This window comes from Cylas formicarius, unplaced genomic scaffold (assembly GCF_029955315.1).
Source record: "Cylas formicarius isolate icCylForm1 unplaced genomic scaffold, icCylForm1.1 PGA_scaffold_10__41_contigs__length_53128322, whole genome shotgun sequence".
In the NCBI taxonomy this organism is placed as follows: Eukaryota; Metazoa; Arthropoda; class Insecta; order Coleoptera; family Brentidae; genus Cylas; species Cylas formicarius.
This window is the reverse complement of record NW_026844214.1, coordinates 25,072,474-25,185,216: the sequence shown is the minus strand read 5'-3', so window position 1 is coordinate 25,185,216 and position 112,743 is coordinate 25,072,474. Positions and strand designations below refer to the sequence as shown.

Here is a 112,743-nt window from a genome sequence, read left to right as displayed (position 1 = left end):
ATTTCATAATTGCTTCACAAGTTCGTGTAAGATCGGCATAGGTCATATAGCTATAATATAGTGGCCCTACTACGCTAAAAATTGATGCGCCGCAGGTGGCTATGATATTTTCGTAGAGAAGGTCGCATGCGCATGCGTCACCCCCAACTGTCTGAGTTGCTACAACGCCGAGATAAGTAATTACTATTGTCACGGAACAGTCAGTGCCCTGTGCCATTGTTGTTTTCAGTTTTGGTGTCAATATCTCCTTAGCGTACTCACAAACTTGTATAATTTGTACTTTCAATACTTTGTTCTTTTACGAAATTACAGCAAATGTGGCAAATATAGTGATGCCTATATATCAGACATTTAACAAACTGGAAAATAGACTTACACAAATATTTACATGCGAATTTACTAAAGAGAATTCCCTACATTTTTAGGAACACTTAAATAGCTAGGAAGAATGTTTGGGAAATATGTTTTAGTGTACAAGAATTACAGGAAATATAAGAAAACAATTAAGCTACAACAAGCATAGGAAATGCCCATTGTCAACTATTGTCTATAGGAGGTGCTTGTTGAACGTTTTTCCTACTTAGATGTTTCTTGTGCGATATCTAGTACTTCAAAGTTATTTCAATAGTGGTGAAACCTGAGTTTATGGAAACTAACGCTTTGCGCCGATTTACAAGCAAAAAAAAAATCGGCACGGTGTTGCCGAAACAGCTGTTATTTAAATATATTTATGTGAAAATCTGAACGTTTGTTTTTATTTAACTATTTTAAATGGATTTTCATCAAGTAAAAGCGAATATTTTATGCAAATTGTTTTTGTTAGTTTAAAATTGACCTATATATTTTGATAATTAATTTTTGTTGTTAATTGATGTTTTGTTTTTTTTTTATTTCTATGCTTTCAATTTTTATAAATGTCGCTTATACAAAATTAGATTTTTTTGAAAAAGATCGAAATTTCGATCGGAAGGCTAATAGATGATAATAAATACATATATTGCTTTGCCAAATATAAATGTTACTATGCTATAAAATATTAGGTGGTACCACTTTTTAAGGCACAAAAGCTATAATAAAACCCAGACATCCAGCAAAGACATTATTCAGGCCTCAATTTAATGTAAACCAAATTACCCTTAGAACAAGAAAAAAAAGAATCAAATAGCTCTTTATTCATTTCCGGTTGTGGTTTTTATGAGTGCATTACCATTAACGCCTTTAAGAACCTCAGCCATGTGTGCTGCTGTGCCATGTTGCCTATCTATTAGGTTACCATCTTTAGACTTTCTTATTCTGCTAACTAGGTTGCTTAGTTGTCGTTTATTCACCTCCGTCTTCACAGCTGTAAGCAGTTCCGCATAGGATCTGTCCCCTTTTTCTACCACAACAGCCTCGGATGAAATTTTTGATTTTGGTCTCGAATTTTTTCCTGCATATTGCCTTTGTCTGTTTGCATCAGCTGGGAAGATTAGTTCTACGGTCACCGCGCAATTTTTTAATGCACATTCCACAATCTTTCGCCATCTCTCATGCTCCCACCTTTTCTGAATGGTACAAGCCAGTTTGGTTCTTCCTTTCTTAATAGTTATGTCTTTAACCATTTTAATTGCCCTATATAGCTCCTGTGATGCTTCCTCTTCTTCTTTCTGTAAATCAGTGCCCACCAAAAATGTGAACCTATTCAGATCTTGTCCGTCTTCAGTTTCACCTTCGCCATCGAGTAATTTGCTGCTGGTTTCCACGTAAATAACGTTCTCTGGCTCTGGTTTACTTCTTTCGACAAGGTCCTTGATTTCACCCATGTAATCTTCGAATTAGAGCGGAGTTGTCTGCCTCCTTTGGGTCCATAAAAACTATGAGATCCGTTTCAATGATTACATTATGCAGGGTGTGGTTTTTTACAACTGTGTGTGTAAACGCTCGTGTAAACGAATTAAAATGTAAATGTTGCTCCCATTCTCTGCCTATTAAATTACTTAGCGCATTGTTATCCAAGTCACTTTTAATGATACTCTGGACATCCACATTTGTTAATTTAGCTTTGGCCTGATCTTCAGTTTGTATACAATTTGTATTACAATTTCTTCGGTTTGAGTGCCTATTTCTGTGCTATTTGTTCTTGGAGACGCATCTATTGTCCCGTCTATACTCTTATATGTTGTCCATACGGTTACCAATATAATATTTTAAATTTATAAGTAACTGCGCATGTTTAAGTGTTTTTGATATTATTTTACAAGTTGTGAGATAACGTTTCATCTCATAATAAACGGCCCACCCTGTGCAATCTATGAATTTGTGACAGATTTTCCGAATCATCGTAATTCAACCCCACTTTATCAGGAAAGAAGTCATTAATACTTTCAGCTTTCCGGCAGCTTTCGACTCTTACCCCAATGCCAATATACGACAAACAGCGAGAGCGGAAATGTTTACAAAACTTGGGAATATTCGGGCGTAATCTTAGTAATAAGTTGGGTTTTATTTGCCCAACATATTAATAAGAAATTGATTTCGGCTGCCGTGGACCAAAACTAATACGTTATAAGTAAGTGTTGATCTTGTCTGGGCAAGCGAATGAGAAACTAATATCGGGGAAGGTATGAATAACCTAACAAGCAAGCAGCCGGGAGGCCGAAGGGGGACCTTTGAGACTCATATGGTAATCGCCTTGGGGATCCAAGCACAATAGTATTAATGCCGGCTTATTACGTTTGCATTCATCTCGAAATTTATATTTTTCACTTTATTGACTATCGCCCTCGGACTGCGTGTGTGTTTTAACCGAAACTGCTCTTACTTTTATCGTTCAAACTTTGTTCGGCGTGCGTTGGAGGCATGCCAAACAGAAAAGCAAAATACTATACAGGGTGATTCACGGTGGACATTGTTGTTAAGTATGTAAATACATGTTTTTAAAGATAAGCCCTATTAACTACACCGAACGACAATACAAGAACTAAAAAATAAAGAGGGACATATCGTACAGATATTCGAAGCGTTCTACGGAGATCTATATTCCTCAACAAGCCAAAAAGCAATAGATTTACATCCCACTGAGGTGATAAACGTAGGCTCAGAAGATATACCTGATATTTCAAAAAAACAAAATCAAATTTGCTCCAACTCAAATTAAAAACGGCCGAGCCCCCGGCGAAGATGGCATCACCGAAGAAATGTTACTGTTGGGGGTACACGGCCTCTGGAGTCTATAAGTGTTCTCCAGACACAACAACTTAACTGGGAATACAAGGGTAGAAATATTGATGGCCTCTATTTAAGCTGGTTTTTCTTTGCGGATTACATCGTGCTAATCAGCTGCGATTTGGAAGAGTTGTGCGGAATACTCTCCAAACTGAAAATAGCCTCTGAAAGGGTAGACTTGACAATGAACCTTACAAAAACCTAAATACTCACATCAGAAATAACACAGATTCAGATAGACAACCTGATAATTGAAAGGGTGGAAGACTACATTTGTTTGGGTCACCAAATAAAACCAGGAGCAGAAAACCAAAAGGTTGAAATTAACAGAAGAATCCGAATGACTTGGGCCGCTGCTTGGAAGCTTAACATCGTTCTTAAGAATCCTGAAATAACCGTAAATCTAAAATCTAAAGCTTTTAACACCTGTCTTTACACCCATGGACTGGACTGGATACAACAATCCTGACTTCAGACCGGGAACCAGAATTCGTAATGAGGAGATCAGAGGACGAACGAAGGTGGAGGACGTAATTGAGCGAGTTACATCGGTAGACGTCCAACAAGATAGATGAACGGCATTAGACAGGCTGCAGGACAAGGATGGTATGAGAAGGCCACAGATAGAGAACTGTTGAAGAGAAGAAGGGAGGTCTATATCCAACAGAGGATGTTGAAATGCTGAAGCAGAGAGAAGATGTATTTGAAATACATATACTGTATATAAATTCAAATTTCAATATTTTTTTTGTTGTATGTTAAATGCAATTTAAATATAAATGTCCCTAAAACTTGAAATACTTGAAATACTTGTAATTAAAATTAAAACTTGTATCCAAATTTTTATTCCGTAGAATTAGTACATCTAGTCCTCTTCTGCACTTCAGCTTTTACGGACTCTGCCTGTTAGGCTATTCATCTTTTGGTCGGCCTTCCGATATTTCTTCTTTCATGGCATTGATAGAATCTGACTTTGGCCGGTATCCTCTTCTTGTGCATACGTTCTACGTCTTCTTTCCACTAACTTTTATTTTCCTTTAGTTTGTCGTTTATATTAAAGATGTTAAATTCCGTTCTTATATCGCTGTTTCTTTGTTTAGTTTTCTGCAACCCTGCAACTCTTCTGGTTAATTTCATTTCGTATGCTTGAATTCTACTTCCTTCTTTTTTCGTTCTAGAACGGTGCTCGTGGCGGGTTGGACCAAAACAAGTCATACCGAATTGTTTATTATGTATTGATGCTGATAAAACTTACAACGGATCACAGAAATCGACATCGAACATTTTGAGTGACGTTTTTTTTTTAGTTTTTTTCGTAGATAAATCTTATAAATTTAAGTCCTTAAGAATACTTTCCTACCGTAAAATTCTGAACTTATAACCAAATGATGTATTTGAACTACGGTGCTAAGCCATTGTAGTTGCAATTAAATACAGTTCAAAAATGCATTTGAAATATACTTCGTTACTGTGCCGCAAAAGTGTTTGTATTTCAATATAATTAGAGACGCACGTTTAACAAGTCTGTCGGTGGAAGGCAGGTGAACGAGACGTGGTAGACGTAGTACCGTTCTCAAAGGTTGGTCGTTTTGATAAGCGAGAACGATCTATTAATCTAATAAATTTATACATTATTGGATTTTCGAATTCGGTAGCAATTCCTGGCTACTTTTTTATAATACCTCCCTATACCTATCATTACTACTTATTTCTGAATTCTTTCTGGAAGTGTGTTTGTTGAGGAATCGAACTTGCTGACGATTTCCCAATCATCCCGTTGGCTTATTCACAGCTGATACTGGTTTGCATTCTACTCTGTACCTGCTTACATTGCTTTAAGGGAGGCGGAGCTAAATTGGGAAACATGAATATTTGCTCGGATGACAAATTCTCCATATTATGCCCCTTACCTTAAGATTGGTTGTTCACAGATTTCTATGAATTTTGGAATTTTTCTTTTTTGGAAGAATCCATTACCAACATGCAAGAATTTTAGTATAGTCGAATAAGATTTGATGTCCGGCTTCATGATTAAGTTCGGCAACTGCTGTTGAGTGTATTTGTCGTGGTGTTAAAGCCTTTTCATGTTCTTTTAGCCTACTTGATATTTCCTGTGTCCCCAATGCCGCATATTAGAGTGATATTAAGATTGTAGAAACCTGAAATTTTGTTTCGCTCTGTAGTTCACAAATTAATCAAAAATTTCATTAATTCCCCGTATATTTCAGCTATCAGCTATTCTGGAAACGATGCAACACTTCTTCAAATGACTCCCCTAGAAAGCGACGTCTTCCTTTCTACCTGCGTGTTTGTTTTTATAGCTCATTTAAAATAGTTAAAATAGCATATAGATAGATTTATGAAAAGAAAAATAAAGAAAAATATCCTAGACTTCCGACAGTTGCGTTTCCACAACCACTACTACACCGCTAGGTCACAAAACCAGGGCCTAGCCATTTTACCAAAAAAATTAGAAACAATTGGACAAAGATATTTTCTAAACTATGCCCCGGGGTTTTGCAACATCCTACCAAACAGCTTAAAAAACTAATTTTAAATCAGAAATGAAAAGATGGATTCACCACATAGGTGGAGGTCTTATGCATAGCCTATTTAAAACTATCTAAACATCCACTTATTTTTCTGTTGACATCCTCACTATGGATAAAACCCCGAAATTTACATGGAATAACTGAACTAGTGGCTCCAATATTAAGGGATAGGACTTTTATCGCGAAATTAATATATTTAGAATATCTGCTTTTACGATTATTTTTTGTTTATTGACAATAATTTTGAAATTGTTTTCTTCAAATTCTATTTGAATTATTACCTCGAATTTCGTCTAATTACCATGTTACTTAAGAAAAATACAGTTTTTTTCAAAAAACATATGCCATCGCTGAAGGGGAGATTCCTCCCGTAAAAATAAACCTAACACGAATAGCAAAATGCGCCTGTGCTAACCAAATTTTCTTTCTTATTAATACAGGTAATAGCTCGGGCCCATCATTCCGCCGAAAATTTAAATATGAACCATGGTTCATGAGGTAAGATAATTGGACCAATAACTTGATTTGCAATAATACCAGCATAAATATTTTCAGAAAACTGATACTGCCTGTTTGTTATTTTTCTGACCTGCTATTTAAGTTATAAAAATTTATAAATCCCTTTCTTGTAAATGATACTTCGTCTGTAAAAAAAAACACGACGAGAGAAGTGTGGCTTGTTTTCCAACTTACTTAAAAACCACTGACAAAATTCCTGCTAAGGTTCCTAAAAAAGTAAAGTAAAAGTTCTTGAACACGTGTATAGTGATATGGTTTTAATTGTTGCTCTTGCCAGGTTCTGTGTTCTCTAAAGATGATGAAGTATTTCTAATTTCGTTAGAAACGATTGTAGTACTTATTAGGATCACGTTCCACTGTATTCAAAACTGCCTCCTCAACTCGAATACTTCGTCGGTATCTTCAGCGAACGGAATTAAATTAGATTAAAAAAAAAGTCAGTGGCGCGCAGGTTTTTTTTTAGAATAGTATTGCCCCGATATTCCATACGCATTGCATTTGTGAAGTTGTCTAAACTCTTTTTGTTGTAAATAACTTCTACTTTACAAATTTTATTAGTTTGGAGTCGTTTTGGATAAATTTGGAATAAAATGAAAAAGATATAAATTCTTTAAAACCTTTTAGCTACGAATCGATGCTGAATCAACCCCTTGTTGATATAAAAAAGGCGTTTTTTGGCCCCCCCGTATCTCAAGAACCAAACCGTTGCGGACCCATATTCATATTAACTTACGAACTTAATTAACAACCTGTATATGTAGAAATTGCATCATGTCTACCGGGCTTAAAGCACCTCATCACCTTCTAATTTTCGTATATGGTCGTCTCAACAAGACGGGAAATTTAAGTGTAGAAGACTGGTTTTACGAATTCTAGCATTTAATTGTTTCTGTAAATAGAATTTTTTATAAACACGAAGCGAGTTCGGAACAGGTATTTATTACATCAGTCGTTTTCGATTCGCAAAGGAAAGCCGATAGATTTTTCGCGTCGACAAAAGCGTGTGGAAACGTACTTGATGAAGGAAACTTCTATAGCATAAAATGGCAATGAAGCTTGAAATCAATGCTGAAAGGGTAATTACGGAGAAAGAGGGAAAGAAAAGGAGACAGCTCTCTATCATTTTATATTATCATCTGACGATGGCCCACTTTAAATGAGACATTAAAGCGAAGAGAGTTTATTGCAGCCGGATTCGTTTCCGATTGCCTCTATTGTGCGAAGCGTAATGCCTCAAATCATTACTCCGCTTACACCAGGCGTATTATTTATTTCAATGATTGCTAATTTAAACTCATAGTTAAGCATCGAGAAAGTATAAACTGGAATTTTCGTGGTGTTTAAATATTAAATTGACATTATAATGTTAGTTATAACATACAGAAATGAAAACGAAATCTGATTAGGTACTTTCTATCTCAAAACCGGAGCTCTTGCGGTCCAATGTTTAAGTGATATTTGTTTATTAAAAATACTCTAACCACTGCCCTCTAAATATCGGAGATTTGTTAAAAGATATCCTCTATAATAATCCCACATATCGTACACACATGCACACTAGCTTGAACAAAATTATTTAAGCTTTTAAGTTTCCTTAACTGCTCTGTTTTGCTGGTTGCTCATTTAGTGTAGTCTATTTCGTTTCTTAATGCGAAAAAGGAATAAAATGTAAATTTGCAATGACAGGGATTATTAAACAGGGTGGACAACTTAAAGGTTATATCGTATTTTATTTTTTAAGACCGACAAACCTCGAATCGTTTTTAAATTAATGTAATGTGACATTGTTACTACAGCTAGTTTATTAGAATAATATATGATTATAACTATAGAGATGGGCAGCTTGAGTTATTAACTATTCTAATTATTCAAGTAAATAAAAACCTATAGAGAAGTAAGACTAATATGAAAATAGACAAATTGTAATAAATATCATTTTAAAAAATCCGCTGTTTATAATACAACTTCATTTGTAAATGTTAGTCATTATGTTCCGAGTATTCAGATGAACTATAGACGTTGGATTAAAGAGAAATAATATTGGCTCTACAGTGTTTTCTAAAATGTTGTCAGCCTCCCATATTCTTCTATTTCAAACATATGTTAGTTGCACTTACTCTATTTTTTACAATATTTATGTCCTCTTGCAAGAAGGTTTCAACGGTCCTCATTTTAAAAGTGGCGTCTCTACTCTTTCTCTATTAAAAGCAGTTTTTTCGTAACGAAAATTCATAAACTCTTTTTTCAGTTCAGGCATTATTTTGTTGTTGATATATCTTATTATTTACAATTCTTCTGAATTCCTCCTACGTCGGTTGTTGATGAATTTAACTTGCTGAACGGGATGGTTGGCGCAAGTTGGATTCATCAATAACGGATGTAGGAAGAATCAAAAAAATTTGCAAATATTATTACCGTAGCTTGTGGAATTTTTTTGAAAAAGTAGGTATTTATTTTTTTAAAAGTAAATCGTGTGTATTATTCTTTTGATGGCAGCTTATCTACGTTATTTATTACAGTTTGGTTTCTTCGTGCACGAGGGCTGCCATTTATATTTCGGGATTTTCTTAAACTAGTCCTGCCATCTGACGACTACCATTTTTATAGGGAAGTTTGATATTTTGAGGTTAGATTTACTCAGTTAGGTTTTGGCGAAAGAGTGTTGTTTGTATTTTTTGTGATAAATTAAAAAAAATGTAATTTAAAAATTCAGCATTTTCGTGCAATAATTATTCACAACTTTAGACGTGGACTAACTCAACAACAATGCATCGATGAAGTTAATTCGACTTTTAGAGTTAAAGCACCATCTAGGACTACTGTTTATCGCTGGTTTTCGGACTTCGTGGTCGTGGTTCTAATTCTCTTAAGGATGAATTTCGTCAAGGTCGTCCAAAATTGGTTGTTGTCCAAGAAAACATTGATGCAGTGCGGAAACCGATTTTGCCGGTTCGTCATGTCACTTACCATGAGATTAAGGTATCTTTGGGCATTAGTGGGACCATCATACATACAATTTTACATGAACATTTGGCCCGTAAAAAAATTTGTTAGCGTTGGTTCCACACAATTTGACATCAGCTCAAAAAAATGGCTCGTGTTGATTGGTCCAAGGAAATACTAAAAAATACGATCGCGGTGCTTCCAAAGATGTCTATGATATCGTGACAGGTGATAAATGAATATGAACCTAAAAGTAAGCAGCAGTCGACTTTGTGGGTATTTCAGAATGAGACAAAGCCCAAAAAAGTTGTTTGTACGCGAAGCACCTCCAAACAAATGGTGGCCTGTTTTTTTAGGAAAACTGGCCACGTTGAAACTGTTTCTTTGGTGAAAAGTAAAACAGTCAATTCTGAATGGTACACAACCATTTGTTTGCCGAAAGTCTTCGAAGAAATTAGAAAAACCAACAGCCGAAGACGAATCACTCTCCACTCTCACCGATCAATGCAAACAAAGCACTTTTTGAGCATTAAAAACGTCGATTTGATGAGCCGTCCACCATAAAGTCCAGATTTGACCTAATGACTTCTTTTTATTCCCATACATTCAGAATAAATTAGGTAGGTAACGATTTTTGACACCAGAAAAAGCGATTGATGCGTTTAAAAAGCATGTTTGGGAGGTTCCCGACTCGATGTGGGAAAAGTGCTTTGATGATTGGTTTTATTGAATGCAAAAGTGTATTGATCATCCCGGCGAATATTTTGAGAAACAATAAAGTCATATTGGTTGGTAGCTTATAGTTTTTTATTACAAATCCCGAAATATAAAAGGCCGCCCTCGTACTTCTCTTTGGCGTTCTGATAGGGCCGCGTTTATCCTCCGTATCTTGTTGATTGTCCAACTCCAGTCATATTCGAATACGTTTCCACTAGAGCTTTGAACACAGTTCTTTTATCTTAATTTTTTCCGTAAAAATGTTTTCTATACAAGAAAAGTACGATATGTTATATACCTAACGATAATGTTAGGTATATAATGTTGAAGATGCTGGCAAGCTATATCTTAAAAGGTTTCCGAACCGCCGACAACCATTTAGGAATCTGTCTGAATTTAAAATAATTGTGTTACCTATGGAGGTTTTAGAAACCTTGGAAGACATAGAGAACTGGAGGAAATTACTGTTCGTGGAGAAGTGCATAACAATTATCAAGTTTTTGTGTGCAAACTGGGGGCGGCAACTGGTTTGCCGAGAAGTTCAGACTACTGGATTTTAGGTTAAAATCATTTAGAACTAGAAAGTGCTCGATTTAAAATTAAACATTATGGCCCTGACATGGGGTCGACTTTTCTTTATTTCTAAGGGTTGTTGCGTTGATTAAGGATGAAAACGATGTTACGTTGAAAAAATGTCAATTTTATTGTTGATATATAGTTTTCTAGCAGGACTTAAAGGTAATCAGAGTTCGCTTCCTTCAATCGAGCATTCTACATAATATTATTTACACATACAGGCGAACGTAAAAGTTATAAACCGTCGATTTGGCGTAGTCTTGAGTAAACAAACAAAATGGATTTTATACACGAACTTTCACCACACCGACTGATAACAACACTGTGTAAAATAAATTAATAATCATGTACACTAAAGTATTTACAACACTTTGAAAATAGGTAGATATAGTGGACATACGTCAAGTTTAAAGTGATTGTCCCGTAGACGATGCTGATCATGTTGCCGTACGCAAAATTATTCTTAAAATAGTTCTTGCTTCGTTAAATCATAAATTCGCAATTTAATGGAAAAACTGCTCCCCTGTCGCACGAATCTAATAGACTAATCGTACATTTTTGATGGACAAAACATATGACTAATTTTGGTCAGTTGTGATTTCATTCCATAAAATTCGAGTTGGGTTATCAAAAAGTTTATGGAAAAGTTGGTTAGAATTTGTTAAGTGGATATTATAGAAAATTGAAAGCACTTTTCCAACAAAAATGACCAATATGACAGGCAGATTTGAGTGACATTATCGAATCATTCTGGGCGATGGAAATGGTAATTCAAAAATTGAGCAGGATAAAAGCGGATAAAAGGCAAAAAAACAATTAAATACTGAGAGTGCGTTTCTCCCAACTTTCTTAAGTTTGTAGAATTGAACTCGTTAACAACAACCTCAAAATGCTTTTTCTGGCCTATTCCGTTTTTGTTCTATTTTACCTTAACTGGAAGAATTTGCAATACTCAAGTAAATTGAAAATTGCATTAAATAGAAATATTCAACACACTTATGGTTTTACACTTCAGCACAGCAAATAATAATTGTGAACTGCCAAAATCTTTACTTAAAATTAACCAAATAATTATAGCAGAGATATTATCAAAAGACAAAAATATTGTTATAAAACTCTTCAATGATTGTTTAATTCTTTTCAAAACATATTTCAGTCAAAACTTATGTAAGTAAATATTTAGAGATGTCCTCAATAAATTCAAAACTAAGCAAAAAACATCCTATGTTGATGTTTTTTCCAATTTTGAACCAGCGTGTGTCGTCTCAACTGGTCCAACTGGCACGACCTTCGCATTGCTATCGCTGACATCACTTTAAACTTATGGTAAAAGCACTATAAAACGCAGGTAGGGGGTGAGTATGTACAGGATTGTCGCGTAAGCCGAAAACGAACTCTAAACCATTTGGAGGCCTTTGGATATGTTCTCGACGTGTTCCTTGGCTTTGAGCCGTAGCGCGGCTATCGAGGTCGTTCTGAGGTGGTCCGGCGGGGACGCTGAGCTTGGAGGAGAATGAGAATGCGCCAGAGGGGGTGCTCTGAGCGTTGGTTGTTCATTCGGCACCGGCGACGTTAAGTAGCTGGGGTATCCCGTCTGCGGGTGACTAAGGAAACCGGGCAAAGCCGAGAGCAGTGGCGGTGATAGCCACGGGTCCATGGGAATCGCTAGACTGGTGCCCGCCGCCCGAGAAAGTGTGGCTGCTGCCGCATGGTAATCGCTCAGACCTAAGCGAGCAGCCTCCATTTTCTCCTGCCGACGCCATTTTGCTCGTCGATTTTGGAACCACACCTGTAAAAAAATAATGCCATCATCTTCAAAATAAAGATTGATAGATAAATCAATGCTCGCAAATAGCCCAACGTAAGTAGTAATCGATTAAGGGATAAACCCGTCTGTTTGTTTTGTAAATGGAAATAAAATTGATCATCCATTTGCCGGGTAATGTTACTTCCCTCGCTGTACATAATATTATAATCTAATTTATAATGGTACTTTGACATGCCAACTGAGTTAAAGAATCGCCGTAAGTAATTTGGCCACGACATCTTAAAATTAGGTAAAATTAAATTTGAGGATAGTTTATACCTAATGCGAGAAAGTAATTAGGGCAGACTAATTTCCAAAGAGTAGAAAGAGGACTTTGGTGAATAAAAGTAATGTGATAATGGTGGGGTAATTTATTAGAATAATATATCAGTTTAGAGCGACACTCAACCTTCACTCTTCGCTATTTAAATTTGGCGCGTCAGGTCGTCAGTTCTCTTTCTTTCAATTCCTTTTGTATTCCCACATTCCAACTTTTCCTAGTCTCCCTCTTTAATTTTTGCCTTCCGGTGTCCACATTAGTATTTATTGTGGCATTCGATTTTCGAGCATTTGCTGTACGTGTTCAAACCATATAAGTTGTTTCCCAGAGGAATGATGTCAAAGGCTTTATGAATATCTATGTATCGGGGATGTACCTCCTGATCTTTGGGTGTTTTGTCTACCGTAGATATTCCAGCTCTAATCCCCGCTTGCTCTTCTACTTTATTTTTACTCAGATTCTATTTGCTTTTTTAAAAGGCAGCCTCGGAATATACTATATACTCTACTTAATGGACTCGTTACCGTTAATCAATCTTCTGTAATTCGAACAACTCTCTCCACTTCCTTTGTTAAAATAATGAATATAATAATTGGGATATTAATTATTCTAAGATCAAAGGATTAAAAACTTATACAGAGGTAAGAAGAATATGAAAATAGAAAATTATTTTTATCCTAAAATATTTTACCAACGGTATATTACCCTATACTGGCCTTTTGTTTGCCGTCTCCAGATCTGTTTGTCGAAACACCCTCCTTTTTCAAATTACTAGTTGTCATTGCTTCCTTCATGGTACCATTCTAAGATCTTTTTGATCTACCACTTTTTCTTCGGGTGAGAGGAGTCCACTCTAACACTCTTCTTGGCCATCGCTCGACTGTCATTTCCTAACCATTTCAAACCACGCTTCTCAATTCTGTCTATCACCGTCTGCCCTCCTTTTGATTTTTAGATACCTTGTTTGTTAACCATATTAGCTGTTTGCATCTTTTGCTATTCTCTTTCTCTGCTAGTGCCTTATCAGCTGCTCCTTTTAAAGTGTTTTTATGTTATGATATTCTTGCTCCATATTATTGGTTTCTACTGAATTATGCCTTACCGCCTGCTTCTCCCGTGCCTTGCGTTAGTTTGCCATAAAAGGAACCACCAATCTGTGATCTGATCAACAGCTTGCAATCGTTTACTTTGAGCTTTGAGCACTGTCGTTTTATCATCACATAGTTATAGATTTTTGTTGTAGGGATGGCATCACCCATGTGTACGTTTATGAGGAAAATAAATTGAGGATTTGCTGATGATATAAGTAATACAATTCCCAAAAACGCTCGTTCGAATCATTGATCGTGGCTTCACCATACCGGCCCACAATTCCTTACTGGTTTTGATTGTCGCTAAGAAATGAGATAGCTGAGAATAAAACGCATCTTTTAGAGCCACCGTGGAGATGTTTGGGGCATACACGCCCACAACACACAATTTTGTCCTGTTAATTGAGATGTGATTTCTATTTTATTATTAAAACTTCATTCATTCTAACATTCCATGTGTCAACTCGTATCGAGCTTTTCATAGCCAAATGTCGTCTTAAAGCGAAATGATCTATATTGCGAGGCTGCCTTCTGGTTCTTGGAGTAATATCGGTTTTTTCCAAGTAACAACTCCCAACCTGTAGGCTTGCCATTCATTTTACTAATCCGATTCTCAGGAACGAATTCACACTAGCCATTTGCAAAAACGAACACCTGCGAGAAAGTAACGATAATTTCAATTTTAAACGTGACAGGTTGGTTAACTACCCGTCTCTCTACGGTTGGCGGTTGATAATGATTATAGGTACAATACTCGCATTAAGAAACAAAACATTCTTGGGACGTTCTACTTGATTTGCTGTGTTTTTCTCAGATTTACAATAAGGATCCAAAATAATTTTAGCGTACACTGGACAGAATTTCACATTTTATTACTATACTATACACTATACGCGTCTATTTTAACAGTTTATTCCAAAAAACTCATACACTGCGAAAACCGGATATTTATATTTTTAACGATGAGGGAGATATTCGAGAAAAGTGTTCAAATTGGGATACCTACACTTTAGCTTTAACTTTAATTTGTAACATATTTGAAAAGAAGCAAAAAATACTGCCAAAATTATTTATTTCCTCAATATTTTACGAATTCGCTTGACTGCCGCTCGTCCCTCCTGTAATACAGAGATGATATATCTAAAACGGTATAGCCGTTTAATGTTGACGAATAAAACACTCTCCTGCTCCTTCATCTCCTTCTCTAAAACTCTCGATTGTCTTTGTTCTCCCCGTTTCTCCCCCTTGTCGAGCGAAGCGAGGAGCAACGAACGGCCATATTGACGCTCGGGGCTAATTCAAAATTGGTTTTGAACTGATGCCTTAATTGACAATTTGATTTTATTCTTGGCGAAACTAATGGCCATCAAAAGCTCGTCTTAAATGCAATAAAAACTTTCATAAAAGTTCCTCCGACTGAGGACTTACGCGACGGGCCGTGATTCGGCTTTTTCAACGTTTAAATCGAATTGGCAGGAGCGCGCTCTCCAACTAAATTATGTCATTTATGAATCGATTTATTTTTAAACAGAACCTTCGCCATACGCGTGAGATTATTATTTTGCTATTAGTTATTTTCGCGCAGCCGATACCCGAATTCCGTGATTCATTTTATTGCATTAAAATAACAATTTAGGATCGATTTGAGGCGTGCCAGCCCGATTTATCTAAACGTTCCGATACAACCTTTACGTTGTCCACCTTTTAATGATCTCTTGTCATTGCAAATTTACATGTTATTACTCTCTCGCATTAAAAAACAAACCATAGCCCGCAAGAATTATTTCGCAGCAACTAAGGTTTAACAAAAAGCTGTGAGTTGGGGACCAACTTAGAAAGAAATTTTAATTTTTTGTACATCGTTTTAAATTTGAAATTATAAGATCTTGAAATTATAAATATCTCAAAAAAAATGTGTTTTTATTTACTCCTCACCCTATTAAAAAGTAAGAGTAAAGAAAGAATGTAAATGTTCAATGTTTTGCAAAATTTCACAAAATTAAGATTTAGTTTTTACTTAATTTGGAAAGTATTAACGGATAGTTTTTTGTTTTATTTAATAAGAATTATTGTTTACGTACAGCTTTTACAAGTTGTCAAACCTTTATATTACATTTTTACTCTATATTCTATACCTCGACCTGTTTTACAAGAATCTCAAAAAAAAACACTGGACTGGAAAAATCATAATTTTAAAAATGTAAAAACAAAAATGTTAGAAATCCAAACAAACGATGTTTGGAATCCTCTACGACGTACGATTAGACTGAAGCAAGACTCACACTTATTAAATTATTCATTACGATAAGTAAAAGATTATATAACATTTGTGAACAATATATGTCGCAAACACAGTTTGAATTTCCTGACTTCCTGGACACCAGACAGGCTCTATTCAGTATCTTATTCGTTTGCTTTATCCATTTCTCTAAGGAATTTGATAGGGTTCAACATTATAAACTAATGAAGATTTAGAAATAGTTTCACAATCATATTGGGGACAAAAATCATATCTAAACATCGACAGAAATAGATATGAATAACGCATGGAGTAAGAAGTAAGGCCCTTGGAAATCAAAATGCAAGAATACTTGTAAATGGAAAACTTGTGAGTAATATTAGGACTTTGATCGTTACTGCCAGTGCTGTTGAAACATATGATGATTAGCAGGTACCCCGTACCAGCTGGTCATCTCATAAGAGATCAACGACGAATAGAACCAGTTAATAAGTATGCTTACACAGGAAATTCGATACCTTATTGAACGAGTCAGAGCGGAATTTATTAAGAGGGTTCCACTCTTCAAGGGAACACTAGTTATATACAAAAATAAGACTCCTTCGCTGATATGTCTTTTAGGTTCCACCTTACGCTATGGAATCTTAGACCTTGACAGAAACAACCACCAAGGGATTAAACTATTTTGAGATGTGGTGTTACCGCAGAATACTGAAAATCTCTTGAGTGTGACAAATGAAGAACTGATTCGTAGAATGCAAAAAGAGAAGGAAATAATTAATACAGTAAAGATAAGGGAGCTCGAATATCTAGGTCACATAAAGCGGAACAAAAAAGGATACAGATTACTGCAGGAAACATTCCAGGAAAACCGGAACCTGACAGAAGAAGAATATCTTGGTTAAAGAATCTTGGAAACTTTATTCTCGCCAACAACAACAGCATTTCTTAGAGCTGCGACAAACAAAATTGTTATACCCAGAATTATTGCCAACATCCGAACCGGATAGGCACTGAAAGAAGAAAAAGAAAACTTAGAGAGCCGGTTTGTAATTATTGGTTAAGTATATCTTTGTATATTGATGAGAATTTGAAAACCAACATTTTAATTAAAAGTAGATATTAGGAAAATTCATTAATAAGTGATAAATACGATTAGTGCTTCGAAAACATTTTTTTTTTGACGGGTCATATTCCTTTGTGTCGAAAATAGATCTTATCGACTCTTCAAAAGGTCTAATTATACGTTGTTAGAAATTTCGCATCATCGCTCTTATAAACCAACTACCGTTTCGACTACAAAGAGGTCTATAGTAAACCCCGTGCTGTCACCTATTAATAATATCGCTCGTCAGAGACGACGAATTGGCTGTACGCCGTTCGTTCAGCTCAAGACTATATTAGGGATACTGAAGGATCTGCGTCTGACGTCTTACTAAGCTCCCAGCTTGACGCACAAGACCCCCTCCTTGTTACACTGCAAATTGAAGGATCTTTGCCCTTGACACGTTTGATGTTTAGCATTGTTCTAAACCGACTAGTTATATAGCTAATATTATTATATCGTTATATAATTCCTTTAAGAATAGCCGACTCCTTAGGTTAAGACCAAATTTTGTTTCTTAATTCTATGGAGTAGGTAATAAAATGTAAATTTGCAATGACATTAAGCATTAAACAAACAGGGCGGACAACTTAAAGGTTGTATCCTAAAGTTCAAATAAATTGTGATATTGTAATAATAAGTTTACATGATTATAATTAAGATTTTAATTGTTCTAAGATCAAGTAAATAAAAACATATAAAAATAAAAGGGCCCTGTCACGCGCCAACATGTTTGCGCAAACTAGTTTGAACAAACCGATTTGCTCAATAATGTTTACGTTGAAAATCAAATATTTTGTACCTAGTTTTCCTTTATATTTTGACACTTATCCACAAAAGTTTATTAAACGGGATAGACAAACACTTTGTATATAAAAGTTGTATGATTTTATTCTCTATTATCTTCTGAACGTACCAATAAAAACAAATGATTTCCGCAAATGTATAAATAATTAACAAATTAACTTTTTAAAATGTGTATATATCTACTGAAAGTTTTTTTAACCCGATTTCAAAAATATATAGTTTGTCAGTATTTGGTTTAATTTTAGTTTGATATATTCAACAGTAGAATTTAATGATCATTATTGCCTTAGACAACGGAACATGACTAATTATAATTATTTGGAAGATCAAAAACAAGAAATAATTTGCCTTTTTTATCCACACAATCAAAATGTATCGCGAGTTCGACATCAATATCACAAACATTTTTCTGTATATCCTCAAGTATACCTTCAACGAACACGATAAAGAATGTTCGTCGATTTGATAAAAAAAAGTATTAAAAGAAGAACAAGAACTGTTGGAAATCAAAAGGAAAAATTAAACACGCTACAGGGAGGAACAGGAGAAAAAAAATTGCGTTAATTTCCTAGAAAATCTCGAGAAATTAATTCAAGACACTGAAAATTATATAAACAGATCATGTGGAAAAATTCATAACACCTTAAAAAAACGCCATATCCACCTCTACAAATTTTTGCCAGTACTAACACCTTATAAGATGCAGCGACTTGAATTTGTCAAGAAATAATTGGAAATCTTTAAAATGAGAGAGCATTTCGCGTGTTGCTTGAAGTGTTTCAGGTATTTTAGAAATATCTCCGAATCCATCCATCCGTTTTTCTGCGCGCTTCTTGATGACCCTATAGGTGCTCCATGAAGAAGTTCGTTTTTCATGCGGACTCTGCCGAAAACAAAAAAAGGTGGAACATCAGCAACCAGCAGCATTGGCAGCGCAGACCACCGTTGTATTCTTGCCCCTTTCCGCTGAAACTACTTTTGCCACTCTTCTATTTCCACGTGGACTGAAGACTTTGGAAATTTTAGTGTTTCAGTTTCAGTTTCATCTGCATTATAAATGCTTTCGGGTTTGAAGTGGTATTTTGTATAAAGTTCGCTAACGATATCGAAGAAGATGCCGACTGATGCTTTATTAAATCCCATTAATCTTGCCAACGACGTAGGTTCTGGTTTTCGCAAGCTTAATTTCCATTTTTTGGCAAATCCAGCAGTCCAATCTTTTCCGGCCATCCCTTTTTCAGTCTTAAAACGATGGGGAATTTCGTTTCTTTCCGCATATTCATATGCTATTTCTCTCAGTTGAAGAAATGTAAGTCCAAAGGCACGTTCATTTAAAATTTTTATCAAAATTCGTTTATAAAAATACGTTGTAGGTAAGATGACGAATTCGTCACCTTAGCCGCGCCATCTTACCCGCCACCATCACGTAGAATTAAAAAGGTCAAAACTAATTCAAAATATATTATTTTTGGCAAACAACAAGACAATATTTTGCGTTAAACTTTATTTTCGCTATACAGATTAATTAATATTCAAATAGTTACGTTGTGATACCATAAAAATTATAACCTGAGCTGTTCAAACGGTAAATGTCAAATAGCTGTCGATCTGCTGACTGCAGCGTCAAGGCAAGTATAAAATTTAGTTCTGAAACTTATCCCGAGATGTCCGTATAAGTTTCATGAAGAATTATTACATTTTAAAATTTATAACGAAAGTTAGCCATCTTAGTCGCTTCGTCATCTTACCCGGTTTTCCCCTACCTATTCAGCAATACAGTAACCTTGTATGGCACCAGGACGGTGCTCCGCCTCATAATGAAAAATATGAGTTTTGAATAGAAAGTTGCTATGAAAGAAAGTAAGTGTCAGAAATTTCCAGATACCGAGTGGAAATTCGGTAGCAATTTAGATAAATGAAATTTTTATTTTCCGGACCGAAAAAAATGAGTTTCTTGAAAACGGTATGCCCGGTCTAAAAAATTCTTGAACCAAAAGATGCGCGAGATGCTGGAAATAACCCAAAAATATAGTTTAATCAAAAAAGTATACGGTGACCCAGTTATGGGCAAAAACTAAAAATTGCCATGTGGCCGTAAATGATAAACTGGCTACATTTTTTGCATTTACCATTTTCGTCTATCATACATGGTGGCCGATATAGGATAGAGTTCAGGTTTAAATTGTTGATTCTTATCATCAGAAAGCCAACTTTAGCTCTGTTTTGATGCTCAGTTTTAGAGGTAAAAATTATTTCATTCACAGTACAATCAGTCGGTAATTTTCCTAGTTTATTTGCAAATAGTTGCTACATTCCTTAGCTCTTGTATTAAATTAGTACTGGCCAATAGAGATCTTTTTTTGCAACCATGATTTCGTTGCTATTCTTTTCTTTCTATTCTAGCAGTAGTTTCACTTCTTTGTTTATATCTACAAAACTAAGAAATATAAATTTAGAAAGCCCGAGTTACAGAATACTTTTCCTTTCTTTCTTCCTACGAATAAGCTTCCACTTTGTCTTGATAAACTCTCATGGAATGTAACTTTTTATTGTTAATGATATAGAGTAAAATAAAAAAAAACAAAATGTAGGGTTTAGAGCCTTTTTTTTCTAAAGGAACATGTAAAACACAACACTAACAATTTCCTGAGATATCAGCTTATTTCATATTTTTATCTTTAGTCCGCCACATTGACTACCGGCAATGATTTAATGACGAAATTTCATTTGGGGTCATTCTAATAATTTTTTTAAATATGTTATAGCAAACTTTGGGGTTCTTCTTTTTCTCCACCCAATGGTGTAATTACCTGCTCCGTGCTGATGTAAATGTCTGTAATAAGCATTTCATAGTATGCCTGGACAAGATTATTTCTGTAGTGAAGCGTGCCTGATACATACATTACAATACAATACATAACAATTTTGTAAAGCCAGGGGTCGATTAATGAAGCACTACGTATTAATATAATATATATGTTTCTATTCTATTTCCTTTGCTGACTATGGAGTGAAACCTTTCGTGTAAAACAAAGGTACAATCATACATACAGCATATATTAAATGGTCATGACTTGGCAGGCCTATCATAAACGAAAGAAACCAGTAGAATGATGCTTTTAGAAGGGTTAATGAGGGAGGTATTTTACTAGTGTTGACACCTTAGAAATTTTAAAATAATTTGCACTATGCCATTAGTGGTATTACAGTCATTATTTATGTTTATACCGCGCGTTGAATGGAAGTGAGTAACGAACAAAAAAAGTGTAATTTGAACATGTCCTGCAAGTGAATCGTTTTACAAACATATTAAGATTAAATTTATATAATACTTATAATTTTATCTTTGTTATCTGACAATTGCACGTTTTGTTTCTACACATTTAAATTTTAAAAAACAGTTTGAAAAGACTTTTAATATAATATACCTGAAAGAAAGAAGAAGAATAATTTATATTTTTTAATGCAAAATTTGCATTGCATTGCAGTTAACTGGCATCGATTCCTTGATATTGATTCTCTAGAAAAGAAGGAAAGATATGGCAAAGGCATTGTGAAAGTGTTTAGGAATGGTGATGTAGAGTGAATTCGCAGGGAAGTGTATGCGATGTATGAGAGCACTCAGATTTCGCCATTTGAATCATTGCAACAGAAATTAAAAGAAAATTCTCGATTTACCGGTAACCGTAAAACATTCGAATCGAATCGAATTTAGACCCGACGATTGGTGGAATGCAGGCAATCTAATCATTTTAGCATAGAAAAACGGAATATACATTACTTAGAGGAGACTTGTCTCGACACCTAGAGAAAGGGTGGCAAAATTCTTCATCGAACTGCATTTGGAGGTACCTGCCTCTAAAGGAAAAAAAATATCCATTGGACACTATGCCTCGAGGCTAGCTAGTTTGGGTGCCAAACGCTTTGCTACTTTTAGCAAAAAACATTAAAAGTTTCTCCCTACACTACCAACTTTTTGAAAATTGGGTAAAAAAATTATCACCTTCCAAATATCCCACCAGGCAGCGTAATAGTTTATGAAAATGCTAGTTATCACAGCACTTTAGCTAAAAAAAGTTTCAGCGATCAGAGGTATTGCAAGAGTTACTTACTCAGCACGACCTTTATTTTGAAGATACTTAAACAAAAAAACAACTTTATTTATTTATAGGCCGAGCAGATAAAAACGGTAATACTCATGACTCTTTATCGTGTGTCAGACTAGACCTTTGGAGTGGTAAATATCACTATATTGGTTAAATTTGTTTATATAAGTTTGATATATAGCAGTGTTGTATAGCAAGCGTGGACCAAAGAAAAAAAAGTCCTGCCGCACAACCCCGAACATAAAAACGATTTCAGACGCATCACCCATAATTACGTTTGGATTACCTAACGCGTAATTATTAGCATGCGAATATAAAAAGGGACACAAGTCGGACGTTTCCTAATAAGCGTCGGCAAGCAATCACTTTCGGGTCTAATCACACGACAAACAGAAACCAATATTGTTGCTGGTTTTAAACAATCGCGACGGCGTCGAAAGCCACGCGACCCACACGTGCCCGACGAAATTACACATCATAAGGCTGATTAGTTGATTCTAACAAAGAGCCGAACGGGCGACGTTGATGTGTGTAGCTGCCAATTATACGGCAACATGCGGGCGGGGTTTGGTTTTTACTTACTTGACCATTATCGTTGCACACATACACACAACCCGGGAAGTGATTTTTCCGCGCTGCCTGAATATGCGTTTGACAAACGCTTTGGTTAATTTAATGCCAGATTTAAAGAGGTCTTCTAATGATACTTCAAGCGCTTCTTAAAATTTAATTTTCTATTACTTAATTCTCATAAAATAATTTTGATATCAAAAATAGGTACAAAAATTATTCTTCATATAATTTATTTAAAAAATTTATGCCCCACCACTGTATGAATTTCTACAAGATTTTTATGTATTCTGCATATTTGTGCAATATTTTAAACATTAAAATAGTAGAAAGCAATTAAAACCCATATTTTTATTTTCCTTCACGTATATTTGATATTATGAAACCCATGCGACCAGATATATCCCGTCCTTAATGTGATGACTCATACTTTAGCTTTACACGGCCTTGTAATGTAGGAAGAGTTGGGTAGAAGGATGTGCGAAGTATCATTCCCAACTGTGCAAAAACGTCATAGCCACTTGCGGCGCGTAGTAGAATATGATATAAAAGCTACAGTCCTCTAACCTAATAAATGTCCTTTTAAAACGGATTTGTTTCTTTTGGCGCGAGTATAGACATCGCCAGAATTCATTGGACTTTTGTCTTTTGCTATATTTGCTCTTGTGTTTTTTTTTAAATTGTTATTTGAATACGAATTTCAGCAGCGACTTATTAAGTTGTTAAAAATTTCATTATTTAGTTCAGGCCCTGAAGCTTCTAATATGGAAGTGGAAAAGTATATATTCCTTTATTTGATATTTTTAGGTTCATGTTTTCCTTTTTTGGAAATAAACTGACTTGCCAATTTTGCAACCTGCAATTTTCAAGTATCTTAACTAAAAACCGCCATATAAAACAAATAGTTTTTACATCTGAAGCATCCTAAAGGATTCCGCATATCATCTGCCTAATATCCACAAACAAGACTTTTTTCCATTTCATCGGATTTGATTAAACATTTAAATACTTAACTTTAAAAGGATCTACTTTGTATATACATTTTTTTAGGATCTGTTACTATATAGTTTGTTGAAACTCATGTAGTTCAACCAAAGACCAAGAGATTATCAAAAACCGAACAAGAGACAATGGTTCTAAAACCATAGATATATAATCAAGGGATTATTGTTTTCATTTTAATTAAATTTAAATGTCTTGCTGAGATAATTTTGCCAGTGCTGAACACTGCCGGGGTTTTCTACCGATACGCTATACATTGAATAATATTTTTATGTATTCAAAAGTGCAGGTAAAATGACTTGTGCGATCCCTTTTTTGACAAAACAAATATCTCGGCTTCCACTGCTCCAAAAGGTAAATTTTTTGTTTCAAAATTTAATGAAAATTATTGGTTACAAAACGAGTTTCATTAGTTTTGTACTAAAACAACCTTCTTTCCTTCAATGAGAGGTGCGAATTGGGGCAACCTGTATAATCCAAAAGTAAATAATCTAAAAATTCCGTTATACTTTGGTATTTAAACGTTCTTGATAACATTGATTGCTATAATAGTATTCGAGAAAAGAATATGCGAGACACCCTCGATATGCAACATCTACTTATTTTGTTTATTGTTTACATAAAACAACCAAATTTATAGTTTTTTTTTGCAATAATTCATTGAAACTTTATTTTGTACTCGAATAAAAACGATTTTACCGTTTTGATATTATACTCCTGAAACCCATCTTCATTTTTTTTGGTTATAACTTAGTTTACAGGATATAAGGTAAATTTGTGCAAATCTACGGAATTCTTTACATCCATGAAAAAGAGCCTCTTTTTCGAATCGCTCAGTCTGCAAATGTTAATAACAGTCTCTCTCGTATTTTTTCCGTGAAAAATTTTCAAATTGCTAGCCTGTACACCATAGCCGAGCCCGGCTATATATTGACAAAATTTCCTTCGACCATAAATTTAGCTTAGCTAAGCGGACGTGGTTATCTCCCCTTCTAATTGTGTTTATGCCTGCTAAAGTGCTTTCCGTCCTCAAATGCAAATTTTAACCTTATTAAGCCACAGCCTAGCGAGTTTAAATTATCAATGGTTAATTAATCTTCAATTTATTCGCTTTGAATAATGAATTTAACACTCAATTTAGCGAGTATTAATCAAAGTTTTAATGAACGTGTTTATAAGGCATAATTAAGAAATACATAGCCGCTCGGTGTGTCGCGAACATAAGAGCATAATTTTCTAAATTCGCAATACTCCCTTCGTTGCATTGCAGTTCCCTTACGCGTACAGGGTGTTTCATTAAGGGTGACCAAGATATTCATAAATCTTGGAGATCATTTTAACCTCTGCATTTCATCACATGGGTGCGCCATTTACTTTTAAATATTGTACACATTTTAAATACCGCAAAACACCTTGTTTTGTTCGCAAGATACAGGTTGGAAAGAGGTAAAAATTGTTGTAGATATCATTGTGGCATCATATTGTCACGTCGAATCCAGCGGTGTATTCATTTTATACATTTATATATATTTTTTTACATATAGCCCAATATATTTTTTCGCCTCACATTCCTTGATCTTTTATATTCTTTAAAATGACGTCAACTTATTTACTTCACGTACAAAATTTGTTTTTGTGTCTACCGGATATTTTTATTGCATAACTTAAGTACGGCTTAAATTTTGACAAAATTGAAATTATTTAAAAAAATGTTAAAGTTTACTCATACTTACTTTGACCGTAGAATAAAAAAAAGCTAAAATATTCATTTTATTTTTTGTTTCATTCAACTTTGATACATTTACCACTTTTGGGACAATTTATATATGTAAGTGATTTTAAGAAGAAACCATAATAGACCGCCAGATATCCAAATACTAAAATTTTCTTTGGTTTAAGTAAAACATTTTCATTTTTGCTTTTCAAGTTGCAGTCACTTAAACTTTTTATTGCAAGATGGGAAGTTTTATTAATTGGGGTGTGATACTTATATGTTTTGTTGTTACCCAGATTGTGACACTTTACTGCATATTTTGCTTAAGTACATCACGTCTTGCTTACTGATGAAATTGAAATTATTTCAAACAACTTTACTCACACTTACTGTGTATAGAATTAAAAAAAAAAAAAAACGTTAATACATTTTGGCACTTTTGGGACAATCCATATAACAAGCAAATTTAATAATTAACCACAATAGTAAAACTTTTTGAAAACTTTGTATTTTTACAGTGGCGGTTCGTGGGAAAATTTTTAAGGTGTTCTGTAATTTTTGCAAAAAAAACATACCTTAACCAAAAACGGAGAATTATTAATGTCCTCAATTTTCTGTTTACGACAAACTTCAAGTATGCACTGTAACAGATCGTTTGAATTTCTTCGTAAGCGCTCTTAAATATCGAAGAATTTTTTAGGTGCTCTAAATAATCTAATCTAATATATCTAAATAATAAAAATAAAATTCTTTCAAAAATTGAACTGAGGTGGCTTTTACTTGATGAAAATCCATTTATCAGAATAAATAAGAACTAAAAGTTCAGATTTTCACGAAATTATATATTTTGACATGACAATTGTTTCAACAAATCATTTGATAAAGACACGGTGTTGTCGAAACAATTGTCATGTCAAAATATATAATTTCGTGAAAATCTGAACTTTAAGTTCTTATTAATTTTAAAAATTCTTTCACACATTTTCATTATGTTTCTGTATATTTACCCAATAAGCAAAATCTAATTGAGCTCTAATATTGATTTACCATAATAAACCAATTTCAATACAATTAGAATTTTTATGTCTTTTTACCTTCAAACTTAAATGCTTTAGATCGCTCTAAACTTTATCGCCAGCAAAAAGTAAGGAGGGAAAACAATATATAGCAGTTTTGTTTGTTACATCCATAAATCCATTCATTTTATGAGTTAATGTCTTTACGAAATTTCCGTGTATAACCTTATTCTTTAATTACTCCAGCTTTTTCAATGATAATATCCTACCTTTTGCTTTTAATTCTAATTTTTATTCTTTATTAATCTTTTTACTTATTATTAATCTTTTAATTAAATTAAAGACTACCTCTATAGTTCCCAGTGAATAGAAGCACACGCACTCTATTATTATTGTTTTTACGTTTGCTATGCCGGGCGTAAACTAGTAAACCACAAAACCGCGAGAAAATTCGATAGTTTTAACCCTATTCGACGTTGCGCTGGCCATACTGAAGTGAACTCGCCTATTTAAATCATGGCTTTGGTTTTAACCGTCGCGAGGGTGCAGGTGTGCTGTGGGCTGCGCAGTTTTTTATCATTATGATGACGATGCGAATTCGAAACATGAATTTTATTGTTTATAAACAAAATATTTTAGTTAGACTAACTAATAATTGATGAGTTCTTAATTTCTTGAGAGCTCTGCAGCACTGCAGCGCATATGCGCCAGCCGTCCCTGTGTTTTGATTTAGGTCTAGAATAATCCCAGTTTTCATCCATTGAAAAGTTTCTCTCGGTACACCAAACACGCGTGTCTGTGGTATAATGAAAGATGTAAAAATTTCATTTACATTTTTCTCAAAACGTAGTTTTTAAATATTACTCTTTTTAATTCACTCGGCAGAAATAGCATCAAGTATACAAATCGATGCAGAAAAGAGATCGAGTTCCTGTGCTCTCGAATCTCTATTGCCATGCATCACCTTTGTGACAGCCGCCGCCAGAGTAGTTAAACCACCCCTTTAATAAGTACTTTTCTGCACATAATAGATTCTTTGTTAGTGCCCATTATATAACAATTGTCGAATGAGTTTGTATCAAGCCCGTCGTCTCTGTATTTGGGGTGTTTAACTCAGTCGAGCGGAAAAGCGTTCCGTTGCGAAGTGAACTTTTATTGATGTTCGAACAACTGTTCTGTTTTCGATGTAATTTAGTCATTTAGCGCTCTCCATTATTACGTTTTGCGAGTTATGAGGGTGGAATTACGCCCTTCCGCGCACTACGTGACTATATTAAAATTCGTATAAGACTTATTGATTCGCATTATATGAGTTTTTTATTTCATTTTTTTTAGGTTTGTTTTATGTACCCCCACACTGAATTTGGTTGATCGGTGACTAATTATTTATGTTTAACGTCGACGAGATGTCGGAAGCCGTTCGACGATATTAATGATAAAACCTTGAATATCAGACTGTCATGAATTTGGAATTTGCAATTTTCGGGCATCACAAAAGTGTTGCCACAGGTTTAGTTTGGGTAGAAAATTGCGTATAATAAACTAATAATAAGCCTTAACTAATATTAAATCTAATTTTAGCCTACGGAAATATTTTCATTTTTATTTTTAATATGTTACACCGTTGTTTGATTTCATTGTAGTGAATTGTAATAGCCGAAACCACAGACTTTTTCTGCTGACACTAAATGTTTGGTACCTCTTCATTCTCGTTTTATTGGATACATTTCTACTGAAAAGCTTTATGGTTGTACGAATAAACTATTTATAATTCCTTCTATTATAGAGGGACATTAAGTTATACTTTATTAAGTTGTTTGCGTAGTTAGTTGCAACTCTTTTTAGTATAATGTTGGTAAGGTGATTTTTTTTTTAAACCAAACAATGCTAGTATAATTTAATTATGTTCCAACTAAAGTATAATAGCATATAATAGCATTCTTATCTGACTGAAATGATCAGTGTAGTTTCTCAAGACAAAACCCAAACTACTGGTTACATGACAATTTCCAAAACAATACTTCCAGAGCTGTTTTAACACACACCGATACAAGGACGATACTGTTAACATTAAATGCAAAAGTAATTAGAGATTTCAAATATGTAAACCTTATATGCTTGCATTTGTTGGCACTACAGAACAAGCTGTATAAATCTTTTTATCGATACATAATACAAATTGTTATCAAGATAAGATGTTAGGAGCAAGAACCAATCTTGGCTTTATAGGATGTGTCATAGTTTAGAAGTTATAACACCATGTTGAACTCGAGCAAGGTCCTTGCCCACCCTCCGCCTAAACGTTAGTAGTATTCTATAAAAAATCCGAATAGTGCATTGCAATTTTTTTCTTTTACGTGAAACCATCGTCGAAATATCGTATAAGTCGTATACAATGTATATGTTATATAATATTAAAATTGGGCGATACATCCTTCCTCAGGTCTTCCTTGAATACAGGTGTAATACTAGCAATTTTTGGTGTGGAAAATTTTAGTTATTCGGGAAATATTAAAAAAAATAGATAGTGGTTTACTTCTTTGCTTCATTTTATAATAAACGTTGGAATTTGTTCGTAACTCACTGTTTTTTATGTTTTAATTTAATAATAGCGTATAAAATATCTTATTCTGTGATTGCCTGAATTTTTAAAATATAGTCTCGATTATCAACACTCTTTCTGGTAAAAAAAAAATAAAAATTATTTTCTTTTCGAGTTCCCTGATAACTGTCCTTTTGATTGCACATAATTTCAGAATAATTGCGAATCTTGCCTAATTCTATTTTCTGTAAAGCGTTATATAGATAAGCCCAAGAACTCTGTATTTCCAAATCGTGCTGCGCTAATCCATTTACATTGCAAGTTGGAACACTATTGAGGAATGCTGCATGGTGCGGATCTTCTTTTACGATAGCTTCAAAATATTTTTCTACCGTGCCATTAAGATTTGGTTATACTAAAACGACGAAACAAACGCAACCTTACCTGTGTGTGGTGTATTCCCAAGAATTCTCTGTGTGCGTTGTATGAACACTCCTACGAATTAAAACTATGTAACTTAATTAAAGATAATAACGGAAGATTTTGTTGCATGTTAAGCTTTGGGTCAAGAGGAAAAAGTAGATAAAAGGAAAACCTGGAAGAAAGATTTTCTTGGAATTGTTTTGAAGGCGAGATGCAAAGATGTCCTTTGAATTGTCGATATCTGTAGTAGATCCAAAACATTTTCAAATGTAAATAAAATTGTAAGCATTTCAACATCAGACATTGTTCCTGTTCTATTCTCAATGAACAACTAACATTAGTACGGATTCGAGGTTGGTGAAATTCTAGAAATTTTTAACCGGCAGATGTCGACAACGCGTTTTCCCGTGGTGCTTTTATTAACTCGCGTTTTGTACTAGTGAAAATTAGGTTCATTTATTTACTACGCCACTTGACTGCACGAACGAACTGCAAAAACTGAAAAATTAATAAAAAACGATTTTAAATTTTTAATGTTAAATACATCAGTTAGACGACGAGATAAGAAAACTTCCTGATTTGTATACTAGGTGTGTTACAATCGACGGAACATTAAACGTTTTTGGAATTTAGAAATTTGCTGAAAGATTGATTAGTCCCATGAATTTTATTCATCGATGGCGATTCAGATTAAAACTATTTAACAGCATAACGCTTTCTTCATTCACTTATAACGTGGGTATTTGGGATGTTAGGCACGAAAAACTGCTCTAGAGAGCTCAACTACATTTTTTTAAACGACTTTTAACTTACCACGGAACACACCAGACAATGCGTCTTGAGACTGCTGTCAAAAATAAGTTTTCTAATTTTTAAAGCAGCCGGACTCGTGGCTTGAGAACCGACTGCCTAAAATGTGTTTCAATCGTGTAAGAAATTTACAGTCGTTCAACATACAACTGGATCCTAGAAAGAAAGTCATAATTTGAAATCGCAGGACAAGGCAGTCTGCTAAAAAATTATCTAAACCGTATCCCTAATCGCAGATTTGTACACACGTTTGTAACATTATATATCTCTTGTATAATTTCCCAGCGTTGTATGCTGACATACGAAGCGCTTTTTTGAAAAATATCGCGAATGATAATGATCTGATTAACTCTCTTGATTCCAGTTGCTCGAGTCGCAGAGGGATATTGTGAAATCCATCTCATTAAATATATTAAATGAATAAAGAGTTTGAACATTGAATATCACATCAATATTTATTTATTTTTTTACTTTTAATTTATATGGTTAATACTTAGGTATACATGTACTCGTGCAATTACTGTTTTTTCTTCATGTAATGGAATTACTTTTTCTGTTTTTTTTTTGTAAACAACTTACTTCTTGTAATGTGGGTGTGTCCTAGAAGCATTAAGTATTATTATTATGTAGATTATTTGCTCTATTAATTCATCAAGAATAGTACCAATAAGTAATACTTTTTAAATCAAATAACTTGTATGTTGCCTCGGTTTCTGCTTCACTGTTACTTTTTTAACAAAATCAAATTGTATCATCCTGAAATATATGTGAATTTATCAACATTTCTTAATGTTGTAAAGGTTTTTGCGCCCTTTCAACCAGTACGCGTCGCTTGTACACTTTTTTGTATATCTTCCGGGCGACGCTAAATATACACGGGAAACCCCTGCCCTGTAGATTTTTCTTCACAATTTTAAAGAATTAATTTAAAAAAGAGACTGACGCTCTGTATCTTGAAAAACAAGGCATTTTACTACACATGAGCTTTTCTGTTTATAATGCCCCCTGAAATTTAGTAACACCCTGTGCAATAAACATTGGCGTGGATTTAACATCGTTTCGCAAATAAAATTAATCTATTTAAATTTGTCCTCATGGACGGAAGAAATGATGCAACTAATAGTGCGTCATTAGTTGAAAAACATTTCGCACGTTAACAGCCTCTCCGGCGCTTTAGAACGAGTCGCCGTCACCCCACATCATTTGTCTTCGGAAAAACTTGGTTTCATTTTCGTTCACAAACGAATTTTCCAGATGGTCGATTTTCATCTGGCCAGTTCCCATACATGTGCAAACGATCACGCTGTTTTTCACTCACTCTGCTTACACTCTCTATTCACTGGCCAATATAATTCGTTGTTTAGTCGACCTTTTAAAAATATGCTCGTGGCGGAGCGCAAAAAAAACCTATTTAGCAAATAAACAGTTTTCGTGTGCAAATGAAAATTAGAATAATGACTATGGTTGAAGAGCGTTTGATGATAATTTGTCACCCCACCTATAGGGTTCATAGCAGGTTTATTTTTTTTATGTTGTTATCGTGCCACCTTATCTCAAAAACTGAAAAAAGTATCAAAAGAACTTGTTCGAATTCACTTATACCTTATTCCTCGGAAATTTAACATTGAAATTAAATATTATAAGAACGGATATCCACATTAAAAATAAATTCTATTCAGCTAGGGAAAATCTAAGACTTTGTGTATACAGGGTTTCTCAGCATAGCCATTCGTTGGCGTTGGGTGAAACTTAGATACTTGAAATTCTGCGATTTTGTTATTCAAAATTTCCTTTTATTTAAAAATATTGTCAAGGTGACAACGCTTCCGGTGCACACCAAAAGAAGCCATTACTTTAAACTCCATTTATGAAGAGCAGATTAGGATTCAGTTAAGCAAACACACAAATTTTTGAAATCTTAAAAGTTTATTAGAAGGGCACTTCGGACTATTTAGAAATGTGCCAAAATAGTACTTGTTTACAAGAGTGGCAGTAAGATCGATATTATAAACTGTCGACCTATATCAATTCTTTCTATTCTAATCGAACTAAATAGCTGACGTTTCGCCAATCAAGCTATTGGCTTCCGTTTCAGTTTCAGTTAAGCTCTGAAGAAGCCAACAAGTCAGCAAGTTCGATTCAGTGTTTCAATTTCAGTTAAGCTCTGAGGAAACCCACAGGATGACCGACGCGGGAGGAATCCAGAAGATTTGCAAATACTGATATAACTTTTGATTATACATTCAATGGTGTAAGTAGTAAAGAGGTGCAGCATATCAGGGCTCTTGGAATAACTATAGATAGCAAACTATTCATAGTGAAAAAAGCGCATAAAAACTTGGACTTCAATTTCAAGATCCCAAGTCGCTGATCATATTTTATAACTCCTATGTACGGACTCATCTTGAGTTTAACAGTGTGATATGGAGTCTCATAAATAAAATTGAAATATTATATCGTCTGACCGAGACTTGACTTCTATCATATGTTAAAATTAACTGTAAGGCGAATACTATGCAGTGGCATTTTTTTGCATAATAGTATTAATCACAAAATGGACTATCCAAAACTGTTACATAGAAAATTTATCTTTTAATACTTGCCCAACTAGGTAATGACTAGCCTGCGCCTAGATTTAGTACACACTTAGGAAAAAAAATCATGAAATGTCTCTTTTGCAAAGAACAGTTACTTTTTGCACATAGATATTTTTGCTCTGTCACTCAATTCGTTTTGGAATCAAGCGCGGAAAGAGTTTTTTCTCTTTGTTTTTTTTTTCTTTTGTTTAGTATACCTTTGTAAATTGTGACGTTAGTTCTTCATGTTAGGGTATGCTGTTAAAAAGAAAAACATACTTATTTTAAATGGAACACCATGTGTATTATATTATTTTTAGATTTCCAGGAAAATTTTATGAGTTTCATTAGGTTTCCTACTAACTTTTAACTGTTTCTCAAATATCTTGATTTTTTTCTAGTTTACAGTTTACAGATTTACCTCTATTTTTAACAGTTGGCCTTTTATCCATTTTTGATTGGTGATAAATTCTTCTGCAATTAACTAACACAGGAGAGTCATACTTTTGAAATCGCTATTGATAATTGACACATACAGGGTATCAATTCATTTTTTCAAATGAGACACTCGGTTTAGATGGTAGAATGCAGAATTCAATTCTGCATCGATTTGCTATAACTTTCCCGATAAATACTTGGGAGCTATGAGAAAATGAAACAATGGTGTTAATTTCATACGTATGGTGAATGTGCACGAATGTGAAGTGTGCAGAATGTTCAAGAATCGATATTTAAATCAATCATCAACTCCTAGAAAAAATTCAAGAATTGAAGTATATCACAACTGGAAGTATAAAAACAACCTGAAATCATCCAAAACCCATAGTTAACAGAATATAAACAAAATGTAGTAAATTTCTAAATGCTCAACCTCTGAATAACAGAACAAACAACTTGATGGCGCACCTGCACATTCTACTAGAGCCGGGCACCAGCAGTTTACGTTAATGTTTGAAGATCTATGGATTGGTCCCTAGGGACTCTAGAATAGGTCACCCGATTTTAAGCCCTTCGATTTTTACTTCTGGGAACGTATAAAAAAACTAGACGAAATCTGGACATCTGTTTCGCAAGGAGTGCATATCAGAGTTATTCAATGTTTGAACCAAAATGGCAGTCATATCGAACAATTTTTGTAATCTAGTGTTTAGTTATTTTTATTATGGTAACGTCTAATGCCAATAATTAATGACCCAACCTTACTGTTATACTTTTTTTTGTTACGTTTGTTACACGTCTTCACTTTTATGAATTATTTTACTTTAAAACACAAACGATATGTATGTTTCAAATAAATTGTAGACACATTAACAAAAAAGGCACTAATTTAAATGTTCCTAACAACATAGATTTTGAAAAGCAAGAAGTATTAAAACTATTTAAACAAAAAGTATTTCAACAACAAGAATTTGGGAAAAATTACTAAGATATAAAAGAATAAGATAATCCACTAACTAACCAAAACTAAATCTTTTTCCAATAAGTTTTGAAGAAAATCAATTTTGTGAGTGTGGAAACATCATATATTCTTCGAATGTATTATTAATAAAATACCCAAATATGATATGGTCTGTTCATAGATATAAGAAAGTGACCTATTCCTTTTGAATGGGATTATCCAAGGCTGGTCATTAACATACAATGCAACAAGATTATTACCTAAAGTTTCGGAATTTAAATTCAGGTAAAATTGTGGTCCGTAATAGAAAATAATTTTATACCTACCTGTGTTTAATATTGTTTGGTTTGGTATACTACTTAGTTTAAGTTTATTAGTAATCATTCTTATTTCGTGTGTAAAACAGCATGTGTTGAATCGTGTGCGAATTATGCAAAATATGTGCGAGTCTAGTGTATCTCAGGAGATGCTCCCCCCCAAATGTAGAAAACACTATTCTATTGAGACTAAGAAGTTATAAACAATGTTTATTTGACTCTCATTGAACGTGGTGCCAGCAAGCAAGCATCTTTAGAAGAAACGGCCACATTGATGAAAATGCCAACATCAACTGTATGGAAAATTGTGAATAATCACATTTTCTCGAGTGTAGATGAAAGTGATCAAGATATAATACGCCGTAAAATTTACCAGTTATACGAGAAACAAAGCGTGCCTCCATTAGATATCTTAATTAGGAGGCTTGAAAAAGATGAAACCGGTGTTAAATGTGGCAGAACTACCTTATGGAAGTGTATTCTATTCATCACGTGGGTTTTAGATTTAGAAAAATTGACAAAAGGCAAGTTTTAATGGAATCTTTTAGAATTCGGAAATGGCGACTGGAATATGTAGAAAAAATTAGGATTAACAGAGAACAACAAATTCCAATTATTTACTTGCATGAAACCTGGATCGACACTTATGATACCCCGGAGAAGGGTTGGGTTGACTCAACCGCTAAGTGAACAAACGCGCCATCAAAAAGAGGTAAAAGAATAACTATTGTGCATGCTGGCTCTAAAGATGGTTGGATTCCAAATGGACTTTCTAGATTACCATATACATGGTTATTCACGGTGAGTGTCCTATTAGACGTTTATGCAATGACTTGCGGTAAAAACCTGAAATGTTGGTTACTTATGTAAGCCAATATGATTTACCTATGTAAAATATATTTGGCCATGCGGTGTTGCCAGATATACTCGTAACGTACATCAACTTTAATGGAATACCCTATATATTATTACATTTTTGGATTCTGCAAAACATTCTGGAACTTTTTTATGTAACACGTACCATACTTATCTTAAACATTTTCGGAGATAGAAAATACTTTCTAAGAAATTTGACAAGAAACAACCCGATATAAAATAATAATTTTTTTCGCAACCCGTACAGCTAAACACTAGAATGTTTGGTTGCTATGAAATTGCTTTATCATAATATGGTATGAGATTTAACTTATTGCGTACAGGACGTTCATAAGGCCCAATTGGCAAGATATAAAAGTTCATACTACGTGGGAATTTTAAATGGAATATTTTATATTGCCACGTAAATCTGCAATTAATTTACCATCTATCTATCTAAAAGTACCAAACTATGGTATATATATTTTCACTGGTTTTCGAATTATAAGCAAAAAACCAATTAAAGCGAATTAACTCTGACCGGTCATGGTGATGTTTCCTGTAAAAAAAATAATTGACATAACTCCAGTTGGAACAATGGAAGATTTGGAACGCCGTGTCAGAAGGGCTTTTCAAGAACTTGATAAAACCAAAGTCAAAGGGCTACAGTTTCCAATGTTATGAAGTCAATCCATGGATGTTTTACAGCAAATGGAGGTCATTTCAAGCATAACATCTAGTATGTAATTAAAAAAACTACCAATGGCAAATAGAATTTAATGTATTAAACTAAACATTTTTTAGGTTAACTTAGTTTTTTCAAATAGCAATCGTTATTTTTTTTTCTTTTCAGTGAGCTTATTTGTTAACAGCTTTTCAAAATTTTGATTTTCAAAAAGAACAATCTTTTGAATCCAAAAATGGGATTTATCAGTAAGTAACATCCTGTGGTATCAATTCTCCATGGCGTAAGCACTTAACGTAGGTTATTAAAAAAGCTACGGAGGTCACATTATAATTCAATGAAAGTTGGAAACAAATAACCTAGCTACGTCAGACAAGCAGTACCTTCTTTCTAATTATTCCCCTTTGCGTTTCTGGTGGAGCTAAAACACATAGCAACAAAGAATTTACAGATTTTACTCAGATATTTCATATTTTATAAAAAGAATTAATTTTGAAATCTGACGTAATACAAACATTAAACCAAAACTTAAATTTATTTTAATGGCATAGAAACGAGAAAAGCGATCATACAAAAGCTGTAGACGATCAAAAGAAACATGTGAAACAACTGGACCGGTTCTAAAACTCTTGGGTTTTGAAGCATTTTACGGGTTGTGGGTTAATTTTTTTTGTTCCCGCAGTAAACACCGTTTGTGTTCAAAAATAAAACTCACACCTTATAACTATCCCACAACAAAGGATCCTTTTTCGGTTTTAGTAGCATTAAACGATTCATCCCCTTATTGCCTCTGCAACCACATGCGGAGCTGTGTCTTTTACGATTAGACACACCTGGTATTAGTTAAATGTATTTCATATGGCATTTTTCTATAGCAATATATAGTTAACCATGTTTATTTATTTACTTATTGTTATATACAATTAAAGAGGGACGAGAACTTAAAGGATATATCATAAGGTTAAGATAAATTACAATTATCATATATGATAAATTCCGTAATTCAGTTTTTAAGACCGACACACCTAGAATCTTTCCTAAATTAGCGTAGCAAGTAATGTGACAGCGGCTATATATGATTATAATGACAGAAATGCCCAGAGATATTAATTATTCCTCTAATTATTCAAGTAAATAAAAACTTATTTAGAAGTAAAAATAATATTTTATGAGATCTATTTCACAACACTTCGTTTATAACTTTTAATCGTGTTCCGAGTAGTCACTATTAACGAACTATAGTCGTTGGAGTGCAAAGAAATACAATTGTTTTCTAGCGTGTTATCAGGTCAAAAGAGGCCATTAAATAATACGGGATGTTATATCTAACTTTTAAGAAGTTAAATGTGTGTCCAAACGTTGGCACACTTTTTTCTCCACTTTAACCTTTCAGCTAAACAAGAAACGTGCAGCTCGTTACTTGTTATAGGGTTAATTTTTTAATGTGTAAAAAATTTTCAGCAACGGCCAGGCTTAGGTATACGAAATGAAACAGTAACTTTTATATGGTGTATAGTTAAAAATAGACAAAAATATAGGGTATTTCATAAGAAAAAATATAACTTTTGGTGTCACCCAAAATAATTTTTAAATATGACCTTCATGGACCCACATAACTATGTCAAAAATTGTGGTGGACCACGTAAATCAGATCAAAAATTTCTGATAATCAATCCATCTGAACGAATAGTTTTTAGCTTTATGTTTAAGCAGTCAAAAATTGTACGTATACGAACAAACCAATTTCCAGCAGTCAGGGTATTAGAAAAACGGCTGTAAACGACGGTATAGGCGTCGGACGTCGCTTCGTCTCCGTTAAGCACCCCTCGTCGACTTGCCGACCAACAATCTGAAGTTCATTTAGCGACGTATTTTTCGCGCCAAGGAAATTGCTAATCCGATTTGCAACAGCCCCAGAGACTCTTTCCTGCTCTAGCTACTCTTTAACGCATTTGGTTCTTGGTTTCTATAGGTGAAAAAGAGAAGCCGTTTCCGCTTCAAATTTGTCGTAGAAAAATACAAACCTTTTGCTAAGAGCAATTTTTAAAAAAATGTTTTATTTGCAGAAAGGCAAAATTTACAGTGTTATACAACCCTCATAGCCGTGCATTTAGCACCGGTCTCGTGAACATTATAAATCAATGTTAAACTAAATATCAGTAACAGTACGATAATATTGGTATTAATATTAATAGTAATAATAATAATAGTAATAATGGTAAATTGATTTTACTTCTTTAAAAGTATATATATATATATATATATATATATATATATATATATATATATATATATATATATATATATATATATATATATATATATATATATATATATATATTCTCACGTATTGATTCACGGATGGAAAAATGTGATGACACTATATTCCGGGATATCATCCGTTCGCTCGTTGAACTCCGACTGGAATCCTGCATCCGACTGGAATCCTGCAAATCTTGCATCCGACTGGAATCCTGCAGACGTTTCGCCAAAATCTCACTTGGCATCTTCAATGCTCGCGTTCCGAAAGAGTGTTCGAAGTGTTTTCGGAACGCGAGCATTGAAGATGCCAAGTGAGATTTTGGCGAAACGTCTGCAGGATTCCAGTCGGATGCAAGATTTGCAGGATTCCAGTCGGATGCAGGATTCCAGTCGGAGTTCAACGAGCGAACGGATGATATCCCGGAATATAGTGTCATCATATATATATATATATATATATATATATATATATATATATATATATATATATATATATATATATACAAAGGTGGGCATATTCTATACAACACAAGACAAAAGAGATTAGATCTGAACCTTATGCCCGAATCTTCTATGAATCTGAAGCAAGCCGGTCAAAAAACTACACTAGAATAGGTAAGCTGTCATAGAACCAAACTTCACACACTCTAAGTTTGCGTAGCGCGTTCTTGTGTATATATTGGATTTTAAGTTTAACATAGGATATTTTAAGTAAAATCGAGGCACTATGTGAGAATATAAAATAAGAATCTACTATAGTATCAAATGCTCTATTACGGTAGTAGAGCAGCATTCAGCAAGGAAAGACGAAAATATAGCGCTAGGTTAAAACTAGATCTATTATTACTTAAGTCTTATTATTAATTTGTTATATGCAACTTTGTAATGGGGTCGAAGGCGTGTTTGCAATGTATCCCCGTTATTATTATAGATAGAAAGTTGCGGCTTTCGCAATAGTGTCCTACCTTTTCGTGAAACTAAAGTTACAGTTGACAAAATATTCGTAGCCCTGTTACTTTTTAAGATATGAAAACATTGCATTTTCATTAAGTATTTAAAACACAACATGGCATTATAACAGAAATCTGAGAATGAACCAATGATTCTTTTTAACGCTATTTAAAACATTATAAAAATTTGCAACTTTGTATTTTCATCAATTTGAACATTACCTTTAAAAATTTGTTTCTTGAATTTTTTTAAATGTAGTTTTTTGGGTTATGTTATATTGTTGCTTTTTGCTACAAAACTGTTGTTGCAAACTTAGTGTTATAAAACATCAAACGGTTTATTATTTATTATTGTTATTCATGACCTATTAAAGTAAGAGTTTACTTTGGAAACTTGTCATTTATTTGCCTGTTTTTGAGCAAAGAGTGCATACTATTATATATTTTTGAAATAATAATATTTTATATAAATATACAGAGAGCCCCATTAAAAAAACAAAACAGGGTCCAGTAACTTTTTGAATTGACTCTGTATATTATTTCCGAAGGCAAAATTGAGTTCTGATTTTTTAGATAAGTCATCTGAAATACGAGGGTACCTGAAAATGAAATGAACATTTTCAATTTCGCTCTGTAACTTAAAAACTATAACGGCTATGAAAATTTTGTTAACATCAACTTTAGTTTTACGAAAAAGTAGTATACTGTCGCGAAAACCGCGACTTTCTATTCAAAAAAAATAACGGTGATACCCCACAAAAGTACTCAAAGTGGGACAAAATGTATAGCTGTCGAGCCACCCAGTACACCGAATCCAACCGCACGCGCTTATTCCTAAAATTTCTTCAAAGGCTAACTAACTTATGACCCAATGATTTGCCGCTAACGTTAAATAAATCGGTGGTATATAAATGGCAGTAAATTAACATAAACGACCTTGATTAAGTGGTGCGTTTAAGTCCTCGCCCTCGCGTGCGCCCGTTAACAATAATAACGGCGCGTTATTAGACACGACATTCGGAATTATTTTATCAGCAGCGAGTCTGATGCACACAAGGACCCTTATTTCCTGCCATTTATTAGCAATCACGCGGAGCGGGAGCCGCTAGCCTTTTCTTACCCGGTGCCAGTCGACCAATGTTCGTGATTGTATTAATTATGCGTGAGCCACCCTTGCTTGCATGCCGCCCGCCTGGCTTAATAGCTTCAACGCGACCAATTTCTAGTGTACCGACCGAATCGCTATATCTGTATAATGTAAGGCAAATTAATTTTATTGCCAACTAAACAGCGAAAGATTTTTGTCTACCAGACACGCAACCCCACACGAATAAGGCAAACATTTTGTGTTGGATATCTCCGGCGGGGGTTGGTTTACATCGACCTTTTTTTTTAGACCGCCGGTGTTTTCATTTTATCGATAATTTCACCCCAACGCAGGAAGACAATAAACCAACTGGGCCGGTGCGAAATGGTCAATTAGCTAGAAATATTTGTGTTTATTTTGCCGCGTAGAGTGGATAGTGGGAAAGAAAGAGACGTTGCATTGCATTAATTTTTCCTTAAATTTAGTTAAGAAGAATGATAGGCGTGACCTCTTTTAATCCACACCACCCATTTAAAAAATATATATGCGGAAAGTGTCTTTTTATAATAACATATTATTTACTTGTTTGACTATTATCGTTTGTAAGATAAAAAATAAAAACATTGTTGTTGGCTTTCGACCTAACATTTATATAAAAAAATACTAGTATACTAGTATACTAGTAGTAACTTACTTTGCCACCAATAGTATATTATGCAACAAGTGCGGTAAACGGCATTTGAGTCACGAGTTCATTGATAAACGAGTGACTTAAAAATTTTGCCAAATGTGTTGCATACTATAATTTTCTAAGACCCATAGTTTTTGGGTACATTTTTCAAAACAACACGAATACATTCACTGACATTCCCGTCAGAATTGACCAACGTCAAAATTCAAGCCGTGCGATAAAATCTCCAAAAACATCCGATTGCTCCCAAACCCGTGTGGTAATATCCCGAAACTGACGTGGTAAAGTGACGCTTCCCGCACGCTAGATCGGTGTATTGTTAGGTATTTTACAGAAGAGAGTAGAAAAAAGAAAAAATGCAACGATATTTTCTCTGTGTCATTTAATAGTCAAATTAGGGTTCGACAACCCAGTGAAAAATGCATTTGAATATTTAAAGAATTTAATCCTCAAAAACAATTCGATTATGGGGAAAAAATCCACTTTGCGAGTTAAGGTCTTCATCTGCAGTTTACCAAATAAAACATTACCGCACTTGTTGCACAATATACTATTGAAATCAAAATAAAATTTTTATTATTGTTTTTATTACATTTATTTTTAATTATTACTTTTTCTAGACTTCCAGGGTACCAAATTATCTCTTAGCTGTCATTTTTGTGTTGACATCTATTTTCAAATATTTGGTGTTATCACTTATTTTTCCATTAAAAATTACATTCAATGACTAACTTCGTCATTAATCAATTGTTGGAAACAAACTAATTTTATTGATGTTTGTATGGAGTAAAATGTGGAAGCCATTTAAAAAATAAATAAAACATCTAGTTTAACAAAAATAATTCATTTATAATTATTAAGATTGCCATAAAAACAAATTTTATTTTAATCTGATGTCACCATATAGCTATTAAATATATAGAGAACCTGACTATGCCCATAATAAAGTAACATATGAAGCAACTATGAAAACAAAATTGAGGAGGTCCGTTTGACATGCGCATGCGAGAGATTTAAAGTCTGGTTTTTAACCAATAACCATGTGGCATTCAACAACCAACAATATCATGAATAAGTTTGGATGCGGCATTTTTACAGCAGTATATTCTCAAGATATGCCTAGGTGTGGGAAAATAAGTTAGGTATGTGGAAATTACTGTTTAGAAAGTGCAAAGGTGCAAAGTGACTGAAAGAGGCATGGGCGGAAAATCATTACATCAATTTTTTATTATTATTTATTTTAATTAGTTTGTATGGTCATTCAATATCTAACGGAAATCGATGCGTTAGAAAGGATGAAAAATACTTTATATTTCAATATATATTTTACTACTTCAATAATTCAATAGTTAATAAAATTGGTTTGCCTTCAACAATTGATTAGTCTTGGTTGATTGATTAAACTTAATAATTAATGGAAAAACAAGTGATAATACTAAATATTTGAAAACGGTTAAGCATATCAAAACGTACAAATGTCAACTACCTTTCGAATGTATTGTAAAAGGGTAATAATGTGATATATTTAATATAATAATAATAATAATATAATTTATAATAATTTAGATATCATTTGGCATCCTAAATATTCAGGATAAATGGACATTAATAACTAACCGTAAAAGTGGAAAGCTTTTCCAAAATCCATCTTTTCTGAACATTAAGTTCTTTTATGCATATTTTAGATTAGATATTTAGATGGTGTTTTTACTGGGTTGTTGGGATCTTACTTGACTATCTAAAGACATAAAAAAACTCGTAGTGTTGCATTTATTCCCTTTTAAGAAAAATATTTTTTGTTGCGATTATGTCAGAAAAATCCAGCTGGTGGCATCACAACCGCATCACTCACAGCACTATTTTGATATCCTAGAAAAAGTCCTTTTCAATGATTCTAAATTTATTAAAATTCGTTAAGCCTGTTTGGAGATATGGGACATTGTTTGATGAAAATATCAGAACACCCATCCACTACTTTCTTTGCAGAGATAGAGCAAACACGATCACAAAAAACATTTGAATATGTCTCAGCTTTGAAACAGCAATTTCTTTAACTACGGTCAACGTTAGACATTTTTGTACACACCGAGTTTTTATGTTCAAGATAACTCTTTTACTTAATAATTGTTTTTTCATGTTTCTATATAAGATGTCTTTGCACTTTCTATGACATCCGGTATGTTGAAACTGGTAATTACATGAGAAATTTAGCGCATCCATATTAGACATTATACAGTGAACGGCTAAAAATTGAACAAATTTGTTTAAATATCAGGTATTTTATTATAAGATCCACAGTGAATGAAACTGAGACAAAATTTATAGAAACAGAACATATCAAAGATCGTCTATGGCCAGATCATCTAAAAACTAATGAGAACACAAATTTAAAATTTTTATTAGTTGTTAAGGATAGCCATCATCGTGCGTCTTTTGAAATAGCTTCAAATAATGATATCAGCCAACGAACAGCTTTGCGTGTATAAAAAAAGAAAAGTATCATCCGTGCAAGATTATATTACTACAGAAACTGAACGAAGGTGATACGGACCGCAGACTACAGTTTTGTGAAATTATGATTTAAATGTGCAACTTAAATCCATTTCCTCATCGTCAGATACTGTTTAGTGATGAAGCCACGTTGTGTTTCTTCGAAACGACTAATTCCTACTATCGCAGTTCCTTTTCCAAATGCAAATAGCCTGATATGTTTGATGGACAGATTTGGTTTCAATAGGATGGTGAGCCGCCCCATTTTGCTCAACAAGTGCGTGAAATACGGTATTTCTCGGACAGTGGATTGGTAGAAAGGGATCAATAGAATGACCTGCAAGATCTCCAGATATTACTGCACTGGATTTTTCCTTTGGGGATATTTAAAATCAAAAGTGATTTCTCTCAATTTTACAAACTGCCTTGAGTTCTCGTTTAGTCTCCATATACAATAAAAATTTAAATTTAATTTGTCTTGGTTTCATTTAGATATTCACTTTCTTTACTGACAAATGTAATTGTGACAATTTAAGAACTTTACTGATGCTACCAGAAAATACTTACGTGCTCATTTCAAAATTAAATTTCTGATTTTCACTCTTTTGCACATAAAATAAAGGAAAAAGTAAGAGGTAGGTATAAGTTATGCTATCCAATGATATGAAAATTGATTTGAAAAAAGATGTTCCATTTAAATAAAAGAACGTGGTATCGACATCTGAGCAAAATGAGAGAAAACATTATTATGGACGTATGCGAGTCATTTTCTTGAAATCCTTTATCTGATTTTTAAATGAATTTGTTCCAGATTTTAGCTGTTCACTGTACCAGAATCTTACCTGCACTCTGACTTCCGGCAAGTTAACCTTCATGGCCAATTCTTCGCGACTGTATACGTCAGGATAATGGCTCTTTTCGAACGCCCGCTCAAGTTCGTGGAGTTGATAAGTGGTGAACGTCGTTCTATTTCTTCGGTGTTTTTTCTTACATCCGTCGGCACCATCTCCGAGGCCCGAGCCGGCATTCGTTCCGCCTTCATCTTCGGATCCGCTTCCTCCGGATCGCACTTTCCCGCCGTATCGGGATTCCGACATTCCGTCGTTCGAATTGCAACTTCCGCCACCACCTGGAAACGTACAAAAAATATTTGGTACCCTCCATTAAATGTATTTGGTCGATTACACCAAAAGAACGCGTTCACTGATATTTCCATAACATTAATGATTAATGTAGTTAATAATTGAATTAATTATATTAGTAGTAAAACAAAAATCATTGATTCAATAAATTAGTTCATTAATTCATTAACCTTATTTGCAGAATTAAAAACCAGTTCATTCGATAAATTGAGGATGCGATGTTTCATCACCACGGTGAAAAAATATCTAAATATTAATATTTTCTATATATTAATTATGATTATTAACAATTAATTCATTACTTCAATAAGCATATTGTTTAAATTAATAATGAAGGTGACTAAAAGTCAAGTATTCGTTGCGTCTTTTTGCGAACGAACGAAAAATACAGGTAAATAATTTGAATTATTTGGGATGTCTTATAAATAATAACTTCAGCGAAATAAGAATAATTTTGTATTCGTTGCGTCCTTTTGCGAACAAACGAAAAATACAGGTCAATAATGTCAAATATTTGGGATATCTTATAAATAATAACTTCAGCGACATAAGAATAATTTTAAGTCTATATTACGACCAAAAAGCAGCCATACGAATAGAAGAAATGATGACGTACATGAACTGTCATTGAACATAAGCAAATCAAAATACATGCTGATAACAAAAACAACGTAGGACATTAGTAAAATGAATGTGAAGAACCAACCTACTGAAAGAGTCAGAGAGTAAGAAATACGAATCCGAATTGAGCAGTCCAGAAGCACATTTACAAGTTCTTCTGTTATTGAGATCTACCTTGGACTGAATTGCGCACTTGAAGCCTGGACACTGAAGGTAGCCGACACGACTACAAGCATTTATGACGTACCGGCCAATATTGAGGATTTCATGGGTAGAGAACGTAACCCACGTCGAACCGATGAGGACGCTTGCGTCAGGCATGCAGAAGTTATAGCAACAATTAACAGAAGCAATATGCTATATATGGGACATGTCATGAGGAGAGAAAAATATAGAATGCTCCAAATCATTATGAAGGGAAAAATCCGTGGAAAGAGATCTGTAGGAATGAGACGAAATTCATCGCTAAAGAACCTTAGGGAGGGGTTTGGATGCAGTAACAACGAAGTGTTTAGAGCAGTCCTGATGATGACCAACCTTCGAAATGGAGGCAGCACAACGAAGCATATATAATAAATAATATCCAGAAATACAAATTAAGAGCAAGATTAGGCAGACGCAGATAGGACGCATTTTCGAGAAATAAATTACAAAATTACAAAAATATGTAATATCGGTTACTAATGGAATATAACCACCATTTTAATTCGTTCTTTAAAACAGCATTTAATTTGTTAGGAAAATAAAAAGAAAAGAACCAGTGTTTTCTGGATGAAATATTGTGGAAAAATTAGACAAAAATTATAGGTTATGGGCCCGGCTTAATGTATTGCCGCTCAAATACACTCAAGATAAAGCAAATTAATGTGTTTCTGCATTGATTAATATTTAAGGTCCGCATATAGGTAAGCGATAGGCAAACACAGATAAGCAGCGGACGCTCTATATCATTAATTTACAATATGTGCTTGTCGTGTTTGTATTGTACTTGCATCAGTTTCCCATACGCGCATTTATTCCCTACAGTATGTCATTAGATAGTTTATTTACTTGTAATTTACTTTTTAAAGCATTTCACTGCATCGCTTTATGCTTTGTAAACGTGAATGAGCTATGGGGGACTTCATTTAATATTAGCTTGTATGTAAAATGTAGGATCTCGAAATTCCATTGTTTTTGTTACATGTTTGTTGTATGTTTGTTAGTTTAGGCAGTTTTTAGTTTCAGAAAGGTGGTGTAGAATAATGAAACCTCATTAAGTATGCAAAGCGTCTACCAGAGTCACCCGACGAATATTTAAGCCACTTTCATTATTTGCCATTGCAAAATTCTTTCTCTCTATCGCAAGTATTACCGCTAGGTTTTGGATCAATTCATGGATTCTGTCTATTATTATCCATTCAAAAATACTGAAAATGGTGTACCAAAGGCGTCCCGGTATTTTGAAAAGCCTCCTTATTTGGTCTCCGACTCAGTGCCAAAATAGGAACGCATTTTCGAAGATATATGCGTCTCGATTTTGGCCCGCAAATTTTACGTTTCTCGAATCAAATGGACGTCGATTACTTTTAGAATGTTTTGTACGTTAATACACATGTTATTACACTTAACAAACTAGAATCGCACAGGTTTATATTATTTTAAGTAAGCACAATCGTCGAAGAAATCTGTAAAAGTTTGATAAACTCCATAGTCTCAGATTTTTCTCTGTTGTAATATGAAGGTGAACTAAACAAAACACAAAGGATTATGAAAAAGCGTGTTCCTAAAGGTGTTAAATTTGAATTCTACAAACGGTTTGACTGTCAGCAATCTGCCCCCAATATAATAGTAAACAAAAGTAACCAAAACTAGCCAAATCTATGGAGTTTTAAAATCGTCTTCTTAGAAACATTGAATCTTAAAAAGCGTCTGTCATATTTCCAAGCTTGACGCCAGTGCTATACCAAAGAGTTCATGGCCCAAGGCTGAAACTCGGAAGTTAACCGAACAAAAAGTCGAGAAACCAAAGAAAGCCTTCAAATTTCAACTTCTCACCGTTGTCGCCAAAATTTTAAGCATTTTATGCTCAACTTCTCCAATCTAACCTTTAGGAGTAAACCAATAAAAAAGTATGTGGTAGATGCGTTTGCCGAACAGTATCGACATAGCATTAGGATTACCCAACTGAACTTATTTGGAGAATTACAAAAACCATTGTAACCAACATATTGTTGCTTGTTTGAAAATGTGTTTCTGTTACTGTGATCCTTCAAATGTCGAAAAATTTTATTCCACTACAGAAGGAATAATTGACGAGTGGTATAACAAGGAACGAGCAATGGGCAAGCGGGAGATTCTTCTACTTATAATTAATGTTGTCGACGACTGTAGTGATTCTACTGATTTCGGTGACTTAGATAAATGAAAATATTCTGCACGTAATCAACTATTCATAACAAATAATTATATATATATAACTTTTTTATTTCGATTGACAAATTCCGAAACATTGTTTATATTGTCAGAAGCAAATGTTTACAATTTTTACAATCTAAAATATGTCGATTTAAGGAAAATATTTAAATGGCGGCCATACTTTAAGTACAGGATGAGCCAACAATAGAGTGAAATTCATTATCTCATTGGTTTCAAAAGTTATGAGAAAATTCTAAATCCAAAAGTGATAAAGATTCTTTGGTTGCACAATTTAAAATTATTTTAAAGTATACAGGGTGGCTCAATCATGACTAATAAAACATACATTTTTTTAAATGGCACACCTTATTTTCATTTTTTTTAATGCGTTTTGAAATAATGGTGCTTTTTCAAGATAGATCACTCACATTAGCGTTATTCGAAGATGACGTAAAAGGTATATGCAACGGAATTTAAGGGTGTTCAAATATATTTGGATTATTTTAAATTGAAAAATCTCGATTTTCTTAAATTGCACTGCATAATACATAACATAATAATATGTATGTTTTACGTATGTCACATACCTATTTTTAATACTTTGCGATGTATTTTCACTTTTTCAATATTTACCCTTCTTTCTGTATATAATATCCGTTGGCCATAACAAAACTTTGTAGGACCCGCAGATACAGCAACAGACAGTTATTAGCAATTTATAGTCCAATAACTTTAAAGTGTTTTATTCCACACCCCACATAATAATAATGAAAAGTTTGGATCGACCTCTATTACTTTATTTATGATGGTGCAGAAAGTTTTGTTCAAAATCATGGTCTAGAAGTTCTTGGGGTAGTGCCATATGGAAGGGATGATATTTGTGTTTGTTAGTACTGCGATTAACGGTAGATTGGGATGTATCACATAAGCTAGCTACTTGACGGCTACTAAACTTGAAGTAAACGTCCAATTCAACCACTAGCATCAAACTGTTCCATTAAACACAGAAGGGATTGTCTAGTTGATATATGTGTACGTCTACTTCGCCTTGTAAAGTCTTATTGCCAAGAAAGTATTTTTTTCCGTCTCACCCAGTACATAAGTTATATCAATTAATTCAGCATTAGGAAGATCCATACTTCGTTTTTTTTTTTAATTTACTGAAACCACAATAATTTTTTTGAATTAATTTAATCAGTTGGCAGGTCAAAAATTCGACAATGTCATTTTATCATGGTCAACTAATATTATAGCAATAATCATAGACAGAAAGACGAGTAAATATTTGAAAAGTCAAAATAAATCGCAAAGTATTAGAAATAGGTATATGACATACTTAATAAGGGTTGTAGGTTTTTGCAATATTCTTTTTAGTAAAATTAAAATTGTGGAAAAACTATTAGGTTTAGGTATGCATTACTGTTAATAAAAAAGTTGAACAATTTTAAAAGGAATTCAAAACGAAATTTAAAAATATGGTGTTTCATTTTTACCCTGCATACTTTGAAATAATTTTAAGTTGTGGATCCTAACACTTTTTACATCTTTTTTATTTACCATTTTCTCATAACTTTTGAAAGTATTGAGATAATGAACTTTACTATATGCTTCAATCATCGTGTACAAGTAATTGCTTTAAATTCAAAAGCCAAGATATCCTTTTTATTGATTACATTGGTTGAATATGAAATGAAATGAAATTATTGCAAATTAAACGAACCGGGAGTCCCTCAAAAAGACCTGAAATGTACTCCTGTGGCATTTGTTCCCATATTCGAAAAAGAATATTTTGATTGATGGTTCTATGTTTCCATATGGTCCCAAACATGCTCAATCGGATTTAAGTCATTGCTGTTCATGGCAGTAATGTTTTCAATAAATATTCTGGCTGCGTGCGGTCGTGCGTTATCGTGCATAAATATGAAATTGTTCCCTATATAAGGCCCAAAAGAAACTACGTGAGGTTCAATATTCTCTCTTATATCGGTAAACCTGCCCTCGTTTAAAGTCATCAGTATGTTCTCCAGCAAAACTCTCCCTGTGAATAAAATTGCTCTGGTACTAACGTTCTCCAAGTCGTCTATACATATGCATACTTCTATCTGAAGCAACTGCAACTTCTGGATACATCTGTAAAGAGCACATTTAACCATTCTTCAGCCTTGAAATATAGACAGTATACTGGTGTTTTACGTTTTTTTTATATAAAAATTAGTTATCAATAAATAGCTTCATTTTATTCCTTCTCAACTTTTTATTGTCTACAAATATTTTTGCATACCTAATACAAAATATAAAAAAAAAAAAAATTTTAAGTGGTGATTGATTGATTGATTCGGGGTGATTAACCTTTGATCTGGAAGAATTCGAAACATTTACATTAAGATAACCGGCAGTAATTACTAAATATTAACGGATTACAATAATTCGGAATATAATATAATGTCATTCTTATTCTATCGATTCTCTTGTTAAAAAAATTATTAAGCTTAAGACTAATCAGTTAAACTTATTAAAAACGAGTTTGAGCTATATAATTCGACTATTTATAAACACAAACGAGCTTATTAATAATAAGGGATATTAGTTTTCGTGCACGGCGCTTAAGTTCCCATTTATAAATTATAAACGCGAGATTTGCGATAACGTCCCGGCCGCCAAATTGCGTTATTGCATGCTCGTTTCCGTACGTGTACCCACTTAATTTGAAATATTCATATTTCGTAATACTTTAATCTTTAACTTAATCGTATTGGTTTCTTTTACTCCGAACCATGGTTTTTCATTACCGAAATTGGTTCGTTTCCGCTTTTCCGCCGATTATAATAACATATCTGTTATTGTAAAATATTACGGGTCGCAGTAACTATGGGCCATTTCAGAAAAGTGTGCAGTAATTAAATGGGAAATTCTGTCCAGTTCGGCTCAATTTCGGTGCACTTATTTTATATATTAGTGACTTACTTGATATATTGTCCCTCATTTTTTGTTTTTAATGGAACATAGAGTAATGAATGACACTTTAATGACAGTGTAATTAAGAGATACTTACGGTAGGTACTTTTATTAGTAAATTTGTTAAGTTTAACGCATCAGTATCTGCTCTAAAGCCGTAGCGTTCACAGTACTATTAATATCAGTAAAAAGAGTTGCATCGTTAAATTTTTTTTTTTTAATTTTTAATATATGTACAGGCTATTCTATTCATTCGGAGCACATACCAACTTCTTCTATTATTACATTTTTGGTTAGTTGGTTGGTTGGTTAATATCATATTCCTAAGTCTAACTGTTTTCTACAAATATTGAATTTTATGTCAAAAACGTTTGCAGACTCTAAGATAATTGACAACTTTTCCTATAAGGAAGGCTTAATTATTTAATTTTGAATGGATTGCTTGCGAAACGGGACTATCGTCAAATGAGGGTGAGTAAAAATGAGGTTTCAAAAATTAAATTATAAAAACAGTGAAACGACGATTTTTTCAAAGGGAAATTTCCGACAATTTAACATTTTCCTATTGCAATAATGCTTTAATATGGCTGTTAAGTTTTGTTATTAGTTGGTCACGATACTAAAGCTCCAAAAGATAGAATTGCGAACGAAATTTTATTTCTAGATCGATGTGGTGCTGTAGGAAATGCAGAACTAATATATACTTGTATTGCTGAAGAAGGAAGTCACGTGGAACCAAATAGATCCTAAAGATATAGAGACAACACAAACAATAATAATTTGAGATGGACTATTCAAAATGCACATGCGAGATTTAACTAATGGTCCGCCGCTGACGGATTGTCAACAAATTTGGATGCGGATAAAGTGATACTTTTGTTGTTTTCAATATAACAATTATATAGATCCAATCTTTCAGTTTTTGAATACATTCCGGCTTTTAATGGCAAAATCAGATTTATTAAATCAAATAATAAATCAATGACACAGAACTCGTGTCAAACTAACATGTAAATATGGTGTTTTGTATGGTGGCGTTTCTGTGCTGTGCTATCGTTTTTTATAATTTAATTTTTGTACTTCATTTTTGATCAGGTCCAATTCCACAAGCAATCCATCCAAAATGAAATAATTAAAAATTGTTATTTACAAATATTCAGGATTCCTCCTGCTGGATTGTTGAAGAATCGAACGTTTCGCACATCATCCTGTTGGCTTCTTCAGAGCTTAACTGAAACTGACTCGCATTTTACTCTGTACCTGCATATATATTGTCTGAGGGGCGGAGCTAAAGGAGGGGTATGAACATTGTCTCAGAGGACTGATTCCCATATTGGTGAAAGTCGCAGTTAAGATTGTTTGGTTGTTTATAGATTTTTATAGATGAGTTTATTTATCGTAGTCTTAAGGCTCTTTCATGTTCTTTGAGCTTAGTTGATATTTTACCTAATTTCTCTTAATATTCTATTAAATATTTATTTAAATTAAAACATCAAACTGGTATTTTTATTTTAAACACTTCTCTTGGAAGAACACATAGAAAAATAAAATATAATAACATATGAAACAGTTTTTCTGTAAAGAAAACCTAAACGTAAACTCGTTATTGGGCCGTATTTCTAACCATTGAGAGTAATAAGACCCCCTCATTGAACTACAGACATATAACAGGTTCCGGAGTATCTTCAGTGCGCCCCATACAATCATCATGCATCCAAGGATTACAATGGGTAAATCCCTGTGACTCTGAATCCATGTGTAATACATCTCTCTCAAACTGGCGTAAAAAATTTATGAAAATCTTTCTTTGTTCATTTTCCTATGTGGGCATTTGTCCCCATAACGCAACAACTCCTCATCTCAAAAATTTTCGAAACAACGGAACACGATTGGAGGAGTTGGAGTTGGGGTTCATGTGTGGTATTTGAAGGAAGGCATAACAAGTGAATTCCCAGTTGGTCGGCAGCATCAACAATTGAAACGTAGAGATATAACACAGCACCGTTAAATATTAAGAGGACTGGCAGTTGAATAAACTTGCAAAAATGACTGAGCCATTCAATATATCAGGTGGTCATTCTACCTTTTGGAGATATCTTCATTTGAGATCGCGGTGGAAATCCGTCACCAAAAGTTGGTTTCAGCCTCTAACCTTTAAACAATATCATGGGTGGGATACCATTTCCTAATGCGTTTGCGCAGGTAACAATCGTACAATTTTTAGAGTGGTCTGGAGCAACCAGGTGTTCCCTTTTTTGGCAATGACTGTTGATACAGGGTTAGTCTCCCTTTTCATCCATGTTTTAAACCTTTACCGGTTGATGTTTGAAGCAATATTTTTCTTTTTTTTTCGAAAAAACGCAGCCGTTCATTCATAATTTTTTATAATTTCGACCGGATAATATACATGTCCAAAACTATAGTACTTAATCCAGTATGCCGGTTTGCGTAATTACTTTGGGTAACAGACCAACACATAGACGTTGCCATAATACTTATAAATTCTTTTTTATTGTTAAATGAGTACATGGGCCTTTTTACCTGCGCGGGCCTTATTACCCACAATGGCCTTACATAGAATGTGAACTCCTGATATCTTAAACTTTGACGTTATATTTCTTAAAAACTTTTGATATGTGTTCAGTGATGTTTTGAACGTAAGGAAGGACAACAGTGGCAGGTGTAGGATTGCTTTCGGCCTCATTGCTATTGGAAGGTTATAGTGAAGTGTATTTTGTGATGGCACGCTTAATATCTCTAATGTGAAAATTATTAGAAAGAAGAGTACATAACAGGTGTTTTAATTCTGGATTCAGTGACTAGAATCGAGATAGTTTTACGGCTCTGTAAACAAAAGAGTTGATAACCGATGATTTTTAGGCTGGATTAAAGGATCAGTCTGTGTGCGTAGGTTTTCTGTAAACAGAGAAAATGACCCAATGTTAGGTCAGATTTTCTATTTATAAGAACATCTAAGGATGAGAGATAATTATTAGTTTCTAATTCAATGATAAAACATATATTCGGGTGTATATAGTTCAAATGCCTAAAAAAATCTCGGACGGATTCCTGACTATGTGGCCAAATAACAAAAGTATCATCAATGTAGCGTTTCCATAATTTTGGTTTTAGATGGAAGGTGTCGACGGTTTTCTTCTCAAAGACTTCCATAAAAATATTAGAGATGACCGGGGATTATCGAGAACCCACAGCTGATCCCGACGTTTGTTCCTTTATAAGAAAAATATTTTCCACACAAGCATTTTTCTTTCAATTAAGATGAGAAGGTTTGATTCAGATTCTCGGATTTTAAGATATCTGAAATAATGTTAGAGGGTTTCAGGAATAGGTACTTTAGTAAAGTGAGATTCTAGGTCAAATTGCTTTCAACTGTTCAATAAACATTGAACATTAAACATTAACACCTGTCCAAAGATCTTTCAAATCTCTGATCCGTCAAAGACAAAATTCCGCTTGAGATACCAGGAGTTTACAACAGTCTATGCACATGCGGCAACGAACATATTGGAGAGACTGGACGAAAAATATCAACTAGTCTCAAAGAACATGAAGGAGCCTTAAAACGAGAAACAAACTCATCAGCAATTGCGGAACATAATTATGAAACCGGACATCAAATTTTATTCGATAAAATGCAGTAATATTCAGGGTAGTTGTTTTATTTAAAATAAGAAAGCTGGTAGACAACCACCAACTTGTAATCGAATATATAGCGAAACCGTAACCTCACTTCTTTGACTTTTCATATTCAAGTACCGCCACAATTTCGCTTCATGACGTTGATATAATTTTACGCCCTTCACTCCCTTTGTTGTATTTATTTTATTCTTTTTTAACATAAAATATGGCCTCGTAATATTAAAGGGAATTTCCAATTCTGTAATGATAACTCTTTCTTTAATTTAGAAAATAGGGCCACGTTCTTTTCGTTTTGAACCTCTCAGTTTTCTTTTTTTTTAAAAAAACAAAGACAGCTGTTTTTTTTTAAATTTTGACGACACGAATTGTTTTTCTTTCTCGACTTTATGCACAACTGCTGCCAGTGGTATTGTTTAAACCCTATGAATTTTATCCAATTTCCTTTCAACTTATAAATTGTTAGTTCTGCAGCAGTATGACTGACGATGAAATTCTTCAATTTCCCAACATGCCTCGATTAAAATCCGTTTCGTAATATATCCTTGGAGTTGGTGGAAAAGGCAGATTTTTCCTGCATACCCGAATTTTCGAACCGCTGTGTGCTAATATATGGCCTTCCAGCCGCATTAGAACGAAAAAAAAAAGATCGATGAGATATTAAATAATATTTTGATTTCAAACTGTGTATATCGCGGGTAGCGTTCGATCGATGACGCACGTTTTTTCAGTAATCAGCGATCGCAAAGTGTTGAATTTATTTTGCGCGTTAATTGCGTGTACCAGTTGTGTCCATCATTTAAAATTTCTTATCCAATAATAAATAATAACTATCGAATATTACCTATCTAGTAATTATATCGAGTGTAATAATTCGACGTTATTGATTTATTTATTTTATTTTAATAAAAAAAATCATGTCATCTGCCTTAAAAAAACAATTCAGAAACGTGAGCTTTATACAAAAACTATTACGGAATGTTATCGATATTCTCAAGAGGCAAGTAAAGATTTGTTGTCGAAAGAGCAGTTTAATGTTGATTTGGAAGAGCAATTCGAGAAATTTAGCCAATATCATAACACGGTGGAATTTCCCGATCCCGATTCTCAAGACGAGTATTCCAAGCAAGATAAAATCAGAGTGGAAGTTCAAAATTTTTATTATGCGTGTAAAATCAGTTATGGCAAGCTTTTTCCTGGTGCCTGTACCGGTCATTACGTCCGTACTGACATAACGCCTCAATTACACGAATTGGGTGTGCCTGTTTTTAAGGGGGACAGGAAGTTATGGCATACATTTTACTACTTCTTTAATAATATTGTTCATCAAAATTCAAATTCAAGTAATGTTAAAAAATTGCAACATCTCTTTTCCTATCTAGATGGAGAGCTTCGAAAATTATTAGCTGGAACTCAAGTTTCGGTTGGTAATTACCAAGTAGCATACGATTAATTGGTCAGTCGTTATCAAAATACAAAATAAATTCCAAACAATTACGAACTCTACTTTAAAAAATGAGCCAGGAAAAGAATTACGAGCATTAATTGACACTTTTTCAGAATTATTAGAAATTTTAAAGGCTCTCTCCTTTAACATTCAAAGCTGGGATTATGTCATTTGTTTTATATTAATAGAAAAACTAGATCCCAGTACTCGTGCTAGCTTCGAAATGGCTAACAGCCAGATCGAAATTCCTACTTATCACTCTCTTTTATCTTTTTCGGAAAGGAAAAGTAAAGCCCCACAATATTTACACCCAACGAAACCTAAACCTAACTATCAGCTTAATTGTCACCTTCACAATCCCAAAATTCACAATAAACCTACTCCTCCATTTTCAGCGTGAGCTAGCAGCAACACGGATAATAACCGCATAAAAAGTTTCAAGTGTAGTCAAGGACAAAGCAACAAAAATTTTTCACACACTGTCTTCATATGCAGATTTAGTAGTAGTAGATTTATGCACATCGAAATTTTCTTGCGGTACTTGTTTTTCCAGACATCATTACTCCATATCTCGAAACCTAATCAAGAAACAACACCGAAAATAATCTTAAATTGTAATGAATCGCAACCATCCACTAATGCTTTCCATGTTTCGTTTTCCGAAAATATCTCACTCCCTTTCAGAGTACAAAACTTCTAGCCACTGCTGTCGTAGACATACTTTACAGCTATGGCAATTACCAACCTATTAGAATACTTATCGATTCAGGTTGGCACACATCTTTTATTCAAGGGATGAACCAAATGTCTTCATTTACTTCAAAAGGGTTATCACAATGCCACATCAAACCCCAAGGGCTTCCAGTTCCTATATTGTCCTTTGAAGCCATTGTTGTCAAAAAGCTATGCTCCGATATGCTTATGTTCACCACTCAAGAGGGCCATTTTGAACACCTGAGAGGTGTTGAATTATATTTCAAATCCAATCCGGTGGATCTTCTAATGCATTGTGAAATCTTTGGACAAATCCTGAAAGAAGGGAGAGCTCTGGGCAATCCTGGTGAACATTTTGCATTCGAAACAATCTTTGGCTGTGTTGGATCTGGTCGAATAAACAAAATTACCGAATCAAATTAAACAAATTCCTTTTTTACCAGAGGTTATCGTTTTGAAATTCTGGGAATTAGAAAATATTCCAACAAAACCTATCACTTCACCTGACGACCAAAAGGCTGAAAAAATATTTAGCGTTACTGTTAGCAGGCTGCCTTCAGGGAAGTTTATGGTTGTTCTTCTGTTCAACTACCAGATCCAGGTAATACCTCCCCTCAAGCACTTAGAAGATTTCTTCTCCTGGAAAATCGCCTTTAAAAAAATCCTGATCTTCAGAAGGCTTATTCAGAATTCATGGAAACGTACTTAGATGCTAATCATTTGAGCTTGATTACAAATAACAGTCCAAAACCTCCATTATCTTGTTGCCTCCCCCATCACTATTTTAAAACCGGATAGTGTTAGCAGTAGATTAAGAGTCGTGTGGGACGGCTCAACAAAAAGTCCTAAAAATATTAGCCCCAACGAAAGTTTGTTCCCCGGGCCAAAACTTCAAAAGGGCATCATTTCCTTGCTTCTAATTTTCCGTCTTAACCCCATTGGCTTCATTACAGATATAAAAATGATGTTTCGACAAGTTATTATATGTTCTCACCATCGTCTCTTCCAACGAATATTATGGCGTTTTGATCCTGAAGACCCCATCAAGGAATACGAGCTGAATACAGTTTCGTTTGGTTTGACGTGTTCTCCTTTCTTGTCTATGCGCACATTGAAAGAACGTGCTGAACGAGAGAAGTCTAAATTTCTCAGAGCTAGTGAACTTCTGGACTCCACCAACGGAACTTATTATATTATTAAGGTGTTTCGAACTAAAAAAGTGGGCCAGCAATTGTCCAGGGCTCTTGTTGGCTGTTCCAGACTTTGAGAGACAAATGCCTCTATCATTTGATCGAGACGAACCCTATTTTATCAAGGTATTAGGCCTTCAGTGCTTTTTACATATCAATGTCGATTGAAGGACAGGATTCTTTCTACTATAGAAACTATCTTTGACCCTTTGGGGTTTTTATTCTACTTCTAAATTTCTAAAGCAACAATTATGGATTCTCAATATTGACTGGGACGAAATGCCACCTCTACCAATAATCGAAAAATTGAATAAATTTCAATCTGAATTTCAACTTTTATCTACCTTGAAGATGCCTAGGCATAATAAACTTTCAAAAATCCATTCCTGTAAAATAAACGCTTTTTGTGATGTTTGTACACGAGGTTGTGCTAGTGTGGTGTATTTTCAGGTAGAAGAAGAGAATATCATATCCATCTTTCTGATTTGGGCAAAGGCTAGAGTGGTACCCGATATATTGACACGGTTAGAACTTTAAGGTGCCGTGCTACTCAGCGATCTAGTCAAATTTCTTTTATCGACTTACGAAAACCAAATAACCATAAGCGATTCTCGGGTTGTCCTATGTTGGCTAAGAGCACCTCCAAACCATTGGAACCGTTGGACAAACTTTGTCGCTAAAACCATGTCCAGGAAATCATACCATCATCCCATCATCCAATTGGAGAGACCTTCTGCTCTTAACGCAGCCGATGCAGGTTCTCGGGGTATGACTAGCTAGTTTGCAACAACATGTAGTGGAGCGCACCTTCTCTTTTACAGCTTCCTGAATCAAAGTGACCTAATATCAAAAAACAGGAACTTTGCCTTGACAGCAATACGGAGTTGGAAGAAAAGCAAATAATTTTCCACCTTACCAACGCTGATAATTTTCTGGATACCATTTTGGACAAATTCTCACCCTTGTCGAAAACCCAGCACATTCTCTGCTACATCATCATAATAAAATATATCTTTTTATCTCATTTCTTTCAAAAACCCAAAGAATGTGTAACATGAAGGATTTGTGTCCATCAAGAAACGTACTCTCGGTCAACAGCAAAATGTTCTTGCTGTTCTGATCAAACATGTCCAAAATTCTTGCTTCTCTCATCTCATTTCAAACCTTTCTCAAAGCAAATTTATACCTAAACATTTCAGAAAATTATCGCCTTTCCTTGACGAATATGGACTTATAAGAGTGGTAAGCCCTCTTCATCTATCTCAATTTCTATCTTACACCAAAAAACACATATTGCACCGTTTGACAACCTTTATTATCGAATAAACCCACAATCAATACCTTTATCGTCGGCTGAAAACATTGCACAATTTGCTGTTACAACAATATTGGATGTTATCTTCCAGAAAAGCCATAAAGAAAATTCTGTCCAAATGTTTGACGTTGTGACTGCTGTTCATTGACTTTCGAAACCAGCTCTATGAGTTCGCTGAACGAGCCGCAGATAAATTATCTATTCGTTGGCATTCCTCATTTTAACGGTCTTGCTGAAGCCGGAGTCAAGAGCCTCAAGACTCATTTTATCCGAATTGTCGGTGAGCAAAGGCTGACCATCGGGCGAATAGAGGGCGTTTTGGATTCGCGACCCTTAACCACTTAGTCCACTGATCAAAATGACCTGCAATCATTAACTCCCGGACACTTCTTACCCCTCGAGCCTCTAAACTCAACAATACCAGACCCGGATTTGTCACATTTGACATTAAGCAGATTGTCCAGATGGCAAGTTATCCAGAAGCGTAACGCTGATTTCTGGAAACGCCACTACGCTGAATATTTGCATACGTATAATGAAATCAAATTAAACGATCTAGTTCTTCTTGCGAGTGATACTGCACCACTTTTGAAATGGCCGTTCAATAGAGCATTAGAATTGCATCCCGGAAAGGAAGGTCGTACTCATGTCGCCACTGTAAAAACAGCAAGCGGAAATTATAAGAGACTGGTAATCAAACTATGTCCTTTGCCGCAAGAAAATTATAATATTTAACCCATTAAAATTAGTCCAGTAAGTCCTTATTTCAATTTTATTCATTTTTCCCGAGATTCTATAACAATTATAGCATTTAATTTTTTTTTGTTCTTTTTTTTTTTGGATAGACGTTTACTTATTTTTTCGACTTCTAATTATATTTCATATCGCCACTTGGAGCCGTTTGGCTGCCAATATATTAGAGTACACGTAACAAAGTAAAAGAAATTATTGTTATCTATACTTAAAACACACAACTGTGATCCGACATCAGGGTACCATACTGCGATTGCGCGAAAATTTTGAGTACGACCTGCTTTCGGCGAAATTTTCGGACGCTCGCTTACAGCTTACAGTCAGTCCTCTTGCCTCCGAGTTTTTGAACCGCCGTCTGCTAACAAAATATTAAAATAGATAATTCTTATATATAATATTCGTATTTCATTGTTTTTGATTTTTGTGAAAACTATAACCGTAAAGCAATTTTACAGGAAAGAGATGAAATTGTTTGCTGGCTGGCGACGAAAGTACTAAACTACTAACAATGTTTGTTTTATAATGGCAACGGTTAGGTACATTTGGATTACCTATTTTACAAAACTTTAGAACCGCTATAACATTTAAAAGGAGAAATCTTATAAAGGTAACTAAGCCAAAATTTTAATCTTATATTAATCTTTCACTCCCCATTTATTTGAAACTAAGAAGTTGTCGTTACTTTTTAAACCATAAATAGGCTTTATAATGGTAAGGAAAACATTTTCGCCAGTGCTATAAAAACTATCTACAGTGTTTTTTTTCTATGTTATTTGTTTTTGATACATTATTTATTTCGTGTCTTTGTCATTGTATTTTGCTTTTGCTCTAAAGTTGATAGCAATGGATTTTTACTGACATTATTATCAAAATACCTTACTAAATAGGATAACAACACAAAAACATGGAAAATCTCTTACGTCGACTTAATTTTCTTTGTCACGAAAAACTATCAGAATGATTTTATATTTAACCCTCCCTAAAACTGAAAGTAATTTTGTCAAAAAACAATAAATGTCTGGTGGTTTTTTTACAATTAATGGCATATTCGGAAAAAACATTAGTTCAGGTTCAATGAGATATTATTGGCTTTTCATGAATGTATTTATCTCGATTTGACCATATTCACCAACTTCGCTTTTTAAAAACTTATGGTTTTATATGTGCCTTTAAGTAATAATAAACACCCTAGAAACTCGCATCGTAATGATAAAGTGGTAATTTGAGGGTATATTACCGGATTTTTTTATAACCTCTACGAAATACATTTTATCATACGATTTGGTTCTTAAAAATTTAACTAATTTTATTTTTGTTTAAGTATCCTCAAAATGCTGACTAAGGAACTCTTGCAATACTTTTTTTTTGCTGCTGATCGTTGGTATTTTTCTAGCTAAAGTGCTGTGATAACTAGCATCATCATAAACTGGTGGGATATTTGGAAGAAAATAATTTTTTATTCAATTTTCAAAAAGTTCCTGATGGTAGTCTAACGAGCAGATTTTAATGTTTTTTGCTGAAAGTAGCAAAGCGTTGGGCACCCAACCTTCCCTCGAGTCATAGGGTAAAATGGGTTTTCGTTTTCATCTAGATGTGGGTACATTAAAAATTCGGTTCGATGAAGAATTTTGCCGCCTTTTCTTTATTATGATCATGGGTGTCGAAACTAGTGTCGTCCAAATAATATATATTTCGTTTTTCTAAGCGAAATTAATGAATTTGAATTGAATTGTTAGGTATCTTTAATGACGGAATTTGATTACTCATACATCGCATACACTTCCCTGAGAATCCACTAAACGCTTTCATTATGTCTTTGTCACATTAATCCTTCCTTTCTATTGAATTAATATCAAAGAATCGACTCAAGGTTCACCTTGGAATGTCAGTTAACCCTCCCAATGGCAACTTCCATACCCTGCTAATAATTTATATTAAATAATATGAATTATTAGCAGATTTTTTTATTTGCTATGTTAAAGTATCACAAATATTATAGTAAACATGAACTGAGATATTTTCAAACTGAAATACGTAGAAAAGTAAGGGCAATTTTCTGATAATAAAGACGAAAATACTTATAAGTATCACATGAATCTTACCAACATATACTCCTGGAACACGTATTCAAATAACACTTTCTCTTCGGTACGTTCCTGTTCTCCATTCCGTGATTGAAATTTTTTCCAACCCACAGTTTAAACATAACAACTAACACATTCGAACTGGTGATATCTCTCCGGAGAAAATTTCGTTTTTTTAAATCTATTTCAGAAAGGTGTAGAACAATAAGGCCTCAATGCAATTTTCTACCATTTTCTCTTAACTTTATAATTAATGCGTCGACCGTCGGATCAATCAAGTAGTCACATTTTATCCTCTTCATGACATGCTAAACTACTTTTCGCCAGTTCGCTGATGTCACCTCCTCAATGGCTTAATCAAACAGTAGCTTAAAGTCTTTCATTTTGAATATCGTGTTGTGTCTTTTTACAAAGTCTCATTCATTCGTTTATTCATTAAACCATGTCTCAACAAGATAAAAGATTTTCTTCGGCTTTATAATGAACCTTAGGGTTTTATAACAGTTCTTATAGATTTATAAGATACCACTGGCTTTACATATATATATATATATATATATATATATATATATATATATATATATATATATATATATATATATATATATATATATATAATATATATATATATATATATATATATATATATATATATATATATATATATATATATATATATATATATATATATATATATATATATATATATATATATATATATATATATATATATATATATATATATATATATAAATAGTATTATAGTATAGTATTAGCATACTTATTGTTTTTTATAAGAGTAATCTACAAAGGCCCAAGAGTAAAAGTTTTATAATAAGACTTTAAGCTACTGTTTGATTAAGCCATTGAGGAGGTGACATCAGAGAACTGGCGAAAAGTAGTTTAGCATGTCATGAAGAGGATTAAATGTGACTACTTGATCGATCGGACGGTCGACGCATTAATTATAAAGTCAAGAGAAAATGGCAGAAAATTGCATTGAGGCCTTTCTGATATAGATTTTAAAAAAAAATCTCCGCAGAGATATTACCCGTTGGAATATGTATTTACAGCTATTATTGGACTTGTTTAAACCGTGGGTTTGGAAAAAATTTCAATGACGGAATGAAGAACAGGAACGTACCGAAGAGAAAGTGTTATTTGAATACGTGCTCCAGGAATACATGTAGGTAAGATTTATGTAATACTTATAAGTATTTTTATCTTTATTATCCGAAAAATGCACTTACTTTTCTACGTATTTCAGTTTTATAAAAAGCGTTTGAAAAGTTCATGTTTACTATAATACTTCTGAAACTGTAAATAGCAAATTAAAAAATCTGCTAATCATTTATATTTATATAAGTCTTCTAAAAACGTCAGAGGATATGGAAGTTGCCATTGGAAGGGTTAACTGACATTTTAAGATCATCCTTGAGTCGATTCTTTGATATTAATTCAATAGAAAGGAAGGATTAATATAACAAACACTTAATGAGTGGATTCGCAGGGAAGTGTATACGATGTCTGAGTAATCAAATTCCGTCATTAAAGATACCTAACAATTCAATTCAAATTCATTAATTTCGATTAGAAAAACGAAATATGTATTATTTAGACGACACTAGTTTCGACACCGATGACCGCAATACAGAAAAGGTGGCAAAATTCTTCATCGAAAACCGAATTTTGAATGTACTTACATCTAGATGAAAACGAAAACCCATTTTACACTATGACTCAAGGGAAGGTTGGGTGCCAAACGCTTTGCTACTTTCAGAAAAAAACAATAAAATCCGCTCGTTAGACTACCATCAGGAACTTTTTGAAAATTGAATAAAACATTATTTTCTTCCAAATATCCCACCAGTTTATGATGCTAGTTATCAAAGCACTTTAGCCAGAAAAGTACCAACAATCAGCAGCAAAAAAAAAGTATTGCAAGAGTTCCTTAGTCAGCATTTTGAAGACACTTATACAAAAATTAAATTAGTTAAAGTTTTAAGAACCAAATCGTATGATAAAACTTATTTCGAAGAGCTTATAAAAAAATCCGATAATATTACCACTTTATCATTACGATTTGAAACCTACAGAAATGGTATGGGCCGAATTAACAAACAAAGTTAGACTCAATCTTCTAAACTCAGTATGAATTAATACCAGAGAGCAGTTGGAGAGAATGTGTTAATCACGTACTTGAAGTGCAATATAATTATACTTGGGACAACGTCAAACTATTAGCTATATACTTGGATGATTATGATAGCAAAGATTCAAAGCATTCTGACGAACTAATTTTATTTAATTAATTTATTTAATTAATATATATTTAATATACAGTACGCTGTACAACAGAATGTATTCACATATTTTGTGTTTCAATTTTCTTACTGCAATCCTGACCCGGTTTGATTTATTGAAAAAGATAAAAACTTTAATAGTATTGTTACATTTATTCTCGTGCTCGTAATATGCAAAAATATACAATTCTGATGTAAATTTGCCGGTTTTCAATTAGATTTTACTGGAAAGCTAGCTCAGGGTATAGTGGGCGAAATAAGTATAACATTGTATAAATAATTATATTTGAGACCTTGACTTTGGAGTTTGGTCGAATATTTAGAGCTTTTGAAACCAGGTCTATCCGAGGATGTGCGATTCGTTTCATTTTAACAATTTATAAACGATTTTTACATGTTTTTTCTTATAATTTCTAACCGGGAGGATGAATCAGCATATTTTTAATATTGATATTCATCTTTAATTTTGCCAACATTTATTTCCAAGTTAATATTTCGTCTAAATTGTTATTGTTATTCTTATCAATATGTATATAATTGACTTATCATTACGAGTTTAATTTAGTATATTGGCGCATTCATTCCGGACCACCCTGTATATTACCCTGTCGGGTTGGAAAATAATATAATTCGTTTACGGACAACAAAACGGTTAGCTCGATTGATGCTCTTTCTGCTATTAAAACCTTTTTAATTCAAGGAGCCATAGAAATTTATCGAACAAGATCTTGCATCAAGACTGACGCTGCCTATGCGTTTATCTTTCGGACCATCATCAGAATGAATCAATTACGACTTACTGACAACCACTCAACTATAAGAAAATCGGCCGTTCCATTAGCCGAAATAAGAAGGATCTTGTAATCGCTTTTAAAATCTAAGTTTTCGGTTAATCTCCCTGCATACAGTTCAGCCGGCCGGGGCCACACTTTTAACAATGTAAATTTTGATCTTAAAACTGAACCGTTTTGGTACTGTCACGTGTCATTCGCTTTTACAACGAAGCTAATCAGATTCAGTTGTTTGTTGTTGAAATTAATTTACCTGATACAAATGATTGCTTAATGTTAGTGGATTTTATGTTGTTGTAAAAAATCATTCTTAATAGCTTTTTGGGATTATTACTATTTTCCATAAAAAAAATATACTGCGATCTACATAAGATAATCTTAGAATGGATGTACAAGTTATTATTCACGATAATTATTGAACCCAGTTTTAGAGAGAATGTTTTAATATGAAGAAGCCAACAGGATGTTTGACGAAACGTCAGCAAGTTCGATTTGTCGACAACCGAATCAGAATGAATCGAGAAGGATTGTAAATAGTACTACAGAGTAAGGAATTTTTGTTCAAAAATTATTCAATTATATGTAGTATATATAATACAATGGTAGTAAGAAATTTTTCTTATAGAATATTATCATTAACTCTACAAACTCTAAAATTCGATAAAATTTGTAATAACTAAAAAAATTTACAGAAATACCTGAATATTACCGAATCATTAGGGGTGGAAAATACTTGTTCTCCACTCTATTTAAACAAGAATAGGATGAATGAATGTTAACTATTACATATTTCAAAAATATTTATTTATTTGAACCAGAAGAATGTTCATGGCATTTACTATTACATAACAACAGGTTTCTGTAAAACTTAGTACAGCTGCATCTTTAGTAACCTTACATATTACCGGAAGTTGTTATATTTGGGACGTCATTAACTTGAACAATAATAACACAATAATTCAACAAATAATTCCTGTAATATTCCTTGTCGAATATTCGAGCATTCTAGTCTTGAGCATTGTATTTCCTTGTTGTCGAAGATTTCGGTTGGAGAAATATATCATTCTTATCTACTCCTTTGTTTGTTGAAATTTCCTTAGTTAACTTTTCGCACATATCTATTGCAATTTTGACTTCGATCTGCTCTTATTAAGTGTTTTGCATACCTCCATTTCATAATATTCCATGATTTGTATTGTTTGCATCATCAAAAGTTTGCTCAAAGCTGTAACTCTCTTGTATTTTTTGTGTCTTTCTGACCTTTTCTGAAACCCATTTGTTCTTCTTCTGTTAGGATCTCCAGTCTATTATCCTGGCATAAATTTTACAAGACTAATTGCGTAATGTAAGTATTTCCGTATTGATATCATTTTCTGTTTCTTTTAGCCTTGAAGGCACTTATCAGTTCTCTTAAATACATATTGTCCAAACCATTTACGTCTTCTTCTTGTATCGTTGTTTCACCTGCGTTTTCATTGTACCACAACAATTCGCAATGATTCACCCAATTTTCTTCGTCAATGTTGTTTATCTGTATTCTATCATTTCACTAGTTGTTTAATGATTTCATTACTTTATCATCCAAGTTTTTTCTCCCACTTCCTTCACGACATTCCTGTTTTGTTTGTAAATTTAATAGTCATCTCAAATTACTTACAGCACTCAAAATTTTGCCCAGTTATTATGCAAAATCACCAGCAGTTCCAGTAATTACGCATCCAATGCTCAGTTATTATGCATAACGACGGTTTTCGAATATCAGCGGCAACATATCCATATTGCTATCGTTTAAGGTTTCAACAAGATTGTTATTAAACCACGTTCGAAACAATTTAGAAAGAGAATACGCCCGATTAACTTGATTACAATAAACATCGTTAGGTAATCGTTCGACGAAAAAAAAAAGAGAGAGATGAATTCTGAAAACTGTATCAGATGCATGGGCGATTCATTTTTACACCGACTTTTCCCATTAAAATCTCCCTACGACAGCGACGTATTCAAGTGTTTACACAAGTCGCCGGGCATTGATCAAAAAATTCATTAAAAAGTGGCCAATCCGTCGTTTTACGGAGCATCCAAAGGTTACCAATGCCATCTGCCCGGAGGCGGAGCCTCGTCGCTCGATACCCGTCTATCAATTGTTGTGCTTATATAACCCACGTTGCTGGCGAAACTACTGCCTTTATGTGCTGCTTTGCTAGATCACGGCAGATTTTTTATGTATCATATACAAGTGAACGGCTAAGATATGGAACAAATTCATTTAAAAATCAGATAATTTTTATTGCGCATTTTTTGCTGTGACGTAAATGTGCATTCCTTTTGTTAAATGGAACACATTTTTTGAAATCCATTTTCGTGTTCTCTGTCAAATGTCACGCATAATTCATGTTGCACAGATAAGTTTGTAATTTGAATAACGCTATATATCGAGAAACCCCATTAAAAGTTCCACAGTGAGTAAAATTGGGAAAAAAATGTAATGAGTCGCCAAGACCACTCATTACATATTTTATTAGAAGAAGATAATCCTCATCATGCATCTTCTGAAGTAGCTTCAAATACTGATGTTAGCCAAGGAACAGCTTGGAGTGTAATAAACTAATAAAAGATTACATCATTCCAGGAGCTCAAAGTAGATACCGCAGACTACAGTTTTGTGAAACTGTAATGGATCGTCAGATACTGTTTAGTGATGAAGCTAAGTTTTGTTTAATTGGTACCTGATAACATTTTGTTCGATTATTGCGTGAATATTTAAAATAATGAATTGTCCGGACTGAGCATTGGTAAAAGGGGATCAATAGAAATGGCCTGCAAGATCTCCGATCTCTGGAACTTTTCCTACAGGGATATCTAAAATCAAAATTAGATACGAAATTAGGACAATTAAATTCAAATGAAAGTAATATATTAAATATGATATTAACTTATGAACTTAAAACAATGATTTATTTCGTATTTACATGAAATATGTGACTTATGACACAAGGACTTTCTTTTCCATAGTAAATTTTAAAATATAAATTTACCGCTAGGGTGGAGGAGGAGGGAAGTCGATCCATTGCATTAAATATATATTATAAAGTGTAAACATGTTGTAATGTTATAATTACACCATTAAGTGAAACTAATGTTACGTATATTTACAGTATTTTATGGAGTACTTTTCATGATTTATATACGTAGAATTGTTTCTGAGTTCTACCATGCTGATTTAATATTGCAATGACGTTTTCATGTGTAGAAAATTAAACCTTTGCCATGGCATACGGTATAAGTAATTAATAAATAATTTACTGAAAAACAAGTCAAATCGAAATTCTTTTCCATTTATGCTGTTGCTATAATGTTCCGTATTTAACATATGAAAACTGTTAATAATTAGTCAACGATTGCCGCACTCAGATAAATAATGCGTTTAAAAATGCATAATGAACTTTGTTATAAATCAATTATTTTCTACAATCAAAATATAACATTTTATGTACGTTTGTAAATATTTTGATATTTATTTATAAATTATTAAAAGATTGTGACTTTTACCGGCCAATAGAAAAAGCGATACAGCTGCCATTAGCGTCTGCGTGCTACTTCTCGAAAGTTGCGTTGTTAGTAGTGACCGCCGTTTGTATTTTCAGTGTCCTCAAGTTTTTGTAGCCTTTTTCTTGTTGTTTATAAGCAAGAAAGCATTATAGTATATATGTATTATATATGGTAAAAGATCACACTTAAACATTCTTAATAATTTTCTTTCTTTTTAGTACAAAAACCGAAGTAAAGGCAGTTAGATATTTTAAAAAATCTGTTCGTTTTATTCTAAGTTAAACGATTTAAAAAGTCGGTTAAATTTCATTTTTTTATTTTTTATTTTATTTATATTTTATCTATCACTAAACTGTAAACATATGCTGACATTAATTAATTTCATTCCAACGAAAACATTATTTTTTACAACCACTAAAAAATCGAACTTTCTACTCTAAGGAGAGCGTTAACACAAAAAAATCCTTATAATTTACAATGACGCCTTCACGTTTTAAAATTATAGCATGTTTAAATTGTTTTTTTAAGAATTTAAAATAATATTGTGTCATTATATTTTGAATAGTTTCAATTCAAATGTAGACTTACTTTTGTTTGAATAAGAATAAATAATAAAAAATTATCATGCTTTTTTGTTATAACCCTAACCAAACTTCCGATTCGTGTCTATTTACTTTTATTAATCTATGCACCGCTATAAAATTGGGAAAATTAATTCAGCAAGCGAAATAGACACATGTTGCGGCCAGCAAACACGTGACCCGATTCGTTACTATAATTGGTAACATTTACTAGGTTCATAGTAAAATCACATTTAATTGGAATGATCGTGTCAAATTAAACAGTAGATTTAATACGCCTTTTGTAAATATACCATACTTGAATGTTAAAATACTTTTCTTTAAATTTTGTTGCATAAAAACACTAAGCTGTGAGTAAAAAATATTTTAAAATTAGCTGTTTTTTTGTATCAATGTGTGTATGTTCATTTTGTTCTAATTTGTTTAATATTAAAATCAAAAATCAACTGTTGAGGTTGGGCTGGAGAAAACGGACAATAAACGCACACTCGAAGAATAGATGAGCAAAGTTTAAATATTATAGACCAAAATGTTGAAATCAACATTACTCGAGAAATAACTTTCTATTCATCTGCCTGAAAGATTTTACACGAAATCGTGCCAAGCCCTTATCAGATAGATACTACAGATCATGAATTCTTATTCTTTGCATTCTTTTTAGGCGACGAACTAGTGAACTGCCACAACCTACATGTTTGGGAACAAGAAAATCCATGCACAATCAGGCCATTTCGACACTAATAACAGTTTAGCAACCGGTTGATATGGACAGGAATATTAAGTATCGGAAATAGTTTAATTTGTCCCTATATTTCAGAACACGATCTCCAAATTGCAATCCTCTCGACTTCTCTTATGAGATCATTTGAAGGGCTTTCCAACGAGTACAAAAGTACGCCCGCATTAGAAAACATATACAACAGCCGGCGATAAGGAGAGTTGTATCTATCGCCAGAAAGGGAAAAGTATATTACGCAGCACATTTGGCACTTGAGCTTTGTATTGGCACGACCGGAGCGAATACATACACTGTGTCGTGTCCTCTGAATTGACAAATGTCAAAATTCATAATATTGCGGACTAGTAAATCCTATACAGTTATATGGAGGCAAGTGGAAGAAAGTGTTTGTAGCAAGACACTACACGACATTAAATAAATCCGAGGGGTAAATCCAACGTAATATCTGGTGTACCAGCTTTGTGAGATCTGTGAAATCTTCGTGAGTTTTGAGCAGTTTGTAATGAGTAAATCATCTTTATATAATGGAGAAATTTATATAAAAAATAGTAATTAGTGTTTAATTCACATTTTTAACTTAATTTGTAGATTAGGTCTAAGATGTGATGTTTGATTGCGCCATAGCCAATTTTGAAGACCAGTTGGTGACCCCAAGAGTGCTACATAAGATTGATTTCGATTTTTTGAAGGATACACTCAACGGAAAATAATTCCTGGATATTCTCCGTTCCTTTAGTGATTTCCGGTTGGAACCAACTCACTTGGCATTTTTAAAGTTATACGATAAAAAGCATATGATCAGATCAAAAGAAATAGATAACTTTCACTTGAAAAAAAAAATGGTGCTTTTTTTCTCTTCGGCTTTTAATTTATTTAATTAAAGTTAAAGAGAGAGGGAATAATTAAGAAAGAAATTTTTGAAAAAATAAAATAAAACCAATAATACAAGTTCTCACTTTTTGAAAAGAGGTTTTTAGTGTATTTTTTACTTTAATCGTTTTTTTCATTGCAACGGAATAAAAAAAAATCCACATAATCTAAAAATCAATTTTCAAAATCGGTCAATGCCGTAAATCCAATTAGAAATCTGTGAAGCCTGAAATTTAAGAAATCATTATATGTTGTGTGAAATATGCGTATCAGCCTTATTGGAGAAGGACTTAGCCTCCCACCGTTGGCGATGTTTTATATGCTTTAGATTTAAAGGTTTAGTAAAGTATTCTGAGATTGTCACATTAAGACGCGTACAAATACAGCGAACGGATTCGTACGAAGAAATTCGCAAGAATTTGTTCGGAGTTCGATAAAATATTCGCGGTTTTGTTCACATTGAACAAACCAATTATTTTCGCAAGATTACTCTACAAATTAGTTGATTTTTCTATTAATTTTTTATTTAAAATTGCATCAGAAGGCGATATAATCATTGCAAGCGCAAGCAACCCGATATCGAGGAATAGACCTATAAGTGATTTAATCGCAGAAATTGAATATCGGCTTTTTAAAAATCGGTCATTGAATCTAAATTCAAAATTGCAAAATAATGTACCGCACAGGTTTGGGAGAAATCGGATATTTTCGGAGACGGTCAAGTTACTCGTTTATTTAACACTCGCTCCGCTGCTCTCCACTCGTGCCAAATAAACTCGTGCGTCAAATGGCGTTTACCGCACTTGTTGCATAATATGCCATTTTATACTCCCTTCTGTAAAATACACCGATCTAGCGTGCGTAAACCGTCACTTTACCACGTCAATTTCTTGTCCTACGGATCCGATCCGCTTCGGACATTTCCGGGATACTACCGCACGGGTTTCGTGTTGTTTTGCAAAAATGTGCTCAAAACTAACGTTCGCAGAAAAAGTATATTATGCAATACGTTTGGTAAACACTCGCTCCGCTCGTGCCAAATAAACTCATGACTCAAATGTCGTTTATCGCACTTGTATAATATACTATTTCCGTATAACCATACATACTTATAGCTCATGCTAAATAAACTTTCACGTCATCGATGACGCTAAAAAACTTAATTAGAATTGTAATTTCGCCCCTGGCGATCCAATTGGTAGCGCTACTCTAAAAAATGAGAAGATATTTGCCGACTTTTTGGTCGAAAATTGTTGGATTTTTCTATTCTCTGTATTCTATTGGCACGCGGCAAGACCATGTAAATGTTAAAACCACCAAAGTTGATGGCCAACTTGAAGATGTATTGTCGATAACAATGATAACTGGTTCACTCAAATCCTTCAACAGCTGATTTTCTAACCAACGAAGAAAGTTTTCCAGGTCCATTTTCCCATGATAGTTGTTAAGTTGAGATTTCGATGGAAATACAATTGATGCACCTTTAATTAATAACATGCCAGCATTAAGTATTATATATATTATATTTTAATTTAATTTTAAGCATGAAGCATAATATATTATATAATATCAATAACCGTGCGAGCATGAAATTTAATATATATTATGCTTCATACTGGCAACAATTGTTTGCATGTGTGTAATATAAAAATTTTGATTAAAGGAAAATATGAAATTAATTAATTAATTAATTAATAATTAATATATATGGATGAGTCTGTACTATTACGATCTTATACCACATTTTATTTGAACTAATGTAACTTAATATCTTAGGAGTTCCTTGATAAAGTAGTACTGAAAGCGGAAGAAACAAACGAGATTCGAAACCAATGAGCTGCGAAGGCGACCGAATGTTAATGTTCTTTAGTCTTCGTTTGCTCTATTTGTGCGCGTCTTATATATTGTTATTTCTACAACAGGTAACGTAGCAGGAGAACTAACACCGTCGCGAACGGGCTTGGCAGGAGAAATTCGAGAGCAAAATGTCGGTGCGATCGGCGGAAACGCGCGGCGATTAGCGCGAAGACGATAAAAGGAGGTCCTCAGCTTACCGATGCCCTCCATAATACCCGGCGAGTGCGCCCTGATCGTTTCCGAATCACTCTCCTGTTCCGACTTCCTCACTAATCCTAATATATTGTCAATGGTGTGACGGGGACCGGAACTAGGACTAACCACCATTCTCATGGGTTTCACATCCAAACTACCACCACCGCCGGTGCCGTAATGCAAAATAGTATTAACGTCTTGGTCGGAACACTGATCCGACTCCATCGCCCGTTGTCGATCAACTGAAATGAGGCCGGTACGTTTTACGCTTCGTGGGCGTTTTAAAAGGCGGAGTCTGTTTCGCCGTCGGCCAATAAAACCAGTCAAAGAGCCATCATGGAGTCGAAAGTGAAACGGGGGGAGCGTGGCCCAAGCGGCAAATAACCCGGCAGCGCTAATAAGGTCCCGGCAATAAATTTCGGAGTGGTGCAAAAAGCTTCAATTTGGTGTCAATACTAAAGAAATTAGGTTTGGATAAAGTGTGCGCTATTGCTACTCATTCCGTTGATTTCCCTTTGCAGTTAATTCGCCCCGAGATTAAATTATTATTAAACAACGTTTTAATTAGTTAATTAAATAAATGTCTTTTCGACAATCTCCGGCACCGACACCGATTTTCTTTTTAATTTACGTATTATTGTCAAGTGGACGCAACGCACATTAATGCGCTGGTTTCCGAGTAGTCAATGTAAGTTTTAACTTTGACATGTGATAAATTTGGTAGGATTAGACAAATGTTAAAGTTGGATATTATTTGTAATTTTCTTTTTCACTTCAACTTTTAGGCACCTTGTAAGTATGTTACGATAACCATCTTTTCCGTGGTCTATGGATATCCTTTCTTCCATGGCATTGTTAAAATCTGACTTCCGCCTACTTTAATTTTCCTTTATTTTCTCGTTCATATTCAAGATATACAATTTCATTCTTATCAGTTTTATCGATTTTCTAGTCTTTTGTGCAAACTTTCATTCTTCTTAGAAATTCCATTTCTTGTGCCTCTTTTTTCGTTGTTGCCCACGTTTCACTATCATAAAAGAGGTTTGGTACGGCTATCGCCTTGTAAAATTTTATTTGTGTATCTTTTCTTGATTTATTCTTTAATGTTTCACTGATAGTTCCTCGCATATGCGTGAATTTATATTAAATATTTAATTACAATACAATACTTGAATTTACCCCAGACAGCCATGGTTTTAGTTTTGATTGCTGATGTTTTCATGTCGTATTTTTGACACATCGTTTGTAGAATGTACATATTTTTCTTTGTGTAGGTCGCCTTTTGTTTACGCTAAGAGTACTACGTCATCGGCATACAAAATAGAATTCAAGATGGTATTTGATTCTAACTTTGGTCTTGTTCTGTATAACTCTCTGTGTATTGATATATCTCTAGTTAACTTTCCGCCCATATCTATTCCAATTATGATGTCAATGTGTATACTTTCTAATGCTCTTTTTAAGTGTTTTGTATACTTCCGTTTCTTTCATAATATTCCATAATTTGCATCAGTCTATAAAATCTATATAGCGTATATGTCTATCCCTGTGAACAATCCATCTATTGACAATATTCGTTATGTAAGTTATTTGTGTAAGCTATTATTTTTCAATAAATAAGCCAATTAATTTAATTTTTAAAAATTGCATTTTAGTTGGTTTGCGACCATTTTAGAGATTGGGTTTTGACCACCAATAAAGGAAACACTGGTTAGGTAGGTAAACTAAGTAAGTTCAGTGTTCAGGTCAAATAAAATAGAAATCAGAACACACAAATTATATTACGAATATACGCCAAAACTAGTTGGCTTTGCATTTTTTAGCATTGATTGCACTTGCATTGTTTTAAAGCAGAAATATCGTATGAAATGCTATTGAATTCAGTGCATTTCTTATGGCACCTCTTGTCACAAAAGTCACAACCCATTTGTTTATCTTCATCTTTTTCAAATTTTGTTCATACATACCATTACTATCATTTTTTAGATCTTGCTGTGTTACTGTCGTTTTTTTTTTTGGATTCATATACCTTCTTAACTTACTGTCCTTCAATTGCCTTCCCTCCTCCTTTCTTTTATTGATGTCTAGTTGCTTTCGACACTTTTCAGCTTGTTTCTTCCTATAAAATTGTCACTACTCCTCAGAATAACTAGGAATAGGAATAGGAACTTGGAACAGAATTTATACATTTTTTTCTATTTTTGTATTAGTTTTGTATTAGTTTTTATATGTGCCTTAATTAATAATTTGATTGTTTTTCTGATTATTATTGACACTACATTTTTAGTTATCAGTCTGAACAATTTTTGAACTCTTAAAATTGACAATATGAATTTCCGTATTGTGAATATTAAAGTTATTATTTGAATTATCTTGATGACCAATAATGTTTATAACATATATATCTAAGGATAACGGACTTCTTGAAACCTTTTGCTAGATCAATTAAAATTAACGACGTAAAACACGTAAAAAATGAGAACTTTTTATGTATTGTATAGATAATATCATTACCTTGAAATGCAATTGTTAATTTTTAAAATAGTCGGATTTCGCTGATGGTTTCATACGCGTTATTATATTTTTATAAAATTCCGATTCATATTTAAAAAACAGTTTATGTATGGGTTCGGGGAGGTTTGCTATATTGGACACTATCAGGTAATTCAGCCTCGTTTCAGGATCGGGAGCATATGGACTTACTTGTCGTACTTTTTCAATATAGTCGATGATGGTCGGTTCTTCAGTCTCTTTAATTAATGAAAATTGTTCCAGACCCAAAAAATTATTATTTAAGGTACGAAACAGTCCGGCAAGAGGTATATTATCTTCTTTAACAAAGTCCTCTACATCTATGTTGTACCTACTCAAATCCAGCTTTAAAAACCCACTTCTTTTATTGTTATCGGTAACATGTTTTAAAACTTTCAATAAGATAACTTCTGCAGAGCGTCTTAAAATTCTGAATAATGCTTTAGGATAAAAACTACTTTCCCCTTTTCTCTCTTCATAGAGTCAAACTCGCGCAGTCATCCTGCCATGATTCGCACTTTTTTATTAGATACCCATTGAAGAGGTGTGAGTCCTTTTAAAACATGAAGCATTTTCGCTTTTACCTATGATAAGCGGTTTTTCCGTTTCATCTTTTATATTTTCACAAAAGAACAAGTTAAAGTAGCCATTACGATCAGAGATTTCCGAGAGAGACGCTGAATTCCAGAACCTGCAGCTTCGCGCCATTTTCTTTCTAAACAGCGATCTCTACATACTTTACTGGTTTGCCGTACAAATGCTACATATAAAGTAAAACCTGTCGAATTGATGAACTGTCATCGGCCATGTTGGATGTTGAGGTCCTATTGGTTGAAAACGAGAGTTTAAATGACCGCGCATGCGCATATTTAATGGCCTATCTCAATATATTTCTTTATTGTCTCTTTATAAATTCCTCTAGGTATTATCAGCATAGACAGGATCTTTCTATATCTGGTAGCTATATGGATAACATGGACATTTGGGATATTTCAGTTACTATTTGAATTTTAAACCTCCTGTATAGTAATGGAATAATGATGATAAATGGATAGAGTTTTTTACTTTGAATTCATCCCAGATTGTTTTTTAAATATATTTTCTATACGAGCTACAGTTATGTTTTTTTATATTGGAACACCCTGATGTATATATTTTCAAATACGTGTAATTCCTATGTATAGAAATGGAATTTATTATGCCCCTTCTTCAGGAAACTAGTGCAGAATTTGGATTGAAATTAAATCCCAACAAAACTAATGTCATGATTGTAGACCGGCAAAACCAGAACCAACCCCACGTAAAAAACATAGCTGGGTTCAATGTGGTGATGATGATGGGTACTTGGGATCCTTAATTGACAATAGCGGTGCATGTGAAGGTGAAATAAAGCGAAGAATTGCACTAGCTCAACCAGCCGTAACTAAGTTAAGTAAGATCTGGAGAGATACAGCCATCACTAAAAACACCAAACTAAGATTGTCGAATTCGCTTGTGTTCCCGATTGTCACTTATGGAGCTGAAACCTGGACGATCAAGAAGAGCGATGCAAGGCGGATAGATGCCTTTGAAATATGGGCGTACAGATGGCTGTTACAGATACCCTGCACGGCCCACCGTACAAATGAGTCCGTCCTTCAAGAACTAAATACTGAACTAAATCTGTCAAAAACGATAAATCGAAGCTTTCTAACATTCATTGGCCATATTGCAAGAAGAACGGATTCGCTGCAACTACTAATAGTCGAAGGAAAGGTAGAAGGAAGACGGCCGCGTGGAAGGTCACCCAAAAGATGGATAGATCAAACCAAGGATCTTATCGGCCATGGCCTTCATGAAACCGTCTATATACATTTTTTCATTAACATTATGTCTTGTCATTTAAAAAAAAATACTTTTTTCTGTTTAAATTGTATTCTAAATGCAATGCGAAAAATGTTTCTAAGCTGATGGAAAGCAGGTTGACCAATTTTTTAATCTATACATTTGTCGGTATTCTGAAAATTGTAAATAACGATAATAATATGTTAATATGGAATAAAATGATAAGGGAATAGATATATGCTTTCGAAAATGGCGAAATGTATGCTTAATAAACGAGTGACTGAAGAAGTTTGACATAACATACTTTTTCTGCATCATAACTTTATTCTTCATTACGATAAAGGGCGTTTAAAATAAAAAGTGTAATTGAAATAGGCACTTAGCTTGTATCGTAAAAACAAAACCAACTACAACTCGATTTACAAATCTTCTGGATTCCTCTTTCGTTGGTTGTTGATGAACTTGCTGCCGTTTTGCCAATAATCCTGTTGGCTTGTTCAGGCCTTAACTGCAACTGATTTGTATTCTACTCTATACCTGCTTATATATTTATATCCGATTTAATGTCCGGTTTCATTATTATGTTCGCCGACTGCTAATGTTCATGTTCTTTTAACCTAGTTGATATTTTTCGTCCTATCCCACCAATATATTCTCTGCTGCTTGGAATGCTGTAAGATGTTGAGAGATTTTTGGACAAGTGGTAAATCTGATTTAATTCGCCGACGCAGAAGCCAGCAGTTATCAACTCCTTTTAGAGAGCCGAAAAACTATTTCGGTTCGAATCACTGGACTCAGAATTAAAATACCACATACTTCTGAAGAAATTGAGTATGCAAGCAACCCCACACTAGCCACTGTCAGTCCTTCATCACATTCAAAACATTACTGACCACATATCAAAACTTAAGAAATATAATGTTAAAACAGGATGAAAAATATCAACCAGGCTAACAGGACATAAAAAAGTCCTAAAACTATAACAAATAAACTCAGCAATAGTTGCTGAACATAGAACATATAAGCAGGTACAGAGAGAATGCAAACCGGTTTCAGTTGAGCTCCGAAGTTCGATTCATCAACAACCGACGCAGGAGGAATCCAGAAGATTTGTAAATAGTATTATAGTAGCCTGTGAAAGTTTATTTGAAAAGTTAACCAACTAGGAATGTTTTGAAAACGGCATCTTTAACATAACAATAACAACGTACACTTATAAATTATTAAGTACTGATTTATTTCCCGTGAACTTCGAAACAATGACCCGTGAAATTATTTAAATGTTGATAACGCAAATATCGAAGCGCGTATCGGGCGACGGACGCCGAAACCCATTTAATTTCCGACATCAAGTCAATCACGTGACATGTTAATTAACGGAGACAGGTGGCTCCCTCACTGTTCGCCGGCCTAACGTGAACTAATCACGTACGCTACCGCAGTTAAACTCCATTATTTAGTAGACTATTTTATCGATTAGTTCTGACTAATTGCCAGGACCCATTGAAAATGTATCCATAGCCATCATACACATATGTTATTGTCGCTGCGGTAAAGTCGCCGCGTGCGTTTGACACATTTTCATCTGGCATACTTAACTGCCTAGATGTTTCTAACGGATTGCTGATGCATAGAAAGCTTTGTACGAGGTGTCCTCTTTTGGACACTTTTACGAGGTACATCATGTGTTTTTGAAGATAGAACGATGCGGTTTTTACGACAATGCGCTACTGTTTTAGGAAACGAAAGATCATAGAAACGAAATTACGATAATCGTTTTTCTTTTTGTGATACGGGGCCTTTTATAAAAAGTTACAACTTAAGGACTTGCCTGACCTGTCATAAACGGAATGCCTTTTACTAAACTAATTGAACGTTAATTTACGAACGTTTTTTAATACAGTATTTAAACTTCAGTATTGTCGACAACTTAGAAATTTTAAAACGATTAGAGGTGTTAGTCATTATTTGTTATATCCAGATCGCGGGTTGAAGTAAATTTCGAGGACGGAATTGAGGAGAGTAACCAACCAAAAAGAATATTTATATTTTTATCTTAATGATAGGTCAATTGTCTATTCTGCTTCTATGTTCAGATTTGCTCGTCTCATAATAACAGATTATACAGATAATACCTACAGATATTATAGATTATGGACTGAAGTGTTTTATAAAAACATTTTTGTCTTTTAATAATATTTCTGTTTATTTTTATTTACTATAATGAGTTGATTTTTAATAATGTTTTGACAAGTTTACAATTAATGTTAGCTATGCTTAAGTATAAAACGATGAGTATGTGCCAGATTTCTTACAGTTATCTGAACCTGAGAGCTCGTTCATGCAATTTTTAAAAATAGATTTGTTTCACAATTACAACATAGACTGCAAGGAATGTGGATGACGATTATTAAAGATATTAATAAGAAAATGGTTAGAATTTGTTGACATTTGAAGACATGCAACAAATTTGTTCTTTTTTTTCTCGAAGACATGATACGAAAAAAAAAGCAAAACATTTAAAAGTTGCATTTTTAGTGGCTTAATTTGAAAAAATAAAAAGTCAGTGGCGTACACTTTTTTTGTCAAAAATATTCGATAGCGACTTAATATTTATAATTTAATTAATCTCAAATAAACCTCTTGTCAAAACAAATTACACTACCAAATTTAAACAAAATCGGTGAAGGCATATTTAAGACATTTATTAAAACTCATTTATTGAGTTTGGCATCCTTGAAAACTATGCATTTTGGGAGCAATGCTCATATGAAACAATTTTCTTATTTTTTCATTCTTAAATTATTCCAACGTTATATATACACTTTTATGTGCCTATAGTTTTTTGATCGGTTTTTTGACATACTCAGCGGTTGCTAAATATTTAGTATAATCACTTATTCTTCCATTAATAATTAGGTTTAGTTAACTAAGTAATCCATTGTTAAAGGCAGAGCGATTTTATTAATTATTGAATTATTGCAGTAGTAAAATGTGTATTGAAATAATCAGTATTTTTCTACGTTCCTAACACGTTGATTTCTTCTAGGCACTGGATCACAATGGGTTTAATGAAATAAATATTTAACAAATTTAAACTAATTAAAGACATAAAATATGCGAAGGTTTGGTCAGACGAAAATAAAATTTGTTTTCATGGCAATCTTGATGAATATAAATGATTTATTTCTGTCAAACAAGATATTTTATTCATTTTTTAAATGATTTTCCACATTTTACTACTTAAATACATCAATACTTAATAAAATTAGTCTATAACAATTGATTAGTGACCCAGTCAGCGATTAAGCGCAATTTTTAATGGAAAAATAATTGATAATACTAAATATTTCAAAACAGCAAGTCGAAACATAAAAATGTCAACTACGTGGTAATTGGTGCCCCTGGCAAGAATTGTAAAAATTGTAATAAACATAAAAAATAACATTTTATTTTGATTTTAAATATCATTTGGCATCATAAATAAGAAATTAAAGTGAAGTGTATTTTTTCCCAAAAACTAGCGTTAAATTATTTTATTCATATTTTAGGATAGGAGGTTTAGAGTTGTTATGCATTTATTTGACTAAGACAAAAATTGTTTTTGCGATTATGGAATTTACCTGGTGGCAAAGTAAGCAATTATACAATTGACTCATAGTACTATTGATAGCCTTGAAAAAACCCTTTTCAACGACCCCAAGTTTATTGAAATGAAATGAAAAAAAAAATAGAGAGAGCTAAGAGCAAAGAGCATTAAACAAAAAAAAAGCCATAGTTAACACGAGAAATTTTTGTAGAAACCGAGTTTTAAAATTCGCGATAATAATTATGCTCTCTGATGGCCATTTCAGAAACTCGAAAATAATTTCCAACATTTGCTTTGGGCTAATTTTTTAACTTTTTTTTTTTCAAATTTCTAGAACCGTTTTCATGATGTCGTACCTACTTGTCCTTACTGGGACATCCTGCATAATTGTCTCTAAGAGATAATGAATATTAAAAAAATACAATCTGTCTATTAAAATTCAATGTGTCCTCATACTGTGTGCGTGTGAGTTGAGCCTTAGCAAAAGCCAAATTCCTATAGTCCAGGTCACACCGAGAATACAGTGTGGGCAATGCAATTGAAATAGGAGAAAGCAGCGCAAAATAAAAAAAATACATATAACTAAGCTTATTAAATGGATGGATTAATGTTTGTTTGTAAAATAGGTAATAAAATCTGAATAGTATTAGTGTTTAAGAACAGGTTTATTGGATTAGTTTAATAAATTATTAATGACTGAAATGATCCGCCAAAATTGCTTATAATAATAAATTATAATAATAAAATATGAAAATTTTCTTTTATTTTATGCTCAATTTCTTACCATTAACATGGAATTCAAGAAATTCAAACAAGGGCAAGTGCTCCATGCGAGTGCGAAAATTGTGATTTTTAATGTCATTTGCTGTTTAGTGAATGATGAAAAGTTGAGTTTAAGTGCAACTGTGAGTGCACCTTCAAAACTGAGTGATGTTAGAGAAAAAACAATATATAAAATTTAAAAAAAGCAGAACAGAAAAAAAGGGTAGTCAGTCACAGTATAATCAGACAATTTGTTTTTTTCAAAAACATTCCGCCAACTTTAATTGCAATTTATAAAATTATTCAAAGGGATACAGATTTGTGAAATTTATCTTTAAGTAGATTAATGAAAGGTATAGCTTTTGAATACGTAAAGCGTGATATAATGAAATTTAAACTCGATATATGGCAATGAACAAGTCCGATTTCGATGTTCGTTCGTTAATAGATGAAGCATTGCAACATGTTACCGAACAAAATTGTTCAATTGTTCAATTATGTTCAACATGTCATAGAAAAAATCCAGAAGGAAATGTGGTCCGCTGATAACCTCCAAGACAAGGTGGATGAACTGATTATTAGCGTTAATTCTGGCGACAGTTCTGAGAAAAACATTGGCATTTCCGAAATGTTGAGATATAATTTGGACCCGAGCGGCGAAATTTGTTCGAGACGGGACCTGTTCGACACCAGCGATGCTACGGCCGGCAACGGTGCGCTGCATAAGACTCCACACTGTATTCCCAATGTGACTTGGATTATAGAATTAAATGAGACCAGCGCCAGCTTGGTATGTTGAGAATTTTTTCAATTTTCAAAGTAGTAAACGTTTCGTTAGATAAATGTGACCGGGTATAAGCCCGTTCGAATTATACAGACGACTAACCGACAAAATCGAGTTAATCTTTTTGTAGGTCGCTCTGCGACGAACAAAAGTCGACAGTTGGACCGTTACGCGCCCTGCGGCGCAAACGAGATAATGACGATAACCGCCCGCGTATATAATCGAAATATTTAGCGTCGAAATTTACAATTCGATTATTATCTAATAGAGATATGGGAAAATAACGAGCGGGCAAAACCTCGGTAATTAAATAAAAATCATGTCGACGACGACGACGACAAATGTTGCAGCCGCGTCGGATTCAATAAACCGTTGTATACGCAGAACAAAATTAATTGTGTTCAAAAAGTCATTACGGGACGCGGCCGGGGGGCGCAAATATACTATAAACGGCCCCCAAAGAAGGGCCCGATGATTGCCGCGCTGCGCCTGTTACGTATATAAGCGGGTGACATATCGGTGTTTACAAAACTCAAATTACTCGAACTGGGGGTGTCGAGGGGCGCGGGGCGCGCAAATTTAATTGATTCTTTTGTGGCGACGCAATATTCGGTATCTTTGTGTCGCTCGCCTTTTATTCGATTTTGCGAAACAAATCGTGAATTATTTATGAGACGGGCGTCCCGTCGTCTCCTGTCGATACGGCCCGAGACCGCTCCAAAGTAAACACTTTAAGAAACGAATTCCTTCTTAATCCTCCACTAATTGCCACTTGTTTAAATAAGGCGCGAAAATGTACGCCACAGCGCGTTCGGTGACGCTTATATTGAAAGCATACACTGAAAGAAAAACTACTTGGTCTAAAAAAAATTATTATAGCCCGACACTCGATTAATAGTCATGACTGTAATAATGCTATTAATCTTTTTATCTGCTCGTAGGCATTTTTGGGCCAATAAATCAACCCATTCCAGTGTAGAAGTAATTAAATTGAAATACAAAATACATGATTAAATTCTGTTGTACTGGTGTTTTACTGTATAATTGTATAAAATCAATCGGCAGAAAAGTTTGAATCTGTGTTGTCGCTATTACTCAGGTTTTTTTACAATTATTTACCTTTTCAAGTATGTGATTAACACATTCTTTCCAACTTTCTCGCAGTGGTAATCTAAGGGGTACATTGCCGGATTTTTTTATGACTACTTCTACGAAATAAGTTTTGTTATACGATTTGGTTCTTAAAACTTCAACTAGTTGTTTTTTTGTATAAGTATCGTCAAAATAAAGAGCATGCTGACTAAGGAACTCTTGCAATACTTCTTTTTTGCTGCTGGTCGTTGGTACTTTTTTAGCTAAAGCGCTCTGATAATTAGTATTATCAGAAACCATTACGCTGCCTGGTAAGATATTTGGAAGAAGAGAAGTTCGATGAAGAATTTTACTACCCTTTCTTTATAATGTCATCGGTGTCGAACCACGTCTCGTCTAATTAAATTAAGGAATTTCATTTAAATATTTTTGTCTTCATTCAATATTTTTAAATCTAAATCGGATTTTGTGCAGAAATCGGCGCAATGTTTCACGACTACCAGTAAATCGAGAATTTTCTCTTAATTTCTGTTGTAATGGTTCAAATGACGGAATCTGATTACTGTTATACATCGCATACACTTCTCTGCAATCCACTCTGCATCAAGATGCTTAAACACTTTCATTATGCCTTTTTGTCACATTGTTCCTTCGTTTCTAGTCAATCATTATCGAGGAATCGACGCAAAATTTACCTTGAAATGCCAGTTAACTCCACTGTCCTCTCAATGGCAGCTTCCATAACCTTTAGAAGATTAACACAAAAATTTTGAATTAAAAAAAATATATTAGCAATTTTTTTTAATTGCTATGTCAAAGTTTCTGGAATGTTTTATTAAACTTTGATATTTTTTTTAATTTTAAATGCATAGAAACATTATACAAAACGATTCTCCTGCAGTACATATTCAAATGACACTTTCTTTTTGGTTCTAGAGTTTTCTCTGCTATTGTCGATGGGCGTGATATAGCCAATATAGGCTGCGAACCTATTGGTGGCGTCTCCGCACCCATCCTTTCTAGGAGATTGGCCTTATCATTACCTTCCAGTCAACTATATCCTGGTATCCAAATCAGTGTACCTTATTACGGCACCCGAACATAGATAGCGCCTCTGGGCAGTTTGTCACAGTTTCGGAGGTGCTTTAGTTAGAGCCTTAAAGGCTGCCTGAAAATATATTAGTTCTTTGCCGCACAACTTGTTTATTCTTTGAGATCTCAATGGCGTGCACTTCCCCTTGGAAAATGCTGGGGTATGTACTAAGGCTGATTGATAATTTCGTCCTTTAGTGCTCTTTATAAATTTTAACCCGAAGGCACCGGCCTTCAGGAATTTTGGAGCCGACAGTTCACCAATAACGTCCTGGCCAAATGAGCTCAGCCTTAGGAGTCCATTCAACTCTGCTTGGCATGATCACTTCATACGGGAGGTCCTGTCAATGACAATTTTTGGCATCGTGTCTGATGGTATCTCCGAATGCCAGGGTCTTTGGAAATTTGTACACATGCTGGCGGTTTCACCAAAGCCACTTGAAATAGTCTATGTTATTGTGCATGCACATTAACGTTATTGTATACATGTTTGGGGTGTTTGGGGATTATATTGGATTGGACAACCATGACCTTCCACTAATAAAATCCCTACATTACCAGGCACGGTAACACATTTACCAATAAAATACTAATCGACTGTGGAATGCGCCAGCGATACATTCTATCGCCGACATTGTTTAACACATTTCCTGAACAAATATTTCGGGAGGGTACATAAATAATTAACAATATAAGATATGCCGATGACACCGCCATACTCACAGAGAATCTGATTGAACTTCAGAGTATGCTGAACTCAGTTAACAAGCCTAGTCGAAGCAGAAGACTAAACATTAACATAAGTCAGACCAAATAAATGGTAGTGGAAAAAGTGCTAGTAGATCCTCCACAGCTTCTATTGAACAACGACGTTGTGGAGCCCGTAAGTCACTTTAAACATCTTGGTAGCGGGTGATGAGGAGATGCTAACAAGAAGCGAAATAGCCCGTAAAACATTCACATCCTGGAAACCAGTCTTTTGTAGGAGGGAAATATCCATGCTCAAACGGAAAAAAGTGCTTGTCACTGCTACAGTTTTGCTCCACGGATGTGTGACATGGGCATTGAAAGCTGCTGCTATATCGCGTATTGTTACAACTACGCCAAATTATAAATTTAATAGTCAAATGATCCGACTCGAAGGATCAAATGTTACGTTTTAATTTTCTATTAACGGTTTAATAAATTTTTGGTCATTTTTCTGTTGTTGATTGTCATAATATTAAAAATCCAAATGACCAAAAATTAATTAATATATTAATAGAAAATGAAAGCCTACCACGTTACGTAATTGTAAATTCCAATATGCAGTGATCTGAAATGACTTGAAAACAATTTTTGGCGACGAAATTCGTAATTTAGGTACCTCTACGCACGATGGGTTTTCAAAGTAGGAGTATTTTGTACCCCGGTCGATTCAATAGAGAAACAGACTTGAAAAGAACGTCAAGAAGAAACATGACCCGAAAAACATTATCATCCGTATAATATAGAGTTTCAAACAATACAAACAACAATATTTACAGTATCCGTGCGTATCTGCCGCCGAGATCGACACTAACAATCGGCTTACATCTTTCCGACGTTCGTTGAATTCAATGGCCCAAAACGAAATAATATACTACTTATTTTGCTGTTAAGGATGTATCCAGCGGGGCAGTACAAAGAGGGCGGGGCATTTGGCGGTATTAAAATTCGGGTTTTGCGATTTTTGCTAAATAAACTAAAATGTATATAATGCTGGGATACTGCTTAGATTTTCAAAAAGATTAGAAATAATAAGCACTCCACAATACACCATGTAAACATGTAATGCATGAAAGCAATTTGTGTTGCTATTTATTTTATTACAGCCGATCGTTATGGGTTTTAAAAGCTTCTTACCTATTTTTAAACGAAATGTGTAAGTAGGTCCGAACCAATAATAGTAGGCGACGACTGACTTTATCTAGCTTATTAGTAAAATTAGTAATGAAAGATCATGGCAAAAAATTCAGATAAACTGCAATGGTGGTTTAACGTATTTCACTTTTTAAATTGATATGGAATTACAGTATCAAGGTATTCTAATTAATTTATTGATAAAAACGCATTTTTTGTTTCGAGATATTTTTATTGCGAGTGGGGTTTCGACCGAATATTTTAGATAGAGAAAAAAATAGGACACTAAAAATAATGTCGTTCATTAGTGAGATACAGAGTGCTATTGATTGGTTCTTGAAATTTGTCTCCGACTCGATAAGTTTTTGAAATATCGACATGAAAATTTAGATTCGGTGGTTTTTCGAGATAGTGAATATGATTACATTGTAGTTTTTCACATAGTTTATTATATAGAGGCGATTAATTACATTCTACTCGCTATTTCCTGCCATAACTTCCTCATGGGTACCGTTCCGATACTTTTTAAGATTGCGATGCTAGCGTTAAAATCTCATATTTCAGGAAGCGCGAGACAGAATTTATAAGCTATTTTGAACAAAGTGATTCACTTGTTAATTGCACCGATATTTCTGATCTAATAAAGAAACTTGGTACAGACAACTTCTGTACCCGTTGTTCATTCTATGCCAATGAAAGATAAACTACGAAAATCTGGAACTACTGCTTTTAGAAAATCAAATACAAGGCTATGGTTCGATAATTTGTGGTGACTTAAAAATTGTGGAACTTCTACTAGGTCAGCAGTCAGGATATACGAAGTAAACATGTTTTTGTGTGAATGGGATAGTAGAAACAGACAGCAATATTGGATGAAAAAGAACTGGCGAAAAAAGGTTAATTTAACTACCAGATCAAAAAATACCTGCACGATAGTCTTATTAATTAAATTAAATTAAAATAATAAAAAATGTGGTCCAAGTAATAGACAAAATATATCACATATATAACAAATATTCTAGTTTCTTTTTAGATAGTCGCTTGTAAACGTTGAAAATTGTACGTTGATTTCTGCCCCACGGAAACGATCCTCCATCTGTTTTACCTACTACTAGAATTATTGAAAACCACGATCAGACGACTAAAACAAATTTGAAAATACCTTTGTCTTTTCATGGATAGAATCTTAATCAACCAGTTAATCGTCAGTTTGAAAACAGTGTAGGATAATTTCGAGATACCAAATTCCAACAAAACTATTTCGGGCGTTTAAGGGCAGCAAAAAAAGTTTTTAAAAAAGTTCTCTTGAACGCGTTCTACATTGTCTAAATTCCTGAGGTTCCAACTAGGGAAGTTGGAGTGTAGAACACTGACCAATTGGTCTTGGTCTTGGTTAGATTTAATTATAACACCCTTGACAAGTCGTGCTGCTTGTGTTCGACCTTAAGTATTGTATTTTCAGCCATATTATTGAAAAATGTTAAAGAGTTAAATGAAATACCCAAGTAAATGTATTTTTCGCAGATTTCGATTTTTTTTGTTGCTGAACGGAAAGTTATATTTTTGATTGATTTTGTCATCCCCACCATGTGTAAAAATTAAAAATTTTGTTTGGTTGTGTATTCCTTGAGACCAGTGAGTTTTTTTTTTAAATCGATATCTAAATCAGAGAGTGTGTGGTAAACAGCAAAATATTTTTATTTAATTTGATGAATGTCATGTTATGTTAGAGTCTACTTATTTTTACAGAAGTGTTTTTGAACCAGCGATTACTTGAATAAAAATATCGCAATGTAAATACCTCGAAAATGGTGTATTCTATCTAAAGAAATATAGCACAACTTTACTTCTGAGAAGTAATCAATCTACCATAATCTTCAAAAAAAACTAACGTAGCGGCACTAACAAAAAGTTATTGCATGAAATATCAGCTTTATAGGCCTCTTGTATATTATCTCAAAAAATGGAGCGTAAAAACCTCCAAAGTATTCATATTAAAAACTGCTTGGGTCATAAATAAAATACATCATAGATATAAGAAAGTGACTAACTGATACGGATTAAGGCAAGACCCGGGCAAGTTCTAAGAATTAAATGTGGCCGAACAGGTCCGTACTTTGCTTAGAATTTAATTATTTGGGGTTTTCTTAGGAAAGATACTAAACAATATTTATTTATTTATGTTTACATCTAAAATAAAATTACAAATTATTTTTATTACCTACTTAAATTACTTAAAATTATTTACATAATATATCAGTATCGCTTTCATCGCCTGTTCTAATTATTTGCAATATGGATATACGATTGTTCTGCTTTTTCTATGTGTTTAACAGAATTTGCCCAACTTTGTGGAGGGATGTTAAAAACTTCGGGTTCTATAAGTTTGAGGACATTGGAGTTAACACGGCGAAAAACATTGTTACGGCGAATGAGAGACTTTAGTTGGTGCCATACATGTTCAATGGGATTAAATATACAGTGGTAAGGTGGAAGCCTTAAAACAGACGTATTCCTTTTGTAGGTTCAAGTTTTGTAGAACCTCAATTAATTTGTTTTTGGTATAATCTTCGTGAAAATAAAAGTCGTTATTATACATGTAATTTTGGATTCTTGCTTTAGTGTCACATGAGGAAGGGATTTTAGTCAACTGTCTACTGTGATAACTTTCATTGTCCATTACAATGACGCTATTAAGTGGAATGTTAGTTTTCCACCGGGGTATCATAAGTGTCGAACCAGGTTTCATCCAAGTAAATAATTGGCCTTTGTTGTTCTATGTAAATCCTAATTTCCTAATCCTAAAAGATTCCATTAGAACTTGCCTTTTGTCAATTTTTTAAAATCTAAAACCCACGTGTTGAATACACTTCCATAAGGTAGTTCTGCCACATTTAACACCGGTTTCATCTTTTTCAAGCATCCTAATTAAGACATCTAATGTAGGCACGCTTTGTTCCTCGTATAACTGGTAAATTTTACGCCGTATTATATCTTGATCACTTTCATCTACACTCGAGAAATGGGATTATTCACAATTTTCCATACAGTTGATGTTTGAATTTACGTCAACGTGGCCGTCTCTTCTAAAGACGCTTGCTTGCTGGCACCACGTTCAATGAGAGTCAAATAAACATTGTTTATATCTTCCTTAGTCTCAATAGAATAGTATTTTCTACATTTGGGCGGGAGCATCTACTGAGATACACTAGGCTCGCACATATTCTGCATAATTCGCACATGATTTAACACGCGCTGTTTTACACACGAAATAAGAATGATTACTAATAAACTTAAACTAAGTAGTACACCAAACCAAAGAATATTGAACACAGGTAGGTATAAAATTATTTTCTATTACGAACCACAATTGCACCTGAATTTAAATTCCGAAACTTTAGGTAATAATCTTGTTGAATTGTATGTTAATGACCACCCTTGGTTAATCCCATTCAAAAGCAATATCTTTGAACAGATTATACAATACTATGCCAATAGAATACGGCTAATATGACTACTAAGTTTTACAGTCGAATAATGATTTATAACTCCCTGACATTAAAAAACAGAGCATAATAGACACACATCTCAATACACACACCGCAATAATAAAAATCTTTTAGGAAATATAAATATCCATTCCTTTTAGGGCCTGTGAGGAGGCGTTTCTCGACATATGGAAAGCTAAAAATAAAATTTCACCCACTGCAATTTATTATTTTTAGTAATAATACCCAAAGGTTCAGTAAAGTTCCAGTAGATTCTTGTTAAGTCGGCTACACACGCTCCGCCAAATATGTCAGCTTTAAGTTACCAAAAGATTCAGCACTAGTTAAAGCCTATATTTCAAAAAGCTCTATATAAAATTTCATTAGGTATGCAAAAGAGTGAGTGTTCAGAATATTCTGTGATATTTTAAGAAATGTAATAACTGTCTAAAATTTGCAGCTATCGAATTAAAATTCGCACATCTAAAAAAAAATCTTTTGGATTGACTTTAAAATTGCTGTACCCCATCGGAGATATTCTTGAAGATCCGGCGTTATAACTTTTATTTCATGCATTTTTTTTATTATGTATAAGGTATTTCCGGGAAAAATCTAAAAGCTGATTTTTTTTTGGATACGTTATTATCCGCAAATAACAAAAAAAGTGAAAATTTGATTTAGCCGCTACACTTTTCGTGCCAGGACATTCGTCTGTTATTCAGGGTCCGCAAGATATTGGAAGATATAATTTTAGATATAATAATAATAAAAATTTTGACGTGACTTTCAAGTCAGGTCGAGGGCTTCTTGGAAAACCACGTTCCGTCCTTTTGCATTTATAGTTTTTTTTATGCTTCTCCGAAATTTCAATTTTAATTTCTGTTGAAATAGAAAATTTGAACAAAGGTTATCTCAAGCTTTACTATAGCCGTTATCATTATATTTCTCCTAAAATAGCAGGCAAAAATTTAGAAATATTAGCGAGATAAAATTTAAATTTTTCACTTTTTCTGACGAACTTCGGACGGCTATCTAGCCGTATGTTTTTCTACTTTTTTTCATTGATTTATTAGGTAGTGGAAACACAATGCAAACTGATTTCCAAGAAACATCAAATTGTTATTTGAGACATTTTGCCATTTGCATAACATTGTTCTTTGAGATACCTTTTTTTAAACAAAAAAGCCACTGATATGATAGCGGTCAATATAAGTATTTTCAAAATGCGCAGATTGAAGGTGAAGGTATCGATATGCGGTTTGAAGTTTTTTTCTTACAAATATGTTGAGTTAAATCATTGTGATAGGCATTTCAAAGAGACAGGCATCTCCCTTCTCCTCTGACCATATTTAAGATGCAGAACTTTGCAAGTATTACAATCGTATTATATTACAACTTATATTAAAACATTATATACTAAAAAATCCATTTTTCACTCAACCATCGCTAAGAAAAAATTCTAGATATAGCTGTATAATTACCTCAAAAAAAACACTAAATTATAAAGTAATATAATCCCAAGCAAACACAAAATGCATATAAAATATTGCTATTAACGTTATTCCTGCGAAGAGTTGGCCACCTGTTTGATTTTCATGGGTATACCTCTAACCACGCAAGCCGCTCTCGTTATGAAATAGTCCGAACACTTTTTGGATTGACAGAGCGCCCTTAATAGTTCGGGGTTGTGAAGTCCTTCACCGTTTACCTTAGTCTCGTTGTGGAAATCAACTAAAACAACCACTTGCTATAATTTTTGAACATTGCTGGCGAAAATATTATTAAAAAAAAACACAAAATCTTCTCAACTTATCGCAGCAAAGGTCCTTTTGGTAACATACAAATACACAATGGTAACAGATCATTGTTTTGACACCTCATAGACTAAATAACGTAACTCAAAAAAATTGCTGAAATTGGGTTAATACTGGTATGGATTTTTAAAAGGTAAATGCAAGAGTAGATTGAAGGACGTAACTCGCAACAACGCATAAACTCTTACCAACCTAAAAAAATATGAAAACTGTACATGTGGAGTAAGATTTCTATAATAAGGACAATTAATGTAACCATCAAACGTAACTCTATGTTACTAGATATTATAGAGGTTAAGAAACAGGAAAATAAATTGCAAGCTAGTTTTCTGTATTTCAGTTCACCTCGAATCATTTTCCAAGGAGAAATAATATTGGCTCCACAGTGCTTTCCAACTTGTTATCGCTATTGTTATCGACATACCAGTTCTCTGGTTAGAGCTTAGAGAGGTTAATTCAAATATACAATATTCACTAGTTAATTTTTCAGCATATATTTCTAAATTTCCTTAAAGTAAGCCAATGAATAATGTCACATTCTTCTGGGTCTTTTTCCGGATTTTCTTGAATTGTAGCTGGCAATATCCTTGACTATAACAAATCCAGGAAAAATAAGGTCTAGTATTTGCTGTAAATAGTCTCTAAAAACATTTTTGCTACCAATGAGAGTAATTATTAATCTTTAACGTTATTCTAAGGATGATTTTATTCCAGTTTCGTTCAATAATATATTACCGTTTTCCTTTCGAAACTGTCCAACTGTCGTCCTTCTCCATCTTTTCTGTTTGGATTTTTGTCGAAACGAAAATTCAATTCCTTCAAAGTTTCCCACAACTTCGTACCCATAGAATAAAGAATAAAATCACCTTGTTCATTTGGTACATTATTTTTTCCAAGGTAACTAATTCTTTTTTTACGTTTACGTTTATGTTTTTACGACGACAGTCTTTTCAACTGCACGTGCATAAGTTGACTGCCCCATTCCAATCATATTTCAACTATTTTTGCCACTTTGAATGTTAAGTTTTATTAACGAAGTGTCCCGAATACATTGAGAATAATAATTTTCTAATTTTTAGAAAACGCAGTTTTTCTAATCCGTTTCTCAGCAACAAATTCAGAAATACTAGCCATTTTCTGGAACAAACTTGGCCAACAACTGCCGGAAAATAACTGTAATTTTAATTGTAAACACAAGGCACCGCAGCTTATATCAAATGTTAATCGAGCACCGCTTGTGTTAGCAGACAAAAATAGACTGCTTAATCAGTTTTTGCACATCCGGACCTAAAGAATTACCGAAGTCCTTACAAAAAATTAATCGGGAAACCTTTGTAGCATTACTGCGCAAAATAAACTTAATCAGTTTTTTTTTTATACTTCGGTGTATTAAATTAATGGTGTAAAATTCCTGCTAACAATATTATATGACGTTAACTCCATCTAAATTCTAATTTTCCTAGCCGAATTATTTTTTGTGAGGCTAAAAATATTGACAACAAACAAAAAAAAACGCTGAGTCATAAGATCAGAAATTACCATTTTTTTGAGCCTTTTTCCATTCGTTTTTGTTCGTCACGTATTTCCAGTGCACCGGGGCAGTGGATGGTATCCATCTACTGACAAATTCGGCCGTCAGCACGTCAGTATCCAGGTCAGTTACTTCCCACAGCATGCCGACCACACACGGACTAGAACGCATAATTCTTACACCAACCAAAATTCGATTTTATCGTTACCATCGGGCTATTAAGTACATATGATAAGACCCGTACGGTTCCGTTTGAGGACCTAGTCTGGAAATTTGGCTGCTGCCACATCCAAAGAGCAAAACTACCGCGTTGACAAACATGCGCTGTACTTTTTCTGTAGACATTATATGGGATCCGTTGCCGTGACCATTGTATCTTGAACAAATTCAAATTTGTTTCAATTAACGCTCCCTACATTAGGAGCAATTAACATCCACCTAAGAACACTGGCAATAAAAAGAAACTTTTAAGATTTTTTAAGTTCTTCATTTTCATTTACTGTTTTAGAGCTGACACAAATTCAAGTCTTTTTTTCTAATACTTTTTGCTCTATGTCTGAAACGATAACTTGAAAAAGACTTATCCAATGCTATGAGTGACGCGATCTTACCTTGCCACCAGATAGGGAATTCTAAGATAATTGCCAAAAAAACTGAATTTTACACACACATAGTCACAGTGGGCCGCCTGATATAATAAGTTAATTTAACAAACAAAACGCTGACATACAATTGAATGGGGCCGGAGAATAAATCATATAATTCTGTTGCCAGTGATTACAATTCAAGCGCGAGCTCCGACTTCAATTTTAGTTCATATCCTATAAAAAGCGACGCGAAAAACGATGCAGCGGTGTGAAAGTTGATTCGCCCTGCACAACGATGTGCTCAAATTGTCATGCACAGAGCTGTTTAAATGTCGTCGAGCTGAACAATTTTGCATAGGTAGATTAAATTCAGCCGAATTTTTCAAAACGCAAGGTTATGTGAATAGCAAGCTTTTTATATAGACCTCCTGTGAGTGAGACTGAAAAGATGACATTCCATCAGCTGCCGGTATAGACCAAAGCGATGAAGATATGGAAGTGCCATAAAAAATTGTGAACTCTATGAATACTGTCATTGACTGAGCGGCAACCATGGCATAGATGTATCTGAGGTTACTGCCTTAGGAAAAATCCGACAGAAGGCTATCAATATTAAATTAGAAGCAAAGTTTTAAAGAAGGTTCATCGGTATCTGCGTGAATGAATGGAATATTGCGTTTTTTGGATTTATTTTTTTATTTTATTTATTTATTTGATGCTTTTTTTTTGTGGACGCTAGAATTAATGAAATTATTTTGTGATTGTTCAAACATTTTTTCATTCATTGTCCAAGTATACTTCTTTCTGATTTTAGGCTTTAGCCTAAGTGTGTTTTATACTATGAATTTATCCACAATGATTCAATTAACCTAACTTTGTAGAACATATATATGAAACGGTTAACTTTTGAGTACAATACATCAGACATTTGTCCTGATAACTACAATAATGAATATCTAATCAATACATAAAATACATTTTAACTTTGTCCATACTAGTTTAACAACTTTCCATGAAATTGGGCAAAATTTTCAAAATTCCATGATATTTAATATTCATTTTAAATTCCATAATTCCATAATTTAGGTTTATTTTGATATTTCCAGATTTTTCAATTTTGTAGGACCCCTATGATTTTTTATTATTAAATAATCTAATTATCTTTTTCCCTTTTAACAAATTTTTTGCCAGACTATTTTTCATTGTAGCTTGTAACTGACGCAGTCGCAACGGGGTACTAACTAACTACTTACGCAAAAATGTCGGTATTCATAATTAGCTCCAAGAACTCGTCGCCAGTGGGTCGACGATCAGAGGTACCCCTCCAATCAGGCACCCAATATTTGTAAAAATTCATGATTCTTATTTCCATTTTCTCCAAATCTCGATCAGGATTCACAACAAAGGTACCACGCTTATATTGTGTCACAATCTGCCAAAGATAATAGAGGGAAAATTGCCAACAGACAAACAATACAAGTTACGCGATTATTTGTTTTTTAACATTCAAAACACGAAAAAAACACAAATTAGAATATTTTACATTGTTTGATTTTTATGCGAAAATCTGTTGAGCACTTTGAATCAATCTTCAAATTTTCAATTAGCTTGCTTATTTTCAATATTATATTATTATTATAAATATTATTATTTCATATTAATTTAGTTAATATTATTCACGATTTTACAATTCAAAGAGACTCTTTTGATCGTCAGATGTTGTTCTTACGCCACACACACAAAAACTGATAACAGAGTCAGGAAAAATGTTTTATGGTCGCTTATGCAGATAGAATATGCTGGTCAAACGTTCCAAGGTAACATGTAAACATTATGAAGTACTTCGAATGGTCCACAGGAGTAACCAATTAAACTATTTTGCTGCAATTTCCTAAGAAAAGGCGATACTATCGAATCCCCATTTTATCTCGAAAAGTGTCGAGGAGTTAAAATTGTTAAAACAAAATTACAGTTCTACCAAAATATTACTTTTTTTTTAATAAAATGAAAGTGAAACTACTATGAAACGACTAAAGAATCTTAAAATTAGGAACAATAAATAATTTCATTTATTTCAAAATTTGATGATTCCATTATTTGCTTTTTTAAATTTGACACCCTGTGTATTATTTGATGGCCTTATGCTCAAAGTTAATTATTCAATGACTATGCTTTTCCTTATACTAATTTTCAAGATTTTTTAAAAATGTATTTCTTCTTTAACAATTTCATTTCATTTACATAAAAATTTAGGAATTACTTTAGCAGTAAGATTTTCTCATTAGTGGTGACCTAGATGCGATGTTAAATTAAGTAGCACAAATTATAAATTTTCTCCATTTTGTGTTTATACTCCTAATAAATTGTATTTCTTACTTTTTTTTAATAATTGAATGAAGAAATGTAATTTTTGTTGCTTAAAATTTGTTTAAATTTTTAAATATTTAAAATTGCTACCTAAAGTCCTCGTTATAATGACCGACCTTGTGTCCATCCTCGATTTCACTCTCGTAGGTTTTGTAAATAAAATAGATGAAGTGAAGTGAGGGCATCCGACACACTGGGTTATCTTGAATGACATCCATCATTTCCCATGGAAAAATATCTAAAATCTTTGTTGGGGAATAACATTTTTGAAAAACCAATAAAAATCATTATTACCTCATCTACAACTAATATGACAGGATGCTGGATATTGGTGGTGTCTGCTAAATGGTACTTATTACCTAAATGCTTAAAGAACCTTATTAGCTCTTGAGTTGAATGTTTATCTACTGCTGACTCGCAACAATAATCAACTATGTTTTTCAGGTCCAAAAGTGTTAGATGGGGTGAGGCCTTAGTAGCATAATAAAATATGGCCTTAGATTTAGATGACCATTGCACCTGATTCATTCTTTAAAATTCACAATCAAATATCAATATTAAAAAGTGAAAAAGTTAAAATACAAAATATTTGTTTACTTACTTTTTATTCAAAAATTCATCAATCTCTTGTTTTAGATTAATGTCCACCATCATGTCAACCGATTTTCCAATTAGAAGGCAACGCCAATGCTGTAACCATAAAATTTCCATATCTTTAATCAGCATCTACAAAAAACCAGTTCCATGAATTTCATTGTTTTAAGATCAGACTCGAACCTTTAAATCATTTTCAATACTTTTTCTCTGTTGATAATAAGCAATTTTTTTTTCGTAAGTGGAAAAACGATTAAGCCCCATAGTACTTGTTAGGATTTTCCTATTTTCTTCAACAATTGACATCAACTGCTCAACCAAATTCACTATGTTCCCTCTGACAGGGTCTCTAGGTTCCGGCACAGTGATTAAAAATGGATCAACAGTTGTTTGACCACAATTAAAAACTGAAATGCACAAGGGATTCATAACATATTTTGATGGATCATTATTATTCACTTCAGCAGCAGTGATATTCGATGAAGTCAATTGAACTATTGTCCACTCTGTAAATTTCTTAGATTGAATTCCTATAAAATGCACATTACCTGATCTTCACCTTTGGGTAGTTCCTGCACTTGTCGCAACATGTCTCCCACACAATCAACAATTTCTGTTGGTGGGCATTTAGTGACAATTACATTCTTCAAAAATTTGAGTCTTGCTGGTTCCGGGTGTTCGTCTTTTATCAGCGTACGCTGATAACGTATGGCGGCTTTATCCCGCAGTGTAGAAGCATGGGAATCAACCAAATAACAAATCTGCTGCAACTCATTATGACTCATGTATGCTTTTAGCCTCTGCCTCCCTTAAAAAAGGATAATTAAAGTGTGGTGAATAAGTTGCCAGGTATTTTTACGTTGATATGAAAGACCGTTCCGCGAAATGTGAGTATGCTCTGCCAAAACGTCCGTTTCATCCATTAACTTTTCCATCTTATCCAAGCCGCTAAAATGTGTTGAAATTTCATCCATATTACCTCATAGTACATATAACAGAACTCTCGACTTATAAAAACATATTTTAAATTCCAAAGCAGAAAAATTATGACCCTCCGGCCTATAAAATGATCAACTTCATGTAAGCGAGTGGCATGTCGAAAATTTGAAAAGCATTGTGCTCTGCAATTGAACCCAAATTTATACTTTTAACACTGTGGGGAAAAATCGTAATTTTTTTACGTTTCTTCTGCGGCAAACAATTGGCGTGTTTTCCGTTGCACTAGACGTTTGAAATGGGAAATTTTGATTGGCGAAAATCCAACCACTGACAGTTTATATTTATTGTTCTTCTTCTTTGCTTTTAAAATAGGCTTCTTCACTCAGGTCAGCCGCCCTATGCTGACATTAGTCGAGGAATATTGACTTTTAGTCCCATAAAGGCGCATATTCACATGAGCACTAATGCGAACGAGGCAAGCCCAGGCCGATCGTGTGTCTTGTTCGGGTATAAATTTTGGGAACACCACAAATGATGGAATGTTCAAACGAGATGGTAGCAAATGATCGAATATCCCGAACGGCATTCGGGTTCGGGCGGGGGGTGGTCTCTAAGGGAACACCACAAATGATAAAATGTTCAAATGATCGAAAATCCTGAACGACGTTCCGTCCCGTTTCGGAAAGTCTCGGTGTGTCTCGCCTCGCGAGGGATCTCGATGTAGCAGAAGGTCAAATGGCAGACTTTGCAATTTGACAGTAACCAACCAATATAATACAGTTGTCTATATTTGACAGTAAATAGTAGATAGGTATAATCCGAATGCGAATTAGGAAAACGCTGCTTAATTTAAAGATGCAGAACGTACATCGGTTGCTAAATCCACACAGGATACATGAATTGCTATGAATCCGGTCAATTATTGTTTCCAAAAAAATATAGGTTAAAATTTTATTGAAGGGTGCTGCAACCCGCATTCAAAAGAATACTTTTTATTAACCCGTGAGTATCTTTTGAATATTTTGTTGTCATTATCGCCCCCTATTTATTACAGCCACCGGCTAAGGTAAAAGTTGACGTCTATCAAATCAAATTTTATAAAAAAAATTATGACTGACAATGTCCACAACAAAATTTATTTTTTAGCAAAATAGGTGGGGTTTACAGCTGATGATGGGAATAAAACTGATTATGAGCTGACTGAACTCACTGTGCAATTTGTTCTAGCCAGTTGCGAGTGAGAATAAGATGGGGCATTTCCTATAGCCACATCAAAATCATATAAAAAAGTACTTATGGTGATACAAAAATCCACATTTCCTTGTATTTGACATTCAATCCACAGTGCCTTGTCCAGGTAAAATCCTATACTAATATTTTTTTATTTTTACAACAAAGGCAACTTCTACCTTTATACACCTTATTAGGAGTTGCCAGTATTTTTTTTAGTAAACGTCAAATATATTTATGTAAGACTTCAAAAATTGCCACTTTGATATATGCATATTGTTATTTAATATTTATTGGTGGTTCCTATTAACTTATACAAAGGTAGAGGTTACCTTACGAAAAAATATAAAATACTTGCTAATCCCAGAAAAAAATCAAAATTTATGCCCATATTTGATGAAGGGTCCAACAAATTGGTTAATATCCTTTCATACAGGACCTTGACACCAAAATAACTCATGCCAAGCTTTTCTGCCAAACTGTATAACCAAACTAATATGTAGGTCGCTTGTTTGCTCCCAGAACTCTAGTCGTCTTTCAGTTCTACAGGTACATTCGATTGCCTCTATCTCTGCGTAGAGGTGGAGGCAATCGGCAGGAGGTACATACTGAGTTGAAGGAAGTAAGACACCTTCTGCATTCCTAAAATTATGTTAACATAATTGAAATTTATTAATACTTATTAGTTTCAGTCATACAGTGTAATGTACTACACATTTCTACAAATATTTTTATTACTAATAACTTCTTTACCTTGTCCCAAGTCTATTGCCTATATTCTTTTGGTCTCCTTTGTTACACATGCTTGCAACTCCTGTCCTGTCTCGTATTTGATCCTTCAAATGTTGTCCCTTTCTTAAGATGAACACACTTTTCAACAACTTTTCCTGATGCTTGATATTTTGTTTCTGTGCTTCTAAGACATCTTTTTGCAATAACTGGAATATACGTATATTTTTATTTATTTTATTTTATTTTATTTTATATATTTACGGTTTAACCATTTTACAAAATTTTACATTCATATTAAGGCAAAGAGAGAAAGACAGTATAACAATATAAACAGTATAACAGAATAACAACTAGAAACTATAACAAAATGTAACAGTAACAATAAACAGAATTAACTGGCAGCATTCGAACGCAGCACATCAGAATGAAATGAGCGGAGACTGCCCACAAAAGGATCAAGCTTTAAACAGTTGCACGCTTCCAGCATTCTAGTGAGGGGTGAATAAACTCCATAATTTGCGCGATGGTAAGGTATGCGGAACATTGAGTTATCACAGCTTCTGTAATATGCGTTAAATTGTATTCTATGTAAAAGAGCTGGACATTAATACCAACCATTCAGAATCTTAAAGAGAAAAACTAAATCACTCTGAAATATTCTGGCTTGAAGAGTATCAATATTGAAAGCTTTAGCTATAACACTGTAGTTGATCTGGTACCCATTATAGATATTAATATGCGCCTTTGAGGCCAAAGATCTTAAAAATGCTTTCTGAACGGCTTCGATGTTATCTATATGGCAGGCATAATATGGAGACCATACCACAGATGCATACTCTAGTCTAGAGCTAACCAAAGAGACGTAAAGGAGTTTAAAGCAATGTGGAGTAAGTTGGCCATTATTGCATACAACAAACCCAAGGACTCGAATTGATCTGTTTACTACTTCAGCAAAATGTGTCAAAAAATTTAGTTTAAAATCGATTACGATTCCATCAATGCTATACTGGTTGTGAACCATACTCAACGAACGACTGAAGCTAATACTACAGCATTTCTTGATATTGAACGCGAGGCTATTAATCTTAGACCACATGCAAACACTATCAACGTCTCTCTGAAGCAGCAGAGCATCCTTGCGAGATCCAACCCTCCTGAATATCTTCAAATCATTCGCAAACAAAAGACACTGCGATTCCGAAACTCCATTAACAATATCAATTATAAACAAGTTAAAAAGGATGGGTCCAGTGTGAGAACTTTGGGGGATTGCCGAAAAAATATCAATTTTACCTGAGACATAATTATTAATACGAACCAACTGAGTACGACCAGACAGAAAACAATTAATCCATTGCACCAACCCAGCCCCCAGGCCCATAGTTCTAAGCTTAGAGACAAGAAGCACATGACCCACCCGGTCAAACGCCTTCGAGAAATCCGTGTAAACACAATCCACCGGACCAAACTCCTCAATGGCGTTCAAAAATTGTTGGTAGGTGAGTAAATTTGTTACGGTAGATCTACCCTGTACAAATCCATGCTGTTGATCTGCCAGAATTCCCCTGCAATGCCACGAAAGTCTCACAAAATAGCCTATCAAGCAGTTTTGGAACCACAGACTGTATGCAAACGCCTCTATAATTAGCGATATCGTTTTTATCACCACTCTTGTGAATCGGTACCAAATAGCTAATCTTCCAAAAGTCGGGAAAAATACCTGGAGACAAGGACAGGTTAAAAATATGCTGTAGTAGCCTACTCAAAGTACAAACACATTTCTTAATCAAGACTGATGGAATCCCGTCCGGGCCATGCGAAAATCCAGTCTGTAAGTTCATAATACTCTCAAACACATCAGTAAGTGAAACACTCATGGAGTTAAAGTCTAAACTATAGTCAAAACTATAATTAGGAATCACACCCCCACACTTCATAAGTAGAAGCAAAGTGCTGTGCAAACAAGCCAACAATATCCTGACCACAGTCGGCAACCTCGTCACCCAAATACATGTTACTGGGATATGCACATGACCTTCGCAAACTATTTACATGTTTCCAAAAAGATTTTGGGTCATACGTGACATCCTGATTAATTCGCATTATATATGCACTGTAGCACTCACTACGCAGTGCCTTACACTGATCCCTTAACCCACAGAAATAAAAATAATCATCAGCGTTGTTAGTTTGCTTGTATTTTGTATGCGCAGTTTTTTTCATAACAATTAAGTTCTGGAGTTCACGATTAAACCATGCATGGAAATTTGAAGACTTAAATCGCTTAATAGGAATAAACATCTCAATCGCACCATACAAAATACTATAAAAATAATCAACACAACTGTTAACATCCCGCGGGTCAAGTGCAGCCTCCCAAGATGTACAAGACAGATAACAATTCATTGCATCAAAGTTACAATTTCTAAAATCATCTTAATCCTATAAATTAAACAGTGTTATAAAATACGACGTTTCAGGACTAAACATGCAAAATGCCTTTTTTGTCAGCTACTATAAAATATTAAATCAATTTTACCGCGTTCCGTTACACCTTCTGCATGAATAATATATAAAGTCGACGTGAAAAACTATTTGTTAAGGAGTTATGTACTACCCACAATTAACTGAATTCCTGTTTAAGAAAAGTAATAAAATGTTAACTTAGTAAGATAAATCATTTTAAATAAGTTTCAAACTTGATATCCCTATAAAAATCGCTGGTTCTAACCTAAACATTCTGTCACTCGATCACGTATATGTCACGACTCATTTGAACATTCGATCTTTTGCTACCATCTCTTCGTGTTTTACAAAAATGTTCCCAAAAACTACCAGTCGTAGAAAACGTAATAGTATGCAACACGTTCAGTAAACTTTTTAACTCACTCGTTTATTAAAAACTCGCTCCGCTCGTGTCAAATAAACTCGTGAGTCAAATACCGTTTAACTCACTTGTGGTACTAGAAACGAAGATGTCTCTTTGAAGTGCTAAATAAAATACACTAATTATATTAATTTATTTATTCTCCACAACAAACTTGTTTTAAATAGTCTTTAATTTTCTTGATTATGTTTTCCAATACCTACAACAAATTGTCCATTGGCACTTTCATTCCGTTTGCTTCGCGGAGTTGCTTCTTAAATATATTTTTCTACTCCCGTCTGTAAAATTCCTAATTACGCACCGATCTAGCGCGCGGGAAGCGTCGCTTTATTACCTCAGTTTCGTTTCCCACGAATCCGAGCCACTTCGGACATTTCCAGGATTTTACCGCACGGGTTTGGGAGCAATCGGATGTTTTCGGAGATATTTCCCACGAGTTGAATTTTGACGTTTGTCAATTCTGACAGTCATGTTAGTGAATGTATTCGTGTTTTGCGAAAATATACCCAAAAACTAACGGTCGTAGAAAAAGTATAGTATGCAACACGTTCGGTAAACTTTTTAACTCACTCGTTTATTAAACAGCCGCTTCGCTCGTGTCAAATAAACTCCTCAGTCAAATGCCGTTTACCGCACTTGTTGCATAATATACTATTTCCACTTAGATATCTAGCATCCAAAGTTATATTTAGACTTTTAACAGCCGTCTGTCGCAATTTCGACTTTCTTTACATGTTGAATAGAGATTAACGCCATGAGTGTATGAAAACTAACACTTTGCGCCAATTTACAAGCAAAAAAAAATCGAAAAAAAAAACTTACATGAAAAAATACATGTAGAAAAATTCAGCGCATCTACATGGCTAAAAAAAACAAAAATGCCAAATTAAATACAGAATTATACTGATTCCGACGTGGGTGCTGCAATTCTCCACTGCTTTTCCACGCCTTAAATCATTTTTGCCTAAAAATTTAATAAGATTTCGACATATTCTGAAAAAATACTGCCGTAAAAATGTCATATCCACGCATTGACGATGTGTCAGCGACCATGTTTCTTGTTGAACGCCGTAAGTTTTATAGGTCCAACGTCAAAATTTGTACTTAGAACTGCCATTCGTAAAAAATGAAATTGTCAATCTCGCGCATTCGCACGTTGAATGGACCTTCTCAATTTTTTTTTACATAGTTGCTTCATGAGTTCCTGTACGGTCAACATAGGCGGGGTCTCTATATGTCTAGTAAATATATGGAATTTTCAACAGAACATGAACGTAACGAACGACGTCTCAAGAAGTCAGATATTTTGGATAAATTACATACTTGTGTGTTTTTAAAAAAGAAAGAGTCAGAAAACTCATCGTTATTTTAATTAACACTTGAACAACCTACAAGTTCGATACAAAATGAAATAGTAGTGTAATGTAAATTTTTATTATGTTAGTTTTGGTTACCTACTAATTTGCAGATTTGCAAAATGCATTGATACATTTTTGGCAATTGGTGACTCTTTGTCTTAGGGTTAGGTGGGGTATCATTGGTAATTTAACTTACTTTTTTTTAATTGAGTACCTTCCGTCAATTATCACGAAATCGACTTATAGTGCCATTCTTCTTCTTTTGCGGTTTTACGATCCACTCTAACCAGAGATGAGTTTTGCAATTTGACGAAAGAATTATTTCATTAAATGATCACACAAAAACTTAGGTCTATGAATTTAATACTGCCGAGATTTTAGAAATTCTAAGACAAAGAGTCACCAATTGCCAAAAATGCAAATGGACGTCATTTTGCAAATCTGAAAATTATCGGATGCTAAAATAATTAAGTTTTACATTCCACTACTTGTAAATTGTTTCTGTTACGATTTTCTTTTTCAATCTATATCGGACGACGGTGGTAGGTTGTTCAAGTTTTAATTAAGTTAAAGAAGACTTTTCTGACTTGTTCTTTTTAAAAAACTCATACTAGGTAAAACATGTTGACTTGTTGAGGGATCGTTCTTTACTTTCATATTCTATTGAAAATTCAATGTGTTACTTATTAATGTTAATCTTAAATAAATCATGACCTACTTATAAAATAATTAGGACCTAACTTTACGAAGTGTGATAAAATTGTTTGTGCATTTGTGAGACATCTTTACACTCGTTCCAAAAATCTAAAAATCCAATATAAAAAAAATAAAAGTTAGTTCGGGTTGCGAGATAGCAAAAGATGATTGACACATGCATACGCGCCATCTGACTTAAAAAGGCGTCTGGATAACATTTTGACAGCTGTCAATTTAACCGTTTTGGATTTACTGACGAAAAACAAAATCTGCCATTTTCGTTTTTTCGCGGATATTTCCCAAACCAATTGACCGGCCGGAAATTTGAAGTCGGTCGTTTTCCATTTCACCTTTGCTGTTGGTATAACCGGAGCGGAGATCCCTATATAGAGAAGCGAATCTGGGACACACTGCATATACATATCTAATATTCTTTTACCTACTTACCTAACTATTGGTTTATAATTACATTAGCTAGAATTTACTCTCCTTAATAAATTACCTAGACTTAATGATTAGGATTTTGTTTTGTTTTGTTTGCTAGTTAGTTTTAAAAAGTTATAGTGTTAACGAAACATGATGTTTTCTAAAAAAAACTATCATCTATTTTTTATTACGGGATTTACAGTTTGCAAATCAAAAAAAAATGTTTGCGGAAATTGAACCGAACTGGACGGAATAATAGTTTATATATCATCTAGAATAAATAAAAAATAATCCCTAACAACACTTGATACTTTATTTAATTTACACGAATTAATTTGGAGGTGTAAAAATTAACTCTTCGTCTAATCCGAGTCCCTTATTTACCTCCAGTATGTTTATAAGAGTAGTCAGAAGTGAAGTCTTACGGTCCCACTCCAGTATCTTATCTATCGCCTGCGGAAGAGGTCCATCTATCGAATTCACATATTCGTCCCAGATGATACGAACCGCATCCGGTCCGATATCTGATATAGCCCCATTTAGTAACGGACACAATTCATCATCTCCATTCATAAGTTCAGAAAAATTACTCTTCAAAAAAGGATAGTTTAGCAAAGGCGATCTAGGAAGTGGTTATACTTACATTAAATTTGGGAAGGTATACCCTGATTTCGATTGCTAAACAATGTTCGGGACTAGTAAAATTGAGGTCCATGTTAACACCAACTGAAAAGTTGACCGGATTCGCCCTAAAGAACATTCCAGATTAGATGCACAATAACACAAGGAGATGGAACTTCGCCAATTACATTGCTGGTAAAACAGATTAAAACATCAAAGGATCAAAAATTCATCCATGACGCTGTTAAAATATTTCAGGGAATAAAAATTTACCACTGATCTCGATGGTATCGCAACATTTTCATTAAAAGATTGTGCAAATATGTTTGTTTTCCCTTTAACCGTTATTATTAACTTCTATTTAAGATTTGTTAGGAAAACTTCTACAGACTACTGTAATTCTATTTACAAATCTTTTGGTCGGTTGTTGATGTATCGAACTAACTGATGTTTCTCCTAGCGCCATTCTGTTCAGAGCTTAATTGAACGTGGTTTTGCATTCTACTTTGTACTACTTTGTTGATTGTATACTGTTTGACAAAGGCGGAGCTAAAAGACATGAACATTGCGTCGGATGGCTGATTCCCATATTGGTGAAAGGTAAAATTCTGAGTCGCGGTTAAGATTGATTGTTTTGAGATTTCTATGGATTCTTGGATTTTTTTTGGTATTAGAATTGTTTACATGCAGTTTGATCGAATAAGATTTATTTGATGTTCGGTTTCATGATTATGTTCGCTTTCACGTTCTTTCTTCTGTCGTGAACGCCTGGTAAAATTTAGGTGATTTAATATAGGGCTAACGTGCAATTTTTAAGCGGAAACGACGGTACTTTTTGAATTTTAAATTTCACATTCACTATATAGTTTTGCATTTTTGGATTCAGCAGATTATTTTTTGCATGATAGCGAAGTAGTAATAAAATGTAAATTTGCAAAGACAGGGATCAATAAACATGGCGAAATGTTATATCACAAAGTTTAAATAGATTCCAACAGTTTTAAAAAATTCCGCATCTCCGGTTTTAAGACCTACACACCTCTAATTGTTCCTAAACTAGCATTACGCTAATTTGCATATAATATAAAGACGAGTTTGGTGAATAAAAGTAATGCGACAGCGGCGTTACCACGGGTAGTTTTTAGAATAATAAAAGTATTTATTTTTTGTTTTTAGTTATTTCTTGCCCATGGGTGGGATGAAATCATCCTTTTTCATTTTAAACATTATTTTGTCCAAGCTAGTTATTTCTTTTTTTGTGTAAAACAAGTGTGTTATTCTTTTAATGTCAGCCTTTTCACCCTCATTTAATACAGTTTGTTTTCTTTATGTGCTTCTTTTTGGTGACCTGATTGGACCGCGTTTATCCTCGTGCGCAAATCGGTATATTGTTGACTGTCATATTCGACATATTTCACCTGTTTTTGCAATTCCCAAGGCTAGGTTTTGGTGGCAAAGAGCTTTGAACACATTAAGAATAAGAATTTTCTTTCCTTCCACCATCTGTCACTCTCGAGGCCCTTGACAATCATCATATGTACAATACCACGCCTATGGGATACGACTAAGACCGGTCAGTTTTATAGTTCATTAATTATTTATAACTCTCTCCAATTAATGTTAAATCACAAGTTTACAGTATTACGATCAACGTTACGGGAGTTTAATCGGGATGCAGCCAGAGAACTGGTGTTAAAAAAATTAAGACTTCATGAACCGCGTATAGTATTTTAATTTATTACACTTAACAAGGGATCAATAACTTTTACGAAAAAGTCAAACAAATGTCGAAAATGAAAATGAATCGGTAAGTACGCAATTTTATTATCCACATATTTGTAAAAAAATATTTTATATATTATATTACTATCTATTTCTGAGTACTTAAGCAATGACTTTGGCGATGTTGCGTGTTTAAGTGGGTGTATAGTGCTAATTGTACCGCTTTTTAATTTTTTGTTAAGTTGTCCTGCTTTGGGATTTGTCAGTTTTCCTAGAATACATTATGTGTCCTACTTTTAAACTTTTAATTTTTTTAGAAAACTTCGTTTTATATTTTATTGTCATTTAACTTTATATTTTATGACGTGTAAAAGCTCGGTATGTATTATTACTAACATCTATCTATCCATAGTAGTGAAATGCAACGCCACCACAACGTCAAACTGCAATATTATGATTTGTGCCAAAATGTTTAAATATTAAAAGTACATACGTCAATTCCAAAAAGTTTGGACTTATAGTTTGTATATACATAAACTAGCTTGCTGTTTCTTTGTTTTTGTGTTCTAATTGAAAATATAAGATTTGACATATGCGCACGTCGAACTATTAAATGTGGGGAAAGAACGAGAATGATCCATTTTCAGTATTGCTGGCGTGGAGCAGCAGTTGACTATTGGCAGAATCTGTTGTGCAATAGGTCCCTTCTTGAACATTTTAGACGTAGGTACAGCGCAAGAGAAACAGAAATTCAAGGAACGAAAGATCCCGTCGTTTAAAATTTGATTACAGAGTTAGAAGCAGTGGTAGACACCATGTGATATTCAGAGCCCTTACCAGAAAGGACCGCTGCCGTAAATATCGAACAACTCGTTGGCCCCGACGAATCCCGACCAATTGTAGGTACCGTTTATCGCAATGTTGCCGAACGTTATGTTGACCAGCTGGAAGTCCGATCCAAATGTATGAAAATATTTTAGTGAAGTGTCGGACACCTGCAGTGACATTTTCTTGAAGTTGCCGAATAAACTGAAATTAAAAAAAAAAAATAACGCATCCTGATTGCGCCGTTGGCTTGTGGCACTTTGGTACTACTTATCTATCCGCCAAACAATTCCCGGCATTCTAAAATTTTGGATGAATTTTGCGTTGTACAACATTTTTCTCATATTGTTATTATATTCATTATTTTTCATACTTCGCCCCAGCGTCTACTGTCAAATGCATATTATTATTTTTAATGCGGTAGAATATAGAGTAAGGAACGCTCTTTTAAACGAGGCCCAGCTCGTTTGATTGCGATTATCCAGGCCGGAGACATAGACATTTAAATACAAACAGATATAACTTTCCCACACCACTTTTCTCTGGTCTCTTTGGTGATAATTTTTCCGCAATCCATACGGCTAATAATTCCCGAAATACAGCCATTTTTAGTGGGACACGCAGAACAGGATCCATTTTTCGATGGTTTATGTCGCTGTAGGTACGAGGTACGGGATGTTTTTGGAAGCTTTGCATTTTGCTTTTTATTTCTGATTCTGTCTCTTCTTGTTACACCTTTCACTCTCCTCAGGTCCTTCATTTCAGTTGCCTGCGTTTTAATTTTTTGTCTTTTTGACAGTACCCATGAGTCACACCCAGGTATTAACACTGGTCCATATATGGTCTTAGAGACTTCAATTTTTGTTTGTCATATTTCTTACTTGCTAATACATAAATTTTTGATCCATTGCATACAATAAACTTATTGTTTTATCTATTCTTTCATTAATCTCAATTTCTTGACTTTCCGTATTTTCCATTTGTACTTCTAGGTACGTAAATTTTTCTACTTGCAATATGTCTATACCAGGGGAACTTTTTTAATCATTATCCAAAAAAAAATACCGAAAAAAATCATTTAAATTTAAACTAGCTTTTTCGTCTAATAATACAAGAATATCATAGGAATTACAAAATAACAATAAATTATCATTTACTTATATTTTCTGTGGGGGCGAATATTTTTCCTCAACTGTATATCAGAAATTGAAACCCATTGAAGTACAATTGAGGGTTGACAATTTGGGATACTGTAACAAATAATAATAATAATAATAATAATAATAATAATAATAACGGTGGAATAAACAAAAGTTAGAATTGAAACAATTTAGAAAAAAAAAGAATAATTGAAAACATTCTTCCTTGGGGAAATAATGTTGTTTCATGTTCGATACAATTGCTTCATAATCGGGACTTTTTGATGTAAGAGCGATTTGAATACAGTCTTCGGCATTTAATCGATTTCTGTTCTTCGTTTTTATGTTCATTAGAGTTGAAAAGCCTTGTTCGCACAAATATGTTGTTCCAAAAGGCAACAATTTTTTAACCGCCTCTTCATGTGCAATTTTGAAAAAAAAAAGCTATCTTGTTCTGTTCTACTTTCTGTCTCCAATATTGCAGCTTTAATCCAAACGCTGATATTAATATTCTTTCCTTGCAATTTTTTCTTTAATATATTTATACTCTCAAAAATCTCCACTAAATATGCGAGATATGCCACCCTGGAAAAGTTTTTAAACTCATCTGCGAGAATATTTTTTTGATCAACCTTATTTTGGTTAGTTAGTTTCATACTTCTGAATAATAAAGTAGGTCCGTATATTCAGCTTCACTGTCCTGACATAATTCACGAAATAGCCGCGTGTTTAGTGCATGTATCTTGATAAAATTTACAATCTTCATGACATCATGCATGACGGCTTCTAGTATAGGTTCTAAATATTTGACCGTAAGGGCCTAACGATGGATCATAAAGTGGAGTTACTTCAATATTTGGGTTATTTTTTTACGAAAGCCGAAAAACAATTAAACAATTCTCGCAGACAAGGGCACTGAATTCAGTTTCTCGCTTCTTTTTGACCACACATAATCTCTACCATTTTTACAGCAGCTGGTTTAACCAAATCTTCACCAATAGTGTATGGTTTCTTATTTCGAGCAATCGATCAGGCAGGCTACTTCAAAGCTAGCCCTTGATACTGAACGCTGTTCAAATGTACCAAACAAGTTGCTATTCAATCTTTGAATTTTAACAGATATTTCTAAATTTGCAAAGTATTCTCGCGGTTTGGAAGACAGGTGTAAATGCAAATTATCTAAATGTTTTAATTGACTTTTTTTTGAAAGATTCTGAAGTCAGTACCTCCATACATTCACCACACTGTGGTTTCATTGTAACATTGTCTTCTGTTTGTGTAAAACCGTAATTAAGGAATTCGTCTTGGTATGTTATTTTTCTATTTGCTGCCATCTGAAGGGAAATAGAAAATAATAGTTGTAAAATACTTTAACAAAATTTTCAAATTGCGGCTTACCTTGATCGATATATCGATGATTAATGATTTTACCAACTAACTAGTAAAATCTCGCTGTCTGACTTGTCAATGTATTTGTATCTTGACGGCATAGCACGGACTGAGCAGGTAGCCGGTGCTGTGCTCGAGAACACTCTAGTGGTGGGGAGTGAGATGGCGTGGCCTGCATATGTCGCTAAATTGTTTAAGTTGAAAAAAAAAAAACTAACAGGTTTAAAAATAGCAAAATAAATTACAAATTACGCACAAAAGTTTCATTTCTCCCCCAGGTGTACTAGTCATGTCATATATAGACTATTTTCACTTGTTGCCATTAGCACAACATCGTCGGCAAAGACTGCTTCAACAATTTCTACTTTCTGATATTCTACAAACATTTTTGTACACATTGTGCACACTCCTTGCTTCTAGCGTGTGCTTATATTGATCTCCATTATGTCTTAAATATGTTTCAAACATGGTTCTTATGAATCTTATTGCATTTAAAATAATAAGTCCTTGTCCTCGTGGAAATGTTACTGTTTCAAAATTATTTTCAGGATATACTTTATGTAGGTAAATTCCAATTATAAAACTCTATTTGGCGCTGTGTATCACCAGGTGATTTAATAATTCCGACAGAATCTCTTATCTTCCAGCAATAACTACTTGGATTTATTCGGATTGAAGCCAATACATTAATTTCATCAATCTCCTTGTTTTCTTTGTCGGCGGTCGGCGTTTACAAAATCATCCAACTTAAATATAAGACTTAATATTAAAAACAACGATGGAGTTTTTTATATTTTTGAGATGCTCTTCATCAATCGTTATCGTTAAAAAAAAATGCCGCTGAACTCTGCTTAAAAATCGGCGACAAACCCACTTTTAACTTTTCTAATAAGATACATAATAACTGAGATACCAAGGGTGTCCCAAAATGCAAAGCTTCCAAAAACATCATGTATCTGAAAAATCAAAAGAGGTTATAAAAATCTTGTTTCCGGCATATTTTGTTTCTCGAAAAAATTGTGTCACGAAAACCACCGCATCTTTACTAATAAGCGAGATACCCCGTAAAACCATCGAAAATTGGACACCCGGTCGTATATATATGCCACACGGAAAATCAATGTATTAGAATGTCATAATTACTGGCTAATATCTGTGGAGATACTTGCGTCAACGCAGGATGGGAGAAATTAATATCAAAATAGTCGACGGTTGTACATATTCCGCCGCTTTTTTCGTCGCAGACTGACCATCCAGCTTTTAGTTGAATTTCTTCGATAAGTTTCGGCACTTGAGAAGAAAAATTTTTTAAAAATATGCTCCTGTCAGATTCAGATATTGAATTAAAAGGAAGGCATATATCGATCTCAGCATCAGTGCCCTTAAATGAGAAAAGCAGTACCCAAACGACTAGGGGAACCATATCATTCGAAATCATTTAACGCTAAAACTGTCGTTACAACGTTTTTCGTTAAGGAAAAATATTTTATCTACACTTAACGGGCCTTTCGAGTGATTAAATTTGATTAGATGATCTTATATTTACACGATGTTATACCTATATATGGTGCCCCGAGCGAGTCAAACTATAACAACATTCTAACATAACATAAATAATAAGCCTTCGTTTTCTTTATAAACATATGGAGATAAACGCCCCCCACGAAGTCACAGCCTTTAAAACAAATGGACCTAAATACGGAATTTTATTGATATTTCGGGAACGGGTTAGGGGCAAGATTTGAAATTTTAGCATTTAGTAATTTTGGCATACTGAACCTAATTCTAAAATCATAAATATCAAATTTATGTTAAGAGGAGCAACTTTTGTGGGGTACAGGTAACAAAAACTGCAATCACCTTTTTCGTGGGTTGGCTTTTATCTTACAAAATCAGCGTTTTTCGAACAGAGAATTAAAAGATATTCATTTTAAAAATCCGATATTTATTCGAAGAACCAACTTTCATCATAGGTTTTCTCTCAATATTTGGGCAGGTTTCATAGTTTCTTATATATATATATATATATATATATATATATATATATATATATATATATATATATATATATATATATATATATATATATATATATATTCTCACGTATTGATTCACGGATGGAAAAATATGATGACACTATATTCCGGGATATCATCCGTTCGCTCGTTGAACTCCGACTGGAATCCTGCATCCGACTGGAATCCTGCAAATCCTGCATCCGACTGGAATCCTGCAGACGTTTCGCCAAAATCCCACTTGGCATCTTCAATGCTCGTGCTCCGAAGTGTTCGAAGTGTTTTCGGAGCGCGAGCATTGAAGATGACAAGTGGGATTTTGGCGAAACGTC

The 112,743-nt window shown here is 33.9% G+C and overlaps 3 protein-coding genes and 1 long non-coding RNA gene across 11 annotated transcripts; 1 reads left to right on the top strand and 3 right to left on the bottom strand.

Moving 5' to 3' along the window:
• Positions 1 to 11,871: 11,871 nt before the first annotated feature.
• On the bottom strand, positions 11,872 to 72,720 carry LOC132705041 (retinal homeobox protein Rx1-like). The gene is made up of 3 exons (XM_060675464.1): positions 72,498 to 72,720; positions 44,178 to 44,464; positions 11,872 to 12,300 (listed from the first exon to the last, which is right to left on the bottom strand). The coding sequence occupies exons 1-3, from the start codon at positions 72,718 to 72,720 to the stop codon at positions 11,908 to 11,910; spliced, it is 903 nt and encodes a 300-aa protein (XP_060531447.1). The 3' UTR covers positions 11,872 to 11,907.
• Positions 72,721 to 90,922: 18,202 nt separating this feature from the next.
• Positions 90,923 to 97,721, bottom strand: LOC132708126 (uncharacterized). Of its 2 annotated transcripts, XM_060680253.1 has the most exons (11): positions 97,614 to 97,721; positions 97,292 to 97,553; positions 96,992 to 97,240; positions 96,616 to 96,938; positions 96,440 to 96,564; positions 96,133 to 96,367; positions 95,955 to 96,083; positions 94,725 to 94,903; positions 93,093 to 93,260; positions 92,893 to 93,044; positions 90,923 to 91,270 (listed from the first exon to the last, which is right to left on the bottom strand). In XM_060680253.1, the coding sequence occupies exons 2-11, from the start codon at positions 97,404 to 97,406 to the stop codon at positions 91,098 to 91,100; spliced, it is 1,848 nt and encodes a 615-aa protein (XP_060536236.1). In that variant the 5' UTR covers positions 97,407 to 97,553; positions 97,614 to 97,721; the 3' UTR covers positions 90,923 to 91,097. The 2 variants fall into 2 exon arrangements, with proteins under 2 accessions (XP_060536236.1, XP_060536237.1); XM_060680254.1 differs by having other exon boundaries at positions 97,292 to 97,667.
• A 427-nt stretch (positions 97,722 to 98,148) lies between these two features.
• LOC132698514 (uncharacterized) lies at positions 98,149 to 107,970 on the top strand. Of its 6 annotated transcripts, none has more exons than XR_009618386.1 (4): positions 98,149 to 98,373; positions 98,518 to 98,728; positions 106,760 to 107,770; positions 107,836 to 107,970. It is a non-coding gene; the product is annotated as an uncharacterized LOC132698514 (long non-coding RNA). The 6 variants fall into 6 exon arrangements; XR_009618392.1 differs by having other exon boundaries at positions 106,760 to 107,766; positions 107,836 to 107,959; XR_009618391.1 differs by having other exon boundaries at positions 106,760 to 106,894; positions 106,961 to 107,886.
• Positions 98,723 to 111,834, bottom strand: LOC132698501 (uncharacterized). 2 transcript variants are annotated; one of them, XM_060664619.1, is made up of 6 exons: positions 111,566 to 111,834; positions 107,881 to 108,072; positions 105,344 to 105,449; positions 105,085 to 105,291; positions 99,355 to 99,539; positions 98,723 to 99,243 (listed from the first exon to the last, which is right to left on the bottom strand). In XM_060664619.1, the coding sequence occupies exons 1-6, from the start codon at positions 111,832 to 111,834 to the stop codon at positions 99,030 to 99,032; spliced, it is 1,173 nt and encodes a 390-aa protein (XP_060520602.1). In that variant the 3' UTR covers positions 98,723 to 99,029. The 2 variants fall into 2 exon arrangements, 1 of the variants encoding a protein (XP_060520602.1); XR_009618383.1 differs by lacking the exon at positions 111,566 to 111,834 and adding an exon at positions 110,406 to 110,535 and having other exon boundaries at positions 98,723 to 99,539; positions 100,751 to 105,449; positions 107,881 to 110,341.
• Between the last annotated feature and the right edge of the window lie 909 nt (positions 111,835 to 112,743).

Bases quoted from the DNA above. Each gene is read 5' to 3' on its own strand.
- LOC132705041 (XM_060675464.1), bottom strand. From the start codon at position 72,720: ATGGAGTCGGATCAGTGTTCCGACCAAGACGTTAATACTATTTTGCAT. The intron at 44,465-72,497 runs GTAAGCTGAGGA...GTACGTTTCCAG, and splicing joins GGGTATTATGGAGGGCATCG to GTGGTGGCGGAAGTTGCAAT. The intron at 12,301-44,177 runs GTAAGATTCTGG...ATTTTTTTACAG, and splicing joins TGCCGGAAGTCAGAGTGCAG to GTGTGGTTCCAAAATCGACG.
- LOC132708126 (XM_060680253.1), bottom strand. From the start codon at position 97,406: ATGGATGAAATTTCAACACATTTTAGCGGCTTGGATAAGATGGAAAAG. The intron at 93,261-94,724 runs GTAAGTAGTTAG...AATTTGTTCAAG, and splicing joins ATGAATACCGACATTTTTGC to ATACAATGGTCACGGCAACG. The intron at 91,271-92,892 runs GTAATTTCTGAT...TGGTTGTTTTAG, and splicing joins GAAAAAGGCTCAAAAAAATG to TTGATTTCCACAACGAGACT.
- LOC132698501 (XM_060664619.1), bottom strand. From the start codon at position 111,834: ATGATTTCGAATGATATGGTTCCCCTAGTCGTTTGGGTACTGCTTTTC. The intron at 105,450-107,880 runs GTAAGGGCTCTG...AATGTTCTTTAG, and splicing joins TACGGCAGCGGTCCTTTCTG to GGCGAATCCGGTCAACTTTT. The intron at 99,540-105,084 runs GTAAATAAGGGA...CGTATATTCCAG, and splicing joins CTCTTATAAACATACTGGAG to TTATTGCAAAAAGATGTCTT.